This window comes from Diorhabda carinulata, chromosome 10 (assembly GCF_026250575.1).
Source record: "Diorhabda carinulata isolate Delta chromosome 10, icDioCari1.1, whole genome shotgun sequence".
Classification (NCBI taxonomy): Eukaryota; Metazoa; Arthropoda; class Insecta; order Coleoptera; family Chrysomelidae; genus Diorhabda; species Diorhabda carinulata.
In genome coordinates this window covers 15,982,897-16,127,075 of record NC_079469.1, presented here as the reverse complement: position 1 = coordinate 16,127,075, position 144,179 = coordinate 15,982,897, and the positions used below count along the sequence as shown (strand labels likewise).

The 144,179-nt window shown below is 32.7% G+C and overlaps 1 long non-coding RNA gene across 1 annotated transcript; it reads right to left on the bottom strand.

Moving 5' to 3' along the window:
* Positions 1-63,525: 63,525 nt before the first annotated feature.
* LOC130898846 (uncharacterized) lies at positions 63,526-138,356 on the bottom strand. The gene is made up of 4 exons (XR_009059943.1): positions 138,182-138,356; positions 112,354-112,380; positions 83,288-83,319; positions 63,526-65,450 (listed from the first exon to the last, which is right to left on the bottom strand). It is a non-coding gene; the product is annotated as an uncharacterized LOC130898846 (long non-coding RNA).
* Between the last annotated feature and the right edge of the window lie 5,823 nt (positions 138,357-144,179).

The following is a 144,179-nucleotide window of genomic DNA, read 5'->3' as shown; positions in this document are numbered from 1 at the left end:
AAAACTACCCGGCATTTTGCATTTATCCATACACCATTTTGTAGGGAATTTCATAAGCTACAAAACCATGAGAGTTGCAAACCTTTTAGGCCCTTTTCTTTAGAGAATTTTGATGTTAAAGGGTGAAAAAGACTCTCCCTTAGTATTGAAATTATTATTTTAAAAGCTTATATCTTGTTTAATTTTCAAGCTACTGAGTTTAAAAAAAAAGCGAAATGTTCAGTAAAATAAAAGCTAAATTTTAGTTACAACAAAATTTTTTCGTTAATCCAATAGTTTTTGAGATATTTTGAAAAAATAAAGTTTTTTTTTTAAATCGGAAAAAAAACTTAACTTTTTTCAAAATATACGTGTTCTAAACCATTCAAACTTTTGGAACGTGTTGTTAGGGCTTAAACAAAAATAATTTTACATGGGCTACGATTAATTTTAATATTGCCGCACGTGGTGTCAAATTTATTTTTTCCCAAATTCGAGTTACTTCACTTATTTTCACCATAACTCGCTTAATTTTCGGACTAGACGGTTTTATAAAAGCTCATTTTAAAGGTCTGAAAAAGTACTTTAAAAATGTTTATTACAATTTTTTATGAAAAATTGATCGTTTTTCCGTTATTTGAGCTCAAACCTCTGCATAAATTTACGAAAAAGCAAAAATTCAATTTAAACTGACTAATTTCTTTGTTTTTTTATAGGCTTCAATTTTTTTAGGCATAAGTTTTTCCAGAAAATGCCTAATTTTCGAGTTTTTCGTGGAAAAATGTCGAAAAACGTGTTTGTTTTTAAAATTTTCAATCGCGAATAACTCAGAAATTATTCACATAAATAAAAAAGTTCATTCCACATTTTCTTCATAAAATTTAATTCTCTATCGATTCCCGGTTATTTTGAAATTTCAAATAAGCATACATTAGCTCCAAATTAAGTTTGTTATTTGCATCGTTTTTGAGCTTCTGTCAAAATTTCAAACTAAAATCATACATACATTGCGATTTTCGTTTTCAGTCTTTTCATCAAAGTATTTTTATCATTTCACAATTTAATAGGAATATTTTCAATTATACGTTCTCGTTTTTTTTTTTTTGTAAACGTACCAATATTTAATTAAATTAATAATTTTTGTTGTTTCACGTTGTACACACAATTTTTGTCATCTCGATTTTTAACATTGCGCCTACACCAATGTACAAAACAATGCTCCCTTCCGCATATCCAGAAAGAGGAAAACAAATGGTTGAAGGAATTAATGATGGGGATCTGTGGAACCGCCGCTGTCAGGCCGATGATGCCTGTGCCGACATTGCCGGTGCATATGTGACATTTATGGGGCGTATCGCACGCCGTGACGCATGTCGTCAGTCGGTCCTTGCTATCCTTACCTGCATCTCTCTACCACTAATGACTGTTTAAATAGAACTCTGCATTATCTACGATATCATCGACGGCATTAATCTTAATATTTTTGAGGTTTCTTTGCCAAACTGGCAATTTCGATAAAATTTTACTTTATGTTAATTGGCGAATGTGTGCGACATTTCAAAAAATATATTATGCGGTGCAAGTTAATAAAATAAATATAGGAATCGAATAGATGTGCTTAATTTCTTAATTATTTGAATAAATCTCGATTTTTATGTATCAACGTTATTTCGGTTTTTATATTACCTCACCACGACGATTTGAATAAAGTACACGGAGGTGATAAGATCTGCCTAAGTAGGATTTGAAATAAGGATGCTTAATACTTAAATTTAATTATTCATACTTAACTGTATGAAACAGTGGTTATTACACTTTAATTACAAACATTTTTGTTTTTGATTGTTGCGTTGTGTTTCGCGGAGTTTGCTCAAAATTATCAAATTATCTTCCGTCCGCGACTGGAAAAAAATAATAATTATTCACTAACTTTTCTATTCCTCATTATTTCCCATATATTTTCTGTTTATACAACCGAAGGCTTTCTCTAAGTCAATATTCCTATAACAATTGGGTATGAACCGGCCCTGGCCTTCAGTACGGAAATGTCCTACGAGGACAGACGTAATCAACCAACTGGAAGTAAAATCACAATAGTCACTGGTTGGACGGAGATGACAGAATATGGCGGTTTAGTGGGTAGGCTACGGGAGTCCCAGATATCCATCGACTCTCCTGCTGGAATTCGTTACTTGGATTCTGAATCTTCTTGAAAAATGGAAGGTTCTAAGACAACATAATAACAAAATATTGCGTTATCATAGCAACGAACAATAAATTATTAGAAGTGTAAGTGTAAAGTTTGACGTGTTCATCGACATTGAGAAAACCGAAAAATTGGAGTATCTAGACATCATCAAGTACTACCTGTATTTAAAAGGGTTGAAAGGTATGCAGATATGAGTGATATTATGGACTGTTTAAAATACGATAATGAACGAAAATTGAATCAATTACCGCATTTACTAGAAAAGCTACTTCAAGAAGACCCAAAGAACTACCCGAAAGACTGCAAACTAAGTAGTAAAATCTAGATTTATCGATAGAAAGTAATAAACCACTAATAACCCTGCGTGGTTGATCCGTAAAAAAAATTATTAATTATAGTTCAGAATAAAATTATTCGATAGAAACAGTGTAAATTAACAGAAAGTTCCAGGACGAGAAAAAGGAATAAATGAGATACCGTATTATTAAAGGACATCAAGGCCCGAAACACCCTGTATATTATTATCATTATTATGGGTTTTAAATAGAATAGGATGTTTGTAGTTGATAATTAGGTGAAAAAATTTTACGTCACGATTTACTTATAGCAATTTCTAGTCCCTATCAGCAGATTAATAAATTTCTTGTTGTATTCCGACAAACTCGTTTGGTGGGCCCTTTTAGAAACGTGCAAATATTCACAGATGGCCAACATTTGTTGTCTACACTCTATTTTCACACATATTAGACACAATAGTTGACGTCAACATATTGCTTGAAGTATTTTTTAAATTCAAAATATAAAATTCAAAAAACCTATAGAGTAACATTTTATTGAACTGAAATCATTAAGACCTAAAAGGAAACTTTGTTTTTTTTTTTATATGTAACATCCTTCCCGAACACTAAGCGACAAAAAATCTACGGAAATCTGTCATTTTGTTTTTCCAAATTCAGAAACCAGTTACATAAAAATATGATATTAAATCCCTTTTCCAAAGCTGGTTTAATCCTTCCATTGTCATTACGTGGCTGAATCATCTTACGAGGATGGTCTCAGAAGTACCTAAACTGACTTAGAGATGGCGGAAGTTGCTTTAAAAATCCCACATCATATGTTTCGAGTTTGAAGAGGCCACGTTGTTTAGTATTTGTTTGGCAGTCATTAATAGTTTCGAATTTTTGGAGCTGCCTCATTCTAGTGAAAAAAGTGTTGGGGAGGGGTTCGAGGCGTCCACCATTTCGTGGAGTTTTAGTCAAGATGGAACAGTACTCGGGGACGCATCGCGCATTTTGCGTACGATCGTATTATCGTAACGGTGATTCAACGTCTGCATCGTGCGGAATATCGTACACGCCACGCCACGCCAAGTGACGATAGCATTAGGAAATGGATCGGGATGTTCGAGAATACAGGTGCGATAGTTAAAATTCAAAACTCTGGTCGCCCTCGTTCAGATGAAGAAACAATTGAAGAAGTTGAGGCGTCGGTTCATCGAAATCCATCTTTATCCATCCGAAAGCGAAGCCAAGCGTTAAACATCAAAAAATCGTCCTTACATTTGATTTTAATGGAAGATTTGCATTTAAAAGCCTATAAAATTCAATCTGTTCAAGAATTGAAGGATACGGACAATACTAATCGACTGAATTTTGCGAACGAAATGATGCAACGATTAAACAACTTTGAAAACGAAGCTGTTCAGCGACGAAGCAAATTTCCATTTGAATGTTTAGTTTAATAAGCAGAATTTTCGGTACTGGGCAGTCGAGAATCCGAGACAAATGCAAGAACGACCCCTGCACAGCCCAAAGGTCGTTGTTTGGGCCGCTAAAGGAATTATTGGTCTTTATTTTCATGAAGATCAACGAGGCCGAGTAATCAATGTGAATAATGACAGTTATTGCGATATGTTGCGAAATTTTTTGGTCCCAGAGTTGCAGGAGTTTGCAGGTTTCAACTCAAGAACGTGGTTCCAGCAGATGGGGCCACTTGCCATACCTCGAAGGAAGTTTTGAATGAATTATTCCCTAATAAAGTCATTTCGCGATGGGGTAACATCAACTGGCCTCCCAGAAGCCCCGACCTTAGCCCTTAGCTGGACTATTTTGTATGGGGATACCTTCGATTGAAGGAAAACATCAGGTCAGAAAGATCTTTGTGTCGACGTGTTATCGCCAATCTTCGTTCCCGTTTAGAAGAGTGCCAGTTGGTGACAGTTAGAAACGGTCTAATATAAATAACATTTTTTCTTGATGAATATTTCAACGTTTATCGAAGATTCGTTTTGTTTAAATTTGTTTCAAGCTAAACAATCTAGTTCAATCAATTATTTTTACGTAATTTCGAAGTCGACTCCAAGGATTAAGAAATGACTAAACGTTATTGAAGATCGTCATCATTAATGAAGAAGAGAAACAGGAAAGGCGAAGAATTTACTTTTATCTTTCGACGATGACCCGTACTTTAACGTTGACACCTGGAGAAAATGCCGACAAAAGAAATACTACGGAGGGTTGATAGTGTTCGACGTGTGAGTTCCGATATTCGTGGGTGTCGGGAATTGCGCTAAATTGTGGAATTTGTGTTTGTGACGATTAGTATTCCACCACATTTCCTTAGTTTATACAGGATACAATCTTTTCGTATTTTAATTGATTTGATTTATTATTATTATTATCATTTTGGATGGAAACTTACCAACTTACTAAATTTATTGAAAATAAGAGGCACTAGTGTTTTAGACTCAAGCATAAATCCAAACGGTGCTATCTATCTAATGTTTTTTGTTATTGAAAAATAATAAACAGTTACAGTTCTTCAAATAACAATTTCAGAATATTCTAACAGTAAACAGTCAGTCCACACGGACTTATCATCTCCAATGGTTGCCAATTTCTTTGAAATATTTTCGCTAGATAGTCTGCGATAAGCAGTGGCGTGGATGGGTGAGATTAATTTAATTCATAAATTTCTTTATATTAATATTATAAATCTTTCTTGGAAATATTAAAAAATAGTAAAATTACACCTAGTCTCAGTAAATTTTTTCAATTGTGTAAAAAAATCACTCAAATTGTATTATAATTTGAATTCACCCACATTGATTAGTCATTTTAGCTATCAAATGTTTCGCAAAACAATGGTAATTTTACAAAAAAAATTTTACAGTGTCGAATATGGTCGTTCCTTCACTTGTATTCATTTGACTTTTCAATTCTCTTTTCAAGTCATGGTAATAATTAGTTATTTTAGAGATTAACCTCGAAAACCTTAAGCACAATACGTTGATTTCTCTATTCTCTATTCTCTATTATTCTACATTCGAATGCTTCCTTTTTTCCATTGATCAAAACAGTGCTGGAAGTCTTCTTTAGTGAGGACCTTTAGGAGATCTGCGGTTTTTTCCTTTACTGCTTCCATCGATTCAAATCGGGTCCCTTTCGAAGCAGATTTTCTTCTAACCTATGAAATAAACCTGAGCAGACCCGTTAACACAAGAGATTTTGGTCAGGAGTCAGATTTTTTGGCACCAACTTAGCACAATCTAATTCCTCGTCTAAATTTTTTATAACCGTTTCTTTATCGACGTTTACAGCCCCGGATGCTCATTCGACGATCTGCGCGCACAATTTGGTTGATTCTGGTCACTGTTTCCGGAGTTGAAACAGTCACAGGTCGACTTGGGCGCTGGTCTTCTTCAATGCACCCTCGGCCATCACCAAAGCGCTTACACTACTCAAAAACACGCGCACGATATAGATAATTGTCCCAATAGACCTTTTGCAACAATTTATAGCATTCAGTCGGAGTTTTTTTCAATTTAACGAGAAATTTGAGATTGACACGTTCGTTTCAAACCGCTCCTACACAAATACTATAATAGTGACGGAAACGTGTTTTGGGACGTGCATAGACAAAATATCTAGATACCCACCAAGGCACTACTAGTTTTTTACCCCACTTGTCTAGGGCGCCCTCTAGGCGCGGAGTCTCGTTACTTAATAGCCAGACCTCGTACATTTGGTGTTCTTAAGGTTGTGTCTTGAAATGTGTCATTTAAAACCCGCAGTAAATCTAAAGATAAAAAAAATAAATTTAAATATAGTCACTATTTTATATAAAGCAAATAAAAATAAGGATATTGAGCATTCGTAATTTTTTGAAGTAATTTAGCAAATTACTGCAACTACAAGCACCCTGTTACTTCTAAATCATTAACCTTTGTAGGTAATGAACTTATTCGGTATCTTATTAGATGATTATTTGATAATTCCATCTCCAAGGAATTTTGAATCTCAAATAAACTTTAAAGCTTCGTGCAAGTTTGTGTGTGTATGCCAAAAGAGATAAATCCATTATTTCGAAGAATTGAAATTCTTCAACGTGGAAATATAGGATCCCCACTTTCGACCCCCTACAATAAATTAGTTCAAAAACATAATTTTGTGGTAACAGTACCTATACGCTTTTAGTCGGTTTACGCAGATGATTTGAAAAACTTTCATTTAATATTTTGCAGCCGATTTTCAAGAAAAAAATTTGTTTTCTAGTCGAACACACTTACATAAATGTATTTTATTGAACCAGAAATTCGCAGGAAACAGTCTAATTTCATAATTATTATTCCGAATCTAAAAATCACGTGGTTCTTTTAGGACTATCGGAAGCTTTTTAAAAAATATCGAATAGGTTGAAGTATCTAAAAAGAAAAGTTTAATTTCACTCCCATATGACGTTTAAAACATCGTTCAATTATAAACGTTTGTTACGCTAAACATATACGAAGGTTGCTAGTGAAGTTTCGAAATATGGCAACACTGATGTGGATATGTCAAATCTGACATTGACATCATGGAAGTTTGACATTTCTAATGGCGAAAGTGCTCAGAACCAGTTAAACAACAATCGACTATATGAGTCTTCCAAGAAAAGCCAAATGGTATTGAAGTTCGAATAAATTTCAGAATAAGATTCATATGAATGATTGAATCCATATTGAAGTTGTTATAGGACATTTTCAAGTAGCCTAACTTCTTTTGTTTTAACGCGTTACTTGATTACTCGATGCGTTGTTTTTGTTACATATCGTGTTTCATGTAATTGCTTTTAGAAGTAACCGAATATTTTTAAGTATACACATAAAAGTCTACCCACGTCGGCTTCTTCTGCTGTCGACTGAAATTTTAAGGAGATAGATCGGGATGTTTGATACGACGTATATACACGAAAATGCGGTTGCTGTCTGTCATCTTGATTAGATTCACGAATTAACGTTCAGTATAACCCAAACCCACTAAAAATTTTACAATATCTGGATAAAACAAAATCCGTTTAATTAACTGTTATTTAAATTAAAAAAAATCCGCTAAATATTGCGTCGTTGATGAATTACAGGGTTGCCTTTTGAGTTTTTACATTCAAACAATAGGTGGCGTGATTGAGTTGTGGCAACTTTTAATTCCCTTAGATTCGAAGGTGTCTATAAAGAAAATATGATCATCGACATTTTTGTTTATGAATAAATAAATCTTCTAGAATGTTTTTATATAAATATTTCCTTTTCTTGAGCTCGTGTCTTATACTACAGTCACTCCTTCATCTACACCTACAATTCGACGAGGCAGGTGGAGAGTCGATTCATTAGTGGTATTGTTACCCAAATATCAAATCATTCCGTTATTTTACACATCACGTCACACTATATTATAATTATATACGATATCTGACAAATTACTTCGTTTTAGAGTGTACGTTTCGAGATGAATAATGTGAGTTGATGAGATCATCGGTTTTTTAACAAAAAATACATGCTAACCACCCGAAATTAGTGTTTTCATAGGTAATTCTCCTCTTAGAGATTAGAAAATTACCAATCAATATGTAATATTGACGAAATCTGTCAAAAAGACCGAAGCTTCTTTCTTAATAATTTTAGATGGTCGGTCTCGATGGAATCATCTCACAAACAAACACTTTTTTTGGTGGATAATTAAAAAAAAAACGTCGAACAATGTGCATACATTGAAAAATTGATTATATTTTACGCAAAAACCAGTGTTTCATTAACCCTTTAGTATCCAGCGTTCTTGTTTAAGGACATTAAGACATTGAGATTTGCCATTTTGTCTTTTACTTTACATTTTCCTTCAGAATTTAGCCGTTATGTCGACAGATGACGCCACCATTTAACAAATAACATAGTGCACTTCCATTTCTTTGTCATATGTTATGATTAAATTACTTATTCAAAAATGTCGAAGAAGAAAGAAGAAATTGAGGCAAATATTATAATTTTGTCCTCTAAAGTTGATGAATCGTTGGAGGAAGAGAATTTCGACAAACAAGAATCATCTTTACCGATTGTGTCATATATTGCTGGGTCCATTCAACTTGATCTTGACAAAATAGAAGAGGTAAGAGAAAGACGGACGAGAACCCAAAGAGAAACGACAGAAAGGAGACATAAATTGGTCAAACATAAATCCTCCAAGAAAAAAGCAAATGCAACGAATTATTATTTGGAGCAACTAAAACTATCTTGAAAGATTCAGAAAGATATTTATCGATGACATACTCAAAAGTAGTGCGCCTGATCTAGAAGGGCAGTTGGTGAAAGATATTATGAGCAGAAATAAGTATCTTGAACTATAATCCCTTATTCTTATAAATTTCAAGAATATGGCATTCAAACAAATCTATTAATATACAAAAACATTCGAAAATTCTACATAAAACCTACAGGACTTGATGCAAAAACTCGGCGAGTGAGTTGATGACATGAAAATAATGTTGAAATGAAACAGAAACAATTTTCTCATATAAACCGTCGTTTCTGAGTTATAGACTGTTAAAGTTGCACCTACGAACTCAAAATTTAATGTACGACCTTCTGCAAAATTGAGTTTGAGTCAATGTAATATCTAGTTTCGAAGAAAATATTCCACAGATGGAAATAATTCTGCAATTTATTCATTTCAATGTGTGTTTTTTAATCACAAATGTTTTGTTCTTGATTATTGAAGCCGGAACTGGCAAATAAGGAGAAAATATTATGTCAGCAATATTAAATAAAAATACGCAATTTTATTTTCTCAAATAAAAGCTGAGCAAAGCTTAACTGAGATAATCTTATTTGTTTGTTTAATCACACGTGCTTCCAAGTTCACTCCAGGTATTTCTTACACCACCTGCCTATATATTACACAGGCGCTTCTGAGAGGGGATATTCCGGTTAATTCCTCCCCAAATTTCTGAATATCCGATTTTTAAGCGTCGGGGGATGCTCGTGGAATAATTATTGACGCAAAGTATAATGCTAATTTGTTGTTTGATCAGTACAATCCACCAACTTACATATCTGTTATTGCAATGGCCAGATTTAGCCCCCTCGGATTTCTATTACCAAAATTGAATAAATGGTTCCGTGGTCAAGGATTTTCCAACAATGGAGAGGTAATTTCGGTAGTTAATGGCTTTCTTATTATAAAAAGAGTACAGAAAAATCAATATAATATTTCCCAAAATGTTTGTGTTTTTTTTTTGTTGGATCAGGTAGTTCTGGGCCCATCCTCGTATTAATATTTTACAAAATTAATTAAATATTTTTGTTCATTACCATATATAATAAATACCTTTAGTAATATTTGTCATCTGGATCTATAAATCAAAAGCAAGTTTTATTTTGTATGGTTTATATTTTATGGTACCACAAAAAGTGCTAGGCTATACACCCCATACTTCATTCGATGGAAAATGGTTCGAATTTCGTCGTAAAAGACCAAAATGAGAGACATATCCGAACAAATTAGTTTAGGGCCATTAACGTCAAATAAATGCATTTTGAAACCTGATTTTAAATAATGTAAAGAGGTTAATATAAACATTACATAGGTCAGGATGGTTATAAATAGAATCATTGATGATTTTCAATTCTTACTTCAAAGTTTGTATAACGAAAGTTTGGTGGAATAAATTACCTATGATGGAAAAGTTGCGTCTTAATGTTTACAAAGAGCTGTCGATTAAAAACCTCTCAATATGTGTACATAACTTTTTTTATATAAAATATAAATATAACAAATTTATTATTAGAAAAATTGATAAAAATCCTCATATTTTTAGAACTACTATTAGAAGCTGAATGATTTTTACAAATAATCTATTGAAATGTTACAATGGACGTTGCGTTTTTCTGAGGACCCTATTTTACTTTACCAACGTGTGGAGGGGTCAAGGAAAGCTTAACCCCAAGTTTACGGGGTTCTTCCCCTTGTCCCCCGTTCGCCATGTATTTTTCACGATATCTCGCGAACTATTATCCCTAAAAAAAATTCGTGGAGACATAAATTGTGGCAAATTGCTTTGCCTACAATTTTGTTTATGACACTTTTGGCCATTAAACGCGAATTTAAAAAGTTACGAGCAAAAAAGTAACCATTTTCTTAACACCCTATATAAATTTTCACAGTTTTTGAAAGCTGTAAGTGTTATTAGTCCAAATCTCAAAAAATAATCGACCTGACTCACTTAAACTTAGAAATACAATTTTTTTAGTGAAAGGCTGCACGTGTCCAAAAATTTCGAAAATGTGAAATAATTAAAAATGGTTGACTTTAGGCATACGATGCCTCATATGAAGTTGTATTGAAATATTGCGTAGATTCCAAAAATTTAGCATTTTGTATAAAATAACAACAAAATTTGGGTCCACTTCAGAGAGAAGTTTCAGAAAACTGAAATTATTTTAGCTGAAACGAGTAATATTTCGAAAAACCCAAGCAAGCAAATTTTCAAAACACTTGTCCCAGTACTTTCCCATACACATATCGATTCAGCTTTTCGTGAAGGACCCTGTACATTAAAACTTAATTTTCTGTACTTGAAATATTTTTATAAAACTTCAACGTTTCCAGATTTTTTGTTCTATGACATGGGACTAATATGTCGACACATCTCGGTTCCTTTATATTGATATGTAGCTATACTTGACTTACGTACTTATGTTTTTCAAAACAGATGCCTCGGAGAATGTCAAAAAATAATGATAATGTTCACACCAAATAAATTTGCTCGCTATTTTACTTTAAACGACGGTTTATGATTACTGATTATGTCTATAAATAATTAATTATACTGAATTGGGTTTCTAGAGAATTGTCAAAAACATCTGATGCCCTTTTTAAAATATGTTATGCAGATTTATTTGCTATGTAAAGTTATTTATCGTTATACAGTTTTCTTGCAAGTTTTAAAACACGATTTTAAATATTCTGCATGTTAGTAGTGTGCAGAATGAATAGTGGTAAAACAGGAACAAACAATATTTCATAAATACGCACGGTAAACATCCAACAAACCGTCAGTCCACGTGGACACATCATCTCTACTGTTTACCAATGAAAATATCGAGTCGTAAACATAAATGGAAGTCTGCGATAAGCAGTGGTGTGGGTGGGTGAGCTTCATTTGATTCATAAATTATAATTAATAAAGACAGGTATTAATTTGATAATAAATATTTAGATATACAAACACAGCAAGTTATTTTAAATGTTTAAAAAAGGAATTGTTGAATTAACTAGAATAAATGAATTTTCCATTTATCGAGTATTTACGAAAGGGTTTGCTGTAGATCATTTACAGAACCGAAAAATTTGTAAAGAAAAACTGGAAATCATTTGACAAAGCTACTCAACATACATCAAAAAATCAAAAAATGTTTACTAGTGCAATTTTTTTTATATCAATTTCTATCTATATTCGATTTTATTAAATATTTTTTTAATTGACAAATAATTTTACGAAATAAATTTTTCGAACATTGTTATATCAATTTTTCATTGAAAAAAATCGGTAGGCGAATAAACAAAAATAATAAAATAAACTTTAGAACTTAGAACTATATTTTTTTTTGTAGACAATAACAAATCAATTAATACAGATTTAATTTTTCCTTGATAGACTGTACTTTTTGTTTACTGTTCGATGTTTTTCATACAAAATGTTAGAATTTAATTGGCCTATAAAATGGCCTAGTCAATATGTGTACAGGGTTGCTTCAATAATAATTCTAGGGACAATATTGGTTCGATTAGAGATTGGATTGTCTACAGAAAATACGAATTTTTATATATCCCGTTATTGACCAAATTATTATTACACTGAAAATGTTGTTTTGTTGCAAATATGTTCAATGAGAAAACAGAATCAATTGCTGTACTTTCAATCGGTGCACAAATGAACTAATTTTTTGACTCCGCGCTTAAAATCATAAAAACCCATCAAATAAACGAATCCAATCTAAATAATCGGGAAAATTCAATCTTTTAACATTATTTTCCTTCCTTAGTATGTCGAGTTCATTAAGATATGGAAAATAAACACTTCAACAATGAATAGAATCAATTTCTTTCTTTCAAATTTGGATAAACATTAACGTTGATAAGGCGAGATAATTTTGGTGTGAAATTTTAAGCCGATAAAGATTCGATATGCTAACAAATTTTCAAAATCTTTCCTGAAGAGTCCCATGACGACTTTTGAAAAGATCTCGAAATTTTTGAAATGTACAAAGTCGAAAATGTGTATCATAATCGATTTAGAATGTTCTAAAAATGATCTGGAAACTTCCAAATTGAATATAATTTATTACGATCGATTTAGAATATTCTAGAAGGTTCTATAAATTTCTAGAATGATCTCGAAGTTTCTAAAATGAGTTATTATAAGCGAAATCGAGCATTGCCTTTCGAAAATGGGAGATATTCTGCCGATATTCGCCAAGCCAAGTTATTCGATTACTGATACTCAAAATTTCACATTTTATGTTATATAATATTCCGAAAAATTTCGATGGACTTCCCTGTATGTTAGGGTTAGACCCAGCGATGTAGTTAGTAACCAGAGGAAGTCAAGTGGGCATAAACCTTAGTCATAAAATTATTGAGTTGACAAGTGTCGCCTGGCATTAATGCCTTTAATGTGCACGATCGTATTTTCGATGATTGAAAGGGAAACAGTTAAAATTTTATAGTTTTTCGACTCAGCCGGCCGTCAGGATTTGTTAACTAATTATTTATTTTGAAAGGTCTTTACACGGATCGTTAAAAATCTGTGTAAAATTTTGGATTTTTTATTATTGCTTATGTTACAAGACTCGATGTGAACATCAACTTGAGTCTGTCTTAAAGTTGTCTCGTTGTTTTTTTAATGATTTTCCTGGCACCTATCAGATTTTTGACTCGAGTTTTTTGCTTTTTTCTTAAAATTATATCAATTATTGAACCCCGTTATGCAAATAATTGAATTTGTCGTATCCTAATCGATCATATTTATAATTTTTCGTATTACTAACCGGGAGTATTTATAATTTTTCATTATTTTAACGGCTATTTCATCGTCATCATCAAGAACTTGAAAACAACTGATTTATTGTAAATCTTTGCACAAATAATACCGATCTTTTGTGATTTGTGATTTTGATGCGTCAAAAGTGTCTGGACATGCATTTAACTTCCAAGCGCGGCCCTTTTGAAACCAAATACAGTTCATAATCCGTTAATACAACACAGACTAGTAGACATGACAATATACAGCTGTTTTGTTTCGAAGAAAATACCTAAAAAAACCCGGTGTATTGAAAGTCATATCGAGCTACTGGGAAATAATTTGGACAGACTTTGGTCGGTTTTTTTTCATGGTTAACAATAAGAAATTTGATAAAATTTATCAGTTCTGCGATTTTTCAATTCGTATATTAAAATTATAGTGAATAAATTCTGGATCTCTTTCAATAAATAATGATTTTTAAACAGCTTTGATATTCAAGTAAATATCAGTATAAAATTATTTAAACTATAGGAAGTTTCTTATTCTTATTACTAGTATTTCAAATTTCAATATACGAAATTGAAGTAAATATAAATTAAAAAATAATTTTTGGAAGATAAAATTTGACGTTTCGACTTTTCTTTAAGTCAAAATATGATATTGACACAGACAATTTGCTTATTTATATTAATTAATACATCACCTACATCATGAATATCAAAATAACAATAAAATCAAACCAAAACTGATAAGAAAAATTGATTTTCCCTTACTTCCAACATCTACTATTAGTTTTGGAGTCTGATGGACAGTTTAGATGGAAAATTAGATGAGAATAAACTTTTTTCTCTCTAAAATTTCAACTTGTACGCAATAAAAATGGCATCAAACCGGATATAGTCCACCGCCAGAGGGCGTAATTAAATACCGAAAATTATAAAATGAATAATTTACAAATTTTGCCTAATTAAGATGCATTTAAACTGTGATTATCGTATTCTTTAATAAATTCAGCGTATATTTAATTTTACAAGTTTTTGTCTATCTCTTCAAATAAGACATGGGGAAAAGCGGGAACTTTATTATGAAAAAACGTCTCTAAGTCCAGTTCTACTTAACCTATCTATGCAAACTTAGTCTTTTTGTAGAGAGCTCCTTTTTACCGATATAAGAGTTATAATTTCGAAACAACCTAATATGTAACGTATACGCTAGAGGGCGCTATTTATTTATTTTTTAAATCTAGCTATCCTTGGAAAAAGTTAAATGGAAACATGCAGTTTCAATTGAGGAATATAAAAGTAGACCAAATTAGCAATAGATTAGCGAAAACCGCATGAAGATATCTTTTTCGTATTACGAGATATCTTAAGAAATGTGTAAATTATAAGCATTTTTTTTTAAACATGAATAACTCCGGGCTGACTGAACGGATTTTAACATTTTTTGACTTTGGAGGAGCATGGATAATGGACAATCCAGTTTCGTCTAAATTCCAGACATTGACAAAAGAATGTCTTAAAATTGTTGAATATTAAACTCACAGTATGTTTGTTGAACGCCGAGGAGCGAAGCCAAACTAATTGCTTTAGACTAACTCGAAGACTATGTGTAGAAATTTTTCGATTCACTATTTAATTAGCTGATAAATAATTAATTTATATCTAACTCCACGGCCACACTGTGTATATTTTTGATAATTCGAAACTGTGGTTAAGAATCTGTTCTGTGGAAATGTCAGTTATATCTCTGATTTATGTACTTTTATATATGCAACCAATAATACGTACAACAAAAATTGGATTAGACATCAATGTTTATCCTAATTATTCTGTTTTTAAATAGTTTTTGATTACAAAATATGATATAATGGTTTTTTATACGTAATACAAAGAAAAACAGCGCAAGAAAAACCACCAAAATGAAAAAGAGCGACTATTCGCGTCAAAAGCATAACCTCTAAATACCAAACTTATTCTTACGTATTAAACGCTGTGTTGTTCTATACAGGGTGTTCAGGGACTTGAGGCAAGAAATTAGTTAGTAGTGAAAATAATGCTGTGACATATTAAAAACATTTCTCAAAAACCCTCCTGTCTGAGTTATAGGCGTTTATGTTTAACAATCCGTAACTTTTACAAGGACAACCTGTACAATCAATAGTTAGAAAAAATTGATTTTTCAATTTTTCAACAAAGGTCCTATTTGATCAACTCGATAAAATTTATGATTTGGGGATATGTAGACTTTTAGATCGTTCGCCATAAAGAGACATTCTGAAGAAAATTATCATAAATTGTAATTTTTTACTCACAGGAGGTATTATTAAAACACAATCAAATATTTCTAATTGAACAGTATACAGTCGAATATCGTGTTAATTACAGGGAAAAACTGAAATCTTATAAGGATTGTCCCCCTCTAAAAGTTCAGGATAATGTTCGAAAGTATAATTTAGGAAATATATTCAAATATAAGTTATAATTTCGCAACTTGAAAGCATTTCAGACACACCCTTTATATGTAATTTCGTATACACATACACCCAAAGGATCTATCTTGTATCCTGCTTTTAGAGAGTTCAGGTTTTGGGATAGCTTTAGCTGTTAAAGCACCTCATCTTCTATTTTATACACTCCCACGAGTAACGCTCTTGAGTTCTATAGTATCTCACACAGTTAAGGATTGACGTAAATCTTTTCCAAAAGCTGAACTTGTTCGGTATTTCATACTAAGACATGTCCCATATTTGATAATTTTTTAGATTGATTCCTGGTGACTATTTCTCTGAAAATTCTGAGCGAAGTTCCTTTTCCAACATTATATAGAGAGGTGGGAGACATAGAATCACTTGGATATGTTCTCGGTTGTATATATGCACGCCAGTTTTTCTAACCGTTGATTCTCGTGGTATTTAGACTAGTTCTAGTGTCCCAGACAGCTACCCCATACGCGTATTTATTAATATTACTAACCGCCGTGTCCTTTTATAGCAAGATTTTTAGGTTACAGCCCCAATTCTTCCATGCGAAGTTCCTCCACGCCTTGTTTGTTCCAGAGGAGTTCGATATCTAGGGGGAGTCCCAAATATTTCGCCTCTGTTTTTCACTTAACGGCTTTCCCGTTCAAATTATTGGCTTTAAACGTTTTTTCTTCCTACTAGTGAAGGTGATTAGATAGATCTTGTTCGGGTAGATAATTCCGACGATCGAAGCCACCTTCTTGTATAGTTCAATCCCAAACACAAGTTCATATAAAACAATAATTTTATTACCAAAAGATTGGTACACTTTTCGCCATAACCACCGAAGAGATTGTCATTTGTCATATCTGTAGACAAGCTTTTCAATATCTTTATTAAAGAACGTTGCCGCCAATGAACAGATCTTGAAACTTCTGGAAATTCCATAGAAAAAGCCATCATTCTATCAACTCGTTGAATCAGGTCGTGTGATATGACAGATTGCGTCCTTGGCTCCCCGTACACATTTCTGCAGCACTATGGCCTTCAGCCCGTAGAAAACGAATGACACTTCGCAATTCACACTTGGCGGGAGCGTCAATAATGGCGGACATGTATACGTAGCTGTAGCACAACGCCGACTGATGCTTCTGCTTTCTGGCCACGTAGCGACTACACGGAGCGGTCGGAGGTTGAAAAAAAAACGGTTTTGTTTTAGCCAAAAAGATAATGAAAGCGACAACTCAAAGTTTTATTTGGGAAAAAAGCAATCGAAGAAATATTTATTAGATAAGATATTGGATACCATCAATTGTTTTATTGTCGATATGCACAAAAACGCCACAGCTTTTGAATAATACACTCCATTAACAGTAATTTCTTCTGATTTTTTTAATCACTTGCTCTATTTCTGGTGGAGCTCTCTCAGTTAAGAGGCTGTGATAAAAAAGCTGCTGGTTCTAAAAATGGTTCAAGTATCATATTGTTAACAAAGAAATGTAGCATTGGTCCAGTTGTTTGATGATACTGGCGAGAAAACTCTAGCCTAGTATATTTAGAATATATAGAACATTTTCTCAAATGTGAAAACTAGAAAATGGATACAATCATATCTTTGTACATATTAATTTGAAGCCTTGGTCTCATAAACATTCCTAGCACCTTTTCCGTAGTATTTTGCATACACTGAGGCCCGTTTCTTGATGCACGGTTTGGGCTTTGGCTATAAGAACTAGTTTCTGTCTTTTAAATAACATTTGGCTCTGGTGCTTTCTGATTTTTCACAGATCGCACTACTGTTTCCAGTTCTTCTTCAACAAGGAAGTTTATTTGCCGAAATTGTCTCTCCTCGTACACAGGAAGAAGTTCTCAATCATTTCGACATCTCGTGGTGGTGGATTCTGAATATTTGCAGTTTTTTTAGTTTAATTTAGTACCTTATAGTCCCAAGAGTCGTTATCAACTTTGGCGCGGATTGCTTTCCAAAGCGATTTTTTTCTTTTTGATGGCTAGACTTAGATGCCTTCTCGCTGCTTTCTTTTCATATTTGGTCTATCTAATTCAGTCCATTTGTTCCTTTTTGCTCTCTCTTTCTGTCTCAACGTTCTCCTTCGTAGCCGTTGGCACTTTCTTCTCGGGTTCACGTTTTCATCATCCCACCAAAATGTAGGAGGTTTCCTTTTTTTTTCATCTGGTTTTTTGGCTTTGAGATTGCGCTCTGCATCTTCTACATACTTCGTCGGAAGTTTCTCTAAAGCTTCCTTCCCTTACTGTATGGTTTTTCAGAAACTATGTCTATGTTCAGCACTTTGTTCGCATTTTTGCTTTAAACGATCAATTGAGAAAATTATGGACACAAAGGACATGTCTGTTATTTTCTTTCTTTGTTTCCTTTGTATGCTTCAAGTAAGATTCTACTTGGCGTATTTTATAATACATCCATCAATCTTATTACTACTAATCATATTTTATAGTCATTTTCTTGTGTCTATTGTATTTACTTTATTGTTTTTACGTAGTTTTTTTTTTAAATTACAAATATATTCTCTCGAAATCCAGCTTAATGATTTGTTATGAATATACGTAACCAATTTTTTCAACCCCTATTTATATATTATTTCTCAATGTTATGCAATGGAATGATTCAATAATCAGTTTATAGATTTATTTCCGAATGATTCATTATTATCAAATAAAGAGAATTTCCGTCATGACTCATGATTGTTTTCGATATTTTATGAATGACTTTTATTTTTATATCTTGTAGATATGGACCTTCCACCACGAGATGATTTACAATTGAAATGATTCAAAAGTGAAAAAATTTATTCCATCCATCCAAATTAAATCACGATTAATTATTACCAAGGCTCGAATCCCAGCTACAAAGGATTCCAAACGGATTGGAAGCAACGACAAGTGCAAAAACAGAAAAAAATGTTACCATGGTTACCTCGCGTCCATTTTAAAGACTTTATGTTAACTGGAGCACCGCCAGGAACTATGGGTGCTGCTAATCCGGTTGGTCAAACGAAATATTGCTCTTAAAAGTTTTTAAGTACATTTTAACGCAGCAATGATTTCACCAGGAAATATTGGCAAACCAGTATCAATTGACGAAGAATCACTGAATGATTTAAAGTTACGGATTCCGTTCTGGAGATTTTTCCCTCAAAGATGAACGAAGTTCTGGTCGGTCTACTGTCTAATTGATGATGACCAAATCAAAGTCATTATTGAAGAGGATCATGATATAACTGTTCGATGGGGTGGAATTGAACAATTTAAAATCACTTAAAAAGTATTGGGCTCGTTAAGAGGCTTGATATTTGGCTAACTCATGAATAGAAAAAATTCATTTGACTGTTCAATAAAAATAGATTAGGTTAGGTTAACTTAGATTAGGAAAAGGGTTCTTCGTTTGTCACTCGACTGCCTCAAGGGACAGGACTAGTCACAAGCTCTCTGTAAGCAATCTTAGCTAAATTGTGAGCCCTAATGTTTAGTCCGATTAAATATCTAACAGCTCTCTTTTTTAGTTTGAAGAATCGCCACTCAATAAGGGCATTATAAACTGTTTATGAGGTGGATAAGTTTAGTTGTTTGGAAACTCCAAACTGAAAAGAAAGACCTGAAGGCGGAGAGATCTGCTTCAACTTCGACTGAACCAATACCATACGCGTTGTGGAAGGAGGGAGTCGCTCTGATACTAGCGTTAGTTTGAAGCTGGTATTCGTGTGTCCTTCGAAGCACACGCTGGAAGGTCGTGAAGATAGACGAGGAATAGTCTTGAAGATTGTGGTGGAATCATCGGATCCATATATAAGAAATCATCAATTTTTTCTATAATTATATCAGACCTTTCTATCTTTTGGGACTTCAAGCAGCTATAGCCTCCCTGTCAGAGCCTATTTCAACAGTTTTTACCTCCTTAAATAAATTACTTTCAAGACTTTTCCTGATACGTTCGGCCTTCATATAATATTTGTTATTTCTTTTATGAAGAGTGTTAGATAAGTCAATTTTGAAAGAGAACAAAAACTTTTAGAAACATAAATCGTAGTATTTATATATTTTTTTTGACATTGACACAAATTCGGTATAAGCATAAGTAATTTTGATTCCTGAAGACACCGAAAACTTCATATAATAAAACGAGAAACAATTTTCTTTATTATTTATACACAAAATGAGAAACTACTTAAAAAAAATAAATTAATTGATTCCTCGATTATGGTGATATCTGGTGTCGGAACGTTTTCGTCGTAAAAGTTGACCAATTAACGAAATCAGCTTTCACAATGATCTCAGAATCAAATACATCTGTCAAATCACTGTGAAAACCAGTTTCGTCTTAAAATTCCATCCTCATAGCTATGACTCGCTGAATTCCATCGAAGAAGTGAACGTGGGGTCCACGAAGTCGGCGAATACCTCTTGTAGGTGGCCTAAAACATAAAAAGTAATCACAATTAGCATTAAATCGATAGTAATAATAACGGTCGGTCATTATACCAAGTTATATCAATTTTGTTATAATTAAATGTTATTTAGGTGACAAGTTTTTGGCAACGTATTCTTAGAAATCGTAGAAGTAGACTACGTTGAAATTACCAAATATTATCACTTAGTTAAATAAAAAATGATAAGAAAGATATAAAAAAAAATTATCTAACAAGGATAGTTTTCATATTAATATATGGACCGTCTCGAAATCATCGTACAAGGGAGGCATACATACTAAATATTTGTTTTGACGATTTGAAAATAACTTTTTCGTTTTTTATTACGTATTAAAATAAGATAAACGGTGGGATTTATGTTGTAAGTTAGTTTGAAACATCAATATAGACGAATAAATTCTGTTTTCACTGTCGTATTTGGATATTAAAGTTGTGTCTATGCCTAAAAACCTAAGATAAAAATGCAGAGGTCCCAATGGAATATCTGTAATTAACCCCAACTAAATTCGAACATCAAAATCATCGATTTCTTATATTATTTTTCGAGTAGAACAACTCTAAACCTCCAATTCACAATGGGGTATTGAAAAGTTTGCAACGACGTGCAAAAAAAGGAACCTGCAACGATCTTTAGACTTTAAAAGTCTTTCTGTCTGTCAACATTCAGCTTAATCAGCAGATTTAGTATTATTCTACCCTTGCAAACTGAAAAAAGCATTTCCTCATTCCGGAAATTAACAAAGCAATGAAATTTTATGTACCACTGGAATGTGTATTGAAAAAATATGATTATTGAAGAAGTACTAACAGACTTTTAACTGTTTAATCGACAATGTTGAATTCCAGTCTGGCCAAGAACGTGTGGGAGAACTGGAAGAAACTGGAAAAGTGGCCCAGACCAACGGAATACCATAAAGTCGAAAATGAAAGCAACGATAGCGATCCTCATCAGAAGAAGGATTGAAAACATCAAAAATGAATATGAATGAACAACCTTGATGATAATAAATGAGACTGCAAGGGTGGGAAGAAATAAGTTGATTGTATTGGATAGAAAATTTAATAGAAATTGGATAAAGAGTGAACCAAAAATGGAGAGAATTAAACGATGAAATCGACAAAAATTTTCTGGTTCAAAATACGTGGATACTCAGCACTAAATCTGGGCAACGGTTTTCATGATTTCATTAGCTAATATACATACAGAAACACGTAAAAACTTACAGGGCGTGATGCAGATTCCGACTATAGAATCAATAATAAACCAACGAACTCACAAACTGGAGGAAAAAAAGGAGTTCGATGGATTTTGAAATGGATTTTGAAGCGTTTTCTCGTGTGCGTATGTTTTATTTTTTAAATTTCTTTTTCAATAGTAATTTGGGTGAAAAATATTCTTGTGTATCTTCAGAGTTTGGTGTTCTCAGTGGTATGCTATTCAGCACTTCCGTCAATTACTTCCTTCCTCTTTCTTTTGTTCACTTCAGAGCGAAGTTGCTGTCCAGGCAGTCTCCGTTGATAGCGTACTCTCCAATATATTTCCAGGAGTCACTTCTCCAACCGCAGTTTCCCAAATGCGACGAAGTACGAAAAAGCATTAGTATATAAAAAGTTTTTCATACGAAAGCAACCGTAATTATTTTTTAAATGCTATATATTAACAAAACAACCTTATCCCCTTCAAAATACTCTCCATTACAAGTAATATATTTGTCCCAGCGGTGCTTCCACTGTTCGAAACATCGTTTGAATTCATCTTTAGAGATGATTGAAAGCTCCTGTCTCGTTCTTTTCTTGATGTCTTTCAATGTTTTCAAATCGCCGTCCTTTCATGCCCCTTTTCATGCGTGGTAACAAGAAAAAGTCAAACGGAACCAGATCAGGCGAGTAAGGTGCGTGGGGCAGCGTTATTTTCAACCAAAAACTGGTTAACAGTGATGGCTGAGTGTGTAGGTGCGTTGTCATGGTGGAAAAACCAGTCACCTGTTTGCTGAACCGAGCTCCAAGATATTCCACTGATTTCAGACAGTTGATCAATTGTCTGTGCGCACAAACTCTCGAATTTTTTTCATCGATTCGGGCAGTCGATGGACGTCCAGAACGAGATTTGTCATCAATCGACATGTCGCCATTTTTAAATCGAGAAAACCACTCATACACTTTAGTTTTCCCCACAGCATCATCTTTGTAAACGGTTTTCAACAATTATAACAGTTTCAGCAGCGTTTTAACCGAGTAAAAAACTAAATTTTACATCGGCACGTTGTTGACTTAAATTTTCCATCATAAATAAACAGTGAAACAGCACTAGTGACAGCACACAGTAACTAGTGACGAACAGAACGTGGCAGGTCAACGTCCCGCGCGGCACTGAACTGGCAACGAGTTGCGCTAGGCAGGCGGCAGAAATCAGTACTACAAAAGCTTCAAAGCTGAGTTATGGGAAAAAATAGAAAAGATAAAATTGTTTCAAAGAGGAAGAGAAGTAGCCAAACTCGATGTTGAGAAAATTGGTTGGGCTCCGTTTTAATATCGTCTTCAAGTTGCGGTTTCAAATATCCATCCTCTTTATTTCGAGATCTTAGTCGTTACCAAGATCCTCCATTTTAATAAGGGATCAAAAATCGAAGATAAGGTGTAGTTAAGCATTTGAAAGTACCCGTTGGAGATTAAAGATGGTAAAGTGATTGGATAATTGTCGAATACCGTCTAAAAGACTAGAAATTAAAACCAAAGCAGAAGGAACTTACCAAAAAAAATTTCATCGTAATCGTTTGTCATCCAGTCCGGTTCTGGTGTTCGAGAAATAAAAACAGCTGGTTTTGTTTTTATAACCGAATTCTGAAATATTTTGAAATAGTTACGCACTATTCTTGAACTATGGTGTGAACGATAAAAAAAAAACAAAAAGTTTAATACTTTTAAACTTACACAACGTAGTGGGTCTTTAAATTTTAAATTCCTAAATTTTATCAATGAATTCAGCTGATAACGTTATATAGCACGTGCAACCGTATTTGTTTTGCATGGTTCTTTCAACATTATCTCAAATATTTTATTAATGTAAGTCAGGTAAAATTACGTAACACATAAATACATACATACACACATATACATACACTCTATGTATGTATATGTGTGTATATAATGCTACCCGACATTGACATATATGAAAATATAAACACAGGGCCGGATTAAGTTGGGGGTTTGAAGGGGCTATAGCCCCGGGCCCCAAGTCCAAGAGGGACCCATCTTTGGAAAACATTCTGTATTTTTTGACGTGCTGATACCAAAAATCTAACGTATTGATATTTTTTTTTAATTTTTTCGGGTTTCTGAATTCCTTAATGGGAACCCCGGGCCTTATAAATCTCAATCCCGCCCTGTATAAACATATTGGTCGAAAAAGAAACTTAAAATCAACATGATTTATCAAGAAAAACATGAGATATTTTTGTTTGAAAGAAAATACGTTTAGGCAAATGAAAGAGAAGTTAGTACGGAGTCTCTACACCATTATTTCCGACCTTTTGGGCATCTAAATTGAAACGTTGCCTTTTTAGTTTGAACAACTTAACAACGAACGTTCGGGACAACCAAAAATTTCGAAAAAGCGGATTTGTTTCTTGGATCACCACTACAATCCTGAAATGAAAAAATAGTCAATACCATAGATTATAAAGTGATTACAACCGGTTTTAGGTTAGTCATAGAATTGTATTCATCGACTATTTAAAAAAAGGTAATTCGTCATCAGCACAATGCATTTTCACATATTAACCACCCACCGTATTCACCAGATGTACTCCCTGTGACTTTTTTCGACGTTTTCTAACCTCAAAGTTTCTTCTTCTCTTGCAGAAGGGAGAGAGAGGGAGATTTTCTACTCTACTACTATTATTTAAAACTGTTAAAAATGTTGGGGCATCACTAGATTAATGAAAGGAGTCAAATAAAAATGATTATGAGAAAAAATGTTTTGTTTCTTCGTAGTTTTCGATTTGTTGTTATGTTCTATGGAATGTCCCATTTGGGTTATCCGATGAGTAAAAAGTTGTACAAATTAAATGCAGTTTCAAATTGACAACCAGCACGTCTTCAACCACATCCTAATAACAAAACTTCTGAGTAGACTTGCAGATATGACTCTTGATTCCCTTTGGCAATTTTTGGGTATGGTTAATGGTCTATTTTTCTCATAACCCCTCGTATTTATTGCGAAACTATTCACTGTTTCTGAATAGTTAAATCTAATATTTGGTTTCCGATACTACCCTAAAGATAAAAGTTTACTGAATCCGATATATAAATCTTTTTGATTATTCCTTTAACGTGTACCCTGCTACTTTCACAATTTGGTTACTCTTTGCTCTTGAATAATGATAATTCCAAGGATTATTCTAATGACGTATCAGACGTGATAACCTAAAAACTATAGAAATTTTTACGCAAACGTGGAGATTTGTAAGATCAACAAACACATGATGAAATTTTGTTTCTATTTTTCGTGAAAAGAATATCGCACTCATATTAAAATACTATCTTTATATCTAGTTGAAAACGCCCATTTTGTTCATCATTCATACTTTTAAAACCCTCAAACGGACATGATATCACATATGATTCCATCTGTACAATAATTTTTTTAAAAATCGGCGGCAAACATTTGGACCTGGTTCTTTCTCTGGGAATTTCATTGTGAATGTGTTGGTCACACTGTTTTACGTCCAACGAAAGTTATAACAACAAAACCCTCCAACATCTCATTAGTAAAATGGCGTCTCATGATAGGAAATCATAGAAACAAGAAAAAAAAGTCATTGGTTAATATCTTGCCAGTTTAAGGGTAAATACGTTGAGCCGCAACAAAGATTGATGATCCTCCCCAGAGGCCAAGTGTTTTTACATTCCATGTAGGGTGTGCATACAAGAAAAAATGGAGAAAAAGTTGATTTGAACGAAAAAATTCGAAAAAATTATGTTTTTTGTGTGCGGTATGTAGGGCCCGAGGGAAAGAAGTTAACCGCTGAAACTTTTCCCAGGGTCCAGAGCGTGAGGTGTTGATGCTTTCTACGAAGCATGCTTACGAGACAGTAAGCATCAAAAGACGATCAGGAGCGGTTGTAAAGCTTCGAATCGTGGTCTACTATAACAAAGACAAATCTTCTATACATTTATCAAACCAAATGGTAGATTACAACACTTTTTTGAGAAGGTCGTTGATGTAGTATAGGAAAATTGCTATTGAGCTGTTATTTGGTACAGCAACGATAAATTCCTATACCCTTTATAGAATAATAACGAAAAAAAAAAACGATTTGTAAATCAGTGTAGCAAAGAAGTTACTGCAAATAAAACTAGAACAAAATCAAATAGTCCAAGTGTAAGATAATGTTCCAAAGATTCAGGATGGTCCAATCAATCTCAAAAACACTTTCGAATACAGTCTTTTCGGCCGCGGAGAAGGTTTGAAATAAAATATGTCGTAGGTCCGCTCGAGGCTGTGAGAAAACTCCAATCGCGAGTCCATGGACCTCACCAGGACTCAATGTGTTAAAGTTATCGTTAATGATATATCAAATCCCATCTGTTGAAAAGTTTTCCATAAGTCAACCAAAACATGTTTATAATATGTATAGTCCAAAAATCTTCATTTAGTTTTCCACGATATGAGTGAAACTTTGTTTTTCCATGGTGGAAAGTGTGTACAATGATATATCTTTATCCGTGGTCTCAAATAATTTTTTCTTGTTTCTAGTTAAACAATTATAAAATGTTATTGTCATTGAGTCTTGTAATTGTGCCCAAAATATTCTGAACTTTCGAAAAATGACGTGTGCAAAAGCTGGAGATTAGACGTTTAATGGAAATAATAACCTCACAATCTGAAATCACAAGGAGTTAACTCTGGAGATCGAGGATGCATAAATCAAATGTTTTGTCTGATACTCAGTGGGGTTTACGAAATAACTTGAGTGAGAAATTCCATTTAATGGACGAGACAGTAAATGTGGCCCAATTAAGTTATCGCCTACAATACCAATCAATGTGTCTACTGAAGAAACATTTCGAAAATGGTGCTCATGAGGATTCTCATCTGCTCGTAGATGATTATTGCGAAACGTTCCATTAAAAATGTAACTGTATGATGTGCAATTTGGTCAGGAGGAATCATTGGACTTTACTTCTTTCAAACAAAACGGTGCCAAATCGCATACAAACAGGAATTACTTTCCGCAACAAGTTATTTCAAGAAATGATGATGTGTTGATTGGTCTCCACGGTCGCCTGATTTGACTGCTCCGGACTTCTTGTTGTGGAACAAACCAGAAACGCCGGAGCCACTCAAACAAAATATTCGTGATGAAATTAATGAAATGCCGCGTGAAATGTGTGAGAATTTAATCTGATATTGTATTCCATACATAAATTTATTAGAAACTGAAGCAATTAAATGTGGAAAAGAAAAATATTTTACAATGTAGATAATAATATCTGCCAATACACCAATAAACATTCGAGTTACTCACTGTTTCCTCAAGGTTTCTTGTTGTTAATTAAATAGTGAGAATGCAATGAAGAAATCCGAAAATAAAACAAAAAAAAAAACTGACGCGCGTAAACACTGTGTCAATAGCGGAAATTATACACACATTCATTGATTAGGAAACCGAACCATGAATGAACGCGGATTAAAAAAAAATTATCAGCCGCGGTTTACTTCCACAAATGAATAAATGTAATATGCCATATCAGGAATTGAAGTCATAATGTTATTTTTGGCACATTGAACTAAATCAGAATCACGAAATAAACTAGTGATTGAGCAAATAATTTAATGAATTTTTATAACGTATTCTATCAAAAATCACAGCAGTACTTTATGGTAAATTAAAGGATTCATAGCCCCGAAATATTTATTTTTTTTACATAATCAAGCTATTCATAAAAAGTGACATCTCAAAATAACTTTCTGCTCAATTTTTGGAGCTGCTGAACATTTTTGAGAAGAAGAGAATAAACAAATATTAATGCTTCTAAATGTTATTAATTTTAGGTTTATTCTGTTTTAAAAATTTTTTTTTAATAGTTTTTGTAAGATAAAATTTGATTAATTGATTAATATAAATACGCAAAGTCTTAAAGAAAAGTCGAAACGTCAAATTTTATCCTAAAAATTTAAACTATTTCTTTCTAATTCATCTTTAAATCCGTTAGCTTAATTCGTAAGCACGCTAACTACTCCACGTTCAGAATTAGTCAAGGGCTCAATATTTTACGATGCAAAAAAGATGCACAATCACTTGCCAATTGAAATCAAATCGATATCATCCATTCACGTATTTCGTAATAATTTGAGGGCGTAATTATTAGAAAGTGAATTCTACTTTGTAAACGATTTCTGTGTATAATTTTGTTGTGATTGTCTTCTGTATATTGAAATTTTATTTTGTTTTATCTTTATTTAGTTATTTTCATTTTTAATTTTTTAGTTTTTACAATCTTTAGTCTACAAATTAAAACAATTTGAGCCTGCATGTTATTGTCCTACATCCAAAATACCTAAGCAAGGTATTTTTGGACATTTCGAGAAGTTCCTCAGATTTTTTAATTGATACAGTTACGAATCTTTTAAATTCTTGGGCAAGGGAAAGTTTCTTCGGTAAAACCCCATGATCCTTTAGCCATCCATTCAGTTCGTTGTAGATGTGAGGCCGTACAAAGGCTCTGGTACAAAATAGGAAATTATTGCCTCTTTTTCGGCAAGGATGTCTGCTTCCTCATTGCCCAGTATACCTTGGTGACCCGACAGTCGCATTAGGGTTATTGAGTACTTTATTTTTGTTATATAACGCTTTTAAGTTTGTTGACATTCCCAGGTTAGCTTGGACATCCTCTCGATAGCCTTCTGGGCCTTCAAATATAAATGTACAATCTAGGTTTCTATTGGAAAGATGTGTTTGGTGGTATGTCGCAAACTACCAATAAAACATCTGTTTACCACAGAGATGCATTTCGAGCGAAAGATCGCCGGTCATTGAATACCACTTCGAACGGGATGATTACGTTTAACGCTGCTTTCTGGCTTTATCGATTCTAGAATACTTGAGTGACTTGTTAGATCGATTTTTCTTTCTAGATTAGCTTATGAACGCTGCAAAATGCCTCTTAATTCACTGTAAGGTCAAGAAGGAGCAGGTTTAGCAGCGCCTCTAAGGCTGCAGTCTCGGCCCCTGTGGTATCAGATTTCGACGTTCAGTTTTCGGCGACCAAAGTCCATATTGCCACAGTAGCTTTGGAGATTCCTTTTTCTAGATGATTGTTCCATTGATGACTGATGACTCCTAGATACTTTGTATCAATCGAGTTCCATGAAGGGATTATACAAGAGGATGTTGCAATTAAACACATCGAGGCCCAGAAGTTTGAAAAATTAAGAATTTGCGACTGAAACAAAAATTGTCAAAACAATTTCAATTAATTTATAGATTAATATGAGTATTGTGATATGGAGAGTCGTTAAAAATATTACTACGACACACAGAACCGTGTGACTCGAAAACGTTGATGAATAAACTTTCATTATTTATAAACTAATTCAACGGCTGTGGGCGTATTATTTTAATTAAAATGATAAACAATCTCGCAATTCTACAAAACACGTCTTAAATGAAATGTAAAGGTCATTAATTTTATGGCAAAGCCATAACCTTTGTTTGCAAACTATGTATTTATAATCAAATTCTCTTTAAAATTATTAACTTATCCAATATATTATGACGGTTTGGGTGGGAACTCAATTTATCGACTTCAAGTAACACGCTTGAGCAAAAACTGAAAAATTTTTATCACATTGAATAAAATGTGGGCATTTAAGTAGATATTAAATCATACTAAAACTAAATTTGTAAGTATGAAAAACAAAATTGGATCCAACATCGATAATGGTCAGATAATATATTTTTTTCGAGATGTATACAAGGTGTTCAGGGACTACTAACTGAAGCCTTGGGACGGCTCATATCTAATGGTTAACTTTTACAGGGACAACCAGTACAATCTAAAGAAAAAAAGTACTCTTTGTTTAAATCAATAAAATTTATGGTTTACGAGATATGTAGATTTTTAAATCGTTGTACATGTTCGCTATAAAGAAACATTCTGAAAAAAATTATCATAAATTATAATTAATCATTGAAAATACTAACAGGAGGTATTAAAACACAATCAAACAATTTTTTTTTTTATGTAGTAGCATTATTTTTTGCATCTAGTCCCGGAAATGGGGAACAGAGAACTTAAACAAACGATACTTTGAGGCTTAATCGTTTGAATATAGGTAAAGATGTGACGGAAGAGAGAAGAAAAATCATGAAAACACGAAATATTGTAGGAAACATTTGGACAACCAGTCAATTTGGGGGGTGTGAGAAAAAATAAATCACACAAACACAAACCATTCTGTCATAAAAGAAAGAATACTTAATTTTTCTACATATATATATATATATATATATATATATAGATATAATAAGAAAAATACGTTAAAAAGAATGGTAGTCTATCAATTTGATTATTTCTGTTGAAACGATCCAAACATTAGTTACTATTCGACATAATCATAAGAGATTCAGACATTTGTCATATCTCTGGACAAGCTTTTCAATATCCTCTTTAAAGAAAGTTACCGCCAATTGATTCAAATAGAGTACAAAGCGACACATTTGCGTCCTTGGCCCCCTTCATCATGTACATCATTTCTTCATACTCCCGACACATCAATAATGGCGGATGAGTTTACGTGGGTGTAACACAACGCCGACTGACGTCTGAATGTCAGTGCGAGAGTTTCGCAGTCGCCTACAGCGCATGCCTGCTTTTTTCTGCACGGAGCGATCGGAGGTTGAAAAAAACGCTCAATGAGAATGATACTAACGAAAATCATTCATTCTACATTAATATATTTGTCGTGGGCGTATTTTATATAAAATTATGAAAATTTGACGGCTTTAAACTGAAAAAAAGTTTATCAAATTTTTTTTGAAAATGGTTGAAAAACTAAACTTGGAGCTGCAGGTTCTCGGTTGTGAGACGCTTGCCTTGTTGAGAACAGTTATAAATAAAATAATAATAATCAAAATTCTTATGCCAAATTGGTGTTTTACAAAACTGAAAGACAAAAAAATGATTATTTTTAACACAATTTGTCTCTCGTTGACTTTGCCCTTGGATTAACGAAATATTTTTTTCCTAACATTTTTTTACAGAGTTCCATGCAAATCTAATATTTTTTCATTGTTCTATTGAGTTTTTACGACATAACCACAAAAATCGATTATTATTGAATGGGTAATTTTGAAACCTACAAATCTATTAATAAAAACTTAATTACTTTCCCAAACAAACAATTTAGAGGCTTCAAACTTCTCTATAGGGTAGTTTAAACTGAATTTTGTTAATTTACTGTATGTTTTATTAGATAAGATTTGAATTAAATACGCGATGAAAAATATTAATAGTCCGGGAGCCGGCCGCTGAAAAAGGTTAAAGGACATATATTATCGGAAAAGCTCAAATAGACGAAAATAATGATTTAGAAGTTATAGTCTTCAGTTAGTAACTTGACTAGGCAACGATTTTTTGATTTTTTAAATTTTGGTATGGTTGCTTAGCTTATTAGTTAAAGCATAATTTCGGTATCAAATGAAAGCTTGAACTTTTTAGTTTTAGAAAAAAAATGGTTGCCTAGCCTTTGACTATTAGAAATTTTGGCAGCCCATTGTGGCCAAGGAGAAGGGGTAGGCCGAGAAAAACTTGGAGAAACGATATAGATAAAGACTCAATATAGAAAACTGGAGAGCAAAATGCCGGAACCGAAAAGAATGGAAAATAATAACAAAAGCAGCCAAAACAAACGATAAACCATAGAGAAAATAAAAATTAGAAAACGAGGAGTAAACCACCTCAAAAAAAGGATTTAAAGCGCCAAAAGCGATAGCCATAATCCACGTGGGATTGAAAGGCTTGATGATGATGATGATGACCATACACTCTCGTTCAGTAGCATTTTGTCACATTGAATTAATATAAATCGTGCTTAATATCTTTCGTTTTAAGGATTTCCAGCAGGTAGGTATCGTACTCGAGTCAAAAATTTAACGGGAAATACCTAGATTAAGGTATAACGTTTTTTTGAGGTATCTCATAGCGTACGCTCGAGCTGCCCATCTTTAAAGTGGAATGCCAAAATTTCTAACAATCAGAGGCTAGACAACCATTTTTTTTCTAAAACTAGAAAGTTCAAGCTTTCATTTGATACCAAAATCACGCTTTAACTGATAAGCTATGCAACTATACCAAAATTTACAAAAACAAAGTGATTGATTGGGGACTATGACAATAATATATAACCGATCAGGTTGCTTTTTCTAGCGGCCAGCTCTTCGCCTATAACAATTCACTCAATTTGAACAATGTCTTGACCCTACTGCAACTTGTTATGAATTATCAATAAAATGGAAAGTTTCATTTGCATATTAATTAAAGAAATGCTTTAGTGTTGAAACACCACCGCAATTGATTGCTATCCGCCAAGGCTGAGAAAGTTGTAAACATATTTAAATTCTTTTATTATTAATTCGCCATGATTCGATAATGTCGCTAATTTTTCAATTTTCAATGGCTCCCAACAACTATCAATAATCAAACACAAAAATTATTTCAAGATAAAAGCAGCTACGGATTTTATTGATAATCAACTATATCATTCCATTCCAAGAAGGAAAACTATTAGAAGAGGACGTCAATTCCGAATGGTACATCAACATTTGTTGGCTAGAAATGCTTGAAAACATCAAGAAAACCAATCGCAGACGACTAATGATTCTCACACATCAGTTCAAACAAAAACAATTTTGTCAAACAGTCAAAACGTCGATTGATGGTTCATCCGCCGTATTGATCCACAATGATTTCTTCTTATTACCGCAGATCAAAAATCTTCGATATTTATGTGTGAAAAAATCGATAAATCCAAAGATACGTTAAAGGGCGGTAACTACAAAAAGTGTTAACCTTGTTGTTAAGTTTCGACAGATGTCTTTCGAACTTTTAAACACGGTGAAGTGTTTGGTAAATTTGAAAAATTCGTCAAAAGAATATATCAGTCAAATCCTTTTACATTTGAGGTTTTAGAGATGGTGTAAACCGTCGCTAGAGGATAATTATTTATACTGAACACACTGTTTAAACTAACATTACACCAACAGTAACAATAACACTATTCGACTCGTTTTTAGATACCCTTTTCAGAGAAAAAAGTTTTAATATTTTAGTTGGTTATCTAAACGCGCGTCAGACATCTTAACAATTAGTGTTGGTAGTGAAAATAGTGTGTTCAGTATGAACCAACGATTAAGATCAAAACTGCTTTGTTAAAAATAAGTATATTTTCGAATTTTTTATAGATGCCGAGTAATAGAAGGTGATAGGTCTTTTGTGTGTGTGCAAAAATTCAACTCTGATACTATTTGCGCGGTTCCAAGAATAACTATGTATTACGTAAAATCCTATACTTCATTCATATGTTCTGGTAGTTCTTTCACATGCAAATTTTATGTGTATTTTTAAATTCATTCATATTTTTGAATCCCGTTCGCACTCTAACAACAATCTGTTAGGACAGGAAGTGACGAGATAAACGCTACGACCTTTGATCCACAACATAAGAATACGATTAATTTCTATCGAGATGGTCATTATATTCGTGTTTATTCGTATTTTGAATGAAAACAACGCAAAGTTCGACAAAAAGACGACATAGTTTAGGTTGATAAGCGAAAAATTTTTGCTAAATTAAATTTATCTTTATTAATATTATAACTTATTCAAAAATAAACTGTATGCGTTTCGATTGTTATATAGATATTTAAGAGAAGACTTACTACAACCGACATACTTTAGATCTATTAGTAAATTAATATTTAATGAGAAAATTCTGTGCCTGATGGACTTGACTTCAAGAAAAACTTCCAAGCTCCACGTTAAAATTCGTTATGTGCCCAAAACTTTTTCTATTTAGATTGTAATCACTGGAAAATATAAAATTTAAGGTTTTTCTATCACAAACTATATAATTGTGTGGCTATACTTAACTCATTGATGCCCAAAGAGTCAGTAATGACTCCTAGACTAACATTGAATCCTTTACGACAGCGTTTCCTAATCTCTTTTGTACCATGCCTCACCCAAGTCCTTTTAAAATTCTTATGCCCCTCTATGTAACATATACATAATTTTTGATATTATTGTGGTCTATAAATCAATATCAGAGTTAAATGTTTCCCCATAACCTGCAAAGACCAGCAGACTTTTAGTAATTTCCTGTACACTAACCTCCCATTCATACTCCGAATAATTCGTGTGAGAAAGTACAAAATTTTATCAACGAGTCGCTTTCATAATATCAGTAAACAACGGATGGAAGTGGTGGTTTTAAAAAACTATATTCCCATGTTTCAAAAACTATTTATCGCGAACAGAAATAAGGTGATTCAATATTTTATTGATAAAAGTTTTAGGATAGTTTGTTTATACACGGTAACACCATCTATGAACGATATTTCAAATTAGATAAATAGATTTCTACTAACCGTAGTCTGGAGGAGAAACTGCTTATACTTTCACTATTGTCCTATAGATGTCAGGAGCAGCAGCGTGCCGTGTATCTGTAAAATAATATCATTTATTCAAGTTTTTTCACATTTCGAAAAGTTATTAAGAAATATGATAATTTTATACTTTCGCGGTTTTTTGGCTGTACAATATCGAAAAATCATGATGATTTCGATGAATTTACGAAAAAAATATAGGAATAAAAAAGAAATGAAAACTCGTGTTGGTTTTAGGGGTTTAAATGTTCATGAAAATCCACTCATTAACGTATAATTGTTGAGTACTTTTTTCCAAATAATGAAATATTCATTTTTTTGTGTAGACCAAAGAAAAAATGATTTGATTTTGTAAAAAATTAATAAATAAACGTCGTAACATAAATCCGCCGTAAAACTGAAGATTTAAAAAAAAATCATCGAAATCGAATGATTTTTCGATTTTCTAAACCGTTTATGATAAATATTTTAAGTCAGAAAACTATTCTTGTTGTTCTTTGACTATCAGAATTCATTTTTTTTTTGTTTTCATATTCCCAGTTTTGTTCACAACGTCGTACAATGGATTTTTATTTGCTAACTTTCTTTTTTGCACAAAGCTGCACCAGAAATTCCTAAACACTAAACCGTTGATTGGATTAACAACATTTTACAAATAAGAGTCAGATTTTTGGCACCAACTTCGCACAGACTTTTGTCTTCTGTAATTTCTCGTCTAAATTTTTTATAACCGTTTCTTTTTTGGCGTTTACAGCCTCGACAATCATCCAGAGGCTCATTCGACGATCTGCACGCACAATTTGGTTGGTTTTGGTCACTGTTTTCGAAGTTGAAACAGTCACAGGGCGACTTGGGTGCTGGTGATCTTCAGAGCTCTCTCGGCCATCACTAAAGCGCGTACACCACTCGAAAACACGCGTACGAGATAGAGAATTGTCCCCATAGGGTTCTTGCAACAATTTGTAGCACTCAGTCGGAGTTTTTTTCGATTAAACAAGAAATTTGAGATTGATACGTTAAGAAAAACACGTTCGTTTCAAACAGCTACTGCACAAATACTATAATAGTGACGAAAACGTGTTTTGGGACGTACATAGACAAAATATTTAGACACCCCACCCGTCTAGGGCGACCTCTCGACGCGCGGTCTCGTTATTTAATAACCAGACCTCGTATCTTTCGATCTATGTCTTGAATACAGATGATTTTTTCAATTTTACATTCAATTAGGTTGTTTACGAAAAATAGCGTTTCGTTTCTCAAAAGTATAACTTGAATATCAACATTTGAATAAAACGGTGCGATGGCAATGAGCCCAGGTATTCTTTGTTTATACACCGGATTGTGTAACGATGATGAATGCTTGGCTTCAAAACGGTCAAAAATGCATTCGAAATATTATAATTTCAGAAATAGTTCTAGCATAGAATTGTTTTAAGGTGTCGTAATAACCAGAAATATATATATATATATATATATATTTTTAAATATGTAGATCATGCAAACAACGATAATTCCAATTTATAAACAGGAAGTTATTCCTAATGAGTTAATACACATTATAGACAGTGTCGGTTTGATAATGAAAAACGTCTATTATGTTGGAATGCCAATAAAACATTGTTAATTCTCGACAAACGTCGTATACATTGCAAAATCTAGTTCACTTTTTATCAGTTTCGTATTTAGTTTAGATACACGTACTTTACAGGGTTGTCCTTTTCATTTTTCACTTCGCGTATCGATTATTTAAAAATAGTGAATTTGAAGGCTAGAAATATTATTGATTATTACGGAGCAAAAAGCAAAAATTCATTTTGAAAATCCTTCATCTCATGTTAAAATTTTGGCGGGGTGCATATCTAGTATCTTTCTACGAGGGTTACTACTCAAATTTGATATTTTTAATGGTAAGCACACATACGGTGTTTGCAATTTGAGTTGTTTACAAATTGCAAACGATCCGACCCGTGTGCGGAGGGCCTAAGACAAAAAAATCTGTCGCGTTCAAATCTCCAAAATTTAATTTTCGGTAATTATACACTTTCGCGGTCACCTGGTTTTTTGGTTCTAGAAAATCGAAAAATGGATGGATTTTAATGATCTTGGTCTCAAAATGTTCCATTTTACGGCGGATTTATAAAAAAAATTAGTAGAAATAGCTCGAATGAAAATTTCTCATAGTTTTACTGTTTTAAATCGTAAGAAAAAACGGTTTTGCAAAATAATCCTTTACAAAAAATTATGGTAATTATACACTTTCGCGGTCACCTGGTTTTTTGGTTAGGTTAGGTTAGGTTAGGTTAGGTTAGGTTAGGTTGGCTCTAGAAAAACGAAAAATGGATGGATTTTAATGATCTTGGTCTCAAAATGTTCCATTTTACGGCGGATTTATAAAAAAAATAGTAGAAATAGCTTGTATGAAAATTTCTCATAGTTTTACTGTTTTATATCGTAAAAAAACGGTTTTGCAAAATAATCCTTTATAAAAAATTATGGTAATTATACACTTTCGCGGTCACCTGGTTGTTTGGTTAGGTTAGGTTAGGTTAGGTTAGGTTGGCTCTAGAAAAACGAAAAATGGATGGATTTTAATGATCTTGGTCTCAAAATGTTCCATTTTACGGCGGATTTATAAAAAAAAATAGTAGAAATAGCTCGAATGAAAATTTCTCATAGTTTTACTGTTTTAAATCGTAAGAAAAAACGGTTTTGCAAAATAATCCTTTACAAAAAATTATGGTAATTATACACTTTCGCGGTCACCTGGTTTTTTGGTTAGGTTAGGTTAGGTTGGCTCTAGAAAATCGAAAAATGGATGGATTTTAATGATCTTGGTCTCAAAATGTTCCATTTTACGGCGGATTTATAAAAAAAATAGTAGAAATAGCTCGAATGAAAATTTCTCATAGTTTTACTGTTTTAAATCGTAAGAAAAAACGGTTTTGCAAAATAATCCTGTACAAAAAATTATCTCATTATCAGATAAAGTTCTTATATTTTTTTTGTATTCTACATAAATTAATAAACAATCCATAAAAAAATCCAAAAAGAATAATTTTTTCATTTTTTATAGCTTAAAATGAAATCGATGAAAAACAATCAATTTTCGTGAATAGTTTCGTACTATATTCTTCAATGTTAATAGTTTTTGGACCATTAAAAATCGAAAAATAGATAAATTTTATCATTTTGGTCTCAAAATGTTCCATTTTACGACGAATTTATGAAAAACGCGGGGGTAGTGGCTGAATTTGCGGTTTTTAATAGTTTTAAACCTAAAATAGTAGAAAAACTTTTTTTTAAATATTCATTTTTTTATGTAAATTGCGAAAAAAAATATACGAACTTGATTCCACGACGTCAGAAACAGTTACGAAGGATTACATGTAGAAAGTCATTTTTTTTGCATTTAAAGTCATAAAAATTGTAAAAAAATATTTATTTTTTTTTAATTTTCGTATTTTTTTTATAAATCCGCCGTAAAATGGAACATTTTGAGCCCAAGATCATTAAAATCCATCCATTTTTCGATTTTCTAGAGCCAAAAAACCAGCAGGTGACCGCGAAAGTATATAATTACCCAATTTTCCATAACCACAGCAAGTGGATAAGCGAAAAAATATAAATCGGGAGCTAAATACTAATTTAAATTATAAAGCAATCTCAATTATGATTTCTTCTCTAATAAGTTTATTTTTTACAAATTCAATGCAATAAACGCGGGGTTCAAATCTTGCTTAGTTGGATTAGAGTCGATTCAGATGGACTCCATCAGTTTTGGATCCACTGATGGTCTATTAGCTTTGGACAGTGAACGCATTTTTCAAAAAAGGGGACGCGTAATGTTTTAATCCTCTTAATAACCGACGTACTCACTACCCATTTCAAATAAAAACTATTTAAATTGGCGATGATTAAGAGCTTTAGCTAACATGGAGTTAATTTTGATCACTTATTCCATAACTTTACAAATTCCATCTGGAAATGTTATTTTTTCAAATCGAAAAAATTATTGTGCCTTCCGTGGATGTTTAAGCCAGATCTACACTTGTTTTTAATAAGTTTATAGTTAGAAATGTCAAATAAACGCAAATACAAGACACTAGATTTGAATAATAAAATGGAGATGTTAAAGACTTTACCCCAGAAGTCAAGAAATTTATGAAAAGATCCGACTTGCCCATAAAACATTAACTCGTACTTGACAATGCTCCAGGCCACCCGAATGAACTTAAATCAAGTGATGGGAATGTCCAAACCATCTTCCTACCATCAAAAATATGCATTGTTACAGCTGATCGTGGAAGGGAAGACGTAAGGCAGGCGCGGCCTGGGTAGAAAAAGATTTTCATGGTTGAAAAACCTTCGAGATTGGTACCATATACGTGATGCTGTAAATCTAATACGCATGGCTGAAGATCGTGAGGAATTTCAAAGGATGATTGCCAACCTTCATTAGAATGAAGCAGGCACTGGAAGAAGAAGAAGAATGACGGCCGCCGAACAAATACTAAACAACGTGGCGTCTTCAAACTTGAAACATCTCTAGGTTAGGCCAGGTACTTCTGGAACCATTCTTGTATTACAAAAGGCATCCTAGTAGGTAAACCTCAAACCAAACAGTTTTGTATCGCATGGGAAACAAATTACAACATAATTAATATTTTTATATGAATGGAGTGGGACGTTTTTTTCACAATTTCAGTGATATCTATTCAATATCAATTAGTGTAGAGTAGATAGTAGATAAAGTATACATCTAATTATTGTTATTTATACTAAATCCGACACTGGCTTGTCTCGATTGACGACAGCCGGTGCCGTTGCCTTCAGAGATAGTTGTTTCCTTAAATAGAACAATTCCGAGAATAATACTTGCAACTAATGCTTTTTATAATGTGCAATGTAATGTTATGTCACAGCTTCATAACGTCGAAATAAAGGTCAAGTGCAAATATATTCAAGACTAAGATTGTTGAGGAAGAGATAACATTTTTTTGGAAAGTCTAACAATAGGACTTTTCGGAAACTGTAAACACAGTTTACGAACGTCGCTTTAAATTTTCTGTGGTAATTACAACTTCGGTGAAGATGTTGCAGAAGGTATCAAAATAAATGATACTATCCTCGTAGCTGACTCGATGGAAAGTTTACAAACGTTATTAGATACAGAGAGGAGACATTTTAAGATCTGTTAAGACCAGAAAATTATCTTACATCGCACATGTAGTCCAGGAAGAAGAAGGAACATCATGGTCGAAAAATTTACGTCAGTGGTTCGGTCAGACAACTAGTTCAACACTTCCGAGCTGCCGTGAACGAAATTATTAGCAGTATAAGAAGAGAATAGATTCTAGATTTTTAATAATTGAGCAGTTATCAGCAAACAACACGTCAGCTAATCGCATTTACCCACTGATGTACCAGGGTAGAAAGGATTAATTCGGGCAGTTTCCGAACAACAATGAACGTGATCCTGGATAGTTTCCCAACATTCGGATTATGTTCATAGTGTCTAAGTCCTGATGTAGGTAAAAATTCAACGTGTACAATCATTTTTCGATTCTAAAGGTTTTAAAATTACATAAGGATGTCCATTATTTCGTGAGGAGGAACGGCACATTGAACACAAGAATCCAGAGACGATTAACATCCACTGGTTGACAAACCGTAGCTTTTATGATAATATTTGGATTTATGTACAAAACAGACATTCAGGATTTTGTGCAGAAGGATTGACGAACAATATTTCCCCATAATCTTCAACATAATGTCTTTGGAGGAGGTTGTAGATGAACGCATAGAGCTCGTAGAAGTTTTTGGACGAAAACAGAAACGTATATTTACAAAAAACATCGTATTTATGGATGATAACCGTCGATCATAGTGTGATATTACCTAAACCAAACCTAGATTCAACTAATGAATTAGGCACCCTATAGTCAGTAAGGATGATGAAGTGTTTTGACAGTTTTTGAATCAACCTATTAGAAATATACGTCAAAATTTAAATTTGTGTCCAATTATAAAGAAATACTCAAAGTTATTATTAAATACTGGTTTAAAATTTATCTTGAACAAGAATTAACTTTCCCTTATTAGTCCTTCAGTCCTTCGAGACGCTACTGCTACTAATAAAAAGAAATATACTAAAATAATAGAAGATATCTACGTTGAAGATGATTGTTTAGCGAGAGAGAACTCGTTTATATATATAAAGATAAATAGAAGAATTCGAAGAATGCTTCCAACAGCTACATACAAATATTTACCTTACAGCAATGATCAAATAACTTTAACTTGCCGATGCCGGTAAGATTTGATATGAAATTACTGCGTTTACCGTTTCTCCCTACCATAAAGTGTGGAAAACGAATTTTCCGAATTTCTATTAATTCGGAAATAATTTCGATTATGTTTTATTGAAAAATATATTCGCATTAATCATTTTATCGTATCTAGTTGATAGTTAATTGTAGAAAACAATCAATTTTTCAGTAAACAAATGGAAGTAGTTGGTATAGAGTTTTGAAAACTACAATTATATTGTTTAAAATGACCACTGTATACACCATTTTTATAATAAGAATCGTCAAGCAAACAACAATTTGTTTTTCACACGAAAAGTTTGACATTTGAGGTTAGTTTGAAGACGAAACTGTCATTTTTGACGTGCGTCAATTTTTAGAATCTATAATAGACGAATTGTGTGTTGGAATTTGTTTTTCACACGAAAAGTTTGACATTTGAGGTTGGTTTGAAGACGAAACTGTCGTTTTTGACGTGCGTCAATTTTTAGAATCTATAATAGACGAATTGTGTGTTGGAATTTGTTTTTCACACGAAAAGTTTGACATTTGAGGTTAGTTTGAAGACGAAACTGTCATTTTTGACGTGCGTCAATTTTTAGAATCTATAATAGACGAATTGTGTGTTGGAATTTGTTTTTCACACGAAAAGTTTGACATTTGAGGTTAGTTTGAAGACGAAACTGTCATTTTTGACGTGCGTCAATTTTTAGAATCTATAATAGACGAATTGTGTGTTGGAATTTGTTTTTCACACGAAAAGTTTGACATTTGAGGTTGGTTTGAAGACGAAACTGTCGTTTTTGACGTGCGTCAATTTTTAGAATCTATAATAGACGAATTGTGTGTTGGAATTTGTTTTTCACACGAAAAGTTTGACATTTGAGGTTAGTTTGAAGACGAAACTGTCATTTTTGACGTGCGTCAATTTTTAGAATCTATAATAGACGAATTGTGTGTTGGAATTTGTTTTTCACACGAAAAGTTTGACATTTGAGGTTAGTTTGAAGACGAAACTGTCATTTTTGACGTGCGTCAATTTTTAGAATCTATAATAGACGAATTGTGTGTTGGAATTTGTTTTTCACACGAAAAGTTTGACATTTGAGGTTGGTTTGAAGACGAAACTGTCGTTTTTGACGTGCGTCAATTTTTAGAATCTATAATAGACGAATTGTGTGTTGGAATTTGTTTTTCACACGAAAAGTTTGACATTTGAGGTTAGTTTGAAGACGAAACTGTCGTTTTTGACGTGCGTCAATTTTTAGAATCTATAATAGACGAATTGTGTGTTGGAATTTGTTTTTCACACGAAAAGTTTGACATTTGAGGTTAGTTTGAAGACGAAACTGTCATTTTTGACGTGCGTCAATTTTTAGAATCTATAATAGACGAATTGTGTGTTGGAATTTGTTTTTCACACGAAAAGTTTGACATTTGAGGTTAGTTTGAAGACGAAACTGTCATTTTTGACGTGCGTCAATTTTTAGAATCTATAATAGACGAATTGTGTGTTGGAATTTGTTTTTCACACGAAAAGTTTGACATTTGAGGTTAGTTTGAAGACGAAACTGTCATTTTTGACGTGCGTCAATTTTTAGAATCTATAATAGACGAATTGTGTGTTGGAATTTGTTTTTCACACGAAAAGTTTGACATTTGAGGTTAGTTTGAAGACGAAACTGTCATTTTTGACGTGCGTCAATTTTTAGAATCTATAATAGACGAATTGTGTGTTGGAATTTGTTTTTCACACGAAAAGTTTGACATTTGAGGTTAGTTTGAAGACGAAACTGTCATTTTTGACGTGCGTCAATTTTTAGAATCTATAATAGACGAATTGTGTGTTGGAATTTGTTTTTCACACGAAAAGTTTGACATTTGAGGTTAGTTTGAAGACGAAACTGTCATTTTTGACGTGCGTCAATTTTTAGAATCTATAATAGACGAATTGTGTGTTGGAATTTGTTTTTCACACGAAAAGTTTGACATTTGAGGTTAGTTTGAAGACGAAACTGTCATTTTTGACGTGCGTCAATTTTTAGAATCTATAATAGACGAATTGTGTGTTGGAATTTGTTTTTCACACGAAAAGTTTGACATTTGAGGTTAGTTTGAAGACGAAACTGTCATTTTTGACGTGCGTCAATTTTTAGAAACAAAAACAAAAGAATCCGAGGGGGCTAAATCTGGCGAATAAATGTTTGATTTCACCGTTCAAACGTTGCAATAAGTTCGCATAATATTCGCCGTTGATAGTTTTTCCTTTTTTCAAGGTAGTCAATGAAAATTATCCCAAAAAAATCGATGGTATGCAGTTGGAACGGTCTTTGCCTTCTTTGGAGACGGTTCTTCCTTTTTAATCCATTGTTTTGATTGTTCTTTTGTTCTGGGTATGAAGTCACGTATGAAACATTACCAAAAACTAGATGGAAACATCTTCAAGACGCTGTTTTTGTTCCATTGTGAGCAAACATCTGATGCACAGCTTTCTCATGTCCAAATTTTCAGTTTTTGGAATGCCATGCTGGTCTTCGCAGGTCGTGCAGCCTACTTTAAACTGGGCTTAGTTGGGCTAAGGCCTTAAAATAAAAGTATGATGACCAATCTTCACAAATTCACTGAAAACGTTCACAATATTTATAATTAGATATGGTTTTATTGGTTCTTAAAATATTCTCGATTAAGATCAATATACTTTGGTATGCGTTTAAACCATTCCAATTTTAGGGTATCTCAAAATATGGGATTTGAAGGCGTCAGGTGTTCAACGGGAATAAGAATAAATCAACAACAAGACTGTACAGTAGATGATCCATCAATCGATGTTGGAAGTTTACAAGAAACGTCTAATATCTTTAATAATTTTTATCCTAACCGAAATCCCATAACAAGATCTTCTGTCAATAAGTTTAACGAAACTGATTCAGTAAAAGTTTTAGTCAAATCAGAGCGCAGGAAAACTTCGCAAATATCCGTAATGAAAATTTTACGTGGTAATAAATTGTATCCATACAAAGTAACGTTGGTTCAAGAGTGGACAGATGACGATTTTAATAGACGTGAAGAGTTTGCAGATGGAAAAATGTTTGCGCGATCACCCGACGTGAATCCTTCAGACCAGGGATTCCCAAACCATTTTAGGCAACTTTTCCTAACTGAACTGATATCTCAGATCCTCGTAATTACTTTACAATTAATTAAAAAATTCTATCTATTTTTTTTCTATTGATATAGAAAAAGCTTACTAATTTAGAAACTTTGCGGTTGGTTAAGTGATTTAGTCTTTAGTTTTCAAAATTTATCAAAATAAATACGATAAATATCAAGTGTAATTAATAATTATTGATACAAGTTACGTTTTTTGAAAAAATATTTAAATCGCATGGTGGCAAGATGAAAAAATGAAAAATGCGAAGTGCCATGGATGAATCTACGAACGTGTACACGCTTATCAATTGTTAAATTTTTTTAAAAGTACAAAATGATATTTCCTTCCTAGTAAAATATTGGTCATTCTCATAACAAGTCGGTACTCCCAGAAAAATAAATAAGAACTCGGGTTTAGTTAATACGGTTCGATTTTTAGACGTCGTCGACCCCCCAAAAACAGTTTTCGTTTATGTCGACCTCTTGGAAACCGGTATTGACCCCTTGGGGAATTTCTGCTTTAGACTATTTCCCGTAGGATCACTTAAAAAACATCGTTAATATAACAAAACCTGCCAATAATGAGGAATTAAAAGAGGGGATTAAAACAGAGATAAGAATAATTGTCGCAAGTGAATGGATAACATTTTGCTATAATTGCCTGTGAAAATTCGTAATTTTCCTACTTCACAACTACGTATCTAAACATTCAAAGATTTGTCTTCAGTTATTGTAGGTTTTCTGCGCCACGATTTGGATAAATATTTTGCTGCACAAGTTTCGTTAAAGATACTGTAAATGTAATTGAATAAGATATTTTCAAGGTTACATAATATCGTTTCTTGTATTTCTTCGACGTGTTTTCTTCCCTTAAATCGTTTTAGACTTATTCACACCCCAACATGTCGAACTTTATAGGTATTTTGTGTTATTTTCAATATGTAGTTAATAATAATAAATAAATACTCTGATTTCGAGGGAAACGTAACTTTTGCAGCAAAATTTGAATAACTTCTTGATAAGCGATTCGTTAATTGCGATCTGTTTGGTTATCAAAACAAAAGTCTTCGAAAATGCGGTTAATTTTGTTAAATAATAGAAAAAAATGTTGAACAAGTTATTATTTTTCGCTATATACTATAAAATAAAAGTTACTTACTTGGTAACGGAACAGAATATAAGCAGCGAAGATTCTGCAAAAAAAATTAAATATTTCAGATCTGATTATTTAGAAATTTTCAAATTAGTATTTATATTTGACGGGAGAATTTAAAATAATGGCGGATACTCGGGCGCTTTCGCCAAAATTGAAAACGTCACTACCCACCGAGTAAATTCATTTTAATCTCTAATAATCGTTATTATCACCTGTAGAAAACATGTTTTATGGCAATGATGTTATGTTCGAGGTACAGTACCGTGCATACCGTCTTTAGTAATTTTTTTTTAATTCATCCTGGCAAAACCAATTTTGGCGGTCATAAGATTTTTCGACTTTTATAGTGCGATTTGCCAAACTACTGTTGCCATCACCTAGGCTGCCGAATTTTACGATTTTCCATGCTTTGGAGTCAATTCTAACTTAGAAATGCTCGGTAACAATCTCTTTGAGATCTACTTATTTCGTCTTGTTTAAACTCTGCACGTCACTTCCCAACGGTTGATTTTCTTGAAGTCTAAATAATGTTTATCAAGCCCCCATCAAGTTTTAGAATTTCTAGAACCGTTTGTGATATTCCTACTGAACACTAACACTACACCAACACTGTCTGAGGCGCGTTTCGATAACCAAGAAGACGATAACTTTGGTTGTAGAAACGCGCGGCTATAATAGTACAGTCAAATTTATACACGCGCCTTTTGAAGGTTAGGGCTGGAGATTTAATACTAGTAACGCCATCTATGTGTCGGCCTACGACCTATTCAGACTACCTTATAATAATTTAACCGGATTTTATTTGAAAATTTCCAATTTCGAAGTTTATTTTTGTATATTTTCTCTCGTCGGTATCAATATATTTAACTACGATTATTATTGCAGTTACTAAACACGAAGGTTAATAAAACCGGATAATATTATAACGCCGAATGCCCAATTACCTACAACACAACCAATTATAACACACACACATGCAGCAGCCCGCATTCTTGCAAACAACAATCCAATCGACCTCTTCCTATACGTTCATTCATCGACATTAATTTTCGGCGATTTGAGCATCGGCGACGAGTTGGGAGAAAAAATATATAAACAGAGACGGACTGGAGATATTTACACATCGACGTTTTCGTATATCAATTTTTAAAATAATATTTAGTGGCAACTTTATTTTCAGATAAGTTTATTAAATTGGAAAACAATATCTTGTATACTGGAAAACCTCGATTTGTGAACTAAGCTGCAAATTCCATAGTCTGCGGTCAATCATGTCCAAGAAATGTTTAAATGAACATAGATCAGGCGATATTAGTGGCCAGAGTAAACGGTTCCCTGGGAACAAATTGTTTGGCTCGAAAATAAGATTTCAATACGATAACGAGACTTAATTCTGTTCGAGTTGAGCGCGACTACACTGGTCTGCATTAAAAATCGGCTCTGACATCATTCGTGACGATTCCTATGTAAAATGACCTGAATCTGAATATTACTTCAGTTTCCCCTATCGCCCTCCGTTTTTGGGGAACATCCCCTAATTATTTTGTACATATTTCAACTTCTAGCCGTTAAACATTCGAAAGTAGGTGATGAAAGTGGTTCCGAAGGAAAATATTTGCACATCCGACTCGGATTGATCGAGCAGTTTGTGATTTTTGGAAACTAAATTTCCTCGTCTTATCGAATCTGAAATCAGAGAACGAGCTTTTGTGGGTCCCCAAATTAGAAAAACACCTAAATAAAAAACGTGTTCAAGAACGTTTTGGGTAACCACAAAACTTTCTTCACAAACACCTGGATTTATTCCGTGAAAATTTAGGAGCAGTTTTTGAGGAGCACGGGGATCGATTCCATCAACAAATCGCTGAGATGGAGAAAATATTTTCATGGAAAAGGAATTCAAGCATGGTAGTGTCGGTTTTTGGGACTGGACAGAACTTCAGGGTATCATGGAAAGCAAGTACCAAATGCTGGTACTTATCTTTGATTATATATAATTGTTTCCAGCTAAAATAATTCACCCTGCAAGCTTATTATTAATATTAAATTGCGAGGTTTCTTCGAAATGGGTGGGTGATGGAATAAAACTTTTGGAACAATTTTTTTATTACAAATATTCGGTATGGAGTGCTCAGTGCAACACTGTGTGGTGGACGAACTATGGACGCGGCGGCGTTTTCGGATACAATTCGCACCGTTTACGTTTACGAAGTGGAGAGCAGCTGATTGTGATTATAAGCAGAGCACCGCCGCCTTAAGAATGCGGCTGAGAGAAGAATGCGGGATACGACCACGTATTTTCTTCTTTTCTTCAACGACTTGCACTTCTTGTATCTCATAGTTATTTGGTACAATGCGATGAACCACATATTTATAGTCGTTTGCACCAATGTGTCTAACTCTAATTTGTATGATGAAGATTTACCAAACAGTTGTGATATTTAAAAAATATTTTTTTAGAAAATTAAACTGGTACAATCTTACCCGTTATTGTTTAATTGATTATCCAAAGTTTGCATCGAATTATTACTAATCACGAAAAGCAAATAAACAACCACCAACGGTTTCCACTGAAAAACTTTCACATTCTTCTTTATCTTTGAGAGTTGTTACAAATTATTTTCCGCTCCGCGATTGTTCGAACTATTCATTCTACTCACAAACTTGTACTAAATTGTTGAAAATGAAAAAAATTGTCGTCGTAATAATGATTCGTTTAATTGTGAAACGGTCCGACTCGTCCTTGTAGTAAGTAACTAATGATGAATGACTAGTTTCTCTATGTAAAATAATTCTAGCGAAATATAGGTTATATTGGTCCAACCGACATTTCAGACATCCGCCTTAGCGCAGTGTAGGGCAAGAATGCGGTGCCGAGAGAGAAGAAGAGAGAGCAAGAGTCAGTAGGTGGCATCTCCGGCCGGCGGACCATCACGGATCAGGCCACCGTTCATTGGCATCGCATCGGCCGCCTGTGATGTTACCGCACACCTTTACGCATCGCGCACCACCGATGCAACGAAACAACTGACTACCATCGAACAGAACCGAATTCGGTATGATAATAACCTAAATACCTCACCCCAAACTCAATACACATACTCAAATTTAACCAACACTCTAGAAGATAAGTTTTGCTAAAACGATCGAATGATTATTATATTGTTTTTATTAGTAATAAATTTAATTTTTTCGATGTATAGAAAGTATAGAAGAAGAAGAAGAAGAAAAAGAAAAAGAAGAAGTATAGATTTATGTCTTACGAAAACCTAAACGGAATGGTAAAACGATAATAACAACGATTATGAAGAAAATAAACTGTTTTCACGGGAAATCCATTAAATACGTGAGCTCGGAATGGGGGGAAGGAGTCCAATGGAATCCCACCAAATCTCATTTAAACCTATGGGGGATAATAAAAAAAATCTTACGTCAACTTCAAATAATAAAATATATTGAAAAAAATATTTTTACAATTCATTTTGACAGCTAAAATGAATATCGTGACTATCAAAATCGTTTAGCTTAAGCACAGATACGTTTCGACGAGAAACTGTAGTCAAGCGTTGTGCTAAAGACCTGCTGTGAGTTGTGGATGAAAATTTGGAATGGATGACTTGCGTCTAATTATTTTAATCGAAAAAGTACACGATTTTCGATCGTATTGTCGTGGTGGAAAATGCGTTTGGTGTCCAGGCGACCATTTGATTCGAGCGCTAACAACTTGGTTAATACTTGACAATAACATTCGTATGACAACACATTTTGAGTAGGCTCAAATAAATGGACCTTTTTCTGTACAAGTGAACCTTGGAAAATATGGAAAAGAATAATGGTAATAACAGAGGAAAGGATATTTAGTTGACGAAATGGAAGAAGTTCTCGTCTTCAGTCGATAATAATAAAAAATTTGGAGTTTGTTTTCCATATTTCATAATTAGTTTCAGTTGAAAAAACGAATCTGAACTTTGAGAGAAAAGGATGTCTGGAGTATTGGGTCGCAAACAATACAACAATTTTCGAAAAAAAGGTCATAGGTGAGACATGCCGTTTTTCGGTTACACCAACAAAACAAAGACAATAGTTTTAATTTTGCTATAAATAACTACTTAGAAGTAGGTTAACTATTCATAATATGTACATAGGTAGAAAACGTTATACTCAAATATATACATTATTGTTTTTTATGTACTTGTAATTTTATGGCAGTAATAACACTTAATCAACTGACAATAAGTTTATGGTAATGGGAACAGTAATATAAAGATACAAAAACATGTTTACAAAATAAGTCATATTCATAAATACGATGTAGGTACTAACAGTCTGAATAGCAATACTACCATCGGCCATAACGTCATTGATATTAGCAAAGAAAACACGGCACGGGCATAATCACTACCACCACTGAACTCTAAACGAAGTAAAATTCGAAGTTCAAGTAATGGAAAACTTTTCTAATTGGCTAAAAACAAATGCACGCTGCGTTTTGAGTTACTTCACACAACTATCCTGCAGGAAAATGGGTAGAACAGAAGAAAAATAATGAAGGAATCATGCGAGTACAACAGTCAAAATCGTATAGACTAAAAACTGGTTCCAACCAGTGATGACTTAAGAAAAGAATTGTGCGTACAGGATGTGGCGAGATGGGTCAGGGCACGAAAAACATTCTGGAGGGATCACATAGAAAGAATGCCAGAAGGCAAAGTGAGCTAAAACTCAGACCTCTTGGCAGACCACCAAAGAGGTGGTACGAGAGTTGGAGTTCAGCTTCTCAGGAAGATCCAGGAAGAGAGACAAACCTACAGGATTGTACAGAACCTGGTCCTATTGAAAGAGGAAGAAGAAGAAGAAGAAAGTAAGTTTCTGTGGGGAACTTCGACACTATGCAGTGGAAGGGACCACCAAGGCAGTCAAACATAACCTTCTCAAAGTCCTAATATCATGCAATTCAATTAATCCTCTACGATATGCCTGGTATACGTTTTAGGAAAAATCAACATACTCTAACAACCCAGGCGAGACGTTTTAAATAGAAGAGATCATTTTGTGTCGGGACAACCAAGAGACAGTTCTCGAACGCCTACATCTCAACGGAGCTACTCTGATCTTAGAGAATCGGCACGCGCGATTTAGTTTAGTTTTACGATTTCTACATATTTTTGTATATATAAAAGGATTTCCACTTTTTTTCAAAATAAAATGAAAACCATTTGAGATATTTCACAGAGTTTATTATCGAGTTGAAGTACATTCAAAACATTTATGAATAGAACTCGACTTTGCTCATATGGCAGCGGTTGATTCGTTGGACCCAATTCTCCATGACTCGGCCACACATTTCGGTCGGAACGGCGACTATTTCGCGTTCAATGTTTGCTTTGAACTCTTCCAACGTCGTCGGCTTATTAGCTTAGACCAATGACTTGACGTAGCCCAAAAGAAAAAAATCTAGAGGCGTTAAATCGCACGAACGAGGCGGCCAATCGACTGGTCCATTTCTTGAGATAACACGCTCAAGCTTGTTCTTCAATAAATCGATTGTAACGTGTGCAGTGTGGCTTGTGGCGGCGACCTGTTGAAACCACGTGCTGTCCAAGTCCATATATTGCAATTCGGGCCAAAAATAATCGATAATCATGGCGCGATAACGATCACCATTCACATGAAGTGGATTTTCATCCGCCCAATACCGAATATTTCGTTTATTGACAAATCCATTCAGCCAGAAATGAGTTTCGTCACTGAAGATGATTTTGCGATGAAATTGATCATCTCGACGCATCTTTTTTTTTTAATTTTTGAGTGAGTTTGATCTTGTATGGGTGTAGAGTAAGATCCTTATGCAAAATTCATCCTTAAAATGGTCTTGGGGATGCCCAACTCTTGAGAACGCCGTGGAATTGACTGATTTGGATCATTTGCTACGGACGTTTCAACGGCAGCGATATTTTCGACACTTCGACCAACCCCTAGACTCACTGGCACGGAAATATCACACAACGAATAGGTAGATTCAAACTTTTTTACTAAACTTGTTATTACATGTCTATTAGGTCGAGAATTTTGAAGGAAAATCGGAGTTAACGCTCTTAAAGTAGCGGCCACCGACTCCGAATTTCTGTAGTAAATTTTCAAGATTTGCAAACGTTGTTTATTCGTGTACTTCGCCATGATGAAAAGGTTGTATGTCTACTGAATAAACTGAAGGTTACAGTTTGATGCTGTGAAGTGAAAAAGGGCGTTCACAAACTAAATTCAAAATTGTCAAGTCGCTATTGGTAAACCCATTAGTTTGGTTGATTTATACATAGTAAATTTCGGAAATTGGGGGTATCAACGGGCAATTATTGCAAATAGTGTAACGAAGATAAGAAAACTATCGAGATTCTGTTCCTTCGGTGCCCTGTTTAGAAGTAGGCATGACATAAGTGAAAAATTCCATTTTAGATTGGAAATGCTTGAAAAAAACCATAAAATGAGGTTAGGTAGTAGGTTTCCGAGTGAACAACCAATCTAGATCATACTAACCTAACCTAATTCTCTATTCACTGAACCATTTCGATAATATTAACCTGATGTTCATAGAAAAGAGACATATGAAAAGGAAAAACGTCCTGAACGTCTTTTCCCAGTAACATTAATAACATTAATATCCATTTCAGATGTACTAATACACTTAATATCTTAAATAAAAGAAATATATTGAGGTTTTCGCTATGTCTTTTCTAGGTACTCACAAAGAGAGTTGTTTTCAATAATTTACCTCAAAAATCAGTTAAGTAAAACCGAAATTATTCTCATACGAAGCTCGCAAACTTACGATATTTTTTTGGAAAATGAAATGTACATATTCAAACTTACTTTTCGTGGCGATTTTTTGTTATAATTTTTGTTTTTCTCTAGCTGTTTTTGATATATAACCGAGAGCTATTATTATTTGGTCACCCAGTACATATATGTGTACATAAATCGTTGGAAAATATTTAGATTTAGTGCCCGAAGCAAAGGGCTAGGTCTCAAAATCATCAAAATAATTTGTGGAATCTTCTCTTGAACTAATTTCTCTTCCAACTTTTCTCGTAGAAAGACAAAAATTCAAATTATATTTTGAGATAGGTAAAAATTAGAGTAGACTAAGTTCTTACAATTCAATTGATTTTTATATAAAAAAAAAACCGAATAAAAAAATATACAACGCTAATCCATTGACACGAGCAAAAACTGCAAATCTACTTTGCCATTTCCCCTTATCGGTTCAACAACGAATCATTGGCACTGTTAACTATTCCCAGAACGGTCTTATCTTTAAAAACATATTGTATAATCAAAGGCCCGAGTAGATTTCGTGTTAAAAACTATTCGCCAGCAAGTGCAATGATCCGAAGAACGTCCTGTAAAGAATGCAGTCACCTGAAGAATGCAAAATCAACAGAAAGATAACTGAGACCCGTTCAGAGACGGCTCCAGGTATTCAGGAATGTTTCTATTACTATATAGGGAAAGGTCTGGCGGTAACAACCCAAGGTTGAAACGATAAAAAATTATGAAACTGATACACGTTTTGTACGTTGGAATATTCTAATTTTTTTTATAACACAAATATTTTCTATTGATCTCCTTTCTATCTTCATAAATAAGAACAATCAAAATATGATATTGAAGTAACGAACTGCACCGTAATTTCGATCAGATATGACGAAGCGGCGCTAAACTAATTTCAACCACATACCATTCATTCATATTTTCTGAGAATTTTCCGAGTCGCCGCTAAGTAACCTCTAAAGCAGCCAAACATAAGGATATATCTCAGGATCAATCTCAAAAAAAAACAATAATCCTTCAATTCCAAATTACTTTCTTTCCTCTACGATATACCTGGTATACGTTTTAGGAAAAACCAACGTACTCTAACAATCTAAATAGAAGAGATCATTTTGTCTCGGAACAACCAAGAGACATTCCTATTCTAAGAATCTTTGATACTGGGGGGACACAGCTGTAGGTCATCTAACGGTCCCAGTAATAACTAAAAAAATGGTAGGTGGCTTCATCTATTGAGCAACAATCGAACTATGTGGTGATAACTAAACATTTTGGAAGGTTCTACCATGTTCTGGAGAGTAATTATTGTTAGGAAGTCACAGTGTCAAATCTACGAGTTATTTTCATCAAGTATTTTATAAATCCTTTAGTAAGTTTAATAATTTTAATCGTACTAACGAGATGGAGTTAATAAAATAAGAATAAAGTGCACAATTTGAACAAACTTTGTTTGGGTTATGTTATTAATGCTGATAATAATAATAATAATAATAATAAAAGTTAATCGGAAATGAAATGAAAGAAACATAACGTAAGTTACTACTTCAAACAAATTGGAACATGAACATAGAAAGTGATGAAACAGAGTCTTCTATGCCCTAAGGTGTCCAAGTTTCTGGTCCAGCAAGCAATATTCCAAACATGGACGAATCTTTTAGAGGATTAGAAGCTGTTGCGGAGCATAGAGCTTTTGCTCTTAAAAAGAAGAAGCTGTTTTGCCTGAATCAGCCACGTGACTATCCCAATCTCAACAATCATCAAACGAATTTGCGGTTATAGTCACATTCCATGACCAGACAGGACCAAATCATAAGCTTCAGTATCAGCCTTGGGTCTATGCTGCATTAAACTCAATCAGATTGCTTCTAATCCATTTAAAAAAGTTTTTCAAGTTCGGTATAGATGTTGAAGATCTGTTCGGCCTACATATTTGAACGACGACACCAATCAATGTGCTTTCGTCGTCATTTATAGAAGAAGATTTATCCCTGGATTGCTCCGTATAGCTCCAATCCATAGGTTGATGACCAGAAGGTTTCCGGTTGATTTATTTTTACGGAAACGGTATTGATAGTCGCTGATGATGTTATCTCAAGATATCTCAAGCTTTGCTGATTAACGACCTTGGCAATTGCTGGGACTAAAGCAATCGGACGGTAGTTATTGATAACCGTCTTTTTAACTTTTTTTTTTTGGTATGAGTTTTATCCGAGCAATTTTCCAACCTAGAGGGAAGAAGCTTCTTTCATATTATAGAGGACTTGTCAGTTCAGTTGAGCGATTCTTCAATACGATTGGTTGTATTCCATCTGGGCCAGTCGCTTTATTGCTGTTTAAGACTTTGAGAAGTTTTGGCACATCTCGGTGTTGGGTTGGGTAGTAGTTTTCCCGCAAATCTAGAGATGAATTTGGAGCAAACATGGGACCCAACAAAACCGCCTCCTCTTTTGCGGTCTCTGCGATTGACCCGTCCAGTCAATGATAATATACCTTAGAGTTGATAGGAAAAATTCGGGGCTTTGATAAATTTCGAACAAATTTACAATTGAAGTGAATTAAAGTGACAATACAAACTTGAGATTCGTGGAATGGGAGATGTTTGACACAAAATATAGGAAATCTTTGAGTTTTAGTCTTTCAACTTCATTATCTTTTTTTCCTTTAATTGAAAGGAATCAAAATTCCAATGAATCAAAAAAACAAGATAAGTTTCGGTCTGACTATGAAGAAATATATAAGTAATGAAAATAGGAATTTTATTATGCAACTCAGTTTAACCAATAACGTTTCGCATATATAGGAACTAATACCAGACATAAATATCAAGAACTCTATAATAATAAACGCCCAAGAATGCGGTACGTGTGAGTCTGAGTCAGAACCGTTTTATTATATACTTACGGATTCAGAGAGAATTTGAATCAAAATTACAATTTTTGTTACTAATTCAGGCGTACGTAACTTCAATAAACGGTATTATATCTTAATAAGTAAAGATAACGAGCTCATTATCTTAAGTTATGAGTTATTTGAGGTTATGTTCTACTTTTTTACTACATTTGGGGTAATTTACAATGACTTTACGTTTGATTTGAATCACTTGATATATATAATTATTTCACAGCTTTCTGTGAGTCCTGACCACTCACTAACTTTCTACATTTTAGTTTCCACTCCGTTATTTATATTCTCTTTCTGCACGTTTCTACGATTATGTTTTTTTTGAGTCTTTCTGTTTGTACAGACTACCGGCGGATGACAATTGACAGTTGACAGCTACAATAAGAGAAAATCTGTCGCTTTTTCTTTTCATCGTAAATCGCTTTTAGTTCGGCCTCAACCCACTTTTTTTGCGATTCGTGATCATAAGTGATTAGAAAATGGGTAGTGATTCAGTGAACCGAGATGAGTTTGAACAAAAACTGAAAGATGCGTTAGGTTAGGTTAGGTTAGGTTAAGTTAAGTGAGGTTAGGTTAAAGATGTATTGTGAAAATTGAATTAGAGACAATTTTTATGTTAGTAGGAGTCGTTCCAAACATAAAGTTGTTAAAGAAAAAGATGTATGTTAGACAAGTGATTTCGATTATACATTCTACTATCTGCCAACTCCCTAGGCAGTCTGCAGAATGCATACGACATGTATACTAGATAGGAATTCACTTTATAATTGTTTTGTTCATTTCAGATTGTTTTCTTCTCATTATTGTGATATTTCTTCTTTTATTAGCTTCGTATTTTAGTTCGTTCTATATTTCTTGTGGTGTCTGGTTTTAGAATAATTCTAATTCCTTTTCACTCTAATTTCACTCAATAATTGTTTTACATAATTCCATAATTGTTTCTTCTCCGTCTCTTTCAACCATTTATTTTCATTCTAAGAACTGTATCAAACGCTATTTCAACTTATTTAAATGCATAAACGTATTTTCTTCGGAAAAATTGTATTTATTAGTTTTCGGGATAGTTGAGTGAGTCACGCTTTGCTGTACTTTGCTAAATTAACATAATAAGACATGTATAGTGTGTAGTCTAATAAAATATATCACATTAAAGTGTGGCGTCATCTATGAGGTGCAAAGGACAAAATTTTACAGTTCTCTGTAAAGAAATTCGTTCAAGGCGCCATCTGTTCGAGACTTATGGAAACTACGATTAATAATAACAATCGACGTTGATGATCAGTTTATTATTAATTATCGAAAGGAAATATTGAAACTGGAAATTTAAAAATTTCAATTCAAATAATTTTTGTTTAATTATTTCAATAATTTGTAAGTACTTATTGGTAGCGGACATTCCTGTACGTTTTTAAATAATGTATGAAGAAAATTTTGTACCTAAAACAACCCATCATTAAAGATAGCACGATAGATTGTAATCAAATAACAAAACGAGAAGAAAACAAAAAAAAAACCAAAAGTAGATTTATCCGGTTTAACACACACACACACATGTTCTAAGCGCTGAATATCCGACAGCATCCGACGTTTTATACTTCCGGTTTTATTTGAAACCCTCGCAGCGCTCTACATTCCAATCTGGCTCGTGTACAAGAAAGCAAAAGTAACAGCTACGCCCATCTCTAACTTACGGATATACTTATGTTATTGTGTGGCCCTTGGTATCTCTGTCTCTGATATTTGGCGATTGTGAGAGGACTGCGACGCATGCGCAAAGACCGTGCGACTTTTTCACGGGCGCCTGTCCCACGGTCAGCTGCCGGCAACGTTGCCATGGCGGCGCTAAAATTACAAGACTTACAAATTTGATGATAAATCAGTTTTGCAGGGAAGTGTTTTATTACTTATAGTAATAAACTTCCCTTTAAGTGGAAAAGTGATTATTAATAACGATAATGAAGTTTTTAGAAACATATTTTAATAAAATGGCGAATATTATTGATTTGTTTTACTTGGAATTGAAAAAGAACTTTAATTTTAGAAGTAATTTATTCTAATGATATTCAGAAAGTGACAATTAAAAGTAAATAAATTTGCATGTAATGTAACAACCTTGTGCATGTTATTTGAATTACCTGCAATGTGAAACATATTTTTTATAATCACGTCCAGTATGTATTAGAATTTCTTGTTCTTATATATAAGATTGTGGCAAAATATTTGGAATGTGTTCGATCGATATGGATCTAAATAAAAATTTTGGCTAATGAATTGAAAATTTCCAAGTTTTTAATATCACATCAAATATGATATATTCGAAATCCATACCCCACCTTCCCACTTTTATTTCTTATTCCGGCGAAAGAATGTTAACGAGCTGGCAACACCGCTCAAGATAAATTCTGATGGTAAGTCACTGCTTATAGCTTGCTTGTAATTTCTTCGTAATTATTAAGTTTGCAAATTTGGTGTACGATGCCGCTTCCTAGAGTATACGGAATGTCCTAAGTATTTCTCAAATCAATTTTAGTTTGAACATTTTTCTAGTAAATCAATTTCTGAAAATTCCTTGTTTGTAGAATATTTATGTTCAAAATTTCAATAGCCTAATTCATTACATTCAATTTTTTTTTAATAAAACACGAAAAAAAACTGAATAAAATCATTATTTCCACGATTCTGGTAAGTTATAAGGCATTTAATGAGCTGATTAGTCAAAGAGGACGATCTGCAAAAACTTATTTTCTATGCGTTATAAAAATAAATTTGCGTTGAGGTCACGAGAAAATTAATAAAAAGCGAACAGAAACTCAATGTCATTAATAAATTTGAAATTTATAAGCACTTCGACATTATTAACATTCAGGCGTCAGTCGGCGTTGTGTTACAGCCACGTAAACATGTCCGCCATTACTGATGCTTCGGCCAAGTGCGGACCAAGGATGCAAATCTGTTCTTTCAGATGACTTAACGTCAACGAGTTGACAGAGAGGTTAAAGAAAACCGCAGATTCACCATTACTGCTTTGTCTACGGAATTTCCAGATGTTTCAAGATCTGTTCATTGGCGGAAACTTTCTTTGAAGAGGACATTGTCCACAGATGTGACAAATGTCTCAATTTCTTCGGTGATTATGCCGAATACTAACCGGTACTCTCCGGTTATACTGGAGCTCTAAAATTTGGCGATTACGCCGAATCGTTTGATGTTTGTCGGCGATTTTGACGTATATTTTTTATAAATAGCGGCGTGTTGGTTGTTATTTGTTTCAGAACCAATTTCTATGATGATCTTTTTATTTATTTCTTTTCGTTTCTCTACTTTCTATGCAGTTTCTGATATAAAATCGAGAACGTTTATCAGAGTAAGTTAGTTTATAATAAGTAGTCATAGTGAATGGAACAAAATAGAAAAGTAACCGAAGAATTTGTGATTAATTATTAGTATGATTAAGTATTACTGATTAAGTTAATTATTTTATAAGTTAGTGAAGTGTTTAAATAAATTAATGAAGTGAAATATGAAAAATAGATACTTTGAGTTAGTAAGTAAATCATGTGATCAATTTAATCGAGTAATTCATACGAACCTAATCATTTTTAATTAGTTCTCGTTCTAGAAATTGATACACTGATATTAGATGTTGTTTTTTCAATGTTTTTTAAAACATTTATAATAATGGAAGTAACTAATTGTATTGTTTCTTGTGCGATATCCAATATTTGCTGCAGATAAATGTTTGGAGGTTATTAATTGAAAACAAAATGGAACTTACAAACATTTCTGTACAAAACTTGTGAACTAACAGTAGAACGTGTCAGATACTAGTCAAGAAAGCCACAAATTTTGACTTGTTTGTTGTTTGTTTCAGAACCAATTTCTATGATGATCTTTTTATTTATTTCTTTTCGTTTCTCTACTTTCTATTCCGTTTCTGATATAAAATCGAGCACGTTTATCAGAGTAAGTTAGTTTATAATAAATAGTCATAGTGAATGGAACAAAATAGAAAAGTAAACGAAGAATTTGAATAAATTATATGAGTTAGTAAGAGTATTAGTGATTAAGTTAATTATTTTATAAGTTAGTGAAGTGTTTAAATAAATTAATGAAGTGAAATATGACAAATAGATACTTTGAGTTAGTAAGTATCATAATTTCTAATTAGTTCTCGTTCTAGAAATTGATACATTGATATTAGATGTTGTTTTTCAATGTTTTCTAAAACATTTATAATAATGGAAGTAACTAATTGTATTGTTTCTTGTGTGTTATACAATATTTGCTGCAGATAAATGTTTGAAGTTTATTAATTGAAATAAAACCTTGTGATTTAACACTAAAAACGTGTCTGATATTTGTCGAGAAAGCCACCAATTTCAACTGAATCATCTGTGTGAAGTACAGTGCAATAATAATAATAATAATGATGATATTTTAAATATTTTTTTAATTTTTCCGGATTTCCCCAACCGTTAATAAAACTATGTACATTCTCGTAGCGCCGTTATCTGTGTTTGAATTTAAATGAATATTGTATGAATGCAGTCAAAGGAATGTTATTATTTAACGATTATGGTGATTCTGGTGAAATGTACGACAAACTATTTTAATGATTTAATAGCTCCGGCATTTAGGTTTATGATCAAATATCCTGTTGCGCATTTTAATGAGATTATTGTCAAATATTCAAGTGAACAATACGTGAGGGGATTACGAGATTTTCCGTTTATTTCGCAACTATTACAAATATTCTATTATCGCCGACGACTTAATAACGGGATTATCAAAATGGAAATACCTTATTTTGAACGACTGGGAAAAGTTTTAATTGATCGCTAATTTTCAATATTATCCCTCAACGTTAATTATCCTTTAGTCCGGTCAAATTAAACCGAAAAATAAGAGTAAAGATTTGTTTAAAATATAATTAAAAAAAAATTCGAAAGTTCCCCATCATTCACGTGTATGGAAAAATTTTATTCAAGGTCAAAGGTTAAAAAAAGGGGTTGTTTCTCGATTTTTAGCAAAACGGTGAGTTTTATCATAAAAATACTTCAGACAAAAATTGTAGATCATAAAATTCTCTACAAAAAACGTATCGATACTTTTTTTCCTACGAGCCACTATTTCTGAGATATAATGACTCAAAAAGTTAGTAAAAATTTTTAGCAAAACGGTGAGTTTTATCATATAAATACCTCAGACAAAACTTGTAAATCATAAAATTCTCTACAAAAAACGTATCGATACTTTTTTTCCTACGAGCCACTATTTCTGAGATATAATGACTCAAAAAGTTAGTAAAATACAATTTGAAAAAATTTTATTCAAGGTCAAAGGTTAAAAAAATGGGTTTATCGCGATTTCCAGTTTTACCAAAAAAATACCTCGGACAAAAATTGTAGATCATAAAATTCTCTACAAAAAACGTGTTAATACTTTTTTTCTACGAGCCACTATTTCTGAGATATAATTACTCAAAAAGTTAGTAAAATACAATTTGAACAAATTTTATTCAAGGTCAAAGGTTAAAAAAAGGGGTTGTTTCTCGATTTTTAGCAAAACGGTGAGTTTTATCATAAAAATACCTCAGACAAAAATTGTAGATCATAAAATTATCTAGAAAAAACGTATCGATACTTTTTTTCCTACGAGCCACTATTTCTGAGATATAATGACTCAAAAAGTTAGTAAAATACAATTTGAACAAATTTTATTCAAGGTCAAAAGTTTTTCGCAATTTTTAGCAAAACGGTGAGTTTTGTCATAAAAACACCTCAGACAAAAATTGTAGATCATAAAATTATCTAGAAAAAACGTATCGATACTTTTTTTCCTACGAGCCACTATTTCTGAGATATAATGACTCAAAAAGTTAGTAAAAATTTTTAGCAAAACGGTGAGTTTTATCATATAAATACCTCAGACAAAACTTGTAAATCATAAAATTCTCTACAAAAAACGTATCGATACTTTTTTTCCTACGAGCCACTATTTCTGAGATATAATTACTCAAAAATTTAATAAAATACAATTTGAAAAAATTTTATTCAAGGTCAAAGGTTAAAAAAATGGGTTTATCGCGATTTCCAGTTTTACCAAAAAAATACCTCAGACAAAAATTGTAGATCATAAAATTCTCTACAAAAAACGTATTAATACTTTTTTTCTACGAGCCACTATTTCTGAGATATAATTACTCAAAAAGTTAGTAAAATACAATTTGAACAAATTTTATTCAAGGTCAAAGGTTAAAAAAATGAGTTTTTCGCAATTTTTAGCAAAACGGTGAGTTTTATCATAAAAATACCTCAGACAAAAATTGTAGATCATAAAATTATCTAGAAAAAACGTATCGATACTTTTTTTCCTACGAGCCACTATTTCTGAGATATAATGACTCAAAAAGTTAGTAAAAATTTTTAGCAAAACGGTGAGTTTTATCATATAAATACCTCAGACAAAACTTGTAAATCATAAAATTCTCTACAAAAAACGTATCGATACTTTTTTTCCTACGAGCCACTATTTCTGAGATATAATTACTCAAAAATTTAATAAAATACAATTTGAAAAAATTTTATTCAAGGTCAAAGGTTAAAAAAATGGGTTTATCGCGATTTCCAGTTTTACCAAAAAAATACCTCAGACAAAAATTGTAGATCATAAAATTCTCTACAAAAAACGTATTAATACTTTTTTTCTACGAGCCACTATTTCTGAGATATAATTACTCAAAAAGTTAGTAAAATACAATTTGAACAAATTTTATTCAAGGTCAAAGGTTAAAAAAATGAGTTTTTCGCAATTTTTAGCAAAACGGTGAGTTTTATCATAAAAATACCTCAGACAAAAATTGTAGAGCATAAAATTCTCTAAAAAAAACGTATCGATACTTTTTTTCCTACGAGCCACTATTTCTGAGATATAATTACTCAAAAAGTTAGTAAAATACAATTTGAACAAATTTTATTCAAGGTCAAAGGTTAAAAAAATGAGTTTTTCGCAATTTTTAGCAAAACGGTGAGTTTTATCATAAAAATACCTCAGACAAAAATTGTAGAGCATAAAATTCTCTACAAAAAACGTATCGATACTTTTTTTCCTACGAGCCACTATTTCTGAGATATAATGACTCAAAAAGTTAGTAAAATACAATTTGAACAAATTTTATTCAAGGTCAAAAGTTTTTCGCAATTTTTAGCAAAACGGTGAGTTTTATCATAAAAATACCTCAGACAAAAATTGTAGAGCATGAAATTCTCTACAAAAAACGTATCGATACTTTTTTTCCTACGAGCCACTATTTCTGAGATATAATGACTCAAAAAGTTAGTAAAATACAATTTGAACAAATTTTATTCAAGGTCAAAAGTTTTTCGCAATTTTTAGCAAAACGGTGAGTTTTATCATAAAAATACCTCAGACAAAAATTGTAGAGCATAAAATTATCTACAAAAAACGTATTGATACTTTTTTTCCTACGAGCCACTATTTCTGAGATATAATGACTCAAAAAGTTAGTAAAATACAATTTGAACAAATTTTATTCAAGGTCAAAGGTTAAAAAAACGAGTTTTTCGCGATTATCGGCAAAACGGTTAGTTTTACCATAAAAATACCTTAGAGAAAAATTGTAGATCATAAAATTCTCTACAAAAAACGTATCGATACTTTTTCTCCTACGAGCCACCGTTTCTGAGATATAAAGATTCAAATAGTTTTGTTTCGTTAAAATTACTAAAAGTAAAAAACAAGTTCTATTGGCTGCTCATCAACATCTTTTTCGGGTATATTACCAAGTTCAAGTGTGGCTTAGTTATCAGCTAGACCTTACCAAACTTTTTTATTATCAAAATTGGAATTTGTAACACCGTTCTTGATATTCAAATTATTTACTACTACCACTACAAATTGTGTTTATGGTGATTGAAACTTATGAAAAAGCGGTTAAAATATTCAAAAACAGACTTTAGGGCAGTGGGGAAAAATCAAAAGAAAAAAGAGACGATGAAAATAAATACAACAACAAGCCACAAAGTTAGATGAGTGAGACGTTCAAAAAAATTTTTTTTTATTTTATTTTATAAATAATGAAAAACAACCAAAAATTCTTCATGAAAACCATCGAACTATTCATGTATTTATCGTATGTTGAGTTATATCAAAAATGGCTCGTTTTGCTATAAAAAGATTCATATTGAATTTGTAGTGTTAAAATATTCATTTGAAACGAAGTATTGAACGCCATCTGTTCAAATAAAACCAATTTTGAACTAACGTTTGATTATCAAACTTTAAGTATCGATATCTCGAAAACGAAGCGAGATATCAAAAAATTTCATTCTTCATTTTCGATTTATTTTGGTCTAATTAAACTGTTGAATCGGAAATCGGAAATCGTACTCTCCCCAATTGAGGAGATATTCCATGGCCTTCCCGTAGCCCAGACCTATCTTTAGCTGATGTCGTTAAGAAATGATTTTCTGCGTACAACAAATATAACACCATTAAAAACGAATTCGTTGTATCAAAACGGATGATTATGAAATGCAGGAATAACGCGAATAAACATTTTTTTTTTTTTCAGTTATGTAATTATGACCCGTGTTGTTGGCGCCGCAACTTCCGCTATATAGAATTATCACTTTTTTGTTGTTATCATATTAGATAATATTTACGTTGAATGCGTGATTCTTCATTTTCTTATCGCAATAACTCTCTTTAAATGTCACTAACTTATTCATACAGTGGCGTACGCTCATTACATCTAGAAATTTAACTTTTTATCAAGCTCCGATTATCACAAACCGCACAGTTGTTCGTTAAAAGCTTCGTCTAAGAGACTTTTCATCGATTTCTCAGCTTTTCCGCTCGGGAAACTACGAAAACGTGATAAATACGCGCGGTGTTTCGTAAAGTCAATACTTACATCTTTCTCGATAACGTTTTGATACAAATTTCGATTGATTTTTTGATAAAAGTGAATAAAATTAAATATTCGAGCACTTTTCTGAGGTTGGGAAAATTGAGTTTGGGTATTTCCACAATTGATTTAATTAATTTGTTCTTGAATGTTCAAAAATTGTACTTTTCCCAGTTGAATTGAAATGTAAAAGTTTTTATAATAAATTACGAAAATGGATTTACGAAGACTGGCTATTAAATAACTAGACTCGTAACGAAAAAGGGTTTTATTATAAAAATAATTCTACATTCTAATGCCCCCCTTCAATAAACTCCCATCCCCTCGCCACACACACCTTTCCAAACGTTTTTTCCATTGATCGAAGCAGTGCTGGAAGTCTTCTTTGGTGAGGACCTTCAGGAGTTCTGCCGTTTTTTGCTTTACCGCTTCCATCGACTCAAATCGCGTCCCTTTTCAAAGCAGATTTTTTTCCAACCTTTTAAGGAAATCTGAGCATTCCCGTTGAAGCAAGAGCTTTTGGTCAGGAGTCAGATTTTAGGCACCAACTTCGACGATCTACACGATCTAATTTGGTTGATTTTGGTCAATGTTTCCGGAGTTAAAACAGTGATGATCTTCAGTGCACTCTCGGCCATCACTAAAGCGTTTACACCACTCAAAAACACGCGCACTAGATAGATAATTGTCCCCATAGGCCTCTTGCAACAATTTATAGCACTCAGCCGGATTTTTTTTTTAATTTAACGAGAAATTTGAGATTGGGACGTGCATAGACAAGATATTTAGATACCCCACCCGTCTAGGGCGCCCTCTAGGCTCGTTATTTAATAGCCAGACCTCGTAATCTAAAATTTATTTACAGAACAATCATTTTTATCCAATCTATAACAAAAACGCGGACATTATAAATCAATAAAAAAGCTGTAGGATTCTATACTGTTGCTGTATTCGTATTTAGTTCAGACATCATAAGATATCTTCATGTTTTCTCAATTATGATGTTTTCCGCCATAAAGAAAAAATAAAGAAATTGAATTTGAAATATGAAGAAACGAAGACATACGGAAAATATATGGTTTTTATGGTATAGGTATAGGTTAAGTCCCCTCGATCCATGAAACAAATCAGTCGCGAAAGAACCGATTCCCTAGTGTAAAATGTCCATCGTGTTGACTCGATTTTACCACAAAAGGATTCGATTTCGTCTTATTTGAATAAAAATAATGAAACGTTTTGAAAGCTTCTTAAAATTTCATTTGTCCGAAGAGATAGTTTGGAAAAAATTAAAGTTGAGGTACATAACGTACAATACCGTACGGGAAATCAAAATCAACAAATTTTTGGTATTTTTTGAAGAAAGAAAATACTCAATTAGATAAGAATCTGTAGTGGAAACCCGTCAAATTTGATGCATCTGATTAGTTTTAAATGACAAGTATAACATTTTCATGTTAATTCGAGCATTAATTTAATGAAAAGGATAATAAGAACTAATAGACTTGGAGCTGCCTACAAAAAACAGGATCGATAAGGTGCGCGTTATTTCACCTTGTAAACTGGCGGCCCCAACTTAGTACATCACCAAACGTCACTTCTTAAGGTCAGCACAATTAGGATATTAAAATGCGAGCGCGAAAACTTTTGTAACGTGGGATTTAAACCTCAAATGAAAGCGATGTAATAGCGCAAGAAGTTTTGTAGAAAAATCTCTGAAAAAACTGAGGAAAATCGGTATATATTTACCAGATTTAGTCCCCTCGAGTTATTTTACGTTCCTAGACTTGGGACGGTAGCCTTCAGACGACAATTAAGAGGTGATGTCTGAAGTTAATGGCTATTTTGAGGAGCTCAACCATTCTTATTATAAAAAGAGTATCGAACTTTATTGGAGCTAAAAGGAGATGACGTGAAAAAATAAATATATTTTTGTGTTTGTTGGGCCAATTACCTTACCTTTTCTTATCTGCTAGTCCGATCCTGTTTGCCAGTTGAGGCACGAGTCAAGTAAGAAGCGGAATACAAAGAGTGCTCGTTTTCTAAGGTGGCAGGTGAGGAACAGCTGGAACAGAAAAGAAAAAAACATTAAAAGGGTCGTCAAACAATAATTATTCGGAAATAGCAGTGATTAAATCACAGTAAAAACAACTAATGTATGTATATTCGAAAATAATTCATCTGCTACAATAATAATTGTTTAATTTATTTGAAAATAACATACAATTATGTTTGTGTTTACGGCGTCTAAATACCAACGAGAGTCGGTTCAAATAATATTCGGAAAAACGTAAAACGTACATTCATATAGGAATGAATGCGTTACTACATGATGGTAGTAGGGATTAGTACGGTACCTCGAGTACGTATACTTGACTACTATTGTGTTCGTTAGATAGTAAAAAGCCCTGCGTGGGTACCAACTTTCATTGTTGTTACTGGATACCGAGAACCCCTTCAATTAGTTAACGTACTTATCTTCGTTAGTTACTGAGCCGTTAAGGCGAATAAGAAAAGTTTCATTAATGATACTTATTAACAAAATATATGGTCAAATATTAACCTACGTGGTCATGGGTTAATCCTTGATCAACAATCAGAGATTGTTTTTGGAAACAAACGATTGAAGGGAATGAATTCAAACGTCGACGGCTGACGTTTTGGAGATAATAATTGAATTATCGTTAACAATAAAGGTTTGAAGACACACAACACTGAGCTGGAGCAGCTTCGGGAGGAATGGCTTGACCGGAAAACATCCCAAAATAAGCGATTGTGAAGCGCGGTGCCGTCTTCTAAACCGATGTGGTAGAATACGGACGCGCGATACTCAATCGAAGCCACAACATCAATCTACTCAGACAGCAGAGCTGCCGTACAAGTTATGACGATTGTTTGATCTAGGCTAGTGCTAGAGTGCAAGAAAGATACAAAAATCAGTTCGTTTATGTGCCCGATAGCTCGAGCAATAAAGGCAACTACGAGGCGGACTCACTCGCCTGACTGGGATCGACTAACTCATCGATATGCGCAGAACCCATCCTCGGTGTAGCTAAAAGGTCTGCTTGCAAGGCAGGCTCGTCGGAGATGTCCATATAAAGACAATTAAATAGGCGCTGTCATCTAAGACTCCAAATTCACGCCAAAGGCACCATGGACGGTACGGAGTGCCGTTGGAGCATGAAGGAGGATGAAACCGCAGACCACGTCATCTGTAAGTGCCCAGCACTCACACGAACGCGGTTTAAACACTTGGGTAAGACTTACAGCTTGCCTAATGACATCAAAGGGTTGAAGCCGAAGCGCCTGATCGAAATATGTTTTTGGTAACGTCAAGTCCCTTGACTATATATTTCCATCAAATTCGAAATGAGATATTGGACGTTGCGTGGAAAATGACGAATATATTAAACTCAAGTCTGGAAGTTTTCGTTTCCCTTTTATAATCAATTAGATTGTTTCGAATGTTCTAGAATGCAAAGTCTGAATTTTCCGTAATTGTATAATTTTAAAGACAAAGGACAAGTTAGAATAACTAAGCCCAACAAACCTCTTCTAATATCAACGTTGTAAGAAGCAAATAAATCCCTAATGAAACCCTTTATGTCATAATGTGAATACGTTATATGAAACGATGAGACTAATGACTTGATGATACAAATTTAATGTTTTCAATTGCACCATTGCGGAAAAGGAAATAGTTTTGTATATAATGAATATGATATAATTTTAGTCTGTGTTCGTTTACAAAACAGGGCAATCAATTCAAATTCATGGTGGAGTTATTATCAGACATATATACTACTGCATCTTTCGTCTAATTTATTCCGGTGATCAGCTATTTTTAGTACACCATCACTACACCAATACACAAAATTACACTGTCTGAAGCGCGTTTCGACGAGACTGAACACTATCTACACCAACACTCACGATTACACTGTCTGACGCGCGTTTCGACTTCGACACCACACCAATTGCCATTTCAATTCTAATCTTAATCCCTAAATCAGGGTTCCATTAATCAGTTCGTCAATATAAGGGCAGGTATTTTTTTTATAAATACGTAAAAAACGGATTTGTTAATTGCTTTAAGACCGGATTGTATTTTTGTATCAATTTCGTTCTGTTAGAACTGATCTATAAGACTAATTTACATTTTTTTTTTTTTTTAATTTAATCATATACGATTCAAATTTGGAACGGCAAAATGGCCACGTGCCGGGACCCGCCATCGAAATGCAGATGGTCGTTAAAATCGACAGGTGGACACAATTTTTTTCTTATTAATAATATTTAATCTCATCAAAGATATCTATATAACTAATATAGGATAGTAATTAGATACGATGTTTTGTAAATAATTAATGTGGTAAATTCTAGTCCAAGTATTTTTAACTCAACAACCAAAAATTAATGAAACGTAAAGTTGGAATAATGTAATATTTAATAGCTACACATATTTCGTATTGAAATATACAACCGAGGTCATTTCTACTACTAGCGTTTTAGAAAATCGAAAATGCAATAATATTTATACAGTGGATTATGCATACATTAAATTTTATTGTGAATTCCAAAGAATGAAAATGTTTTTGTTTCCTGGTCATTTAGTGTCGCCGCATCACTAAATTTACTCTAAATACTCCTTGTATAAAATTCTAACAAACCGTCAGTCCACGTGGACTCATTATCTCCATTGTTTACCAATGAAAACATCTCGTCGAAATTGTCGGAAGGCTGAATAATAATCCGAGGACTATTGTGGGGCGGTTGTTCCACGACTGACCAAATAAATGACCTTTGACTACCTCGATTACATCAATCGCTGTGATTCGTCGCAATTATACCCTGTCGGTAGGTTCTCAGTTGTGAGGATTATCCTTCATCCTTTATCCTTCATCATCTTTTCTTATTTCTTCTCCCTTATCATTTAATCACGACAAAATGCCTTGATGGCAACTAGATTTTTTTGATTCGGCAATCTTAGACTGTCGGGTGTCGGCTGCTAGTTGTGTGGAAATCTCTTTAGAGACGTTTCCCATTTCCATCTACTATTGACGTTGCTTAGGGGTCTCGGAGTCATATTTTACTCACCAAACAACGCATAAATGGTAAAACGCCGTTCATATATTATTATCGTGCACCAACCATCGAAATTCGTGTTTAAACTGCTTTGCCAATTCCAAAATGCGTCTTCATACTCATACTAAGAGTAAATACATTTATCGTGTAGTTACGAAAGAAGTTGCTATAGATAAAAGACTGAAGAAAAACTGAAATCAGTTGACAAAGCTACTCAAGATTTCATACGTAGTGCAATTTATAATACAGCAAAAGTAACAAATTATCTAGAATACAATTATACCAGTTTAGAAACATTGCGTTAAATTTTGTCAGCATGTGGTTTTAAACAAAAAAAACTGAATAAACGGTTGGCAAAGACGATTTAGTGCCTAATGCTGCCAAAGAATTTATTTTCCTTCATGGTTTTTGCTTTTTAAATTTCGTTTTCCAGAAAAAAAAACCAATGGGGTACAAAAAAGGCTCAGTTCACGTCTGGTATCCTGTTTAAACCAAACTCCCTTACAGGAATGTACATTTTACTCGTCTATTTACGTTTTATAATTTAATATTCAGTTGTAGTAAGTTAACGAGGTATAATAAGGATTTTTCCCCTAGTAGAATTACAATTAAGTGTCTAAGTCTACAAACTTTTATGAAATTTCAACACAATTTCGGTAATAGATAAATGTGGTTAATTGCATCAATGGAATTTTGGATTTAACATAGATGAAACTGTTTTAGTTCAAAAAAAGTAGTCACCAGTTCATGAATTGGCCTCGATTTGTAATTGTATAAAATGCAATACAAAATATTGCATATGTAAAGAGTTTAAATTACCTTTCCTTTCTTTTTGTAAATGTAACAAAGATAACGCTTGTAAACACGATTATGGTACGAAAATAGATCGAAAATACAATATTGGTACTTAAATGTTTGTCGTATTTTTCATCTAAACAAGTTAAGGTGCAATAAAACAATTAAATAATGAATATGTTTCTATATTAATGTATTTTTGAGACCATAAAAAATTAATTTCAATTAAGTTACTGTAAAGAAGTACTTCATTGGTTTGTTTTATGATTTGTTAAAGACAAATGACAATTTGACGTTTCGACTTCTTTTATATTTCATTAATATTTTGATAAAGACCAAAAGAAGTCGAAACGTCAAATTTTGATCTATCTTAAAAAAATTATAACAGAAAAGAGACCTAAAATTTGTATATTTAGACACACGTTGTTAGAATTTCAAATAATCAAGAAATTATTCCTTCTGCAGATACAGAAGAAACTTAATTAGTCACGAAAAGGATGTTTTTTCTATTTTATGTTTGGTAGTCGGTTGGTACCACTGATTCATGTTTGACAGACGTCCGTCTCGAAAAATTTCATCCTTTAAGAGGAATGTCGGATGATGAATTTGAATTTACACCACCAGAATTGCGGGACGTCGCCTCTTCTGCCACAGATAATATCTTATCACTGTAGATTTGTATGTATAAAACTCATAATTTATTGTAGATAATATATTGAAATTAAAATAACCTCACACCACCACCACCACCACCACCGTCCAGTCAGCTGTCAAAATGAAACTGTTACCAACCCACTATAGAAAATTACCAAAAATCGTTATACGTGCGAGAATACTGTTATTCAAATAATGAAACAGAGAAATATTAATAGTGAGTCGCGGAGGTTTTTCGGAAAATGAAAGAAAAAATGGGTCATCAAAAATATTGTTATTGCAACCGAAAACACTTATTTAAAGGTAAAAAAATCATTTATAAGGGCGAAAAAGGATAGGACCTCGTTGTATTGAAAAATAAAAATTGTTATGGATAAAAATATCTTGTTCAGACAACCTTCGCATTTTTTTTAATGGGAATACTCTTGTTTGGTTATTATTTCTAAATTTTATTGTTAGAAATTGAATTGCTGTGTCATGTTAGCGTATCCAAGAGCCTGTTCGATTTTTGCATTAAGACCCCGGAGTGAAATAAAGCCGGCACTGTATCACAGATCGAATTTCCATCAACATTTAAAATTTCAAATTTAATAGGCACGATAAATTGACTTATAAAATATAATAACGACAGTCTAAAGTGGAATATAGAGACAAGGAAAACACGTAAAATGTGCAATTATTTTCCAATTTATAGCAAATACATTTCTCTAATTAACACACTAATACGATTTTATTGGACTCCATTTTCTGTGATAACGTTTTTATGTCATAATTATTGTAATTATTCTAGTTACTGACAGTAATAAATTCAACGACGGCAAGTGTATATTTGACGTTTCTCAACAAGGATTTATAATCGAAAACACACAATGAATGACTCGTGTGAATATACATGATTAGTCCGTGAACAGCAGCAATTATATTTTACATGAAGGTCGCTTGATATGGTGCACGCAAATTTCTGTATCTCATTTTGGTTTTTCTCAATTCAGACACGCCTAATTAGTCGATTAATATCAAGAAGTGGCACGGTAGGCGGTAGCCTATTTTCAAACTTATATAATCTAGAAATACTCCGAAAGCAAAGAAAAATAAAACGAAAGTAATAGTGCCAAATACCTTCAAAATGTCCCTGTTTCTAATTATAACCTAAAGTCTTATTTTATACTTTCTTTTCCTACTTGCAGGACCGGATTATGAATAAGTAAAGACGTTAGATGTAAGATGCGAATTATTCATTAATATTATAAATTGTGTTGTAGTTCCTCTCTGTAAAAACACGAATAGTTTTGAAATTACAACCAAAAATGATGAATTTTGGATCAATAGAGTTGTAGAGGAAGAAGATTTTTTCAAATTTTTATTATTCACAGGAATTATTCGCCTTTTCTTCTTTGAACATTCAAGAGGACGAAACATCACCGTTAAAATCGACCACTATGTTGCGGATGTTTGACTCCAGAACTTGCGAGATCAGCAAGACTAATTTCCAAAAGAGGTGATATCCCTTGGCCCACACGTATCCCTGACTTGACGCCTCTTGATTTTTTTTTGTGGGAACACCTCAAATATGAACAATCCGAGGGACATCATTTATTGACGGCAGTTTTCACAAATTTGCGTTCGTGTTTAGAGGCGTGCCGTCTTCGAAAGGGCCCTCAGCCTATACTTAATAAATGCACAATCTATTGCGCCACCCTGTATAATGAAGAGTTAACTTTCTATGGATATAGCGAATTATTTTCAAGTCTCAACGTTTACTGCCGGTCCTGATTATTTTCATAGACGGGAGTAATGACAGAAATAAGGAAGGCGGCTTAGTCTCGGTTAAAATTAGCGGCGAGTAAAAATATTTTTGTGTCACGAATTTAGATTTAGTCGTTTTGTGTCGTTTTGCATTGTTATGTTCACTTGAGGAGCAGTGGCGTTCTTTTAAAATGTTCATAACAACGTCCAATATAAACAACAATTCTTTCATACGATACATTTGTTAAAGAAATTAATATAAAAAGAAAATAATCGTAAAATTTGTGGAAATAATTAGATGAAAATACAAGCGAAAAGTTCAAGGATGAAGTATTGAGTGAAACTAGATATTAAAGAAGAAAAAACATATAAAATTGAAGAAAAACTATGGACACTACAAAAAAAAAACAAAATTAAAGTTATTTGAGGCTTAAAATGATTCGTGCTAAGGCCGTATTCGTATTTATTAAAAAACCACATAAAATTTTATTAAATGAGTTTTTAGAAACTGGAAAATACACAATTTTGATAAACTTTGCAGTTTCACATTATCATACTCGCCCTAATCCATGGAAACTTCCCTTAAATGGATAATCTTCCAGAGAATCCTTCATTTTCTTAACCTAACATAATTTATCTTTCTATTAACCAAATCTATGACTGTTCAAAGTAGATAAGATACTATTTATCTTTTCGATCCTAGTCTCATAGGTAATCCTTTTGCAGTTTCCATTATCATACTCGCCCTAATCCACGGAAACTTCCCTTAAATGGATAATCTTCCAGAGAATCCTTCATTTTCTTAACCTAACATAATTTATCTTTCTATTAACCAAATCTATGACTGTTCAAAGTAGATAAGATACTATTTATCTTTTCGATTCTAGTTTCATAGGTAATCCTTTTGCAGTTTCCATTATCATACTCGCCCTAATCCACGGAAACTTCCCTTGAATGGATAATCTTCCAGAGAATCCTTAATTTTCTTAACCTAACATAATTAATCTTTCTATTAACCAAATCTATGACTGTTCAAAGTAGATAAGATACTATTTATCTTTTCGATTCTAGTTTCATAGGTAATCCTTTTGCAGTTTCCATTATCATACTCGCCCTAATCCATGGAAACTTCCCTTAAATGGATAATCTTCCAGAGAATCCTTCATTTTCTTAACCTAACATAATTTATCTTTCTATTAACCAAATCTATGACTGTTCAAAGTAGATAAGATACTATTTATCTTTTCGATTCTAGTTTCATAGGTAATCCTTTTGCAGTTTCCATTATCATACTCGCCCTAATCCACGGAAACTTCCCTTGAATGGATAATCTTCCAGAGAATCCTTCATTTTCTTAACCTAACATAATTTATCTTTCTATTAACCAAATCTATGACTGTTCAAAGTAGATAAGATACTATTTATCTTTTCGATCCTAGTCTCATAGGTAATCCTTTTGCAGTTTCCATTATCATACTCGCCCTAATCCACGGAAACTTCCCTTAAATGGATAATCTTCCAGAGAATCCTTCATTTTCTTAACCTAACATAATTTATCTTTCTATTAACCAAATCTATGACTGTTCAAAGTAGATAAGATACTATTTATCTTTTCGATTCTAGTTTCATAGGTAATCCTTTTGCAGTTTCCATTATCATACTCGCCCTAATCCACGGAAACTTCCCCTCTATGTAACACGTTGCACTAACACGCGCTGTCTCTTCATTGCTTCTTTGCCACCAGCTTCCATTATTTGACCATGAATTCTTTGGCCATTCTTTCGCAAGAGATAGTTTTCAAGATTTCAATAATCTTGAATCGTCTGGGAATTTTCGCTAGTCATCTGCTCATTAGATATATAACAAGATATGTAAATTTAAACACGCCGCTGGATAGTTTCGTCGTCTTGGAGTTTTTTGTTGTTTTGCATTGTTCTGGTTCGAATCTTTAAATTTCGATTTGATAAAGTAGATGACGTAACGGCGCGACGATCTATTTCTAGTTGGCATAGACGACGACGTTCTCGTTTGTTTGTAGGGGAACAACTTCTATTGACCCCGTTTCGCAGCGAAAGGCGTCGAACTGCTTCGACTTGGAAACATTCCTCACAGTCTGAGTTATTATCCAGGAATTGAAGATAAAAATCATCACGCGTACGTTCGTCCAATGAAAACAGGCAAACGCGAACATAACCGTAACAAAAATTTTTGTGGTGGATGGAAAAGCGATTCCAACAGACTACATTAACACTATATTAAGTGGAGAGGAAACATGATTCCTAGCTACAATATCTGCCTTATTACTTGCTATCAATGAGTCAAGAAGATGTCGATCAATCCATCCTGCTTTACGGAGCCCCAGTGTGATATGGGGGAATGCAGGTTGCAAGATACAGAGACATGATGCTCAGATCTCAAAGAAGAGCCACCAATTCACCTGCTAGTATGTGAACGTACATGAAATCGGAACCACCATGGATCAACGGAAAAAAGAGCAGAGGGAAAGAACTGTAGAAGAATGGCAAAGGGAATGGGAGAAATGTAACTAGAACAAAAGCACAATGGACAAAAGTGCTGATCCCGTCAGTTGAAGAATGGGTACACTGCAAGCGCAGACAGTGGTTTTACCAATTCTCAACAAGACACGGATCCTTCAACTCATATTTACAAAGAATAATAGGTAAAATAGTGGAGGGCCAAAGAGGAAGAGGGCTGGGAAAACACTATACCTGTCGAAAACTAGTGATAGTGGTACCAGGGGCACTGCTTGGCAAGGTGGTGGAACGTTTTGTGAGTAGGTTAGGTTAGGAGACTATGGCTATAATCGCATTGATGAGAAAGTATTGACTCTGTTGTTAACTTTTTTATAATTTTTATCGTTTTATTCAAGGGATTGAAGATACCGTCTGTATACCTGCAAATGGGCAGAATTATTGAAAGTAACATTGCAAGACTAACAAACAGAACGAGTTAATAAGAGAATTTAAAAAAAAAATTGAATAACCTCAATCTTTGAAAACAATCTATACAAAACAGCGTCTTAGGATCATTTATAAATAAAAGGAAATGGAGAAAACTTTTTTTCCACCCTCCAAATATACGTTTTGTAATGTCTGTACGACTGTTTCATCACATATATCACAATAAAGTCACTTGTATAACGCAAACGGTCCTTTCCGGATACTTTTGGTCTTTCCTCCGTCCTACGCTAAAGACTAAATTGTAATTTGAGCCATTATTGTAATAAAGGATATGTTTGCGGATGTTAATTGGCGTACGTCGTTCGCGTACAGTATTCCAACGAGAATAACTTAGGAAGTGACGTTTCATAATCAGGATGTCACGGAAACGACACGCAATACTTTTACCAGGAGATTTCCATAAGTTCTTTTTTATTTCCGTTCCTTCCGAAATCTAACGAATCTTCTAGAAAACAATTCTAGTAGAAACTTTCGTTTTCATCGTCTACAATCTCCGCAACTCGATTTTGTTATTTTTTCTAAGAATTTCTAGTACAATTTCAAATAGGATGAAATAATATTGTTTCTGTTTTTTTTTAGAATTTACCGGATTTTTTATTATAACTTCGCGCTCCGGTAATTTCGTAAATAATAAACATGTTTTTTACAAAAATTGTACGAATTTTCTATTTTTAATTAGTTTTTTATCTGGCATCAAATATTTGTCGTCGTCTCCAACTTATTTCGAAATTCATGGGGTTTCAAATTGAATGTACCAATATGCAACCTCAAATACAGGGTTCCCAGCAAAATTTGCCTGATAAATTCCCTGACTTTCCCTGACCAAAACTCAAAAAATTCCCTGACCAAAAGGTACGCGCAAAATCAGCTTGGATTACTTAATGTTAATAGTAGTATTAATCATTATTATTAGTATTAAGTAAATTAATTTAAAAGCATCTAGTGAGAAACACAGCAAAATATTTCAGAAGCGCCATCTGGTGAGACGTAGCGCAAGGATTTTCTAAAATCTGGAGTTACTCCAGATTTTACTTTATTTTAGGATTTTCCCTGACTTTTTGAAATTTTTTGTAAATTTCCCTGACTTTTTGAGAATATTTCCAAATTTCCCTGACTTTCCCTGATTTTTCCTGACTTTCCAGGTCGCTGGGAACCCTGAAATAATAATACCTACAGATACAAATGAACCGAGAGGGATAATTTTTTGATATTATATGAGAAAGGTCTAAAAAGCTTCGAAAATATTGATTGAGGAAAAAAACGTTTTAGATCGAGAAACTGTTTGAGAGTTATAGCAAAAAAAATACCGACTAAAGTGAAAATATTCTGCCTGAAGAGGTAGTAAAACCGGAAAAATCTGAGGAAATCCCTACAGACCGAAGGAAATCTGAAAGACATCCAAGGATACCTTAGGAAATTTAAAGAAATCCAAAGTCGTTGAAGAAACTGCAAAAAACTTGTCCTTTCCTTTCCTTTTCCTGAATATTTTTTATTCCCAAAAACGATTTTATCCCTTTTTTCGAGTTGGCGGGTTTTCCCCAAGAATTACAGTCCTACAAACTTGAACTCAAGCTCCTAAGAACCGCCCACAATATCTCAAATAATGAGGGAGTAATTATTTTGTATCTTGATTATTAATGGGAAAATATAAGGGACGTGGGAGAAATACCCAACAATTTTGCAAGAAGCCGTAGATCGAAAAGCCTTCTCGGAACATAAAGAAGAAGAAGAAACCTTAGATTCTAAAAACAGAAGAATCCTAACGTCAAATTTAAAGTAAACTGTAATGAATTTCTCAAAGTTAGATGTCAATCTTATTTATTCATTCTACACTGTTCTAATAAATTAAACTAGTCGACTGTAACAAAAATAGACAATAATATTGTAATAGAGGTACATTTTTCTGACATTCTATCTATTTTATCTAACCTTCAACGTAAACTTCTTCTTTTAAAAGTTAGAAAAATGACATATGATCATCGACAAATAAAACTACCGGCAACTTTTAAACACAAATAATTAAAAATCCCTAAAATCATAGAAGGAAATAAAAAAAACCGGAAACTTCTTCTTTTTTAAGTTAGAAAAATGACATATGATCATCGACAAATAAAACTACCGGCAACTTTTAAACACAAATAATTAAAAATCCCTAAAATCATAGAAGGAAATAAAAAAAACCGGCATCATATATTTTTCTTTAACCGTACATTTATTAAAAACGTCGACAATAATATTGTAATGGAGATAAATTCTATCTATCTTATCTAACCTTCAACGTAAACTTCTTCTTTTTTAAGTTAGAAAAATGACATATGATCATCGACAAATAAAACTACCGGCAACTTTTAAACACAAATAATTAAAAATCCCTAAAATCATAGAAGGAAATAAAAAAAACCGGAAACTTCTTCTTTTTTAAGTTAGAAAAATGACATATGATCATCGACAAATAAAACTACCAGCAACTTTTAAACACAAATAATTAAAAATCCCTAAAATCATAGAAGGAAATAAAAAAAACCGGAAACTTCTTCTTTTTTAAGTTAGAAAAATGACATATGATCATCGACAAATAAAACTACCGGCAACTTTTAAACACAAATAATTAAAAATCCCTAAAATCATAGAAGGAAATAAAAAAAACCGGCATCATATATTTTTCTTTAACTGTACATTTATTAAAAACGTTGATTTCGTTCCACCAAGCGCATTACTGTATTTTCTTCAATTTAATATAACGATAGTCTATTTGTAATATTAGAAGGAAAACTATCAATAAACCGTATAAAATAACTGATGATTGCAAGAGTGATATTATCTTTTATGTTATTTGTACTATCACTACGTTCATCAAAAATACTTCCTTCCTGTTTTGTAGTTCGGAAAGTCATACGGAAAAATAGTTAAATCTATAAATAAATGTTATATTTATGTTACGCTCGAGTACGAGACAATTTTCCATACCAGCTACTATTATACAGTCGGCTCATAATGTATAGATATTAATAATTTATAAATAAACTTTTATTATACAGGGTGTTTCTATATTCGACCTAAAACGCTCTACCACAGAGAGATCTCAATAAATTATTCATTTTGATAAATTTTTTTTTCAAATTTAGTGACCGATATTTTGAAAAAATTTAACCAGTGGCGCGCTCTCGGGGTTAGTTGTCATTTTTATCCCCCTATTTTTTACGCCACTGGAAGAAATTATTTTTTTCTTATTTTGTCTTAAATTGACTGATTATTTTTAGTTAAAAAACTAATAACCTTTTATGGAAAAATAAAATGAACAAAATTCTGTAAGCACGTAAGTAATTTACAAATTAATTAATTATTTATTCAATTTCGAATAACGATTAAGCGTAAGAAGTTCGAAACAAATGAAAATTATTCATAATCTCAAATGTTCAAACGAAAATTTATTACAGTAATAACAAAATTGGCAATGAAAATCAAAATAATAATAATTAGGCCCCCGTATATCAAAATGAATAATTTATTGACATCTCTCTGTGGTAGAGCGTTGTCGGTCGAATATACAAACACCCTGTATACTTGAAAAAGGTATAAACCATATCCAGTCATTCAATTTCAATAATTTTTGATGATGACAAATTAAATGCTTTTTCTTTAATGAATAATCAGATTTTCAGCTTCATTAATGGACTCACGGAGATAAATAATAAAGTTTCTAATGCAGTTAAGGTACAGTTCTTCCAATATCAATTGCAATTACTTATAAAGGAACTTTGGAACTTTTGTTTATTTTCCTTCGTGGTTTTTGCTTTAAAATTTCGTTTTACAGAAAAAACAACGAATGCTGTACAAAAAGGGTTCAGTTCACGTCTGGTATCCTGTTTAAACCAAACTCCCGTACAGGCAGGTACATTTTACTCGTCTTTTTAATATTTTTTTCGATTTTTTTCCGAGTTCCAAGTAAGACTACAATCAAGTGCATCTGTCTAAATAAGGGTGAATAATTCCGTCCAATTTTCAACGGATATTTTCTCGCTTAAGATAAACATATTTTCAAAAGTATTCATAAAAATAATTATTTTATAAAATGAAGAATCTACGCCTATGGTAGATCAAACAAAATTATCGGAGACATTTTTTTCAATTCTGGAAACAGAAAATAATTCTAGGGGGCTAAATCTGGTGAATAGGATGCATGAGGTAACTTCAATTCATTAATTTCGGCCATTGCAATACTGGATGTGCGAGATGGTGCATTGTGTTGATGAAACAACACTTTCTTCTTAGCCGAATGCGGCTGTTTTTGTTTGATGTCTTCGCCCAAACGTTGCAATAAGTTCACTGTTGAAACTATCTTGCACACATCTCAAAAAACCGAAGCCATAACCTTACATGTAGGTGAAACGGTATTTGCCTTCTTTGGAGCCGGTTCTCCCATTGTTTGACCCATGTTTCATCCATGGTTTTGGAGCGGTGCAAAAGTTTTACTTTAATTCTGTGAAAGTTTGCCAAATACTCGATGGAAACATCTTCACAAAGCACTTTTTGAAATGCTGCTAGTACGCGCACTTTCATTCGACGATTATCCAGTACCACCTTGTGGATTTTCTTCAACATTTCCGGAGTCTTCACCTCATTTGGTCGATCACTACTATGCTGGTTTTTATTGATAAGGAAGGTGCAGTCTTCTCTCCCAGAGTAGAATCTAGTTCTGCCAAACAAATACTAAACAACGTGGAGTTTTCTAAACTGTATAGATTTTGAAGAAACTACCACTTTCTCTAGGCCAGGTAGTATTTTTTATTTTGACCCAATTTGGAAATCGTTAAGCGATATTAGTTATTTGGAGTTTACCACGCAAGAACTCAGATCTCGGAGCTAATGAGTAAGTGTCTTGATGGGAATTTTGAGAAACAAACTGTATTAAAACTACGAATATATATACAGGGTGTTTCACATGTTTAAAACGCATAGTTTAATCGCAAATTAACAATCAGGGTTTAGCCGATCAAAGCTTGCGGAACGTTTAAGTTCCTTCCAATCGAGCGGTCGAGAGAGCCATAAAAGTATTTAGCTGCTGCCGCATTTTTTAAACTTTTCGTAGTTCTAACTCGCACGCCAACGTTTCTGTGGAAATACTAACGACGCTTTTTCGTGTGGGATTACCACGTAGATGTATGTATAAATTCCTACAAACGTTTATTAATTTAAAATCGTATTTTTTCAGATACGCCCGTATAATTTACTTATAGGGAATAGGTAGAATTGGTTGGAAAAACCCAAGAGCCACTAATAAAAATCGTTAAAGATTAGATAAAGTGAAATGTCATGACAACTATGACAATGTTAAAATATAAATAAATACAAACTTCCGTTCTGTTAGATATAAATATGTTTTATTACAAATGAAAAGGAGTTTATTTACGTAGATAAGGTATGTATTAGTAGACTTGGGATGGTATCTGTTACATGTGGTATGAATTTACCATTTTCCATTGAAGATTTAAGTCGATGCGTTTCAATATTGGTAAGTAAACTTTGCCGACCCGAACAAAAAACCAAATTGCCGCCTGTTTAAACAGAATTTTTTTTAGTTAACAGTAAAAACGCAACAAAATCACTAGCCTGTTTAGTAGTTCTTTATATATAGTGCAAAAAGTGATTATAAAGACGAAAATGTCGAGTCAAACGCGCCGCAGTTGCAAAATTTCTCTTGACAAATTTTGTGGAGAATTTATGGTGAAACCGCAAGCCAGGTCATTTTACGAAAATGTGAAAAAAGCCTGTTTCAAAAATTTTGGTACTTTCAATTGGAGATCAAGACAAGCAGCCCCTCCGCGCGTGCTGCGTAGCGTGTCTTTGGTGCACTTGATGAATGGGAAGAAAAAAATCATGCCTTTTGTTATTCCAATGGTATGGAGGGAACCTACTAACCATTTTGACGACTGCTAATTTTGAATACTGAAGGTTTTTCTAAGAAAGGAAAGCACAAGATCGAGTATCCAAAGATTTACCGATTGTTTCAGAAATACCTCGTGAACAAGCCAGGAAAGGCAAGAGATTGACTGGACCAGATAACCTTATCTAGGGTGGGAATACATCACAATGAGATCCATCGTCAGAAACTCGAAGCTACTCAAAACATTGACGTGATGTGACGGTGAACATCAGAGCTCAGCAGATCTACCGTCATTTTGACCAGAAGATCTAAGAGACTATGGAGAAGATTTGGAGGATTTAGTACTAACATAACTAAAGAAACTAACGTGTTACACCAGATGATACTGTTAATTGGATCAGTTATTTCGTACTCTATAGCCAAAATGGCCAAATCGTTAACTTCTGTTATTCGAGTGAAACCAAGTTCATCCCACAATACGTGCTGAGGTCTACCATTTTCCAAAATACGCAGCATACATTCAGTTACCAAAAACCCGCATATTCGAAAAAAAAATTGTTATTTGTTACTTGAAAGATAAAGTTTTCTTATAAAACTTGATATTTCAATCAACCTCGACCGTCAAAACAATTCACAGTTTTGTTGTAGTCGTAGGTTATCTTATTATTGAGCCGAATCGATGCGAACAACGCCTGCGCCCAACGTAGAAAAGTCGAATAATATAGAAAATTGCTCGTAAACGTAATTTTCTACACGTAGACAACGTAATTTTTTACGTCGTCCCACCAGTGTCTGTAGCAGTAGGTATTTGTCGTTGCGTAAGATGTATCCTATGCATCCAACGAGGATGGTTACGTGACCAGCATGTCGATTTAAGTTTCCATTAATACAAAATGTGTCTGCAAACTCTTCACGTCTATCAAAATCGTCATCTGACAATCTTACAATGGAGGGAATTTAGTATCACGTAAAATTTTCATTACTGGATATTTGTCTAGTACTTAAATCGTCTTCTATTAGGACGCAAACATCTAAAGATTTGTTATCAGTCGATGCAGTTTTTCTGCGATTTGGATAAACCTTTTACCGAACCAGTTTCGTCGAACTTTTTTACTAATTTTCTGACAGTAGATCTTGTTTCGGTTAGGATATACATTATTAAAGATATTATACTTGTAGATTTCTGAATAACAATTCGTTGTTTTCCAGATAAACGATCCGTTGTGACTTTCGATAAACTTTAACAGTCAAATTTGCTATTGTAGCAGTCGTGTATTATTTTCGGCTGAGATGTGGCTATAATTCCAAGCCAAAAGATTTAGATGAAAAATAAAAAGTATTTCTTGCGGATTTCTAATATAGGGTGCTCCATTTGAAGTAAGAAAGTTCATTGTTTTTTGGGAAACTCACTGTGTATAAGTTTTCCAAACGACGGGCGTCTGTTTACGGTACAAGAGCGTGTTCCGTACTTTCACACTTACATGATTCAATCCGATATTACATCGATTTTTAAACTGAAAAAATTACTAATTGTCTTTAAACTTCTTCTTTAATAAGTAACTATAAGTTAATGTCGGTTAAGATGCACGCGATAATCAAGAAAAACATTCAATTTACATTATAGATATGGAGCTACCTACACTTAACATAAACATATATTATAACATGAATAAAGCATCATATTATTAAAATTATAATTATCTACCTACTATTACCATATAAATGATTGTGGTGTTGGCAAGGAACGGAAATGAAGTATAAATACCGTTAGTTTAAGGGGATATCCGTTCTTAGTCGTTTACCGAGAGATAATATTTTTTAAATAACAATTAAACGGTTTTTTTTTTTTTTAAATTAAACCATTTTTATACGGCACGGCATTCCGGAACATCTCGGAGGGTCAAAAATGACTTTATAATGTGGAGACTAACTTACAGTTACATTTCTCAACTTCTGGACTTTTTCCATCATCGTTTTCTATTTCAGTTGTTTCGATAATGTCTGTGTATGATCCCCAATGAATCCTATCGGTTTTAAATATTCATCTAAGAACCAACCGCAGTTGGTCAAGCGGAAGTTTTACACATATTGGATCCGTTGCATTAAGCCACATGGAATTAACGAAAATAGTTAGTAAAATTATAAAAAAGGCGCCATCTCGCATCATTTACGTCGGTCAATGAAAAATATCAGTAGGATCTGTTGATGATGCAAAAAGTAACTGGAAAGGTTTTACTTTTCACACCTATAAACGCGTGGAAGGCGGAAAGACTTTGGTTAGACCTTGATTCCTAACTTCAACGCTAAATCGATGCAATTAATGCAACTTAAAGGTTAATTATTAGTCTTTTTGTTGCTGAAGTGTCTAGCGTCATCAAAACGTCAGTATCAGAGGCTTTAATTAAAATTCTTGAGTCTGGTTCCGCTTTGGAAGCATGAAAAATAATCCGTGTTATCAATTGGTTGTTCTACGAATAATCTGCCAGAAACAGCACCTTTAAAAATCGATAATTTTTAGTTTAGTTTGTCAAATCCATAACGCAATTTCCAAAAGGAATATTATTTATTAAAGTTTATTAGCTATTCTAAAAATTGCGAATGTCTTTCTATAGATAGTCACAAGTGTTTTTTTCGATTCGATTTTTACTTTAATTAGATTAAAATTAGATACTTTGAAGTTATTACCGACAATCCATTTTCTACATTTTCTCTCCACAAGATTTCTTATTTCTAATATTAACAATTAAACAAACTTACCAACAAAATAAAGGATACTGTCGATGTCGGTCCTGAAAACAAAGTCTTATCAGTATAAATCATTTCTCTAATTACTCAATATATAATTAACATTAACCAAATTCAAAAATCCGAAAACTCAAAGTCTAGTTGGTGGATCAACGCCTTTCAAAGTCTTGAAGTTAAAATATACGTAAAGTTATTAATGACAGTTGGTATCATCCCACATACGAGGAGTTATTTTTTATAGTTTAATCATTTAGCGGATAAATTCTGTATAATTGAAATTGCTTTCTAATTTCTCTTTAATATAAGGGGTTGTTACTTAAGTTTTGAGATATGGAAACACCGATTTAAATATATCAAATCTAGTTTTGGTTGTTTAAAACGCAGGTTCCGAGTGTCGGATTGGAATTCTCAAAAAATCAGCTTGTCTGAAAAATTTCTTTCAGGTAATGAATATCAACCAGTTACATGTTTACCGCCCTCTAAGGGGCGAATGGCGCAAAAAACAAGCGATTTACAAATATCCAGTTTGTCGGTCATCATCGAAAAAATGGGCCGAGGTTCCGAGGACTAATATCGACAAAACTTTCAGGTATCGTTCGTAATTCCAGTTATTTTCGGTGTCGAATTTCAAGATCCTGTAGTAAGGGATCGATGACAAATTGGACCAGATCATTAAGCGTCGTTTATCGCCGCTGGTTGTCGTCTAAAGAGACAGTTGGCTATTAATTTCAGTATGTAACTTCTCTGAAGACAAATCGTTTTGAAAATAATTAGCTTCGGACCCTCCTCCGACTAACGTCTCGTCAGTATATAGTTGTACATAAAAATTTCATTTAAAGTGCATTCCGCATTCTAAAATCTATGGAAGCTGGAAATTATATGGAAAGTAAATAAAAACAGAGCCGTAATCGAGCTACTATTAATTTGAGGTTGGGAAAAAGTGTAAATGCGAATCTTCCAACTAAATTTAGCCATTTTGTAAACGATAAAAAGCTAAAAATAAGTACAGAACAGCTGCTAATTAAACTATACATTTCTGTAATTACGAAGAAATATGCTAACGTGGGAATGAAGATTGGCATTGTTTCTAAATATAATTCATTCATTGATGGGTGAGTCATATAAATAAAAATAAAGGCATTAATGAAAGTTTGTTGTAGTAAACTCATCGACAAAATCATAGGCGTCCGTTTGGAATTTTTGGTTTTTTATACCAGATTATGTTAGATAGATGAATTTCTCAAATATCGGCGTTGAGTTCCTAACACTCTGTAGAAGTCCCAACGTATTTTAGTCACCTATTAAGGTTATGAGACCATTTATGTAATGTACTCAATGTGAATATGAACAAAAAGTGGGCGTTTGTCTTTGATATTGAGGATGTTGAGAGTGTGAAACACCGGCAGTGGTGGGTTGCTTGGGAAATGTAGGTAAAATCGTTAAATGATAATTATATTACCGTGACCTTCCCACCTACTTGATTATGTGGAGTCCGGGGATTTTTGTACAATATTTTTCCAGTTTTCTACTTACTGACAAGTTTTTTATAGTTTTCGGAATTAATAAACTTGATATCCAAGTATAATCTGTCTTATAGGACGATTTTAATTCTATCAATTTATAGAAATTTTATAAATTATGAATTTTTAATCTATTTTCCACATACCGAGATATTTGTACTATGTAATCGGTATCGAAATGCGGTTTTTTATTTATCATTTATCAAATTGATACAAATTTCGATGTTTCAGTTTTTTTTTTGTTATTTCTTTACGTTTCTTTCTTCTTTTTCGATGTATACTATCAAAAAATTTTGTCGTTTCAAATAAAAATCATTTTTTTGGGAAGATAGGAAGACACAAAATATTTTGAGTCATAATAGTTTTGCTTAACATTCCACTGTATTAATTGTGTTATGAATGAAGATTTAATAGTTCCACAACTTGAACAAAACGTTGCCTCGTCTAAAAATACTATACTATTAACAAAATTTGGATTTTTTCAATGCCTTTTGAAACCAATGACTAACTTTGTTGTACGGCAATTTCTGTTGTAGTTGGAAGAGAGTTTCTTTTGAATTTTCACTTATTTGTGGTTTTCCAGCTTTTGAAACATCCCTCAGGCTTCCTGTTCCATTAAATTTTGAAACTGTTTACTAGAAATTAGGGGTATTTAGACGTACGTTTTGTTAAATAACTTTATAACCTCGAAACTTGCCTTTATTAGAATTTCTATCTATTTTTTTCGGTTAAAGGTTGAGGATGATACTTATTGAAAGTTATTTTATTAAAAAAATTGGAAAATATTCTTACAAGGAAACGTTTAAGATAAATTTTTGAATGTTGTGTATTATTTTATTGTATTTCTGTATATAAACGAATGATAATAATCGAATTCCGACATTCATTTCTTCGTTAATATGTAAAAACAAGGAAACAACCGAGATTCTAATCAATCATGCAACTTGAAGTAGAAAGTAACCATCTCATCTGAGGTTTAAATCATCTCAAATATTTAGTACCGTTTCATTCATTTCTTGGAGTTCTGATTTGTTTGCAGGTAAAATTATCAGCTAGTAACGTAGAACACGCGAGGAATGTATATAGAGTGACTCGATATTGAAAACTGTATAGAAAAAAATCTAAACAATAGTTGGAATAACGCCCCTTGGCGATTATTTCGACAATACAACTATTAAACTCATTGTGATCTTTTTTATATACCCCCAAAACAAATCTTTATAAATTTATGAATGCACTTTTCTTAAACCTTAAAGTTTAAGTTCCAAAGAAAAGAAGACCCGTCGTAGATTATTTTGGAGTTCTTATAGCGAAACAATGTAATTAGTACAGTGAACCAAGTAAATTACTTCGCATTTCTCGAACTTAGTTATGACTTAAAAGAAATTGAATTTGACAAATACAACGATTATGCGAAAAAATTGATAAATCATGACACTGAAAAGAAGAACAAGGAGAAAATGTTGGAATAGCGAGTAAAAAGAAAGAAGCAGAACGTGTATCAAGATTATCGTCAATCAGTGGGGAGTATCGATTATTTAAAAATCGATTTCTCTTCAAAGATGTATTTATGAACGTTCTCGATTTTAGTAAAATAATCGAAAAGCATTGGAAACCACTAATCGATTCATTTGGAGTTCGTTTTTGACGTTAATCCTATTTTTTACCGCTTTAAAAGTCACACTAAATATAAAAGAATAATAAAAAGTTAATAATAATGTGAAATAAAAAAATACAGTGAATAGTCAAAAATTTGTACGAAAAACTTATATAAAAGTCAATGTAATTAGTACAGTGAACCAAGTAAATTACTTCGCAATTTTAAAGACCTTCATGGATTAGTTTGAAATTTTGACAGAAGTTCAAAAATGATGCAAATAACAAACTTGATTTGGTGCTAATGTATGCTTATTTAAAATTTTAAAATAACCGGGAATCGATAGAAAATTAAATTTTATGAAGAAAATGTAGAATGAAGTTTTTTATTTGAGTCAATAATTTCTGAGTTATTCGCGATTGAAAATTTAAAAAAAAAACACGTTTTTCGACATTTTTTCACGAAAAACTCGAAAGTTACGCATTTTCTGGAAAAACTTATTCTTATCAAAATTGAAGCTTATAAAAAAACAAAGAAATTAGTCGGTTCAAATTAAATTTTCTAAATAATATTCAGCAACTTACGAGTCACTTAAAACCAAATTTTTGTTTTTCCTAAATTTATGCAGAGGTTTGAGCTCAAATAACGGAAAAACGATCAATTTTTCATAAAAAATTGTAATGAACATTTTTAAAGTACTTTTTCAGACCTTTAAAATGAGTTTTTATAAAACCGTCTAGTATGAAAATTAAGCGAGTTATGACGAAAATAAGTGAAGTAACTCGAATTTGGGAAAAAAAAAAATTTGACACCACGTGCGGCAAAATTAAAATTAATCGTAGCCCATATAAAATTTATCTTTTTTTAAGCTCTAACAACACGTTCCAAAAGTTTGAATGGTTTAGAATACGTATATTTTGAAAAAAGTTGTTTAATGTGAAATTTTTTTTTCGATTTTTTTGATTTTTTCAAAATATCTCAAAAACTATTGGATCAACGAAAAAATTTTGTTGTAACTAAAATTTAGCTTTTATTTTATTGAACATTTCGCTTTTTTTTTAAACTCAGTAGCTTGAAAATTAAACGAGATATAAGCGTTTAAAGTATTGATTTCAATCCTAAGGGTGAGTCTTTTTTACCCTTTAACATCAAAATTCTCTGAAGAAAAGGGTTGCAACTGTCATGGTTTTGTAGATTATGAAATTCCCTACAAAATGATGAATGGATGAATGCAAAAAGCTTAAAGGGAAGCCGAGTTATTATTACGAAATCATTTTTCTAGAGATAATGTTGGAAAATCACGAAAAATTTAAATTTTGATCTTTTTGGAGTATTTATTCTTTTATATATGCTGTTTCATGTTTTTTACCAAATTTTTTTAAATAAATCTTTGTATGAGGGGTTGTTTTTAGGGGTATCTGAACTGTAAAATATCAAAATATTAAAATTATGATACAAAACAATCGACATTTATTATATTTGAACATAACTATAGCCCATTAACGTTTTAATTCAATAGTGTCCAATTTATTGGTAAGTAAGGGGTGATTTTCACCCTTTAAAAATAAAATAGGTGGGTATTATATGTGTTATGTGAAAACTGTAGCATTGTTTTACACAAACGGTCAGCCAAACATAATATACAATAAAAAACATAAAGAAAAAATTAATGTCGATATTTCCTATTCAAATTATTCCGGTAATTCCAGTCAAAATAAATTAGAAGATAATAATGGGAGTTATTTGAAGTTATTAGAGATTAGAATTATCACAATGTAGAGCAGAGCTTTTTCATTTCAAAAGTCACGAAGCTTTAGACGGTTTCTTATCCCAATTGTGCATTGAAACAGATCTTAGACTGCATTTAGAACAATCAACGAATACGTCTCATTCTGTTTTATCATAGTTTTGATTCATTGAAAGTCCGAGGATATCACTACAACAACACAGTCCCCAGTCTCCTTTGAACAATAGAAAAATAATATCGAAAGAAATTTCCTAAAATTTTATGACTGATAACTAAAATAAACCTTATCTCTTACCTTCCTACCTACCAGAAGTAGCTTTTCGTTTTTATGCATAGAGGATTTACAGTAGAAAGTTTCGTGACTTTTGAGAAATGACCATCTCAAATTGGTCACTGGCTCTTGGTCTAATACGAAAACTACTTGCCCAGAAACAGAAGTAAGGTTTACTTCGAACTGTTCTAAGGAGACTTGAGACTGGTCGAAACAGCATCTGTTTCAAGTTTGAAGACGTCCACGTTAATTGGTATTTGTTTGGCAACTAGTTAATGAAAAAAATTGGTGATAAAAGCATTAGTTTAACCAATATAAACACTGAACTAGATTCTACTTTGGTTGAGACTGTTCATTCGTAATCAAGAGTGAAATATTGGGTTTGAACAAAGCCGTACAACCTGCGAAGACCAGCATTGAAGTAATCGACGAAATGAGAAGACGACTCCAGAAATATTGAAGAAATTCCACAAGGTGGTATCAGATGAAGGTCGACTGAAAGTTGCGCGAGCTAGCAGACATAATAGACATGCTGTGTGCAAGATGGATGCCACGTTTGCTGACCATGGAACAAAAACAGCGTCTTGAAGACGTTTCCAACAAGCAAAGCAATGGACTGAAAAGGGAGAACCGGCTCCGAAGAAATCGAAGACCGTTCATCTGCAGGGTAGGTCATGGCGTTGGTTTTTTGGAATTTGCGTGAGATTATTTTCATTGACTATTTTGAAAAAGGAAAAATTATCAACGGCGAGTGTTATGCGAATCTATTGCAGCATTTGAGCAAAGAAATAAAGTAACAATCATCATGCATCATCATGCAAATTGATGAATTAAAGTTTGAATTGCTACTTCACGCAAGCCTATACGCCAGATTTAGCCCCCTCGGAGTATTTTCTGTTCCTAAACTTGGAAAAATGGTTCGGTGGTGAAAGATTTTCAAACAATGGAGTGGTGGTGTTGTCATTTAATGGCTTAACTAAAATTTTTGTGTTTTCTTTGTTAGGTCGGGTACTTCAGGGACCATCCTCGTAATTATTAACCATCTAATATTATTATTAAAAACGAAAATTAATCAATTAATATATATTTTAATAATTAGAAACAATTATATCAAATATATGAAAAAATTATAAGTATTAAAAAAATGCAGTGACACCTTGTAAGTGCACTAAAGATATTTTCTTTCAGTGGAACGTACTTGGTTAAACACTAGATAGATATGAATGAAATACACACGTGTCTGGGTACTTCTATCAGGTCATTAAACTCCAAGTTCCGACAAGACCTTTAACTTTTGTAGAATAATATACCTAGACTTGGACAACGTATACTGGGCGTCACAAATAAGTTAATTAAACTATTAAATGTTTAGTTTCATCACTATTTTTTCACTTTTATTTGGCTTTGGTTGTGAAACTGAGATAACATTTTGTTTTGATTATCTGTACTTTCCACATCTACCTCCTCAACTATTATTTGTTATATTGTTTTATGTATATGTTTCGTTTATATGTTTATACTACCATTACACCGACACTCGCACTAATTAGTGTAGTGTAGTGGACGAATAGTGTGTTCAGTATATCCGCGATACAATTAACCATGAAGCAACATCGCAGTTTTTCGAAATATTTCAAATCAAATCAAATTATTGGCGTATTGATACAAATATATAGAGATCCAGTGATAGTTATAGTACATCGGAAGAGTTTTCCACATGTGCAAGTGCGATGAGAGACTAACCGTTAAACATAAAAAAGAAAAAACAATCGATTATCTAAAAGACATCGAACTATATGTTAAAATTTAATTAATGTGATGTACAAACAATTTGGTATGTAGTATGTAAATTATAGTAGAATTATAATATTGTCAAGTGCTAATGACCCTTAGCAGTCGAAGCACAGCCTCATTCGAAAAAGTACCAGATGAAAATAGGTCATTTATTTAAGAAAAAAATGTACGATAGTATTATCCAAAGTATTGTCCATCTGAAGCTATGACCTTTTCCCATATTTCTGGTAATTTGTGGATCCCATACCAAAAGAACTGCGCCGGCTTGGCAGCCAAGAATGAATCAAGCCAATTTTTGATATCTCGCTCTGATGTACAACGAGGGCGTTCTGCATCGACCGGAACAAATGGAAGTCAGAAGGGGCAAGATCTGGGCTATAAGACGAGTGAGGTAAATCTTCCCATCTACTGTTTTCCAAATAGTTTTTAACCGGAATAGCAACGTGGGGCCGAGCGTCTACGTGATGGATATTGCCTCGTGTCTGTTCGCTACTGCACTCTTCAAACGGATTAATTGTGTTCGGTAGCGTTCTCCATTGATGGTTTTACCCGGTGTTAGCAATTCATAATACAGCACACCCTTCTGATCTCACCAAATAGAGATCCATTACCTTCACGCCATGGATATTCGGTTTTGTCCTTTAATGGGCTGGTTTGCCGTATATACATACATTTTTCATCACCAGTAACAACTCGATGCAAAAATGACTTCCTTCTATAGCGTTCCAGCAGTATTTTGTACATGCAAAACCGTCTCTCGGCTCGAGTCCATGTGGAACCCAATTTTCTTGCTTTTGAATACATCTAACTGATTTTAAACGTTTTGAAATGGCTGCTTGAGTGATACCCAAAGATTCTGCGAGCTGTTCTTGTGTTTGGCATCAATCTTCATGCTTCCAGTTCTTCATCTTCAAACTTTTTTGGCTGCCAGGACGTTTATCGCCTTCCAAGTCAAAATCGTCACTTTTAAATCGTGCAAACCGATTCTGATGGACACTGTAGGTGGTCCACCAATTCTAAGTGCATTTCGTTAATGCTCGAAGTGTGAAAATAAACGTTGTTTTGATGCAAAGCAAAAGCAAAACTTATGCCCTAATTTTGGCTGCTCCAGATAACTCCCATAATTTCATTAACTCAGTTTATGATCCCTCTGTTTTGCTCCATTTCGTTAGGTTCTTTCCTTTCACTTGTCAGTGTTGCCGAGTTCATTCTATCCTATATTTTGATCTCTCTTGCTTTATTATTATTCCATAATTTTTGAAGCCACTTGTAGTGTACCGAATGTTGATTATTCCATCTCCTTCTTTGATCTGGTTATCGAGGCTAAATCATCTGCATTTATATGCTGTTTATGGTATACTGAATTTACACCAATTACACCAATCTGACGCGCGTTTCGATAACCAAGTTATCATCTTCAGAGACTGAAGGTAAACTAAATGACTTGATTTATCCGTTTTATACTGAATTTTCCCACCAATTAACCTTCTCCCGCGAAAAATACCAAAGCATATTGGGCAGACTAAGAGATCCGTTATTGTCCGGTTTAAAGAGCACATTTGAAATATGAACGGACCGGAAAATCAGGTATTTCTTCTGTTAATGTAGTTAAGAAAATGGAAAGCACTTCGAAAAGTTTATTGATCATATTAAAGTAAATTTATTAACCGACAACGGTTTCCATCTGTAAATTTCGTGATACACTCTGTAAGACTGTATTATTTGACCTAAAAATGACGATTGCCGCCTGCCTACTATCGATACATCCGAGTTTTATCAATGAAACTACGATTTGACGGTGTTTAATGCTGAGTTTGTTAAAAAAAGTTGTATAAGGTCTGAACACGTTCCAGTTATATTGACTTCTTTATCGTATTCGAAAATCGATTACCGATAGAAACTTTAGTGACGTTTCGACTAGATTACGCTCTGGAGGTACTGCCCTTGTCGTCGCACGGGCAAACGAGACTCAATTTTTGAATAATCACTTAGACCACCCTTGTAAACTAAGATAATTTATAGATTGCCGATTATTTAGAAATGTTAGAGACATGTCTTCATTCAACATCGGATACTTAACCGAAAAATCGAACAAAGTCGCGTGTGCCGTATCCCTAGGAGCAGCGTAGATCTTATTAGATCTAGGCGTTCGAGATTTACTCGCCTTGCCGTTCCGAGAAAGATTGAACTTCGTAAAAACAACAGATACCGCTTTTGGTAGAATTAAAATAAGAGAAATTAACGTCGTAATTAATAATACAAATATTGTGGACGCGATTTAAGCACAAAATGGAATAATGGAACCATACCGTTTAAGAATGATTTGACATAGTGACTTGTATGTAAAATAGAGCGGAGCTTGGCCGTCCTTTCCAGCTTATCGGAGCCCTATTTAAGGGTTTGCCATCTTCTATAGCTTCAGTTTGTTTACCAAAGCTGGCAAAGGTACAGAGGAATCAAAATGCTGAAAAAGAAGAGCCCATTAGATGAAAATCATAACTAGATCAAAAAATACAACAGAGGATGAAATACCTTGGGATTAATGGGATTAAGAGGACAAGTAGCGGGATGTCTTCGGAACGTAGTGGCGGAACAAACACCTAAGACAAGAAACAAAGGCAGGAATTTACAAGGCGTCAATCGTATAATGACCTTCAGTATCAGAAACAAGAGCAGAAATATCAAAAATGAAATATCAACTCTGGGAGACCACGGAAATGAAAATCAGATGATTATGTGAGGTAAGTAGATAAGATTAACGAATGGGTGTTAATCACAGTGTTAAAAAAAAAACAATAGAACCAAATTATAAGTCGAATGACAGACGATAAACTGGTTAAAATAGCGAGTGATACATCTTCAATTGGAACACGGAGTAAAGGTCGACCACGAAAGAGGTGAAGTTACAATTTAGAGTTAGGACGACGAAAGAAATCGAGAAAGGATCAGAGGACTCAGACGTAAGATATGAATCAATAATTTTAAGATCTCCATTTATACATAAATCAACTTTCAAACGTTATGACATTCCATAGAAGTATATGGATAAAAAATAAATGACGTGGTATTATTGTCGAATCGAAATTATTTCGTAATTTAGTATTTTGACTGTTGCTATGAATCACGTTTTGTCGCGACATTTTCTAATAACTTCACTAAAACGTATCCGACACATACGTGGGTAGTCAAGAATCAAAAACATTAAGATTACGTATCTCGACTTAGTCTGCATATTATTTATTTATAATAATAGGATTAATTTCAAAGAGAACATCGCTTATTTTTGGATTGTGAGACGTATGCAAAATATGTCTTTTCCATAAATAGTTTCTCGGAAATACCACCATTCTATAATTTAGAACGATATAAAAATTCGAAATAATAACGTTCTGAAACATTGAAACAGGTTTTGATTAAACTAGACTGACTGTCTCCCCTTAAAATTCTACGGGGTGCTTCAAAAAAGTTTTTTAGGATTCAACCGCAACTACTGGCAACCACAAATATCTGCAGACCGGGATTCAGTTCAAAATCACGATATATTTTGCCTTTCATTATCATCAGTTTCTGCAAGGAACCAGAAGAAACTACCTGTGAATTTGAGGCTAGCAGAAGCTAGAAGAAACCGTATAGTTCCTAGACAGGTAGCTTTCTGGTAAAAACTGTTATCAAAGTAAATTCACCGCCTTTAATCCCTTTAAAAACATCTCAACTGCTTGTTAAAGAGAATATTTTATTTGTGAATCAGTGTGATGGTGTTAGAGACATTATATTGGTCAAACTTCGCACTTCGTCAAAATAGAATTTCTCATCATCCAAGATGTGATACCCATTTTAGATATTCGATTTCGTATTTAAACCAACAATTTTGATTTTAATTATGAATATTTTATTCGAAGACGATACTACAATAATGTCTTCAGATACAGAGAGCATCGGAAAAGCTTTAATACCACCTAAATGTTCGACAAGAATGGCTACATCAGTGGAAAACTAAAGTTAACTGTGACAAATCACGTTCACCACAAAACGAGGTGTCTGTCCGCAATTTACCATTAACGATATGCCGATTTCAGTGAAAACAGAAGGATTACACTTGGACCAAAAGTTAACTTGGAAGAAACACAACTAAAGTTAAAATTTCAACAAAACTTCAAGTTGTTACTCAAAATAATTTTGAAATGCGAATAACTCGAAAACTAACAGGAATTCGAAAAAAACTGCGCGAACAAAAAATGTAGAGCACAAAATTTTCTATAAAAAAGGTCTCCAGTAATTTTTTCGTTGGAGCCACTATTTCTGAGTAAATCTCCCTCAACGCTGAAATCCTCTCGCGAATTCCCGCCAGTGCTTTAATTCTTGGAAAACTATATATTTGGAAAAAATTTTCGACGTAATAATCATCACATAATTATTTATAATGAAAATTTTGAGGTTAGGAAAAAATTCAATTTTTTTTTTGTATAGAATATAGTGCCTCACATTTTTTGTTCCGACATTTTGTGTCGAAATCCCCATAGTTTTCGAGTTAATCGCCATTCAAAAACCTATTTTAAGGTAAAAATTTTGAGGTTAGGAACAAATACCTGGAATACTTTTTCGTAGACAATTTTTTACTCTACATTTTTTTTCGGGCGGTTTTTTTCGAATTCCTCACAGTTTTCGAGTTATTCGCGTTTCAAAATTTTGTCAAGTTTCATTTTAAGGGTTACTAGGCTTATTTAGTACCCCAAAACCTCCCAGAATGTAGAAAATCAGTTAAAAACATTTGCATTAATCATAATCAACAAAAGTAAATTTAAAAATAACATAATTATTAGTTATTATAAGAAGAAAACCAAATAAAACATTTATTAGTGAAAAACAATATATCTCCCTGTATATTATTATGAGAACGATAATAATGAATGAACCGTGGATCTGGACAATCGAGGTCGTTCCTGAGGGAACCTCGAATCCAAGTTGTGAGAAAATACCGTGGGAAGTCGGGCGTTTTTGTCTGTGAATCGCCTTCGAAAATAATTCTCTGTCGGTATAGAATTAGTGTGTAGAAATTGCTGTTATGTCATTTCTGTAAATTTGTTTTATTAGGCATTTTAACGATTTAATTTGTTTACGGTCTTTAAGATTTGTTCAACTTTCGACAAACTGAACTTTAAAATCGAAAAATCGTACTTTTTCTTTGAACTTTACTCTTCGAATTGGTATACTTGGATTTTAGTGCAGGTCCGGCGTTTGGCACTTATCGCGATTAAGCGTTTTCTCAGCGTTGCAGCGCGTGGCGACAAGCCTCGCTCACCGCGCGCTGAACGCAGACGGCTTTGTTCCGGTGCGCATTTTATGTGAATTGAATTTAAAATTCAATAAGTTCGATAGGCTTTCTATTACCTCACATTGTTGGAAAATCTTTCACCGCCAAACCATTGTTTCAAATCTGGGAGCAGAAAATAATCCGAGTGGATTAAATTTAGTTGTGTGAGCTGGTGCGTTGTATTGATGAAACAATACTTTTTTCTTAGCCAAATGCTGCCATTTTTATTTGATTTTTTCGCTCAAACGTCCGCATAACACTAACCGTTAATAGTTTTTCCTTTTTCAAGATAATCGAGATGAAAATTATCCCAAACGCGTTCCAAAAAACCTTCCCTGCAAATGGAACGGTCTTTACCTTCTTTGTAGCCGGTTCTCCCTTTTCAGTCCTTTGTTTTGATTGTTTTTTTGTTTGGGGAGTGAGCAAACGCGGCGTAGCTTTCTCATTTCCAAATTTTCAGTTAATATGCGATGTATCACACTTTTTGGAATGCCTACTATGTGTGGATTGTGGATTTTCTTCAACATTTATGGAGTCGTCACCTCATTTGGTCGACCAGTGCGATGCTGGTCTTTGCAGATCTTACAGCCTCTGCTACCCAATATTTTACTGCTAATAAAGAACGAGAAGTCTCACCCAGAGTAGAATCTAGTTCAACTTTAATATTAATTGGGTTAATGCATTTCTAATAAAAGTTTTGTATCAGAAAATGAAGACCAATTTTTTCCATGTTTACAAATTCATGAAAAACCTTCATTCTTGATGACTACCAAACAACGTCTTCTTCTTCTTCTTCTTCATACGTTAGGACTAGGTCCTGTATTTTCATCAAGGGTTTGCCAGGAGTAGTTGGGATTGGACCAGCTTATAGATGATCGTCCAGGAGATCGAGTTGTGTCTGGTTTCTTTTCCTTTGCAATTTTTGCTAACCGTTCATTTGGCATTTTGTCAACATGGTCTCTCCATTCTCTTCTGCGGCTCTTTGCCCATCTTACTACATCCTGAATATCGCACATGTCCCTAACCTAACCTAACCTAACCTAACAACGTGGCATCTCCAAACTTGAAATATAAACTGTTTAGTTTGTGTACTTTCTACTACAGTGGTAATTTTTCAAGCAACTACCGCCATCTCTAGGTTAGGTTACTTCTTGGACCATCCTCGTTGGTTGGGTTTATTGACAGAAAGTATTCATTGATATAATTAATGAAAAAAAGCTTTCAATTCCTTTCCACATTTTTGTAAATTAATTTCGTAGTAATACTTAATGAAAATAATATCTAATTAAAAATTAAAACCACGAATTTTGAAAAATCGTTCATTTAGATACAAAAACAAACTTTCTATGTCATATATTATGTTTTTCGTAAATGTATGCTTTAAAGTTAAATACTCTCTCCAAATTTTGTTGTTTTAAACGAAAAGATTTAATATTTTGTTATATCTTTTTCGATAAAAGTTTTACATAGTAACTTTCACTTTATTTTTAATCTATTGCTGACTTTTTGTGGAATTTGTATTAAAAAAATATCTAATTACGTCAAAATTTCATAAAAATTAAAAGTCTAAAAATGATTTGTGGTCTCACGTCCTATAAAATAATTTTTACAATATTATTGACACAATATAAAGTAAAAATAAAAAACGAATCAACATGTTTGGCATAAAAAATGATTAAATCATAGATACTAACAGAATGTATTTGTTATGACCTATTGGGGGCCCCAAATCCCCCATTCGTTCCTCCGAACTTCGTGAATCCTCTAGGCGGCCCTGAAATTGATCGATGCCCCTCCCATAGTTACTATAACGCACTCAACATTAGGAAGATTTCTAATTTTTAAATCATAATTAATAAGAAAATCTTCCCCATACTAATTATCATTATCATTATTATTATTAAGTACTCAATTTATGTAACAACAATACTTGACGTAAGGTCATAACCGATGCTTACATAAAACAAATTTATAACGCGGGTAGGAAATCTAATAAACTAATAAAAAAATTGTTTTAACAATAAAGTTTTTGTACCCCAGCCGAAAGTTATTATTATTTAATTAATTTGTTAACTTAGTTTTGAGGCGTGACAACACTGGTGTGAATATGTCAAATCTGACATCGCCACCATAAAGTTTGACATTTGGTTAGGTTAGGTTAATGGTGAACGTACTTATAGAGCTTGTGTCAATTGGTGCAAATATCGTGACAGGCGACGAATCATAGATCTATGCTAGCAAAGCACTTCGAGTCAATTCCACAGAATAATTGGACATGTTGCTTCCGTTCAATTAGAGCAACGTAGAACGGGGTCAATTCTGAATTGTACACCAGCATTTTTTTTACGGAAAGTGTTCGAATAAAATCAATAAAACCAATCGAAGAAATCCAATCATTCTCCACCAGGACAACGCGAACTCTCACACATTAATTCGAACAAAAACTTCTTCCTAAATGACATGACATGATAAATTTTGAATTGTTTTCGAGATAGAGGGCGTAGAACGCGCGGTCAGAGAATTATCTGATGTCGACTGGTAGTCTCGATGAAAAACTCGAGAACAAGTTCTAATTCTCTTCTTCTTCTTCATCATCATCGTCGTCATCGCGACTGTGACTACCACCACAATAAAATAGGAAGATTTAATAACGACCAAGAAAGTTTTTAATTTTCCATGAAAAGGAAGATGAATATTTCAATATATTAAAAAGCTAATACACCAGAATATTTATTGGTAGGGAACTTGTAGCTTCATTAAAAAAAAAAGAACTGGTATAAATACCGTACCGAAATTGTTTTGTGTTTATAAATATATAATTAAATTCGCTAGACCGTATCACTAACGATTTCATTTAATTTAATGATGGGTAAATGGGTAGTTTATTGCCGCTTCATTATGAGACAACATGCTTCATCTCATTGTATTATGATTCGACATATTTCTTTGGAAATTAGATTTGAATCCAGTCTGATACGTTTCGAGAGGACAATTTGTATCAAACAGAAATAATAATATTGAAAGGATTTTTCGGCCAGTTATTGCATTAACTATAGATAGCTAACCCAGCGAACTTTCTTCCAACTCAGTCAATTTTTTATTAGGATAATGAAATTAAATAAGAACAATCAAGTATTTTGATGATTCTTTTTTGGTCAGGTATTTTGGCGCATAGACGACATTTTTTGCTTTATCGGGCACGGGAACGAATAACGCAGATGGTCTTTTGACCCGCGAATATGCTATACATAACCTAACCATGGGTAAAACATGGATTTTCCATATCCAGACCACAAACTTGAAATTGAAGTCGTGTAAATCACATTTTTAATCAATTCATCTACCACCAAACGCGTTCCGTTGAACAGTTTTAGTTGATTACGTTTCAAATTACTAAGATCGATTGAGTTGCCGTTCGCGGATGACATTTGACGTTTGACATTCGTAAACTTGACGTTACTTAACCTAAAAATTTTGTTATTATTTTCGACGTGTCTACTGCTTTTAAGTTAATTCTATAAATAAGATCATAAATGTTTTTTTTACAAGAAGGGAAAGTACTATAATTTTTTTGGTTTCAATTTTATTATAAGAAGGGTTCGGTTTTTAAGGGTTGAAATACATTCATTAAGGGTTGAAAAACATATATAGTATTCTAAAATATAATGCGAACTGTGTTTTAATCCTACAAATATTTTTTTTTAATAATCTAAATGCTTTAACTTTATTTGATTGAATTTTAACAATAGTGGTAGTTTTCACCCCTTAGAATTATTAACATAGGGTAGATTTTGAAGTGAAGGATAAATAGAACTTTTTACCGTTGTTCACTGGTCTAAATGTTTTTGCAAAAGTGGATACAACTGTCCATTTATTAACGAAAAAAAAACTGTTTTAGATAATATTTTGAAAAAGGATTGTGACCGTTACTTACAAAATTATCCACTTCTATCCACCAGGATACGAATTAATTAAAAAATTAAAATGTTTTGAAGGTTAGGTCCCACAACTTTCTGAAATAGATCAGTTATTAACACTCAATAATAAGGGACTCAAATCGTTAATATTTTTAATAATAATAAGGAAGAAAATTATGTAGGAAGTTCTTAAAATACGAAAACTAGTAATTTTAGAAGCTTATATATGTATTATTCGAAGGGACGTCCATACAACTTTCCATTTATTAACGAAAAAAAACTGTTCGAATGCGTAAAACTTTATTTTACTAACTAGAAAACCTAAGTTAAGATCGGTGCGTAAGAAAGTGTATTATTAAGGTCTCCGTAGTGTAGTAGAGTACGAGGGTCACATACGAGAGGTCCCAGGTTCAAATCTTACTTATATAGTAATAATTATTTTTATTTACCTCTTTTGTCATTATAGATTTGGTAGGGCAATCTAGAATTGAAATTTTTAATATTACATTTGTGTATCAAAGACATTAATTTCTATCTCTAGTTCGAATTAAATTAAAGTGACATTTATTCAATAGCAAATATATTAAATAGAGATTATAATACATATAGGACGTTGTTGTTGATCCCGCATATAAAGTATTTCAATAAACCTGACCCTTCTCTTTCGTTGATTTATTATTTTACAATTAATTTCAACAATAACCCACATCATGGCTAGATAATCGACGCCATACCAAAAAAGAACGCGTTGTATTTCACTTAATAAACAGAAAATATATTTTAATTATTTTAAATTGACGAAAACACCAAATAAACTCCAATAATCAGAAATTTTCGATAGGGTAGTTAATACCTTCGGACGGTTACAGGAGCAGGTGGATAATTTTGTAAGTTATGGTCACAATTCTTTTTCAAAATATTATCTAAAACAGTTTTTTTCGTTAATAAAGTTGTATGGGCGTCCCTTCGAATAATACAAAGCAATAGAGGCAAAGGGAGACCAATGTTTAAGGGTCTCTGAAGATGCTACAAAGATTGATGCAGCAAACTGTACGATACTTGCAAGAGGCCGGATAGGATGGCGTTCGAGGCCTTGTAAAACTATAGCGCTGGTGATGATGATGATGATGATGTTTCATTAGAATGTTTTACCAATGATCCAGTATTTTTAAAACCGAGATTATCACGTTAATTCCGGTCCCAAACTATTGACAAAATATAAATTCTGAGAAAAACTTGAATGTCTTATCACAACATATCTGGAGTATTATTATCTGAAATATATTTATACAGTGTGAAGGGTGATTTAGTGTTCACACAGGAAGGGACCAGCAAACACACAACTTTCAATAAATAACGTCTTTCAAAGGAACTGACCGGAATTTTTCGGAGAAGTGATATGCAGAACCGTATCTCCAGACTGTATTTTAACCCGATTCCCGCAAATCTGATCTATAAATTTATTTATTACCCCGCTATTTTTTGTTAAGGAATGTTTTTACTACAAAACCGAAATTACTTCGACGCTGACTGACTCAAAAATAGATGTAATCTAAATCATATTAAGCCGAAAAGTTGACATCGTTTTAAATTGTAATATGAATAAAATATCAATACGGTACTGTATTTACCGGTTCTGAGAACAAGACGGTATCTCAGTGCTCAAGGGCCTAACTACGGCCACCCAAGGAAGTGACGGCAACAGTATTAATTTAGTAATCACATTCGAACATTAACAATAATATTAATTTAAAACGAAATACTTTGTAATACAATTAAATGGGTTTACAAGTAGATCCGAGTGAAGCCTGAGAATAAAACGATCCAATTTTGAAATAAAACCATCGATATTTGGAAAACAATTTTCGATCGATTCTCTCAGTTGTGATTAATCTGAATCGGTTTTTTGGTGTCTCTCATAGTCACCAGATAACATACTAAGAGCCCGAGCACGCATCTTCAATTGAGCGAGTCAATTTATTGGCCAAAATGAAGCAGTTCGTTGTTCGAGATACGAGGGTTGCTACTTAAATTTTGAGATCGACAAAAACCAATATTTGTACTTGGATATGGTTTTATTGGTTTTCATTAATATTCTCCATCTGATCCTCCCAAAACATCTGATTTGAACGGGGTGTAGAAAAATGTTGGCCCCTCTTTAAAATCTACGGAAATAAGAAGAAATCATTGGGTTCCAAACAAGAATTTTACGGCGGATGACCCAACAATTCGACGTTTTGACTGTTTAAAAACGTTTTTGTTTGAACTGATGCTTGAGATCTCGTATTGTCGTGGTGGAGAATGATTCTGTGATTGGTTTCCCTAATTTTTCCAAACACTTTTGTTGGATTTGGATAATCTTGAAAGATTGCTGTTTAGTTTTGGGTTCGTATACATAGATTCATGATTCTTCACGGATTCATAGACGTCTTTTGAAGCACTGGTATTGAATTTTCTCAGCATTTTATTTGCACTAATGGACAGGAGCTTTTTTGTGAACCTTTCAGTCTCTAAATACGTGAATTTGGTTAACAAAATGAATCTTCAGTTGAAATACAAGGATTCACTGCACCTCTAGTTATTTGCGGACAAGGGAAAAGACGCAATTGGTCATCAAGAACATTTGAAACAGAAAAATAAAAGTTGTGGGGAAGCAAATGCGGAAAACAGCTTTTCGCCCCCGAATTTTTTGAAACAGTAACGATTTACTTGGCACATAGTTTGAGAAATCGCTATAGAATCAAATTCCGAATAAAAACTATTTTTTTCGAGAAATCAAACTCGGAATTTTGAGTGAAAAAAACACGTTTTCAAAGTATTTCTCGCGAATAACTCAAAAACTAGGCATTTTATTAAAAAAAGTGTAATAAACAAAATTACAGCTTATGAAAAAACAAAGAAAAACATTTTCTATAAAATGTTCTACGTCCAATATATGATTAGTGGAAGGAGATTTATTTTTTGGGAATACTCGATGGGTTCAACTTCGAATAAAGGAAAGAAGGTTAATTTTACGTACTCGTAATGCTTATAAAGTTTTTTGTAGTACTCAAAAAGTCCTTTAAAATGAGCAGTTGCAAAAGTAAATTAGACCGAAATTGTACAAGTTATAATCAAAAATAAATTGGAATTTAAAGGAAAATTATCAGTTACAGCTGTACCAGAATAAAATTAAATGTAGACGTTTCACATTTAACTTTATTTTAGTGTTATTCATACCATACTGAAGTAAGACCCCGGTTTAGAATACGTAGTTTTTGAAAAATGTACGGTAAGAGTTGAAAACGTTTCATTTCATCGAAAAAAATTGCCATAATTGCATAATAAATCTGAAACTTCGAGAGGAAAACAAAAATGTAGCTTTTATTTCAAAGAAAATTTTGTTTTTTATTTATGTAACTTAGTAAATGAAGGAATTATTGCCGTTTAAAGTATACAATCCATCAAATATTATTTTGATAAAGGCTTAAATAGAAATCGAAACGTCAAATTAAAAAAACTAATTTTAAAATAGAAAAGACCTAAAATCAAGAAGATTTCGATGCACTAATATATCAAAAGGTATAAGAATTAAAGAAATGCGCTGCTTTTTTCGTTTCACTTTGAACTTTACGATTTAATTGTATCAAATTTTCAAATAGTAATTTTTTTCATAGGGTTTGTTTTTAAGAGTTACATAAGGGGTTCTAAACATCAAATATACAATAAAATAAGTTCGAGAACATGAAACACTATTTAATTTTTGTCCTTGAACAAGATTTTTACCAGTAAACTTATGTTACTTTTGATATTGAGCCTAAGACGAAATTTATTTTCAAGCAAATCCATTCAATTTCAAAAAATTCGCAGGCTACAACCGATTTTTAGTTTCCATGACTGTACTATACAAAAGTTTGTTAAATTTCCAAGTAAAACGATCCCTTGCCCTTTTTGCGTACAAGTAGTCGTTTTGGCACAAAAAGCGATTGGAAATCAAGGTGTGAGTTTTCCTTTTTGACGTCCCCGCGAGGAAAACAAATTTCAGTAACTTTGTTGAAAATAATCATAGAAAAAGGTGTCAAAATACGTTGTTTCTCAAGATTTCCTTTTATTTTCCAATCAAAGTTTTTTGGTAACGTCACCTTGGAACCGGTTTATTATTAATGTTAAATTAGGAAAAGTATATGACCGAAAAAGTGGTACAAAAAACAGCATTTCTCTTATGTCCCGTTAATCTTTTGACATAATCTCTACATGGAAAAGAAAGATGAATTCATGTACTTTCAGACAATGTCCCCGTAATTTTTTGAAGTTTTAAGAAATCCTAGTTGTACCCTCCTTAATAATGTGTCCTCTAGCATGAATAGCCTTCACTCAACTGCATCAACTTTCGATTCGAATATTTTAATCAACAAATTGAAGTTGTACGGTTTCAGGGGAACCCCTCTCGCGTGTTTCAAGTCATACCTTACCAACAAAAGTTCCAAAGAATTGAACTTATCCACCTCCTTAACAGTTTATTACGCCCTTGAGTCTCAATTTGAGCGAATGTTCAAACTACAAAAGAGATCCGTTAGATATTTACTCGGACTTAACAGCAGGGCTCACTTCAGGAACTTCTTTAGAAGATTAAAAATTCTGACTCTTCCTTATGAACGTGGAGCTCGACATTTACCTACCTACACAACGTTCAAAAATAGTTAAAGGCTCATTATTTTACAATGCAAAAATAGTGCACAATCACTTGCCAATTGAAATCAAATCGATATCATCTTTTCCCGCATTCCGTAATAATTTCAGGGAATATTTACTGGAAAGTGCCTTCTCAAATTTTTGACAATAAAGCATTTTTCTACCTCTCTCTCTCTCTCTCTCCCAATTACTTTTTTTATAGCTAACAGAAAGGTTAGACAAAGAGGTTGAAGTTGATATTTTATATCATTTAAATAAGATTTTTATCCACTATGGAAAATTTGTTCTAGCCAAAAATAGGTTCTTTGTGTCCATAAAAAAAAAACGTACTTGTGCTTAATTTTTGAAGAATATCCCGAAGAATGATCTAGTTGCCATTAGAAGTTTAAATATAGTTGTCCAACTTTCAAAAGGCATCTGGAAAACCAGGCAAAATTTTCAATATCTGCATAGCCCTCGTAATAAGGAAATAAATAACAAAAGAAAATAATTTTCTGAATCTGCTCTATTCCAGGAAGAACACTTTTTGGCAGAAACATATTCGAACCCTTATTTCACACACACAAAAAAATAATTTTACCTGTTGGTGTTAAACTCTCCGAACAACGTCCCAATATTTAGGTATTCATAGAATTTCAGGTCAAATTTTAGGCCAGCAGCAAAATGGAGAATGATAAAGGTCGCTAGACATGATGCCATGAAACGTGCAAGAAATATTGAATTTTGCATTGCATTGCACGTTGTACTGCATCAATTCAAGCTTCTTTTACGAAAGTCAGTTGATCTAAGACTGACATTTGGTTGATTAAGCCCAAAGTAACAAGATTTCTTCATATAATTGCAACTTGCACGCAATAAAAGTTGCACCAAATCGATAATGTTGCAAATGCGAGATTTTGCATGAAATATTGAGTTTTGCAATGCATTGCGCGTGGTATTGCATCAATTCAAGCTCCCTTTACGAAAATCAGCTGATCTAAGACTGACATTTGGTTGATTAAGCCGAAAGTAACAAGATTTCTTCATATAATTGCAGCTTGCACGCAATAAAAGTTGCACCAAATCGATAATGTTGCAAATGCGAGATTTTGCATGGAATATTGAGTTTTGCAATGCATTGCACGTTGTATTGCTACATGTCAAGCTCCCTTTACGAAAATCAATTGATTTAGGACTGACATTTGGTTGATTAAGCCCAAAGTAACAAGATTTCTTCATATAATTGCAGCTTGCACGCAATAAAAGTTGCACCAAATCGATAATGTTGCAAATGTGAGATTTTGCATGAAATATTTAGTTTTGCAATGCATTGCACGTTGTATTGCTACATGTCAAGCTCCCTTTACGAAAATCAGCTGATCTAAGACTGACATTTGGTTGATTAAGCCGAAAGTAACAAGATTTCTTCATATAATTGCAACTTGCGCGCAATAAAAGTTGCACCAAATCGATAATGTTGCAAATGTGAGATTTTGCATGAAATATTTAGTTTTGCAATGCATTGCACGTTGTATTGCATCAATTTAAGCTCCTTTTACGAAAATCAGCTGATCTAAGACTGACATTTGGTTGATTAAGCCCAAAGTAACAAGATTTCTTCATATAATTGCAACTTGCACGCAATAAAAGTTGCACCAAATCGATAATGTTGCAAATGCGAGATTTTGCATGAAATATTGAGTTTTGCAATGCATTGCGCGTGGTATTGCATCAATTCAAGCTCCCTTTACGAAAATCAGCTGATCTAAGACTGACATTTGGTTGATTAAGCCGAAAGTAACAAGATTTCTTCATATAATTGCAACTTACACGCAATAAAAGTTGCACCAAATCGATAATGTTGCAAATGCGAGATTTTGAATGAAATATTGAGTTTTGCAATGCATTGCGCGTGGTATTGCATCAATTCAAGCTCCCTTTACGAAAATCAGTTGATCTAAGACTGAAATTTGGTTGATTAAGCCCAAAGTAACAAGATTTCTTCATATAATTGCAACTTGCACGCAATAAAATTTGCACCAAATCGATAATGTTGCAAATGCGAGATTTTGCATGAAATATTGAGTTTTGCAATGCATTGCGCGTGGTATTGCATTAATTCAAGCTCCCTTTACGAAAATCAGCTGATCTAAGACTGACATTTGGTTGATTAAGCCGAAAGTAATAAGATTTCTTCATATAATTGCAACTTGCACGCAATAAAAGTTGCACCAAATCGATAATGTTGCAAATGCGAGATTTTGCATGAAATATTGAGTTTTGCAATGCATTGCGCGTGGTATTGCATTAATTCAAGCTCCCTTTACGAAAATCAGCTGATCTAAGACTGACATTTGGTTGATTAAGCCGAAAGTAATAAGATTTCTTCATATAATTGCAACTTGCACGCAATAAAATTTGCACCAAATCGATAATGTTGCAAATGCGAGATTTTGCATGAAATATTGAGTTTTGCAATGCATTGCGCGTGGTATTGCATTAATTCAAGCTCCCTTTACGAAAATCAGCTGATCTAAGACTGACATTTGGTTGATTAAGCCGAAAGTAATAAGATTTCTTCATATAATTGCAACTTGCACGCAATAAAAGTTGCACCAAATCGTTAATGTTGCAAATGCGAGATTTTGCATGAAATATTGAGTTTTGCAATGCATTGCGCGTGGTATTGCATTAATTCAAGCTCCCTTTACGAAAATCAGCTGATCTAAGACTGACATTTGGTTGATTAAGCCGAAAGTAACAAGATTTCTTCATATAATTGCAACTTGCACGCAATAAAAGTTGCACCAAATCGATAATGTTGCAAATGCGAGATTTTGCATGGAATATTGAGTTTTGCAATGCATTGCACGTTGTATTGCTACATGTCAAGCTCCCTTTACGAAAATCAATTGATTTAGGACTGACATTTGGTTGATTAAGCCCAAAGTAACAAGATTTCTTCATATAATTGCAGCTTGGACGCAATAAAAGTTGCACCAAATCGATAATGTTGCAAACGCGAGATTTTGCATGAAATATTGTATTTTATTGCATCATGTCAAGCTCAAGCAAGTTTATGAACTCTAAAACTGCTTCTCATTCATTGTGGTAGTCGGGCGATCAATATATTTTCAATCAGTTTTGTTTTATCTTGAAAAATGAATGATTGTTTGATCAGCTAGATCAATTGTGCCACAATACCCCTAATTGTAGATTTGACCTACTTAAGGTAAAAAAGACAAAGAACGTTCTGCCTCGAATTGAAATTTTACATTTGATTCATTTCCTATTATTCCAAAATTTGTAATTACGTTGAAATAGTGAGAAAAATATTCAAAGTCAAAGGTTTACATTCTGAACATTCCTGAGGAAATTTTTGTTGGAATAATAGATAATACATAAAATGCATTTGGTTTTATCAAAAACCATCATAAAAAATGAATCGATCGACAATTGTACTGACGATTTATATATTTAGTCTGGATGCCCACCGCACCTGGCCTATCAGCTTTTCAATAGACATATTAAGCGGTAGATATTCATCACTTTGATTTTAGTCTACCTGGTCAACGTCTCACAAATATAACTAAACAGCGCTACGCCGCACATTCTTCAATTTCCATTTGAAAAAAGAAAATAGTAAATGTATACCTTTATGTTCGGGTGAAGGACAAGTTTTTAATCAATGAAAATAAAAATAATACGCGTAATATATATGTACGACACGTGCTAGAGAAAGACCATGACCAGAATTTAATATATTTATAGTGAGATGAAAATTGTAAATATGTACGCGTTTTTGTACACGCAGATGTAGGACATATTGAAAAATCGATATTTCTGTTGCGACTAATTTATTTAAATTCAGTTTAAAGCCGTTTGAATTTGTGTACGTCTCGAAAGAAAAAAAGTACCGTGTATCACCGTGTATAATAGGCAATTTTTTTCTTCGACGGAAAAAACCATGATTTAATATTGAAACATTATATTTTCACCATATACAAGTCGGAAAATTATCGATGTGAAACCGGATTTTTGAAATTGAAAGGCTATGTTGTACTTAGACCATTGCTAAGGAAACTTGAAGTAATCGAATTGCTGTCAATTTAATTATGTAATTTGATTTAAAAATTTAAAAGGAATACTCAAAGTTGCGGTGAAAACGCAATGAAAATAATTACAATACAATGTTTGTCGAGGTAATAAAATAAGGTAGTGAAGAGTCAATATCGTGAAAGTGCTCGAATAATTAATAAACGACTTAATTTCCGTGAGATAACGTATCTAAAAATCGGGTATCTCTAAAATTAAGATCAATACTCAATCAGGAATCAACCAAGCAGGAAATTTTAAAATGCTGAATATTTAAGTGCTTTAACGGAAAAAAGAAAACATAATCAGAAGGTAGTGGATAAATATCTTTTCTACAGTGTTTGGAGACCTTAAAACCACCTAGAAGTCCTAGAAGGGATTTTTCCGTTTTGAAGACTGACATAAAATTAAATACTTATTAATTAAAAAAACCACGTTTAAAAATTTATTTTTCGTTGTTTTTTTGGGGATTTCTCGAAATCCACAGGACCGGAATATCTACTGGAACTTAGTACGTCATTCATGGTGGTTTCAAGGTCTACTATGGTGTACTACCTCTAATATATTTCCGATTTTTCGAATACTTATGTATTTATCCAGGAATCAAATTATGGTCAAGTAAAATATAAAAATATGTATAAAATTACAAATTATTAACGGTAATTGTGGCGTTTTGTTGAATTTTATTATCGTTTAACAAAAAGTTTCAAATATTCAAATTGACTCGTGACGTAAATTTTAATACGTTTCTGTTATTTTTTTTAAGTTAGGTCGTTATGAATAATTGCATTTAATATTTCTACAGAAAGTAAAAAAATATAAAATTACCAATTTATCTAACGGAATACCTTTAATATTGTCATTTGTACACGTAGCAATCGCGCAGACAGGTTAGATTGGGCTCGAGACCAAGAAAACTGAATTAAAGAAATCAATAGCCAAGGGATTCATCTGCAAACGGCTCAGGTGGTTACAGTTATCAAAGTTGTATAGTAATTGGATATATTAACATAAGAATTGAACGCGTTTTTTCACAATGGGATTTAAAAAATAGTTGATTAAGCCTTATACTGTTCTCTGTCGAGTTTTCATATGCCATATTGGGCTTTAATTTTCTTCTTTCCCCTCCTATATTGCAAGAATCATCATCTTTTCTTTTGTTATGTTAAAAAACATATTAAAATATTTCTTTCGTTCTAACTCTTCATAAACGAGTAAAATAATTTTGATTTTTAGTATTAAACAGACACTGAATGTAATTTTTCCAGCTTTAAATTACCATTATAACTAATTTTAGATTTATACGCTAATGCAAAAGGAATGTACTTATGTTTACGCCGTAAACAGTAAAAAATTGTGTGCGGCATGTTGCTTATACAAGTAGTAGTTCATTAAAAATATCATTTTGCCATATGGTTTCGCACCTAGTAAGAATAATAGCCACTGCTAGTAAGTTTTATTGATGATGTTGCCTTATTTTTGTTCTACGAGGGTTGCTTTGAGATTGATAAAAAATTATTTACAATTGGATATGATTTTCTCTATTAAGATCAATACTTTTGTATGCGTTTGAACCAATATGTCCATTCCGATAGAGGACGACTCCATAAAGACTTTCCAAAAAATGGGGTACGTCGTATATTTGTTGTTTGCACACAACGGAACAAAAACAGCGTCTTGAAGATGTTTCCATCTAGTTTTTGGTAATGTTTCATACGTGACTTCATACCCAGAACAAAAGAACAATCAAAACAATGGATTAAAAAGGAAGAACCGTCTCCAAAGAAGACAAAGACCGTTCCAACTGCAGGGAAGGTCATGGCGTCGGTTTTTTAAGATGCGCGTGGGTTAATTTTCATCGACTAACTTGAAAAAACGAAAAACTATCAACGGCTAGTGTTACGCGAACTTATTGCAATGTTTGAGCGAAGAAATCAAGAAAAAACGGTCTCTTTTGGCTAAGGTAGCTAAGAAAGTGTTGTTTCATCAAGACATTCGTCAGATTAAGTCCTCTCGGATTATTTTCTGTTCCCAAACTTGAAAAAATGGTTCGGTGGTCGAAAATGTACTGGTTCTAGGACCATCATCGTAGATGTACAAATGTAGTGTTTGAATATTTAGCCATCACTTACCGAATTATATTTTCAACTTACAAAGGTAAAATATTATAGTTTGATTAGACAGTTATAACTTGGATACATATGGCTACGATCAATTGATCAATTAGGCAGAAGTAGGCAATTAATTTTTTATCTTCGGCAAGAAATTAGATTCAAGATTATTTATAAAGTTATTCCAAATAATTATGTTTCTTACGGCGTTTTTAATGTATTTTTAACACATCCCGGAAACAGTTTGTGTTTTTATAATACACTCAATGACATAGAAACCCAAACACCCAGTAAAAATAATTTTATTTCGGTAATAGTTGGCATATAATATATCGGGAAGTTCGTGATATATAAATAATTGAAATTTTGTGTCTAATGGTATCAGAATGTTGATATGAGAAAAAAAAAACGTGATTTGCGTTGAAGCCGAAGATTACCCATAATCTCCTGGTGACCAATATCCCCTCAGATTATATCGTTTCATATTTAAGAGCGATCAGGATTTGAAGAGGGAGCTGTAAATGATTAACCTTCCACCACAAACAAATCTGGAGTTTCTAAAGGACCTGGTGGAAGTAATCCAAGGTTTGCCTCACATAGATTGAACCTTTCATATCAAAAACAAAACAATAAAACAATGGATTGAAAAGGGGGAACCGGCTCCATCCGAAGATCGTTCCACGTGCAGACAAAGTCATGGCGTCTGTAATTTGGAATAATTTTCTTGAAAAATTATTGCAAGGTTTGAGCGAAGAAATTGAGAAAAAACGGCCGCATTAGGTTAAGAAGAAAGTTTTGTTTTATGAAGACAATGCACCAGCTTAAATTACCACCTCAAGCATCCTATTCGCCAAATTTAACCCCCTCGGATTATTTTCTCTTCCCTCACTTGAAAAAATAGTTCGGCGGTCAAAGTTTTTCCCATAAAGAAGAGGTGATGTCGGCAGTTAATGGCTAGAACCAACCATCCTCGTACAGAGACCTGAAAGCCTTTCTTCAGACATGGTTGAACGCAACCAGGTTTTTACTCGAGGCAGGGTGCTGAAAGATCTTTCAATGGTTGGAAGTGAAATTTTTATTTGGGAAGAATTGACATTGGTTATCTATGAACCTTTCCATGTTGTGCTAATTTGTATGTAGTCGATGAGAAACGATGTTATCCGGCTCACTCATTCTGTGTCTACGTCTCTTCGTGTTCGACCTTATTGGCACCAGGATAACAGGTATAAACACTCTTGTTTATTCTACCAGCAATTTCTAGTAACCACAATCGGTTCTTCCATCATCAACAGCAAAAAAATGATGAAATATTTTCAAAAATTCTTTCTTTATCCACACGATACAGACTTCCATAAAATTCTATGGAATTTTGTCTATCGGTACAATCCAAAAGTCGGAGTATGCATATAAGTCTGCGTTTGTATCGTAGCTAAAAAATTTAAATGGTATTTTCGAACGGAAAGTCTGTGCAGACTTTCTATCCAAATGTTTGGGTGAAATTTTTCACTGCGACTTCATAGTCTGTACAAATATCTGTACGAACAAAAGTCTGTATCGTGTGGACCCACCATTAGATGTGTATATAATTTTTATTCTAAGATAAGTTGAAAGGCTAGTTAACAAATTTTAGAATCGATCATATTTCAAGGAAAGTACGCTGTACATGTCATTAATTAACTACATAGGAAACATGGTATTCCGAAAAAAATCTGAGTCAACATGTTAACTACAAAAACAAATATCTAACAAGACGTTTCCGGTAATTATTTGGTCTAAAAAGTAATTCGACTTTAATGAGGACGATTCAGTATCTGAACTATTTAGTATCGTAAATAGATTGTTTTATTGGAAACATCTATGTCCCATGAAACAATCTCATTAAAAATAAATGTTGGTAGAAGTAGATAAATAATTGGTTTGGTCAAAAATGGACGCCATTGGAAGATAAAGATTTGGATTAGAGTTTGCGGGACTAATGACTAAGTTACATCGAAAATTCTCGACAGAACAAATCTCTACTTCATTCCGATTAAAAGTTATGACGCAAATAAGATCAGATACTCACCATCAACTAGAGCAGATATCACCAATTCTGCAACAAAATAAAACGTTAAAAACACCGGTAAAACGACGATAATATAATTCTAATCGTGACTATTAGCGATACTTGACCAGCATCAACGGACGATCAAGGATATTCTTTCTTCCTTTCATCCCCCTTCAGAGAGTTGAGGCAAGAGCTTTTGGTCCCGATACCTGCATCCCTTCGCATTCCTCTGGATTGTTTATTTTCGTATAGTTGAATCTGTAACTCCTTGCAAGTTCAGTTCCTGATAGCAGTTGAATATCTCCATTTTGACAGGATCGGAGATGTCGGCATCTTAATATTACCTGATACTAAAGCTACTCGATAAGGTTTATCAGTATGCAGCCTTAGATTTACTGTGAGCGATGAATTGAGGCAGGTTTTTGTAATCCTTTGGTTCTAAGTTTTAGCTTGAGTGAAACCATCTCCAAGTGGAGCCTTGTCTTTACGTTTTTTCCGTTTCCTCTTAACTTTGGAGTCCCAAACTTGTTTGGGGTGTGAAGTGATGGACTCACGTTTCATCCATGGTCATGGAACATTGCCAAACACTCGATGGAAATTCACGACGCTGTTTTTGTTCCATCGCGAACAAACGCGGCATCCATCTTGCACACAGCACATTTCGGCTCCTTCAATTCTCCCAGAATTGGTGTCAATATCATATACTGAAAATTCTCGTGGAATCCCCGGGTTTTCCCGGCTCTGCGAACTTCCCGTCTTTCTCCCGGTTTTCAAGGCTCCTAGATAATCCGTTCCAATCCATTAACAATATCAGAAGATCAATAACTTTATATGAAAATACGTTGTGGAAGTTAAACAACAATGCGTATAACTTTTACCTTGTAAAATTCAATAATCGCTAAATAAAAACATCGATACATAATATGAAAAACAACAAACTTACTAGTTGTAAAAAACTTGTAGTAACGAACGTTTTTCTTCGTGAAACTATTAATAATATACTTAAAAACTGAGCTAATGAATCGAGTTTCATTATAAAGCAAAATCGTTAATGGTTTTTTTATGTTCGTCCTTCCCGATTTTAAATCAACAAAGTACAATTTCACAATAATTATTATTAATATCTAGGTATGCATATACAGTGTTGATGCATAAAATGGAAAGGTTCTGGAATAGTTCAATTTTCTATTGGTAGAATGGAAACGCTTCGCACTAATGATTCACTCAAAAAATCCTTGTTGAAATTTTTTTTCTTAGAAAGTATTAATTGTCCAAAAATATAATAAAAACGATCAGAACTTTCTTTGCACCTCGTACTCGACATTTCCATTACATTTAAAACAAGATATTGGACATTGATTACGAACTGATGTATATTAAATTTGAATCACCAGGTAGAGTAGTTGAAAAAAATAGTTTGAACAAAAAAAATTTGGTTTCAAAGCACATAGAGCAGTCAACAACAAAATGACGCTGAAATCCTAGTACTTAAAATCGTATAAACTTGTCTTGCAGACCATAGATAGAAACTTCTCAATTGCCCAAATGGATCAAGGTCTTTCTGGTATGCAATAGAAGCGATCAGCCATATTTTTCCTTCAAATTCAACTCTGGATTCTCTGCCTAGAGTTGGTTCATCAAATAGAATTTATAAACCGATATGGGACAAAACTTGGACATCAATAACGCCACTGGTCCAGTTGGACTGCCACCATGCGCAGCTGAGCTGACAAGTCCTCTATGCCAACTCTTTACTCTATCATATAAAAGATGTCTCCACGAAGTACGAGAAGCAATTAGAATGGAAACAATGAATAAATGGCAGAGATTATGGTATAGTGAAACAGAGAAAGCCCGATGGACGAAAAGACTGATTGGAGATGTAAGAGTGTGGATTGAGGAGGATCAACTACTCAGTTCCTTATAGATCACGGGAGTTTTTGAGCGTATCTTGAGGCAAAAGGGAGAACCAGAACTGCATGACGATGTACGGGATTTAAGGATAAGACTCGGTGAACAGATGAGTGGGAAAAAATAAAAAGATGAGGACCAGGTGGAAGGATTTTAGCTGGTAGGCGCCTTATTGGGACGAAGTAACCCTTCAGGATTACTCAGAAGGGAACGTAACACCACCAGGTGAATCCGCAGCTAGGGACTACTTCCCCAGGTTTCCCCCCATAAAAAAATATATATATTTATTGTGTCAAAACATATCTGAGAGTTTCTTTGGTTAATCGAAACGTTTTCTTAAATTGATCATAACTGAGTTGAATTAGAGGGTACCTTAAAACAACTCAATGGGGCTCTGCGACAATTTCTTCGGCTTCTTCTAGTTCTTCCTGTAGTCCAATATACAGATCGAGCATTACTACAATCCCTTAAAAATGATTTGTATACAATTATAATTTTTCTCTTTGGAGGGAGCGTTCCTATTGCGAGGAGAGTGCATTGGAATATAGACAACAATGAATTTTGAGTCTCTTTCTGAGGACCTGAGAAAACCGGTCCTGAACTCGCTTTATAGTCCTTATAATACTGAAAGGACTGAACAGACTGAACCTCCTATTGCTTTGCGCAGACGCTACGCTGGGATGCGCTGTAGGCGACGGCGAAGATCTCGCACTACACTGTCAGTCGGCGTTGTGTTACAACCACTTAAACATGTCCGCCATTATCGATGCTCCCGCCGAGTGTGATTCGTTTTTTACAGGCTACAGGCGATAGTGTTGGAGAAATCCATCGGAGAATGAGTCGTGGGTATGGGAAAAACTTCAAGAGTGATGGTGTTGTGCGTGAATTTGTCGTTTCATATGAACTAGTTCAACCAGTTGACAGAAAGGTGAAAGAAAACCGTTGATTCACCGTTACTGCTTTGTCTACGGAATTTCCAGAAGTTCCAAGATCTGTTCATTGGCGGCAACGTTCTTTGAAGAGGATATTGAAAGGATTGTCCACAGAAATGACAAAAATGTCTCAATCTCTTCGGTGATTTACCCCCAAGTACCAATCTTTTGGTAATAAAATTTATTGTTTTATATGATTTTGTCTTTTATTTATAGTCTATCGGTTGAATGAATGAAAACGGCCCTCGACCCAATTTCGAACATTTTTAATACTGAGTCGTTGAAGGAACAGTACTTTGAAGGAGATTAATTCAAATTTATTTCTATAGGATCAAAATAAATGTATGTGTGTTTATTTCTGTGGACTTCACTGAACGATTACGAAAGAAAAAAAGACATTTCGATTCTAATTATATCGACCGGTTATTATATTCAATATGTGTCAATGAATGTCCAAAGTACAAGAAAATAATGAACTTCGTAACACTCGGCATTGTTAACAAGTAGTAGAATATACTTGTACATTGAAATTATTTTACTCACAAAGATTCAATGACGGACTAATTCGTAGATTAAGGAACAAAATTGAAAATCGATTTTTTCTTCATTAACTTGAAATTATTTGATATGGGTAACAACCAAATGCAGACAGACACTTTCTATTCATACAATTTATACAATATATGGGTGGTATGAGGACGAAAAATATGTACAAACTCTTCGTTTTAATTTAATTATTTGCACATTACTCAATGGTTAGTTACTACACTATAAATAGACAATTTCCAGTCGACTGGCTTCCTGGCGTTTGCCAAAGTTTGCTGAAAGTTCCCTTCAGAATATACGTTTCGTCTCAAATTTCTCTAAAAACGTTCGATTGATCTCAGTTGAAGCACTTTAGGAACATTCCTAGACAATAAACGGAGTATTCAAAACATAAAATTTCTTAGAAAGTGATTAACCGTAAACGATTTTTTCAGATTTTGTCCATAAAACTCGGCAAATATTTTACGTCGTAGTTTGACATTTGACATCTGTCAAATTACTATGAACAGTCAACATTCTTAGTTAACGCCTACTTTACATCCTAACCTGTCTAAATATCCACGAATTTTTTGTCCCCAAGATAAAAATTTGACGTTTTTTAGTCTTTATCAAAATATGTATAAATGCAAATAAAAAATATTAGGAAAATCGATAACCCAATATTGAAACAAAAAAACTATTAATAAAAATGCAAATAAATAAAATCAAATTGTGTCGTAACTCAATATTCGTCGAGGCGTTAGCCAGGAAAGTAGTTTTTTTCTCCTTTAAAAAACATTTTCGAAATTATTTCAGGGGTGAATAGTAGAAATCCTCTATTTTGATAAATTTCACTCACCTCATTTACCATCGGAATCTATATTATCGACGACTAGGCTCTAGATTTCTACATTATCACTTGTTCGCAGTTGGAAGTGATGAGGGCGCCACTTAGCGTTCGCTGGGGAATGTTTAACTATATATACTAAATAGCGACGCTCTTCGACGTTGTCTTTAGTTCGGGACTCAAGCCTGAAAGATGGTTGTTAAACTGCTCTGATGAGACGTAATAACGTCGAAACTAGTCAGTGATTACAACTTCTCCTTGCAATAGTGAGCCATTGGGGATGTTAGTAAAGACAAAAAGGTCGATTGACCTTCAGAGGGGTTGTAATTCAATATTCGTCCACGCATTAGCCAGGAAAGTAGTTGTTTCCTCCTTTAGGACAACATTTTCGAAATTATTTCGGAGGTGAATAGTAGAAATCCTCTATTTTTAAACGAAAAATAAAAAGTTCGACTTTCAAAAGTCAAGTTTTCCAACGATGTATGAATTAATATCAATAAACAATGTTTTCTATTTGTAAAAAATGTAAGAACCCTACTTGTGGCACAATTTTCAAATTTTTCTGTCCATAAATGTTGAGTTCTCAATCAAATAATTTTGCCTATTAAACAGTACAAAAGTAAATTTATATAATTGAACCACGTTGACCATTCATTTCGTTAACTGATCTTTTTTAATGCAATGATTACAAAATTGTTACGATTTGTAGACAAAAGCTTGTAAAAACTGGAAAACCAACATGAAAATAACTGAATAAAGAAAGGAAACCACAATGAGTAATAAAATTATAGGTAAGTAAGTATGCCCTCAAATGATTTCAATTGGCAAGTGATTATGCATTTTTCTGAGTTCTGATAGTATGGTACCGACTTAAACCACGCGAGATAGTACTGCAATTCGTTAATTACAATATTATGATGAACACAATCGAAAGCTTTAGACAAATCACGAAAAGTTTTAGCATTGAAATGATGGCTGATTAAGCTGGAGTAGATATTATTTAGGAGGGAGAATTTTGTGTATTTGTTACCACAAATTGATGGATAATAAGTATTTTATATTTAAATAGAAATGATAAAAGATTCTTTTTGAATGGGGGCATAATCATTTCATTATTTAATCTCGGAATGTGTTACAACACTAATAAAATAGAAAAAAAAAAAATCGCGTTGTTTTCTCGACCGAAACATATAAACAAAATCTCGAATTTTCAAAATAGGATCACAGTGACCTCTTTGTTTATCGCATTGACTTCATGTAAGAAACAATAGAACGCTGGTATAATAACTAGTAACTAATGGTAATTGTAAATATCAAACGCAACGAACATTTAACAAACCGTTGATTATTTTTAAACAATAGACACCAAGTCTACTGACGTATTTCGTTGATAACAAGTGAAATTAGCAACGTCACTATTTAATACACCCCGTGTACGTTTACCTTCTGACGACAATTATACTGCTATCAATATACAAGGTATTTTATAAATTATTTCGTGTATATCAACTCTGGAATGGAAATTTATGTAAATAAACTTTTTATATTTTGCGGGTTTTGCAAGGAGATGAATATGTTGGTTCAATAGGATAAAACTAACGATCCGTTTATTAGTATACTTCCGACTCTACCAAGAAGCTGGTTAAATCAGTTTCCATTTATCTGGAACCATTTAAAAAATAATATTTTGAAAGTTCCGCATATTATGTGAATGTACGGTTGCCAACCGTCCTGTTTTCCCAGGACAAGTCCTAGTTTTTGTAGTGTCCTAGGACGTCTCGAATAGCTTTTAAGCAGCGTTCTGGGTTTTCAAATTTTAAAATTCGCGCGCTTCGTCTCAAATCCTGCATTAGACATACAGAGCTAGCTATCCAGTCAGATTACTGTTTAGTTGTAACTATATTTTATAGTATCTAATAATATCTAAATATTGTCTGGTTTTTCTAACCTCAAACCCTGATTTTTTAAATTTTAGGTTGGCAACCCTATGTGAATGTCTCCACCACCACCACCACCGCCTCCTCATTCTTCTGAAATTGCTTTTTTCTACTCCATTTCTTTAAACCTTTAACCACTGCGGTCGTGAATAAGCGATTCCGGCGAAAGTACCAGCGTTTTGTTTTTCGATATTTCCTTCACCCAGTGGTACTTTAGGTACTTAACGATATATAAGATTGAAAATTTCATTGATTAAATTACGAGGAGGTATCCAAAAGTAACCGGAATAGCATGGCCATGGATGGAGCTTTCGTAGTACTGATTTCTACCGCTAGGGCCTGCCTAGCGCAACTCGTCGCCAGTTCAGTACCGCGCAGGTCGTTGTCCTGCCACGTTCTCTCTTTTTGCTAGTGCTGCTTCGTTTTTTATGATGGCAAATTTAAGTCAACAACATGCCGTTGTAAAATTTTGTTTTCTATTCGGTAAAAACGCTGCCGAAACTGTTTTAATGTTGAAAACCGCTAACAAAGATGATGCTGTGGGGAAAACTAAAGTGTATGAGTGGTTTTCTCGATTTAAAAATGGCGACATGTCGATTGATGACAAATCTCGTTCTGGACGTCCATCGACTGCCCGAATCGATGAAAAAAATTCGAGAGTTTGTGCGCACAGACAATTGATCAACTGTCTGAAATCAGTGGAATATCTTGGAGCTCGGTTCAGCAAACAGGTGACTGGTTTTTCCACCATGACAACGCACCTACACACTCAGCCATCACTGTTAACCAGTTTTTGGTTGAAAATAACGCTGCCCCACGCACCTTACTCGCCTGACCTGGTTCCGTTTGACTTTTTCTTGTTACCACGCATGAAAAGGGGCATGAAAGGACGGCGATTTGAAAACATTGAAAGACATCAAGAAAAAAACGAGACAGGAGCTTGCAATCTTGAGTTTTTTTATCTTTTCAATACTCTCTTTAAAGAAAGTTGTCGCCAATGAACAGACCTTGAAACTTCTGGAAATTCCTTAGAAAAAGCGGTTTTCTTTAACCATTCTATCAACTCGTTGATTCAAGTTATCCTAAACGACAGATTTGCGTCCTCGGCCCCCTTCATCATGCACCATCACTCATGAAGTTTTCCCCATACACACGACTCATTCTCCGATGGATTTCTGCAGCACTATCCGCCTGCATCAATAATGGCGGACATGTTTACGTGGCTGTAACACAACGCCGACTGACGCCTGAATCTCATCAATGGGGGAATGTGTAGTGCGAGAGTTTCGCAATCGTCTGCACGGAGCGATCGGAGGTTGAAAAAAAAAAGCATTGTACATAAACAAAGTACATTGAAACATAGATTCTAAATAAAGTAAAGTTTTGTGATATCAAAATGTTACATCTTAAAAATGAATTTTCTCAGTTATGATTGCACCAAATTTAAAAAACTTTATATTAGTGAGAAGAGAATCGAAATTCCTTTTTAACAAGGTGCCCCACGACCCTTTTCTTATTCAATATTCTCATTTTAATAATAAAAATCGACGCGTTCAAGGTTTTTATATAAAAGTTATACGCAATTCGTTATTGAAATTATTTTGCCCGACCCTGTAGAATATTTTTTACGCGTTAATTTATTGGGATTGAAGTATTTTTAATAAATACGTCGGAAAATGCGCAGAGTTTATCAAATCAACTATATGTAGGTAATTAATAGTTCCAAACAAAAGAGATGTTATTTTCAAAAATTTGGCCTTGAAGTTCGTTGACCCCGCGCTACCTTTTTCCTACGCCTATGAAAAATTTCCGTGTCAGAATGTTTGCTGATACGATAATATTTGGGTTAGCAACGCCTCCTCTAATGACGTAATTTTCAGGCATTTAAATTTTAAACTCCTCTATAGTGAGTCAGGTTCGGAGTACGTCTGTTAGAGATCCCCTCCAACGGAATTTAGAGCCCCCCTGCGTAGGCCTCTTTATGTCGGTGTATTGCCGAGACAAATTAAAATAGATACACAATTGGACTTGAAATAGTACGGAGTTTTTCCCGTATCAATTATTTCAATAGTTAAAAGTAGGTTTGTAATCAATTTAAATTCTATAATATAATCTAAAACACAGTTTATAATAATCGTTTATAGAAAATGTGTACGTAAAAAGGTTGACAGTCATCGGACATTTTACATTACAAATAAAAACGAATAATTTGTTTATTATCCTTCAAAATAATCCAAATCCAAATAAATATAGTGTCGAAGCATTTCATCTCGATTGAGGTACCTCCAAAACTTGTGATTTGAACTCAACGACCGTTTCTTTAGCAATAAAAAGCTTTTTAGTACAATCATGTCAAATATACGGCCCGCGGGCCTTTTCCGGCCCGCGGGCCGTATGAATGAGATCCGCGATCGCAATGTGCCACAGAAAGAGAATTCAGTTCATCTTTATTTATTTTCATGCTGGTCCACCTACGAATCCAAAATTTTATATATGGTCCTCTACAAAATTGAGTTTGACACCTCTGCTTTAGTGGAAGAAGACAAAGAACCAAAGAAAGGCAGAACAAACAAATGGCAAGCATGTTCCAAGAATCTGGATTAAAGATGGAATAATTATGATTAAAAAACAAAAGGAAAATGCAAGTGCATTTCCTTTGATACGGTCCGGCATAAAGAAGATCCTTCTAAAACAATAATATACGAATATTGGATTTTTTAGACAAAAAATTACGATATTGAATACTCTGAGCTAAAATAGATAGAAGAGGAAGTGCTGAAAGTAAAAATTTTTGACCCAGTTCTATATCTACTATGTATGGTACCCCAGTATTCCAAACCAAACATCAAAACATCGAATTCATGTGTCATCTGCCATTCTATTAGTAGCAGACGGTTTATTTACAGTATTTCTACTGAATAATTTCTAGAAAAGTCTGTTTATCTATTTTTATTCGTTTGTTTTTGTTCTAGAAATTTTATTTAGGTTTACACTTGTAGTGTGTTGTGGTGAACAAAACGAATTAGCAAACTAGTTTAAATAAATTACTGAAGTGATAGTGACACGTGAATTATTAGTTTAGTGTAGTTATGGTGTGTAAATAAATTGAGAACGTGAGAGACTGAGTTTATTAATTAACCCCACGAGCAGAAAGAGTGTAAATAAATACGAAAAACATTAACCCTACGAAAAAATCTATCTAGTATTAAACGTTACTAGTATTGGGCTTTTTTTATTATTTGTTCGAATATTCTCTTGATTGTAGGGTTAAAATTTAAAGGAAATAGTATGAAAATCGCCGAATTTGTAGACGATACATCGTTCCATTAGAGCAATTCGGAACAGTTGGTTCTGAATGGTACCCCAGTGTCCAAACTAGACCACCGCATATCTACCACGTCAATGCGAGCTCCACAATTTAAACAAAAACGGTTTTGAACAGTTCAAACATCGAATTGATGTGTCATCTGCCATTCAGTCCTTGTTTGGTATCCAAGGGCTCAATATTCAACAATGCAAAAAATGCATAATCATTTGCCAATTGAAATCAATCCCGCATTCCGTAATAATTCGAGTGCACATTATTATCTATTACTATCACCAATAATTTTGTTATTTATTGTGGTTTTTTCTCTGTATATTGAAATTTTATTTGTATCTTTATTTTAGTTATTTTTATGTTTAGTATGTAAATGAAAACGCATATACGACACACGTAATCGGTCAAAGTTTAGAAAAACCTTAACGATTCTGGCAAATAAACCCGAAAAGTCTTGCATTCCATCGATACCGACTGACATTTCAAATAGCAAGAATTCATATATGAGGAGGTCACTGACCTGGCCTCTCTAGTTATGTCTAAGTCTAGATACGTCGTAAATATATAACTAGTATACAATTTCTGTTGTATTTCTTGTGAACTAGTTTGAAATAGAAAACCTTTCTTTCGATTACGGGGTGAATGGCACAAATTGTATACGTCCCACAAAAATATCTATTCACATAATTTGGTTTGTAATCAGAGCTTTAAGACAAATATATCGATGATATTTTTTTCGTTGTACTTGTACTATTTCATTTTCCCTCTATAAAATCGTGTCTTCAAATCTAATACTCCATTCAACTCTTAGAATTCCTTAGCACTGACAACTTGGTTTAGACCACATTAAATAACTTTAAGACATGATGCGTGGTGCGGTCTATGAGTTCTTGGCTTCATATAGATCAATTGCATAAGACAGTTATCAAACCGTCAGTCCACGTGGACTCATCATCTCCACTGTATATATAACCAATGAAAACATCGAATCGTAAACATAAATACATTTCTATTGGCCGAAGCCGTATGTACACAATTTCTTTGATATATTCCTGCTAGACAGTCTGTGATAGACAGTGGCGTGGCTAGGTGAGATTTATTTAATTCATAAATTTCTTTAAATAAATAGAAATATGACGTTCTTTGTAAAGAAAAACTGAAATCAGTTGACAAATCTACTCAATATTTTATACGTTGGACAATTTATAGTTTATATAGGGAGAACAGGGTTGCCACATTGTCGACAAAGGTTTCTAACCAGTTTTTATAATCTAAAATTGATATTGGAAATCTAACGAAGGATTTACACCGACACAAACCAAAAACAGAATGGAGGATGTTTCCGGTGATTTGTGATCATCATTTTCAACAGTTGTTTCGATTGGAATCATTGGAAGATGACCCACGTGCGGAAGGTCTCGGAAAGACAATAACTACTACAGATAACATTAAAATAGTGAAAGAAATTGATCTAAGTGACCAGCTCAAAAAACAAAAGGAATTCTGAGCGATTTTTACTGATTTTCCGCCAAGAAAATGTAGTCTGATCAATAGCAACGGGTGCAGTGGCATGGGTAAGGAGAACTTACGCCAAAAAAAAGCAAAAGCACTAAAAAAGTGATGGCTGTAATATTTTGGGCCTGCGAGAGCATTTTTTTGATCGACTTCAATCTTATTGACATACTAAGGTAATTGCGTCAAAAAAACTGTCGAAAAAAAAATGATTCCGAGTTCGAATTGCTACCCTACGTATTCGTTAGATTGAGCCCCCTCGGATTATTATTTATTCCCACACTTGGTGGTCGGAGTTTTTCCAAGGATAAAGAGGTGATGTCTGCAGTTGTTGGGCCATATATATCTGGAACCTAACCTCAAATACCACTTCAAAGGGCCGATCACGGCATTTGTGACCTGGACTGAATCGAAATTGTTGCAGATTGGGAGAGCTACATCTCTGCTAGTTGTAGTTGCTTTATTTGTACGAAATTTCATCCGGATTCGAGGTTCTAACGTTTAGAAGAATTTGGGGGTTTAGTATTTTGCCTACAAATTTTATTTTTCATTTCAGTAGGTTTCGTTTTATCGATTTTGCTATCGCGGAGCTCGTTTGATGTTTATTTGTATATAATTTTATTAGTAGCAGGCGGTTTATTTACAGTATTTCTATTTATTTATTTCTTATTGAAAAATAACTTGATTCTTACCAAAATTCATTTTCGCGGAATTAGTAGCTTATTTTCCGATATTTTATTTATTTATTTTTACTATTAACAAAGTATATTTATTTCTTGAGGTCCCAGCCACAACTTTTTATCGTAGTCAAACTCTAAGACCGTTTTTCGACATTTTGAACATTTTTAAAACTGGTTTAATGACATCAGACATATAGGTAGATATTCAATGTCAAACAGGTAACCCAAATTCCAAAGACGTGGTATAATTGCAACTGAATACGAAATTTTATGCAAAATAGATTTTTCTCCAAATCAAATTTTCTTCGAACTTCTTCGACGAAATATTTCGCGAATGAATCATGGAAAGGCACGTATTAATTACACGTCATAAATATTTTTAGGCGGAAACGTATATATATATATATATATATAATATAGTTTTGCCTTGCGTATTTATAGTACTTCCGTTAATTCCGATCCATTGATGAATCAAAATATTGCCATTCATGAATACGGAAAAGAGACCGAATTGAAACATGAATGAAAACCACGAGCGTACCGGTGTCCGTTTTTAGCGTGGGCCATTTCACTAATTTGGTATTGTTTCTAATACTAAAAAAAAAAAACGTAGTAGAACCATAATTATATATTATTTGATATCAATTGAAATATTTTTTGAATAAAAAAAGGTGGAGTTCAAAATACGGTTATAATAAAGTGATTCGTATCAGTCCAAGGAAAATTGCAGGTAAATACACTGCTCAAAATAGTTTGAAAATGTATTTACACCCCAATAGTTTTACTAATTTAAACTATACGAGGTCTGGTTATTAGATAACGAGACTGCGCGTCTAGAGGGCGCCCTAGACCAAAGATTGAAACGTCTTCAGATTTGGAGGTTATAATCATTATTTGTATGTCAAGGGTCTGAAAGTGCTACTTTGTTGGACGAGTCTGAAAACGCAACATTTTTTATACGACGCATTAGAATGTAACAAGGATTATATTATATTTTTTGATTTCTTTGCAGTGTACCCTTTGTTTTGTTTCTTCAAGAAATTGATGCGTTTTGGATATTTGTTCGTGTGAATATCTTGTTTTATCACAAGAGTACTTTTAATCATCGAGAATGTACACCATAAAGTAGAACTTTTCAAAATTTTAGATTTTTCTGAAAAATCTACGTTTTCCGTTGGGTTTTTCGCCTTTTTCTGGTCACACCACTTCATAATTTAGATAAAACTTCGGATAAAACAAATAATTTCAGAAAATTAAAAATTTGAAGTTATGCAAAATCATCGAAGTGAAACTGTCAACTGTCAATCATTGAAGTGGTTACTCCAGAGCGTCCCGAAAGTGTTTTGCAGTACTGTCACTGTCACTACACGGAACACTCGAAACGCAACTTTCGATATGTAAACGAATACAGAACGAACAACTCTAAGATGGCGTCGTCTAAAAAGGTTTAAGCTAAAGTTCTTCTACAAAAAGTAGTTAAAAACTAACGAGATAAAAAAGTTTTTCAATAGATCCGGGGTGCTAAATCAAAATAGAGGGATTGTACCAAAACGTTGTTCAAGTAACAGTTTTCTTGTCGTCATATATGATATAAACGAATCGGTTGAGCCAATGGTGGACAGTATAAGAAGAATACCAGAATCCCAGCAATTTCCGTTATCTAAAAGGGCCGCAGAATGTTGCGTTAAATTGGAGATCTACTAGATCTACTTGTCTAATCTAATAGTAGTTTTGCAAGCTCTGGTACCGTGATACTCATAATAAACTATACAAACTCTCCATCGAATTGCGTTTCGTGAACCTAATTATCATCTTCAGACATCGATATACATTTGACTATTGCATGGACATCGAATTTATTCGTGGAAAATCATTGGAATAGTTATTTTGAGTTTGTTATTTTATCGCGAATATAAATTTCTTTAAATGCATAAATGAGCTGTTAATCTGTGACTAACTCTTCTCGGATGTGATATAGAAACACCCATGAAGGTGCTAATAATGATTCACATACGTATTACGTTGTTTCAATAGAATTTTTAAAGGATATTTGATACCAGTTTCTTTTTCTTTCATGACATCATGACAAAATCATTTTTGTTGAAATTGAATAATTATAAATGAATAAAATTACATGTATTGCAGTGTGTTTTAAATAGTACAGGTAAAATATAGGATTAAAACCGAAATTACTGTATACTGTATAAGCCTAGCAGCTTTTAACGAAATTTCCGGCACGGGTTTTAGAAATTTTGGAAGTTGTGACTCAAAACATTTTTAAAACGACAATAACTCGAAAACTAAGAGGAATTCCAGAAAAACTGCTTGAACAAAAAGTGTAGAGCATAAAATTTTCTACAAAAAAAGTCTCCAGTCATTTTTTCGTTGGAGCCACTATTTCTGAGTAAATCTCCCTCAAAGCCGGAGTATCCGTTCTCGAATTCCCGTCAGTGCGAATTCAAGCCAATTACGTTTCAGGCAAACATGGAAACTGCTCTAACTCTTGGAAAACTACTACGTTTTCAAAAAATCAAAATGCATCATGATGGTTAAGATCTCTATTTTCCACTCGAGTAAATCAGCATCATTTTCGAAAATCTTGCGAGATGAGGTAAATTGGCCACATAACAACTTGAAATTTCAATGGATATATTCATCCCTAGCCATATGAACAACATTTTTTTAGAAAATTTTGTACTCTACATTTTTTGTTACAGCAGTTTTTCACGAATTCCTCATAGTTTTCGAGTTATTCGCGTTTTAAAATATTTTTGAGCTTCGAAATCCATTTTATAATGGAAATTTTGAGGTTAGGAAAAAATTTAAACATTTTTTGTACAGAATGTTGTGCTTTAAATTTTTTGTTCCGCCAGTTTGTGTCGAAATGTATATAGTTTACGAGTTATCCGCAATTCAAAATGTTTTTGAGTACATGAACTCATTTTACGGCGAAAATTTTGAGGTTAGGGAATAATGCTTAGGGACTAATCTGTAGAGAATTTTGTGCTGTACATTTTTTCTCTAACACTCTTTTTTGAATTCCTGGTAGTTTTTGAGTTTTTCGCGAATCAAAATATTTTTGAGTGTATAAACCCATTTTACGATGAAAATTTTGAGGTTAGGAAAAAATACATAGGATACTTTTTTGTACAGAATTTTGTACTTTATATTCTTTGTTCCAACAGTTTTTCACGAATTCCTCATAGTTTTCGAGTTATTCGCGTTTTAAAATATTTTTGAGCTTCGAAATCCATTTTATAATGGAAATTTTGAGGTTAGGAAAAAATTTAACCATTTTTTGTACAGAATGTTGTGTTCCACATTTTTGTTCCGCCAGTTTGTGTCGAAATGTATATAGTTTACGAGTTATCCGCAATTCAAAATGTTTTTAAGTACATGAACTCATTTTACGATGAAAATTTTGAGGTTAGGAAATATTGCTTATGGACTAATCTGTAGAGAATTTTGTGCTGTACATTTTTTTCTCTTACACTCTTTTTCGAATTCTTCGTAGTTTTCGAGTTATTCGCGATTCAAAATATTTTTGAGTGTATAAACCCAATTTAAGGTGAAAATTTTGAGGTTAGGAAAAAATACATAGGATACTTTTTTGTACAGAATTTTGTACTTTATATTCTTTGTTCCAACAGTTTTTCACGAATTCCTCATAGTTTTCGAGTTATTCGCGTTTTAAAATATTTTTGAGCTTCGAAATCCATTTTATAATGGAAATTTTGAGGTTAGGAAAAAATTTAACCATTTTTTGTACAGAATGTTGTGTTCCACATTTTTGTTCCGCCAGTTTGTGTCGAAATGTATATAGTTTACGAGTTATCCGCAATTCAAAATGTTTTTAAGTACATGAACTCATTTTACCATGAAAATTTTGAGGTTAGGAAATATTGCTTATGGACTAATCTGTAGAGAATTTTGTGCTGTACATTTTTTTTCTCTTACACTCTTTTTCGAATTCTTCGTAGTTTTCGAGTTATTCGCGATTCAAAATATTTTTGAGTGTATAAACCCAATTTAAGGTGAAAATTTTGAGGTTAGGAAAAAATACATAGGATACTTTTTTGTACAGAATTTTGTACTTTATATTTTTTGTTCCAACAGTTTTTCACGAATTCCTCATAGTTTTCGAGTTATTCGCGTTTTAAAATATTTTTGAGCTTCGAAATCCATTTTATAATGGAAATTTTGAGGTTAGGAAAAAATACATAGGATACTTTTTCGTACAGAATTTTGTACTCTACATTTTTTGTTAGAACAGTTTTGCACGAATTTCTCATAGTTTTATAGTTATTTACGTTTCAAAATTTTTTTGAGTTTCAAACCCCAAAATATCGAAAATCCGTGCCTGTGACTTGCTAGACTTATTCAATATCCCAAAATCTCCCAGAATCTAGAAAATCAAAACCGCCCAATGTAATTTGAGGTTTTAGCTCAAAATCGCCTAATTTGCCTGTACTATAATATGTTAATCGATTTTTAGAACAAAAAGTTTATAAAAAGTAATTACTTATAGATCTAGGTCATACAAATGCAGCAGGGAACAGAGTTTTTGATTCCGATCTATAATATTCTGCAACTTTTTGATAAAACGGTTTCTGTGCGAAAAACTGAACCAAGTGGTTTTCACAAGCCTCCTTTAGATCTATCCTCACCATTAAGACCATTTGAAGAGACAAATTATAGTCCCGCGTAGGGTTGCCAGTTGGCCAACCTAAAAGCTGGACAGACCAGCCAGTCTGGCCGGACAGAAAAAACCGGGTGGTTCTAATTGGAAAAATAAAGAAATTTGATATTTTCGAAGTAAAACTTTGAACATTTTTCATACACACCCTGTATAAAATGAAAAGTTTTTCAACATAGATACAAATACGTCTGACCCTGCTAAAAGCAACCGAATAGAAACCATTTTCATATTTTTAAGGGTGTAGTCGTAAAAAAATAATTTATAAGGGTCTGCAACGATAAAATTTTTTACAAAAAAATCAATAACTCAAAAAGAATGCATTTTTCGAAAACATTTTTCAGACAAAAGTATACTAAAATTTTACGTAGATTTCGTAGATTTCAAAAATGTATTAATATACAGGGAGTTCTATTTAAAATAACGAATTTTCATGATTTTACTATAAATATTTTGTTTTATCTCGTCGTGGGACACCTTGTATACACATACATAATTTATAAAAGAGTCATTTTGTTACATCCTTTGCTTATTTTTCGCTTTTTTATAGATTTCTTTCATTTTATTTTCTTAGTTTTTCTATATTTTTCAATCTCTTAATTAATCATTTTCTTTTCCCGCATTCCCTTTTAATTTAATCTTTTTAATTTTCATTTCCCAGCTGATTTATAATTCTGAATTCAATCCATCATTTGCCGAATTCTTTATTGAAGTTTTTACTTAACGATTCTCTAGATTTTCAGGCTCAAAATCAAATTTTTGGCACAATCTTATCCTACTTTCATCGGCTTTCCCAACAAAAATAGTAAAATTCTAATTTTGAAATGATACGTATCATAATACAAACTCCAGGTGCAAACGAAAATTGTGCGCGTCGTACGACCGTAAGTTTTGCAGTTCAGCAGCTGCCGAATCGCAGGTGGTGGAGAAATTTTGAAATCAGGTAACTTAGTACAATAATATTTCATTTTAAAAAGTCGCAATCGATTTTACCTTGATAAAATTAAATTGAGGATAGAAGATGAAGGTTTTGACGAAACATTCTCGATCAGGGTATTTAAAACTAGAAACTGTACGGGTTAAAACGACTTAGGTCTGTAATTTCAGGATTAAACCCGAAATTAAATTGGACGCTTCTGATTTTCTAGCATCTCAGATGTTTTCGGTTACCGAATAACTTAACAAAATTACTTTTTTTGGAAATTATTTTCTAGGGAATGTTTATAAGTGGAATCAAAGAATTTAGGTTACGTTCTAAGGTCCAGAGTGTCAATGTCGTTCAGAATAAGGTCCATAGTTAAAACTTCAACTGTAAATTTTTTTTAATTCAGTACAGCAAAGTATGAAAAAACATTCTACATAGAAAAATATTTTCTTCGGAATGTTATAAGTGAAATTTATGAATTCAACATTAGGTACAAAGGTCCAAGGCTTTTATGTCGTTGAAAATAGGGTCCATGTTTGAAATAAATAAGGTTCGATTATTAATTTTCTTTATTCAGTACGACGAGGAATGAAAAACTCATTCTAGACTGAAAGGACATTTTTGAATATGTGTATCTACGAATTTACAAAAGGTTCTAAGGTCCAGAGTGTCAATGTCGTTCAGAATAAGGTCCATAGTTAAAACTTCAACTGTAAATTCTTCTAATTCGATACTGCAAAGTATGAAAAAACATTCTACATAGAAAAATATTTTCTTCGGAATGTTATAAGTGAAATTTATGAATTCAACATTAGGTACAAAGGTCCAAGGCTTTTATGTCGTTGAAAATAGGGTCCATGTTTGAAATAAATAAGGTTCGATTATTAATTTTCTTTATTCAGTACGACGAGGAATGAAAAACTCATTCTAGACTGAAAGGACATTTTTGAATATGTGTATCTACGAATTTACAAAAGGTTCTAAGGTCCAGAGTGTCAATGTCGTTCAGAATAAGGTCCATAGTTAAAACTTCAACTGTAAATTCTTCTAATTCGATACTGCAAAGTATGAAAAAACATTCTACATAGAAAAATATTTTCTTCGGAATGTTATAAGTGAAATTTATGAATTCAACATTAGGTACAAAGGTCCAAGGCTTTTATGTCGTTGAAAATAGGGTCCATGTTTGAAATAAATAAGGTTCGATTATTAATTTTCTTTATTCAGTACGACGAGGAATGAAAAACTCATTCTAGACTGAAAGGACATTTTTGAATATGTGTATCTACGAATTTACAAAAGGTTCTAAGGTCCAGAGTGTCAATATCGTTCAGAATAAGGTCCATAGTTAAAACTTCAACTGTAAATTCTTCTAATTCGATACTGCAAAGTATGAAAAAACATTCTACATAGAAAAATATTTTCTTCGGAATGTTATAAGTGAAATTTATGAATTCAACATTAGGTACAAAGGTCCAAGGCTTTTATGTCGTTGAAAATAGGGTCCATGTTTGAAATAAATAAGGTTCGATTATTAATTTTCTTTATTCAGTACGACGAGGAATGAAAAACTCATTCTAGACTGAAAGGACACTTTTGAATATGTGTATCTACGAATTTACAAAAGGTTCGAAGGTCCAGAGTGTCAATATCGTTCAGAATAAGGTCCATAGTTAAAACTTCAACTGTAAATTCTTCTAATTCGATACTGCAAAGTATGAAAAAACATTCTACATAGAAAAATATTTTCTTCGGAATGTTATAAGTGAAATTTATGAATTCAACATTAGGTACAAAGGTCCAAGGCTTTTATGTCGTTGAAAATAGGGTCCATGTTTGAAATAAATAAGGTTCGATTATTAATTTTCTTTATTCAGTACGACGAGGAATGAAAAACTCATTCTAGACTGAAAGGACATTTTTGAATATGTGTATCTACGAATTTACAAAAGGTTCTAAGGTCCAGAGTGTCAATATCGTTCAGAATAAGGTCCATAGTTAAAACTTCAACTGTAAATTCTTCTAATTCGATACTGCAAAGTATGAAAAAACATTCTACATAGAAAAATATTTTCTTCGGAATGTTATAAGTGAAATTTATGAATTCAACATTAGGTACAAAGGTCCAAGGCTTTTATGTCGTTGAAAATAGGGTCCATGTTTGAAATAAATAAGGTTCGATTATTAATTTTCTTTATTCAGTACGACGAGGAATGAAAAACTCATTCTAGACTGAAAGGACACTTTTGAATATGTGTATCTACGAATTTACAAAAGGTTCGAAGGTCCAGAGTGTCAATATCGTTCAGAATAAGGTCCATAGTTAAAACTTCAACTGTAAATTCTTCTAATAAATTCCATAGAAAATTATCGAACTAGTATAAGTAAAACTAATTAATTAGTGTCAGAAAAAAATCTATATTAAAAGTGAATTTTTAAATGTTTCTAGTTATTTAAATTTTCTTTCTATTGGAAATAATTTTCTGGGAAATGTTTAGAAGTGTAATCAAAGATTTTAGTTTAGGTTCAAAGGTCCTTGGAAATAAATTCTTTATGACGGTATAACGACCTTTCCATCGATTATTATAAGATAATTTCAACATTTAATACTTCGACGAAGCTAATTTCAAAACTCATAAGTTTTGGGAAACGTTCTAGACAAAAATTTATAGAACCAAATTAACGGAAAATCTCATTAAAACTTCTTCCTTCGTTGACATATATCATGAAGAACATAAATAAAATATTATATTAACATAAAAAAATCTCAAAAATTGTTCATTCGATGTTGAGACTCACAATTTATTTCTTGATATCGAATCAACTGCACTTATTAAAATTATGAGCTTGTAATGTTGAATGAATAATGATGAATTAGACTTTCCATAAAATCATACGAAAACGAAGAAAATATATATTACATAATGTACTAAATGAATTTTTTCGACTATTCACCATTTTTTTTTATTAATTTTTCCATTAAATGTTTCTAATAATTTCTCCCAATCTTATAATTAATGCCTAAAAGGCTTTTATTGACTTTTAGAAAAAAACCCACGCAAACTACTTTTTTAACCGGAAGGGTTTGAAATACCTATTTGATGATGGCTAAAAATTCTCTACTATGCCGGAAAATTGCCAAAAACTGCCGAAAAAATCTCGCACACCACCTTCAAGCATCGAATGTTTCGTCATTCCGTTTTCTATTTCAGAAAGTGTTGCATCTTTATATTTTCGAAAAATAATCAACTCATTTTAGTTGTACTATGTCGTAGTGACAATTAATTCGGTGTGTTGTAGTTTGTGGTAAGACATTTATATATCTGTGTCAAATTTTCCTGTATGAAATCCAAAGGGGCCAAAAACACTACCACTCAATTCCTTCAGATCAATTTAGCTTCACGTAAGGCCACACTGCCATAGAATAACGTGTTTTTAGATGTAGATCAGGTATTTGACAAGGTTTCAAACCTGCTAATAATAGATGCAAAGCCCCTGTTTTGAAATTAGTTTTTTCAATAATTTTCGAAAGATAAAATTTGACGTTTCGCGACTTTTCCTTAATTCTTTATCAAAATATTTTGATAAATACAAATTTTATCTGTCAAAAATTATTAGAAAAACTAAATCAAAGTCAAAACATTTTGAAAAAACTTGAAGAAAAGTCGAAAACGTCAAATTCTATCTTTCAAAATTCATATATTTAAATTGTCTTTATTTTAAATCAGTTCTGATTTAAAATTAGTTTTTTTAATAATTTTCGAAAGATAAAATTTGACGTTTCTCGACTTTTCCTTAATTCTTTATCAAAATATTTTGATAAAGACAAATTTTATCTGTCAAAAATTATTAGAAAAACCAAATCAAAGTCAAAATATTTTGAAAAAACTTGAAGAAAAGTCGAAAACGTCAAATTCTATCTTTCAAAATTCATATATTTAAATTGTCTTTATTTTAAATCAGTTCTGATTTAAACTTAGTTTTTTTAATAATTTTCGAAAGATAAAATTTGACGTTTCTCGACTTTTCCTTAATTCTTTATCAAAATATTTTGATAAAGACAAATTTTATCTGTCAAAAATTATTAGAAAAACCAAATCAAAGTCAAAATATTTTGAAAAAACTTGAAGAAAAGTCGAAAACGTCAAATTCTATCTTTCAAAATTCATATATTTAAATTGTCTTTATTTTAAATCAGTTCTGATTTAAAATTAGTTTTTTTAATAATTTTCGAAAGATAAAATTTGACGTTTCTCGACTTTTCCTTAATTCTTTATCAAAATATTTTGATAAATACAAATTTTATCTGTCAAAAATTATTAGAAAAACTAAATCAAAGTCAAAACATTTTGAAAAAACTTGAAGAAAAGTCGAAAACGTCAAATTCTATCTTTCAAAATTCATATATTTAAATTGTCTTTATTTTAAATCAGTTCTGATTTAAAATTAGTTTTTTTAATAATTTTCGAAAGATAAAATTTGACGTTTCTCGACTTTTCCTTAATTCTTTATCAAAATATTTTGATAAAGACAAATTTTATCTGTCAAAAATTATTAGAAAAACTAAATCAAAGTCAAAATATTTTGAAAAAACTTTAAGAAAAGTCGAAAACGTCAAATTTTTTCTTTCAAAATTCATATATTTAAATTGTCTTTATTTTAAATCAGTTCTGATTTAAAATTAGTTTTTTTAATAATTTTCGAAAGATAAAATTTGACGTTTCTCGACTTTTCCTTAATTCTTTATCAAAATATTTTGATAAATACAAATTTTATCCTTCAAAAATTATTAGAAAAACTAAATCAAAGTCAAAATATTTTGAAAAAACTTGAAGAAAAGTCGAAAACGTCAAATTTTATCTTTCAAAATTCATATATTTAAATTGTATTTATTTTAAATAAGTTCTGATTCAAAATTAGTTTTTTCAATAATTTTCGAAAGATAAAATTTGACGTTTCTCGACTTTTCCTTAATTCTTTATCAAAATATTTTGATAAATACAAATTTTATCCTTCAAAAATTATTAGAAAAACTAAATCAAAGTCAAAATATTTTGAAAAAACTTGAAGAAAAGTCGAAAAGTCAAATTTTATCTTTCAAAATTCATATATTTAAATTGTATTTATTTTAAATAAGTTCTGATTCAAAATTAGTTTTTTCAATAATTTTCGAAAGATAAAATTTGACGTTTCTCGACTTTTCCTTAATTCTTTATCAAAATATTTTGATAAAGACAAATTTTATCCTTCAAAAATTATTAGAAAAACTAAATCAAAGTCAAAATATTTTGAAAAAACTTGAAGAAAAGTCGAAAACGTCAAATTCTATCTTTCAAAATTCATATATTTAAATTGTATTTATTTTAAATAAGTTCTGATTCAAAATTAGTTTTTTCAATAATTTTCGAAAGATAAAATTTGACGTTTCTCGACTTTTCCTTAATTCTTTATCAAAATATTTTGATAAATACAAATTTTATCTGTCAAAAATTATTAGAAAAACTAAATCAAAGTCAAAATATTTTGAAAAAACTTGAAGAAAAGTCGAAAACGTCAAATTTTATCTTTCAAAATTCATATATTTAAATTGTATTTATTTTAAATAAGTTCTGATTCAAAATTAGTTTTTTCAATAATTTTCGAAAGATAAAATTTGACGTTTCTCGACTTTTCCTTAATTCTTTATCAAAATATTTTGATAAAGACAAATTTTATCCTTCAAAAATTATTAGAAAAACTAAATCAAAGTCAAAATATTTTGAAAAAACTTGAAGAAAAGTCGAAAACGTCAAATTCTATCTTTCAAAATTCATATATTTAAATTGTCTTTATTTTAAATCAGTTCTGATTTAAAATTAGTTTTTTTAATAATTTTCGAAAGATAAAATTTGACGTTTCTCGACTTTTCCTTAATTCTTTATCAAAATATTTTGATAAATACAAATTTTATCTGTCAAAAATTATTAGAAAAACTAAATCAAAGTCAAAACATTTTGAAAAAACTTGAAGAAAAGTCGAAAACGTCAAATTCTATCTTTCAAAATTCATATATTTAAATTGTCTTTATTTTAAATCAGTTCTGATTTAAAATTAGTTTTTTCAATAATTTTCGAAAGATAAAATTTGACGTTTCTCGACTTTTCCTTAATTCTTTATCAAAATATTTTGATAAATACAAATTTTATCCTTCAAAAATTATTAGAAAAACTAAATCAAAGTCAAAATATTTTGAAAAAACTTTAAGAAAAGTCGAAAACGTCAAATTTTTTCTTTCAAAATTCATATATTTAAATTGTCTTTATTTTAAATCAGTTCTGATTCAAAATTAGTTTTTTCAATAATTTTCGAAAGATAAAATTTGACGTTTCTCGACTTTTCCTTAATTCTTTATCAAAATATTTTGATAAATACAAATTTTATCCTTCAAAAATTATTAGAAAAACTAAATCAAAGTCAAAATATTTTGAAAAAACTTGAAGAAAAGTCGAAAACGTCAAATTCTATCTTTCAAAATTCATATATTTAAATTGTCTTTATTTTAAATCAGTTCTGATTTAAAATTAGTTTTTTCAATAATTTTCGAAAGATAAAATTTGACGTTTCTCGACTTTTCCTTAATTCTTTATCAAAATATTTTGATAAATACAAATTTTATCCTTCAAAAATTATTAGAAAAACTAAATCAAAGTCAAAATATTTTGAAAAAACTTGAAGAAAAGTCGAAAACGTCAAATTTTATCTTTCAAAATTCATATATTTAAATTGTATTTATTTTAAATAAGTTCTGATTCAAAATTAGTTTTTTCAATAATTTTCGAAAGATAAAATTTGACGTTTCTCGACTTTTCCTTAATTCTTTATCAAAATATTTTGATAAATACAAATTTTATCCTTCAAAAATTATTAGAAAAACTAAATCAAAGTCAAAATATTTTGAAAAAACTTGAAGAAAAGTCGAAAACGTCAAATTCTATCTTTCAAAATTCATATATTTAAATTGTATTTATTTTAAATAAGTTCTGATTCAAAATTAGTTTTTTCAATAATTTTCGAAAGATAAAATTTGACGTTTCTCGACTTTTCCTTAATTCTTTATCAAAATATTTTGATAAATACAAATTTTATCCTTCAAAAATTATTAGAAAAACTAAATCAAAGTCAAAATATTTTGAAAAAACTTGAAGAAAAGTCGAAAACGTCAAATTTTATCTTTCAAAATTCATATATTTAAATTGTATTTATTTTAAATAAGTTCTGATTCAAAATTAGTTTTTTCAATAATTTTCGAAAGATAAAATTTGACGTTTCTCGACTTTTCCTTAATTCTTTATCAAAATATTTTGATAAATACAAATTTTATCCTTCAAAAATTATTAGAAAAACTAAGTCAAAGTCAAAATATTTTGAAAAAACTTGAAGAAAAGTCGAAAACGTCAAATTCTATCTTTCAAAATTCATATATTTAAATTGTCTTTATTTTAAATCAGTTCTGATTTAAAATTAGTTTTTCCAATAATTTTTTAAAGACAGATTTTTGTGTTTTCTTAATGTAACTGCAAAACGAAGTGTTTTATTAGCAATACATCCGCTAAGTAGAAAATTTCTTCGTTTTCCTCGAAAGAAAAATCGTTTAAAAAATGTCAAAGTGTGCTACGCTTCAGACGGAATGAAAAACTCAAAATAAGCGGATTCAAGTTCAAATACGTATGCCAGTTCCGGCAAAAAAAGTGGTTTGCGTGTTTTTTTTTTAAAAGCCAATAAAATTGACTGCCGAAAACATTTAAAAAAATTAATATCCGCGATGACGGTAAAACATTTTATCAATTTGACGGGACTTTCGGTGTTACCGGCTCCTGGACTATTATTTTCCTTTGAAACTCGAGACAAATTTTAATTATTACATTCCGAAGAAATGTTATTTTAGATAACGAGTAAATTTTGGAAAAGGAATATATTATAATGAATAAAAGTGACATACCTTTTTCGTATTGACAAATGTAACAGTTTCTAAGTGCCCGGTTGTGATAAATCTTTGGTGAAAAGTTCAATTTCGAGTCTGAAGACACCGTTAGCCAAGATTCGTCTAATAAAAATAATGAATGGAGCGAACCGAAATCGAATAGTTTAATGAACTGCCAGTCCACAAAAAATTCGCCAATGACTAAGTAGGTATATGTAATTCGGTGATTTCTCCTCAAGGGAGCCTCAACAAGCTAGACGTTTGTCGGTCCCCCACATCTATTACATTACCGATTCACATTTTGGGTTACTTTGTAGACATTCTTAGATCCCAGACATCGAACACGTCTTACATATTTATATATATATATATATATATATATATATATATATATATATACATGTATTATTTCCTGTTCCAAATTGATACAAATAACAACCTAACGCGCAATAATAAATAATACAACAACACATTTTACTTATATTTTTCATAATATCGCGCACTAACTTTTCTAAAATATTCGGCACTTATAATATGCAGTTAATTCTATCGACAAAAAAAGCAAAAAGTAAAAGACGCATTATTAGAAGATGGATACGCACCTTTTCTTTCCCGTAACAAATATTCCAACGGAAATTGCGTAGTTGTCTTTTATAGGGTAGAAATTCCATGTCACAAGAACATACACCACAATTCAAGACTGCTTAGCAGCGACTGTTTTCTTCGCTCACTGGTATTGCATAGTAACCAACCGAGACGAACCAAATTCCTAATAATACATAGACACCATGTGCGCGACAGAGACAGGCTGCCGTTCGAGTTACGTCATCGGGCAAGCGCAGATCCGACTTACTCCACCTCTTCGAGTGGCGAATCTCGATTTTATTCCCCTTTTATCGTCAATAGACACACTAACCCCTATAAAAGTTGTTTTTAGGGTTAAAGGAAGTACGTGCGAAAATTTCGATGCTAAAAAGTACGAATTTTTTGTGTGGGAATGAACGAGAATAGCGAACGAAAGTTCGCAAGTCGGAGGTGAGGAATTTCGCAAAATGGCCGCTATCTAATATCGCAGTTTTAATTTGTTATTGCAAAATCATACAAAATATTATTTTTTTAATGGAATTGTTCGTACTTACTTCCTAAAAACTGATTAAACCTCTTAAATATCACTTAAATCTACGAAAAAATACGTTGTTTTCAATACTAATTTCGTTTCAGTTTCATACATAATAAAACCCATTTTAACCTAGTTTTTTTCAAGAAATTATGATTTTCAAAAGTGAAAAATACTATTTAAATACACTTACAAATATTATATATTTTTTATTTCTATAAACTTGTACAATTTTCAATTTTTAATTACAACGTTTTTCAAAATGGAATTATAAATATATACACCCTAAAAAAGGCAAGTAATTCATCATTTTAATTTAATAAATATTAGTTTTAATTACGCCCAATCAATAAATACTAAGAAAAAAATTGATTGCACTGATTATAGTCTCAAATACACAAGTTTTTCAAAACCGACGAAAAACGTATATTCTATTCGTATTAACCCCAATTTTTATTTGAAATAATACTAAAACATAACCTCAACATCAATATATAACAATTATATTTTATTTATATTATTTATCGATTAATGTAAGGATGTACGAGGGTTGAAGGAATTGAGGATGTATATAATGGAAAAATCTTTAATATTATCGATAATTTTTTAATATTTCAACTTGTTATTCAAAAATTAGTTATTTGTCTATGGATTTTGATCATTTTTTTTTTTTAATATTTTAATGAAAAAATTCAAGTTATATCCATCTCTACCACTGGAAGAGATATCTAGAGTTTATAATTTTAAAAACACTTTTAAAGCCTCAAAATTCATAATAAAACAATTTTGTCGATTTCAATATTTGTTATAATAACTAATTAGGATTTAAAATAAAATAGTTAATGGGTATACACGTAAATAATCGATAAATATCCCAATTTATATACAAGAATGTACAATCATCAATATTTTTAAGTTGGATGTTTCAAAATATAAATTCAATTTGATGTGAAAAGTAATTTGAGATTCAAAAAATCATAGGAAAGAACTTCATTTCAAATATAAAATATTCTTCACATTCCCAGAGTTTTTAATGCATATAAGATTCAAAAAAATCTGAAAATACAACGCAAAAGGGTAACGAAAACTATGTCTTTGAAAGGCTTAAAAACATATGATTTGTTAGCCGAAACTATACGTTTTTAAACCGTTGTAATGGAAGAATTTACCATCTCGGTATTTCACACAAGTTTTTTCAAAATTTATTACATAAATCTTAAATCAGTTACGGTGTATATCGAAAACGAAATGTACACCATTATTTGTTCTAAAATAGAATTTTTTATTGAATTTTAATTAACAAACATAAGGTAGAAAATATTTACAATTTACAGATCGGTTCAAGTGGCCCTCAACTTAAAAAGATGGAAATTTCTAATCGGCAGAAAGTGTTATGTAGATTTTAAATTCGATTTTTAAAGCCAGAACAAAAAAATCGATGGTTTTTCTTGTTGAATTCTCAAAATGAATCATCAAATCTACAAGGGATGTAATTTAAATGTACTATTCGAGAACGATTTTGCGCCGGAAAGTATTTTCTATCCTGTAGAGTTTATTCTTCATATTTATTAATTCAATACTTTTCGCCATGAAATTATGGACAACTTTGACCGGTTTCTATACCATCAAAGCGTGGTTTTTTTATCAACAACGTCAGGTTGGCTAGCTCTTCAGATTACCACCAGGAATATGAAGGGAAGTCTTGGTTCAAAGAAAATCTAGTACCAGCACTACATGCAGTGAAATTTTTTTATATATCAAGACAAATACGTCAAATTCCTATTAAACATTCTTCCAAAGCAGGCATACAAAGAAGCAACTCATGGAGGTTCAAATGACCAAGAAGAATGATAAGGGACACCATTTTAAGATAAGATCCCTACTATTCTGTTTTGAATACAATCGAAATTATATGGTTCCAACTAAAAAGTAGACAATAACTAATAACACTTCACCCAAAAATTCCTTCTCAGTTGTGGTACGTAACCCAACCTAACAAAAAAAAAAACTTTGAAGCAATAAATTACATCGTTGTATTTAATTTTACTGAAATTTTCTTCGCTTGTTATATAAAGTTACAAATATTGTAGTCTATAACTTAATTCGTGCGGTTTTTTTTCAAAATTTGAACGTTTATTTAAGAAAAAAATGTACGATAATATTATCCAAAGTATTGTCCATCTGAAGCTATGACCTTTTCCCATATTTCTGGTAATTTGTGGATCCCATACCAAAAGAACTGCGCCGGCTTGGCAGCCAAGAATGAATCAAGCCAATTTTTGATATCTCGCTCTGATGTAAACCGTTTTCAATGGTAGTCAGAAGGGGCAAGGTCTGGGCTATAAGGCGAGTGAAGTAAATCTTCCCATTCACTGTTTTCCAAATAGTTGTTAACCGGAATAGCAACGTGGGATCGAGCGTTGTCATGATGGAAAATTATTGCCTCGTGTCTGGTCGCATTTTTCGGCTACTACTCTCTTCAAACGGATTAATTGTGTTCGGTAGCGTTCTCCATTGATGGTTTCACCCGGATTTAGCAACTCATAATGCAGCACACCCTTCTGATCCCACCATTACCTTCGCGCCATGGATATTCGGATTTGCTGTTGAATTTGCTGGTTGGTCGAATTTCACGTATGATTTTTCGCGCTTGGGGTTGTCGTAATGGATCACCAGTAACGATCCGATACAAAAATGACTTCCTTCTGTGGAGTTCCAGCAGTTTTCAGCTTGAGTCCATGTGGAACCCAATTTCCTTGCTTTTGTGAGTGACACTCGAAGATTCCGCGAGCTGTTCTTGTGTTTGGCAACAATCTTCATCGAGTAACGCTTCCAGTTCTTCATCTTCAAACTTTTTTGGTTGCCCAGGACGTTCATCGTCTTCCAAGTCAAAATCGTCGCTTTTAAATCGTGCAAACCACTTTTGATTAGCTAGAGCATGTTCACCATAAACTTTCACCAAAATACGATGACTTTGGGCAGTATTTTTCTTCATATTAAAGTAATGAAGAAGAAATCTTCGCGAAAACACTTTTTTAGGAACAAAGTTCGACAAAGACAGTAGATTTCCAACGCAGGTTTTCGTAATATTGGAACGTAGTAATATTATACAAGTTACGCCATCTCTTATCAAACCGCACGAATTAAGTTATAGACCAAAATGACAAAATGAGTGATAAAATTTGATGAATATGAATTTGAGTTATGGAAAGTACGGAAACTAAGTCATAATCACGTTAAAATGTTAAATTTTCGTTCAACCCCAATAAAATGAGTCTGATTTATTGAGAAAATTGCGCTTTCCCCAATAGTACCCAATGATATAAATGAAATTATTCAAAAATCTTTTGTGCGTCCTCTACTTTTTCAAATCAAATCACCAGACGTAAGTTGCTTCGATTGCAAATTTTTTTCCTCAATTAACATTTTATTTAATCGATATTCTTTCCATTAAAAACAGTGACTCGGCGTTAGGATGCACACCACTGAAAATAGAGGTAAATATAAAGAAATAAAAGTATGTGAAGTGTTAACTGGGTTAATGGATTTTAGGGACCGAAGTTATAGCAAGTTATAGCAGATACACAACACTAGAGTGTATAAAACACTCAGTGGGGGATCAGTATTCGGAAGGTAGGTAGTTCACAATTATTCTGTTCCAGCGATTTAGGGCGGACGATAAGGCTGAGCAAATATTTGAAAGGTAACCCGTGTAGCTGGTTACCGCTGGAAGTAATTATAACAGAAAACAATCGTCATTGGTGGAACAAATGCAAAAACTCGACGTTGTTACAGAAGCATGCACATCCTTTCTAAAGATGTGTTGCAGATAAATTATTAGCTTATTTAATAGCATCGTTACTTTTACTTGTATAAAAAAAAACATGCAAAATATACAGGATACAATGAAAAGTTTAAATCGTAATCGTAAACAGCGTCGTACTAACATTTGACGAAGCAAACATTTGTAAAAAACTTTATCTGAAATCTAGACAAATATTTATTTAGGTACCAAGACACTAAAGTCATAATTTTTGTCACGAGGCTAGAGATTAGTTTGGTGGCGACTAACCAGACGAGGCGAGTAGGATAAGGACCTCGATAAGGACCTTATCAGATAAAACCGCAACCTGGTAAGGTATAGGTCAGGATAAGGACCCGATGAGGATGTATCGTAAATCAGTGAAGAGGTTTACCTAATCAAGATTCCTGACTAAATTTTCCTCCTGGTTTGTATGAGAATAAGAGGTTCTAACAAGCAAAAATCAGGGAATACTTTTATAATCATACAAACTTATATCTACCATAAATTTTGATTGAAAATTTGTATTGATTGAGGTCATTAATACGATAAAAAAAAATAAAAGCGCATTAACGAACCCCGAAATATCAAAAAAAAAAGATAAATTCAATCATGAAAAAAAGAATTTTTCGAAATGGTTCACATTTATAAGAACGAAAAAACTAAAATTTGTAACTCTAGTTTGTAAATTCTAATAAAACTACAAATAGTTTAATATTTGAGACGTAGGGACTGAGGAAAATTTAAATTTCCATTTTGATTTTATACTTATTTTGATTTTCATGATGAAGGTGATCAATTGATCAATATAAATACGCAAATTGTCAGTGTCGATATCATATTTTGATAAAGACTTAAAGAAAAGTCGAAACGTTAAATTTTTATGTCTTCAAAAATTATTAAAAAAAAAACTAATTTTGAAACACAAAAGACCTAAAATCAAGAACATTTAGAAACATAAACAAAAGGTCCAAGGAGCGGTTTCTTATTGGGAACGTGGCAATGAAACACCAGAGTGGACTAACTTTAATATATTTTCCGAGCTTTCGAATACTTGTACTATGTTTTCATGGTTTGGGACTGAAATTGTGGTCAAATACAATATGAGAAATATGTGGGACAATAATAAAATTTTACTTACAATAATTAATTAAGATCTTCGGTGGTTTTGGATAATATTAATGCTTGTATAAACTCCTAGGTTTCCTAATTCAATATTCAAATAGAAATATTGTTGATTGAAATATTTATTCTGGTTACTATAGGAATTTTTATTAATTTTTAATTGGTTAGATTATGAGTGCCGTTGAATTTTTATAGGTTAGATAAGGATAAGTTGAAATAAATGATGTTCAATATTGATTGGTTAATTTATACTATCCAAAACAACCGAAAATATTAATTAATTATTGTAAGTAAAATTTCATTATTGTCCCACATATTTCTTATATTGTATTTGACCATAATTATAAAGTCGAAACGTCTAATTTTGTCTATCTTTCAAAAATTATTAAAAAAACTAATTTAGAAACATAAATATATATCAAAAGGTCTAAGAAATGAATTGCTGTTCGTAAATCTCGCTGAAACTTGACAACGGCTGGACCGATTTGGCTAACTTTCGTCTTGAATTATTCCGGAGAAGGTTCAAATCAACATGAAAATGCTCGGAAATAAATAA